Below are 135,966 nucleotides of genomic sequence, written 5' to 3'. Positions count from 1 at the left end.
TCTGCCATATTTATATGTATACTGTAATTCTGTTAATATTGCCATATTTATATTTATAATCCACTGATAATTCTGTTTATATTTATATCGTGTCCACAAAACACTTTTGGAGTTTCAGGGGTAAACAGTGTTGAAAGCAAATCCAATACAGTTGAAGTAACTGGTGACCACTTCTTCAGAGGTAATAAAACAATGATCAGTGTTTGGTTATTTTCCTCAAGAGACATTAGTCAGATGTTTTTGACCAACTTTTGGAAAAGTGCTTCTAGTCAGGGCCAGTCCATGTGTTTTGGCGGCGTAGCTTTAATGAGAGGGCCGAAGGAAGGGATTGGAATGTATAGGTTGCTTTTTTTCAACTCACCATGGCCTAAGTTTAGCAAGTTCGGTCTGCTCTTTTCCAGCATAACCTTAGGTTTAACTTTTGCACACTGCAAATCTAACACAGCCAAATAACTTACTTTGTCAGATGTAGCTGTCTTGCTCTGGCAGAGGAGGTGGGAATTTATTAGCCAGTCTGTTAAAATAATATTGGTGTGATGACCATTGACATAACATATAAAGTGAAACCATAAAAAATGTCAAGCGTTGTATTATAAGACATTTCAGGTGCTCGTAAGAGCCCTCTAGTGGCCATGGGGCTTCTGGGCAGGTGTTACCTAGGCCAGCTCTGGAAGTTCATCCATGTTAAAGTAGAGCCACTGCTCAACAACAGTGGAGATTTAACAAGCGTTCACCCTCGGTCTCATGTGACAGAAACAAAGATTGTTTACATTTGATCTCAGGTGACTTTAGTTTAGTCTTAGTCTTTACAACAACCCAGAGCGCCTAAGCACCAAGTGGCATCAATGGCCCTGATAACAACCCCACTGAGCTTAAATGTGTAAATGTGACTTAGTAGTATTTCACCACTGTTACGAGAAAATTGGCTTCTCAGCTAACATGCGTTACTCTTTCACAATAAACAATATCACCAGTTCCTTTTGTGTCTGAAGAACTCAAATCTTAAATGATTAGATGTTTTTCACAGTGTTTCTGAAAGGGAATATGTTTCAGCCATATAAAATGTGCATTTTGACCAAGTAGACTGAATATTTTAACTAACTTCTTCATTTAATTTGTATAAACTGTCCCCCCCTCTCCTCAAGCACTAGTAAGCATCAGAAATATGTTGCATCTGACCTGACGTAATCATTTAGTTCAAAAACACGCATTCGTTTTTAAAAAGGTCATTTTATTTTACTGGACCTGCTCTTGGAATAATTACCAATAATTGACTGTATTTATAATAATGTGAAATACAAACTGGGTTTAATTGCAGCACTCTGACTAATGAGAGTTCAGTGTTGATATGAGTGTTTGTCTTTTGCTCCACCATATTTGTTCTAACAGAAATATCTCAACAATTACTGGATGCATTGTCATGATATTTAAATTATTTTTATTCATTTGAGTTCTCTCTTTCTTTTAAATCCCATCCCTACTTCCAGCCTTTATAACCTTTTATATAACCTATTTTAACTGTGTTTGACACTCCTTCATTAATAATGTCAGTATTAAATTGCTTTAATGTGTTGTGGTTCATTATCTATTTGTTTTGTTTCGAAATACATCTGACTTTTCCTTTCTCTGTAAAACCTCTTCAAAATTTCAAGGGCTCAGTTTATCAATTTCTTAGAAGATGAAAACTACCGTTCTCCATCCGTCATTATACAACACTGGATAAATACCTGAAAAGTAAAAGCATTGTGGTAAAAAGAAGCCGTGTTTGTTGGTTTAACTTCAGTGCATTTGACTTTAATAAGGAATATTTCAACAAAAACATTTACGTGTCTTTTAGATGCAGTGGCAAACTGAAACTTGTTCTGATCAGCACTGCAGTTTTTAAAGATATTTCCGTGACAGGTTGGTTTTACATGTATGTGATGTGTTATGTTCGCTAGCTCCTCTCATTGGGAGGCTTTAACCTGAGACAGCAGGGGGCGCTGCTGCTGCACTCACTGCTCTCTCTCTCTCTCTGTGTGTGTGTAGATTATGGTTTTTCAATTTTTCTTTGATTGTTTCAAATCATTTGAAGTTGTTTGACTTCAGCACAAACAGCTTGACCCTTTAACACCTAAAATCACAAATTCACAATTTACCTGGAGCTCAAAGTCTTCTCTCAGTCTTCACATGCGTCCTGTTTAATTAAATCCAACAATTTTTTGTGCCCTGGAGGCAGGAAGCGGCTCAATGATGCCTGTGTATCCAGGTTCAGTATGAGGGCAGCTGAATATTTTTTATTTCAAACCTGTTATTGATGATTAGTGTCGTGTTGGAGGCAGATAATTGAAACTGGATTTTTTTCTGAATAAAATTAATTTATACTCTGACTTTCAGGAGGCTCTCTCTGTGCTGCTGCATTGTTGGAAAAGCAATTTCCTGCCTCAACGAGAAAAAAACCCTCTTTACATTCGGCCTGTTTGACTGTGGTCTGTGCGGCCTTGTGCTCATTAAACTGGATCCCCATTTTAAATCTCTGATGAATGCTGAGCAGATTTTGAAAGAGTCTAGGTTAAGGTGGGTTTGATACAGAAGGGTTATAATGTGGCTCAGAGCTCATTTAATGACCAGGTCGACTGACAGACTGGCGGTCCTGACAGGTAACTGTCTCACCTGAACCTCAGACGGACTTCAAAAAGTCAGTAAATATCTGAAGAGACGCAGCAGATGTCAAGCTGAAGACTAGAGTCCAGCAAACTCAGGAGGTCTTATTCATTCACACTTATTTCACATTTCTAATCAGATAATGGTTGGATCAGCAATCCAGTCAGCGTATGCCACAATTTCAATTAGCCAATCATGTTGTTACTGTCAAACTTTAAATCTGATCTCTCTTTCACCGTCAGCTATAATTTCAGTAATTCACAGCAACCTTCCTCCTCTCTAATCACCTCCAGTCTCCATATCCTGATCGAGCCCAGCTGAGTTCACTCATCTCACCAGATCCTCCTGAAAACCTTCTAGATCTCATCCTCCACCACCAGTGTATAGACCCATGGGTTTCCTTTAGCATGTGGCCACACCCCCTTTCAAACATGATGACATCAAAAGGGGTGTCAACACCAAATACTCATTTATATCATGTTCATCTCTTACTGTGCATGGCAATACATTTACTACAGTGAACTGAAGTCTCTCCTGATTGTAGTGGTTTGATTTACAGAAACACACGATCAGCCCATTATTCACCTAATGAGCCAGAGCCTCTCATCACTAAACTGATCTGACTCATACGATCATAAAGACTTTTCTAAACTTCACTTTGTCTCTGTAGTTTAAGTTGACAGTCATCACATCGACCACTGCGGACATGAATTATTGCTGATGAATAGATTATTCTGCCAAAGGGGGCACTGCAGCTGAAATAAGGTTTCAAAAGTAGGAGAAGAGGACTCTGGTGTTTCCTATTAATTGATGTAATGGACAAAACAAATACCATCACTGTGTTTTGAATTAGGACAGTTATTGTGATGACCTTGAAGCTCAATGTGACCTCTCAGTCTGAGGTCATCCTCCGCTCCCTGGGGAGACAGAAAGCAGAGATGGATCGAAGCTGACGGGAAGCTCCTCTCCGGCCCGTGATGGATGCTGCAGCCTGCAACTCTTAGGCCGTTGTGAAGGAGATGAGGCGGCTTGACAGAGGGGAGGGGGGGTGTAGGTTAGGGTTATAAAGAACGGTCCTGTCTATGATACATAGTGACACAGCCTCTCCAGCTGTGTCCACTCAGGTGTTATCATCTAAAATGGACGAGGGTAGAGGTGCAGAGCAGCTGTCCCTGCAATAAGGGGGCATATGAAGAGTCCATTTTGCTTAGGAAGGTTTCTGAGTGAGTGAAAGACCAGGAAGATGCCATTTTTGTTAAGGACAAGAGCATCAATGCTTCCCAGCGCTTCCTTTAGCATAGGAAACACTGGACCAACCTTTAGGCTATTAAAAAGAGAGAAAATGTCATCCCACAAGTCATTGCAGCAGTAACGTAACAATCTTCGTTGCATTTGGGCAGATGTCAATTCAAAAAGCACAGCTGCTTTATTTATTTAACTATTGCTGACTGAGTTAATCCACATGTTCCTCATTAGTTCAACGGGAGTCAAAAATGTATAACAAAAATGAATAACTGAAGATTTAATGCTCCCTCTGTATAAACTGGAAACAATTTTAGTACAGTGAAGTACACATCTTTTGTTAAGAAATGGTTTAAAAAAATAAAATAAAAGCCAGGTTTAAAAGTCATGTTTTCTTAACAATGGTTCCATTTGACCAACTCTTTCAGCTTCTCTTCCACAGCTTTTTTGACCTCACAACATTTTACCCCAGGTTCAAGAAATAATGGTTTACGAGTTTACTTTTCAACCGCAAACGCCAGTGGTTAAATTTATCTGTCACAGGCAGAAAGTCTCCCAAGGCAGTTATTTGATGCAATGACCCATAGCTGTGCCATTTGTATAAATACCAGCACACTCGGCTGCAGCATCATTTACATCTTGGACTCTCATTGTACCTTCAAGTTTGATTATATTCCCTTGTAACCATAAACCAAATCAGGTCTCCATCAGAGGTAAAAAGCTTTAATCAGTAATTTCATTCAAGTTACTTTTCATTTTATTTCTCAGCGTAGAGGTTTGTCCTTCACTACGATTGGTCCAAAAGCTGTTTCCTGTTCCCACAGAGGACCTGCAACACAAACAACTCTTTAAAGTTAACAAACTGAAAAAATTACAAGAGCAACAACTGGCTTCTAATATGTTAAGGTTTGAATTTGCATAGTACAAAAGCCATCTCTTTAATTTAGAAGCTAACTAAGTGCAGTTATGGCATCTTAAAAAAAAAAGCAACTTTAAAATCATCTGCCAATATGTAACGGATTGAGCAATAAACCATCTATGCAATTAGAATTATATAAAGGGATAAGGTGTAACTTAAAAAAAGTTATAAACTGCATACACAATATCCTGCTCAAAAGAGTGCAGCTGACTCGTGAGGTGGTTGCTGTGATACTTAAAACAGCAGCACACTGTAAAAAAGCTTTAGTTTTGAGATGATGATTCAGCTCAGCACAAGTGACGTGTCTTGTGGAAAATCTGCTGTTCAATGGTCAACTCATCAGTGAAGAAAGTGCTCAGGAGCCCTTTGACATCTCATGCTGAACTATTTATTGAAGCTTGGCCAAGTAGAAAATCCATCAATACAACAACTGTGCCTGATGTCCTCTCATATTCTGAAGTCTCATCTACGGATCATTTAGTCTATGGGTCTGCTAGTTCCTAAACAAGCAAACGTATTTTCTAATTCTGGAGACAGTGTTTGCGTAGTCTCACATATGTGGTGTCTAGGAAGTGAAGCATTTGACCTCGGCCATGCCCCTAAACTTCACCAAACACGACACCCACATGCACTATGCCTTAGAGAGAGGAGACAGTGTCTCTGAAAATTCCAAAACAACATGATTACAAAAAAAAGAGGGAAAACAGGTAAGAGTTTCTCATGCACTCGTCGACTTACTTGCTCCGGTCAGCTGACTCTGGCCTCTTGTCCCACAGTCTGCATCACAGCATGAACAGGCTTGATGGCTTCCACTGGCCTCCGACCACCTGTCAATCAAAAACGAGGAAATTTAGGATAATGTCATCATTTAGGTGATCAACAAGAAACTAATGTATGAGTGTTTAATATGTCTGATCCTGAATTCCAGGGAAATAAGCGAATAGTGTCAGCAGTTTGAAAGGAACTACAACTGACAATCTACAGGATGCAATTTACAATGATCAATATGCAGACCAATATTCCAGCAGTTAAAGAAACAAATATTTGAGAGCCACTAAGGATGATGAGGTTAATGGGGAGTTGTGTCCCACCTGTTGGAGAATGAACAGGCTTTGTTGGTTGCATCAACAGCTGCAGTAGCAGCCGTGGCTTTCAGACTGCAGGTGATGTAGATCTGCAGAGACAAAGAGGGTTTCAATCACCGATTTGTAAAAAAAATGTTTAAAGTGCAAAATGTAGAGTTTGAGTCTCACCACGCCACTGTGGTCCTGCTGGAACTTGAACGCCTCAACCTCAAACTGCAGTCTGTCGCTCTGAGTCCGAGGTAGAAACCGAGAGCTGGAGCCGGTCAGCTGACTGTCAAACAGACACCTGAACGCAACACATGACATCAAGATAGACACCTGAACGCAACACAAAAGCGGGATAGGAGATGTAACACACTTTAAAGATCACCAGCAAAGTGAACTGACCCTTTGTTTCCCATGAAGAGGTATCGAGGGACAGTGTCAATGTTTGGGACCACGGTGGCCACACAGCTGTCCACAAACACTCGGAGAGGGAGGTGGTGAAACTGTTGTACTGAAACTTCAAAATTCATCATGTCTCCCAGCAGGAACTGAGTGGATGGACGAGGGTACAGCCAATCATCTGAGAGAGGAAATATCAGGCGGAGCTATGGGATGTTTTAATCCTTGCAAACTAAAACACCAGGATACTGCAAGAACATTTTGGAGATCATCATTTATGGAGTATGAACGTACCAGTCATGAGTTTAAGGGAGAAGTAGAGACTTTCCTCAGCAGATTTAGTGTCACTAAATGGAGTCCAGGTCGGCCTCATCAGCCCGCTGCTCACACCATGCTTCCTGAACACATTAACAGCAAATATCTAAATGCAGATTGTTTAATATCAAGAAACATTTCAATGGAACAGACACGGAGGGTGTTGAAACAACAGTATAGAGCCTCCATGGTTGGATCCAGTCTGACCTCTGGTAGTGACACTGGATGCTGACTGAGACGTCTCTGGTTCGGATGATTGGACTGTTGCCCAGAGGACTGGGGGTGTAGATCAGTGTGAAGACGTAGATGAACGAGTCCTCTGACATCTGAAACGCAGGAGGACGACACATGTCTATATACACATGCACATTAACAACATTTGACACTGAATCACATTGTCAAGTGTCTTGTTAACAACCAACAGTAAATTTTTTCAAACTGTAGCTCTACGTTATTTGATACCGATAGAGCAATTTAATGAACACTATAAAATACAAAATGATAATATGCTGGAGTCTGTTCCTAGCAGGTAAGAAACAAAACATGACACAGATATTGTGCAAATAACAAAACACCAGAACACAAATACACAGAGAAAATGACTAAACTGAGCATTTAGCCTCATTTAGCTCCTAGTTTTTGGATGTTGAATCATTGCCGAAAAGCTTTACAGACAGATTTTTAGCACAAGATCACATATGTTGCCCTGAAGAGCATACAGTTTCATTGTAACAATCTGTGAGTCTTTGACTGTTTTACAGAGCTGATTATGGACCTTAAGTAACTAATTACAGCAGTAATCTGATATTAAAGGTGTCATGTGGAGTTTCTGTGCACAGTCAAAGTGTTTGATCATTGTGGGCTTATCCATAATATTGCAAGTTGTCTACTTTCCTATATAAAGTGCCATGAGATGATGCATGCTGTGAGTGTTGCACCACACAAATAAATTTTTAAATAAAACTGACCTGCTGCTTCAAAAAAATCCAAGTAATTTCAATGTTTGATTAGAAGAGCATCAATTCAAATTGCTCAACCATAGTTGCACTCTTACAACCAGCACAAGGATCATTTCTGCTTTATCACAAGACATTTATAAAATAAAAAAAATCATTTGAGCCTGAATACAATTCCATGTCTAGTTTGTGTGAACAATTTGTGTGATGTGGGACAATCAGTCTCACCAGTAGCTGGCTGCCACATCCATGCAGCTCTGATTCAAACACCAGGACCTGAGTGTTTGCATCCTCCCCTGTGGCAGGACACCCTCCCAGTGAGACGTCTGCAGGCAGGACAGGTTTACCGATTCCCAGCAGGTCTTTCTTGACCTCTACCCGCACATACTCCTCCCCGCAGGTGGCGCTGACAGTTTCGACTGCAGTTGGAGTCTTCAGCTGAAAATCTGGAGGGTACTGAGGCTCTTCTTCAGCTGGTGGTTCTGGAAACTTCCAAGTCAACGGTTCATGGAAAGACTGCTTCTCCTGTTGAACAGCTAAGATGGTGTATATTATCCATTAGCAAACCAACATGTTTGTCCTCATGATTAAAACAAATATCTCTTGACACATGTTTTTCAAAAGTCATGAACTCATTGTTGCCAAAACATCAACCATCAGTACAATTCTCACCAACTGCATTTAAAGGATCAGAGAAGTGTATTCTTTGGCAAATACATATTAATTCAGATTCAATTTATCATCAAGCCAGTGGCACTGGCCATGACAGTGTAGTGCACAGTTAAATTATGGAGATTGAGTCTGGTTGTGTCCGAAACCCACTGCTTGGCCTTGTGATAGTTCTAATCTTTAGTTTAAGAGTTGGCCTTTAAAAGGTTCAGTTTGTAGAATTAAGTGACATCTGGTGGCGCAGTTGCAGCTGAACACCCCTCACCTCATCCTCCCCTTAAAATGTGAAAGAGAACCAGTGGTAGCCTTCAGTTGTCATAATTCCAAAAATATTTGTCCAGTCTGGACTACTGCAAAAAAACATGGTGGCCTCCATAGAGAGGAGCCGCTGCAGGTGTAAATATAAAGTATTTAACTATAAAGGGCCTTTTCTAGGGGAAAAAAAACAACAATTTGTACAAGTTACATGAAACACATTAGTGAAAACATCACTATTTATATATATATATATATATATATATATATATATAAATATATATATATATATATATATATAAATTTACTGCCAATAAAGCTTACACACTGGACCTTTAATAGGAACACTGGACCTTTAATAGGAACACTCACCCAGTTTTTGGTGTGTTTCATTTCTATATTAATAGCTGTTCACTTTGTGGAGAGTAGTATACACTAGCCCTACAACATGCAAGCTGTTTCACTGAGACATCTCAACAATAATCTGAAGAGAAAGAAAAACCTGAAATACCAAAGAAAGACCAAATACAGACATTTTTCCAAAGGTAAAGGTCTGCTTGTTAAATTCACAGTGCACGTTAGTGAAAAAGGAGCTTCACCAAAGTCAGTGCCAGCAGTTGAGGTTTTCATTTAGACAAAACCATTCCAAGTAAAACTCATTCATTCTCACTAAAAGTATTATGTACAAAGTTCTTCCTTTGTCAGTTTTTATATTTCAGCTGAGATTTTCCTTCCCCCATTTCAGCTTCTTATTGTAAAATAATATTTTTAACTATTGGACAGAAAGTCAATTATTTAAAGGCTCAGTGTGTAGAATTTAATGAGATCTAAGTTGAAGTTTCTTGGTGAAGTTGCATGTTGGAGCTGAACACCCCTCACCACACCCTCCCAAACATGAGAGAACCTGTGGTAGCCTTCAGTTATAGTCATAAAATCTCAAAAGGTTTTTAGTTTGTCTAGTTTGGACACTGTAAAAAACATGGTGGCTTTCCATAGCTAATATAAAGCATTTAAATATCAACTGCTCATTCTTGGGTAAAGAAAACAATTAGGTGATCACACACTAGTGAAAACATCACTAGGATTATATTATATTCAATTTCTGCCCATAGATCCCTTTCACCTAAATCTTACACACTGAACATTTAAGTGTGCAAGATCAACAAAAGGTATTATTCAACTTGTCCCCTAAATAACCTGATCTGCTGTTGCTGAAGAAAAACTTTCAGTCTAAAGCCAAATCTTAACACTTAGCATCCAGTTTCTTTCAGAGGGGACAAGACACTTCCAGAACTGTTCATCAGACAACAATATGCTGATCGTAGTATTGAGTCCTGTGATGTGGATCAGACCTACCTGCTGGTTGTTGGACTACTGGTTGATGTGGTCTCTGGTCTGCAGATTGCATGTTCCTGTTTATGTCCCGAGCTGCTGCTCCGCAGAACAGCCAGAGGAGCACTCTGATGGTCGACATCATGTTGTGGTCTCTAACATTCACTGTTTTTTTGAAACACTTGCAGCAGGTGGTTTTAAAGCACTAAAGTGTGGCTCCGCCCACCTTTTGATTGACCTGATTGTCCTCCAGTTGTGCCTTGTTCACCTGCTCCTCCCTGCTGAGCTTCATTCATAAACACAGAACCTTTACTCTATAGATTTGTCATCAATTTGACATGTATGATTTTTTGATATAATAATATTTGTATAATGCAGCCATTAAACACTGGTATGATGACATACATTCCACCCCTTTTATTTATTTATAAGAATAATAATAATATAATCATTTATTTAAAATGTATAATATTAATAATAAAATGTTATTTGTATAGCGCCTTTCAAAGCAAGAGTTAGAGGGTGCTTCCCAAAATAAAAAAGTGCAATGTTAACAAAACATAGAAAATCCACTCATACTCAGCAATAAAACACAAAAGATAAAACAACAATAATATATATATATATATATATATATATACATATATATATATATATATATATATATATATATAGAGAGAGAGAGAGAGAGAGAGAGAGAGAGAGAGTAAGAGAGAGATGAGCTTGAGTTATATTTAGAGTTGAACATAAGTTATAGATCGAGTTGAACATGAGTAATAAAGTCAAATATGAGTTATATATTTAGCATTCTTATTGCAGACAGTGAGGAAGGAAGTGCCCAGATATTGTATTTGACAACAAGTAACAACAAATATCCTGCTAAATAAATGAATAAGTAAAATCGGGTATAAAATAAACATTCAACTATCTAAATCAGACTTCTTCAGCAGGTTTGACACAACTCAGCTAGAAGTCACTTTATTTTTAGTTTGTGCCCGAACAATTTGTTTCACATTGACTGTGAGACAAAACATTGAAGGTTCACAGCTGTGCTTTGTAGGGAGCAGGTGTCAAAGAGCCCATACATCAAGGTCAACAACTTATTTTTTTATTGTGACTATGGCTCTAAGCAGTCTGCAGCATTTCTTATCGTTGTCTTAGAAAAGAATTCAGGTCTCACAAACGCTGTTTTCAAAGTAATTGTTCTAACTTCCTGGTAGTGATCTCAGCTGTTTAAATACTCTGTACCTCTCTATCCTGCTGTCATTACATACATGTCTGTACTAACTACCTAAACATGGTTGTCTGGCCTCCATGCATCCCACCTGATTGTTGTTTCTCTTATATTTACTTTTCTTGCTTTGCTGTCAAAGCACTTAAACTCTAAACGCACTATAAACTCTACTTTTAAAAAGTGCTGTGTAATGTTTATTCATTATTATTATTATATTCCCATCAGCCTCCAATGAACTTTGTGCCAATGCTCGCACGCTAACACACTAAATTAAGATAGTAAATTATAACATTTTACAGCTATTATTTATTGTACGTGCTTAATCTTAAAATGTTTAGGACACTATCTTGAATCAGCATGGCTTTAGCAGGTTTTTTCAAGTAAAAATAATGGTAATGAAGCTACTATATTTGTGTGAAAGATATATTGAGTATAACACATTATATCATATTTTATATTTAGAACACATTAGAACCCTATTGTCCCACCATGGCAGGAAACTTCACATTTAAAAAACAGCAAAAAAGTCCAAACATATAAAGGACACTGACTACAATGAAAACTCTACATGAGTAGTGTCTTTGTGCCTGGCTGTGACAATAATTCGATGAAATATGCCGGTTTAAATTGCTCCTTGTCCTCACTGCTCAGTCATGGTGAAACGCTCTCAGAAAGGAAGGAGGCAGATCAAAGCTGAGGTACAGAAAATACATCCAGACTTATCCTGGATCAGTCCGGCTCAGTGTGGATCAGCTCCTCCACATACACAGAGTGTTATATCTGAGACTGGTGCTCTGGTTCAGAACAGACAAGAAACAATGTTAATGAATTGTATTTTCAGTTGTTGGTTTGAGACTAATATTTATCAAAATAACAATAACTAAAGGCACATTCTGTAGTTCATATTTTCTTTTTCACTAACATTCTCTAATATGACCCAAGAATGCACTTACACATAAAGTATGACAACTGGTGCTACATGATGATGTCCACTATAATATAACAGAGTTCTCTCTCTCTGTGTGTTTGTGTGTGTGTGTGTGTGTGTGTGTGTGTGTGTGTGTGTGTTTGTGTGTGTGTCACATCGACTAATTAGGGTCCTGATGGAGTTGATCCTGTTAAAATTGTTTATGAATCATTAGAGGCAGAAAAATGTGCTCTCCCCCGTGTCCTCCATATAAATAATTAGTCCAGCCAAGGTCACACACACACACACACACACACACACACACACACACACACACACACACACACACACACACACACATTTTGGTTTCCTGTTGATGGATGTCCTGAAACGGAAGCGAAGAAGAAAGAAGGGAAAACAAGGAGGTGAAGAATGAGCAGTCAAAGAATAATCTAAATATGTATACTCATATATGTAAACATATCCAGTCTGTAGAAGAGTGTCTTCCCCCCCCTCACTCTGTGTGTGTGCGTGTTAGCAATAGCTCCGGTCATTTCTCTCCATTCATTTCCTTTATAAACACCCACAGCCTCCTGGGGCTGTTAGCTGCTCACCTTCACTGATATTAATGAGCTCTCTCTGCTCATTTCCTGTATTTATTAACTGCTAACCGCCAGAAGAAAAAGGGTGTGTGGGTGTGAGTGTGTGCGTGTGTAAAGGGCTCGGCCGCTTAGGTTTAATGTCGTGTTATATTTACGCAGACGAGGCTGTTTTTTGTTTCTGGAAAACGAAGCAGTTTTGTTAATGATGATGATGGCAGCGAGTTTTTGGGATGACCTTGATGAAGGAGAGTTTTTAGTCGACAAGATGTTGCAGCTGCGACAGTTTGGTCACAGGCAAAGAGAAGATACAGTCAAAATAATAAAAGAAATGATGACAAGACAGTGACGATTATAAAAAGAATTTAATACCAAAGAACTTACACAGCACAATATAAAAAGATACGAAAAATAAACATATAAAGAAAGACGTTTGTGGTCATGTGTCTCTATGTGATTGTTTTGTTTCGTGCTTCCTTATGATGCATCTCTGTGGTTTGTGGACATTTTGTGTTTTTGTAAGATGTAGATGTTCATCTCATCATTGTGGTTTTGTATTTATTTTGTGTCTGTCTGTGACTGGTTTGTGTCTCTTTTTCAGATATTTTGCAGACCATGGGTCCTCAGACCTGAGGGGCCCTGAGCCTGCGCTCTGTTGACTCCTTCACTCATTCGTCCATTGTTGATTATGTGGTTAAATTATAATCAAGCTTTTTATATAAAAACAATCTTTGCATTTTAGTTTGAATTGAAATCTTTTTTCATTAAAATATAATCAGTGAACAAAATAATTGAAATAACTGATAATAAAAATAATCATTAGCTGAAGTAAAGAAATATTTTTGACTTTGCCCATCAAAATAAGATCTCCTTATTATTTCTGATAATTTAAGTTATAGCTCTGTTCTGTCCTTCTGCATATTATATGACTAACTCTACCTGCAGAAGTTTGTTCTTGATTATAGATTTACTTGAGCGTTAGCGACATGTTTGTGTCTCTGTGGTTTTGAATGGGTCCACCATCATAAACCAGTCCCAGCTGGTGCAGCAGTGATTCAGTTTGACTGCGAGGAGGGAGGAGGAGAAGGGGTGTGATTGTGGGATATTGGAGGTCAAAGGTCAGACAGGGAGTGCGACACTCAGCAGATTCCATCACAGCAATTTTTTGTCATGTGATGACCTCTGACCTTATTTGTCTGGCAGCTACCTCAGCCTCACCACAACTCTGTGATGTCTTGTGTCGTGCATAGTCTTACACACACACACACACACACACACACACAAAATTAAAGCCTTCAAGTCTGACATTTGGGTTTAGTGTTTGCTGACTTTCCTTGTGTCCAATTTTTCCATCAGGAGCATATTGTGGATCTAATGGTTGCACTGGAGGAAGATTCAGAGGATCCCTAGTCAGTTGGATTCATTCTCTGCAGACCACAAATATCTGCCAAAATCGGGAGAACAGTCACGAGCATGGAGGGAAATTATTCACAATAATAATGACAAAGGCATGTTACTTAAAACACACAAAGACACATTTTGATTTTGAAATATTTATTATGATCTGACCAAAGAAAGCAGACAATTTGAATAAATGCTCACAATCTCTTATCTACAAATATGCTGTTTAAATGCTTTTTGTGTTTAAATTAACTTTGGCAACTTCATATTCACTGATTCCTGCTTTCTAATTGGCTATTTGCAAATTACATTTCCTGATGCCTTTAAAAGCAGCACACACTTGTGGATGAACTTTAAACACACAAATGCAAATATTTAAAGTATACAATACATCGCAGGAAGGGTGACTTTTGGTAATCTGGTTCACAAAAAAGTCAAATTCACTTTGCTTTATGCATGTCAAGCTCAATATTACCATTTTCTATAAAGCATTATGAAAAAAAAACAAGAAATTAATAAGAAAATGTTTATATTATTCATAGAAATGTAATGAATTCAAATTAACATGCAAAATAAATATTTTTATTTCATAAAGAACCATATCTTAAATAAAGAAACTATAATATTTATTTAAAACATTCTATTAAAGGTGTATCACATTTTTTTAAAATCACCGTTGACTCCTATCGTCTCATCAGACCTGAACAGCCGGGAGATGCTTTTATAGCTTCCTGTTGAAAGATAGACGGTTGTGAGTGTGAAAGCTTTCTCACATCAGATCATCCGTTCCAGCTCAGGACGACTTGATGGAAGGAGACAGGAGGTCCAGGAGGAGGAACAGAAGAAGAGCGGGACGTTAGGCTCTGGTGACTCAGTGCCTCTCACATCTTTACCCTCCGTCATTGACTCTGAGAGCTGGAGGCTTTGAGAGCTGTAAAGGAGTCAAAACATGTTTCAACTCAGATTTATAATTCATTTGTGGAACGAACGGGACTGACACTGAGACAAAAACAGAAAAAACAAAACCCACACTACGTTCAGAGGACAGTGGAGCATTTAAAATGAAAGGTATGGTTTCCTTGCTGTTTTAATGATTGTGTCTGAAGGGTTGATTAGTAAAGAAATCAGCATAGGGTGTTGTCCATTTTCCTGTATGCCTCCACACATAGTAATGCAAGACTTTTTTAAACAAATAAGCAAAGAAAAAAAACTGCTAAAAGAGAGGGAATACTGGATTAACATCAGAGAATTAACAATCATGTAGCTGTACCTGATGAATGTGTTAATTAGCAACTGTTTGCTGCCACATTTCCAACATTAGCATAAAAAAGCGAAAACATCAGGAAAATGTATTTTTAAATGTAAGTACTGACGGTACTAATGTTACAAAAAACGTTTTCAACATTTTTAATCAACCAAAGAGCTTTTTTGTCCCAAGCTTTGTTTCTATAACAGTTGTAATAGCTGGACAAGCTGGTTGATTCAATAGGTAGACTAGACATTCTCATTTCTGCTTTTGCCGACTGTTGGAGGATGCAGCCAACATCTGCTGCATAGACAGGATGCGGCCACTGAAATGAGACACGACTATTATCTCACAAAAAACCTTGTTTCTGCTGCCCTCTAGAGGCCAAAAATAGAGACACACAGACAAACATACAAGCAGGGACAGATGTATTTTTTCTTGGACTCTCTTGTAACTTTTCTATAACATTGAATGAAATAAAAATGAGGAACCTTCTATAAATTATAAAAAATACTAATATCTCTGTTGCTTTATTTATTTTTTTCTTTTTATATAATTTACTTTTATCTTTTGTGTCTTTTATTGCAACTTCCTTTCAAACTGTTTATATCGTCTTAATAAATCTTAATTGACAGAAAAAACAACAACTGCTATGTCATATAAGACAAAAAGCACCTGTGATCCATCAATGACTATTAAGCTACACCTCAATGAACGTTTCCTCAGCTGTTGAATGAAGCATGAAGGGTCTGATGAGCACATGTTTTAGTTGGAACTGTGGAGATCATCAAACTGTATTTGTGTGAATAGTGCAAGAGGCGTCTCCACTGTTTTTGGGATTGGTTATTATTAGACAGCCACAGACTTTCCAGCTTTAGCTTTGTCCCTCTTAGACCTAAAAACACAGGACAAACATTTTTAGGAGTTTGTTCTGACTCAGCCATTTAGAGGAAACTTTTAACTTCGGGATCATTTGTGAACATGGCCTCTGATGTCTTTCTGCATTTTACCCGTTAGAACCCCTGCTTTTTGTGCATCGTCCCAAAATGAATGTATGGAAAATATATATTTTGCTTTTCCCCAGCCTCTTTGATTAGTTAGATTCCCGGTATCTTTGGACATTACATTTTACAACCAAATAATCTGCATTAGGATAAAAGATACTGAATCAAAGTTTACAGGACAACATGGCTGCATGGAAACACATGGAACACATAGGAACACATGGAACACATGGGAATACATGGAACACATGGAACACATAGAACACATGGAACACATAGGAACACATGGAACACATGGGAATACATGGGAACACATGGGAACACATGGGAAAACATGGAACACATGGAACACATGGGAACACATGGAACACATGGGAACACATGGGAACACATGGGAAAACATGGAACACATGGAACACATGGAACACATGGAACACATGGGAACACATGGGAAAACATGGAACACATGGAACACATGGGAACACATGGAACACATGGGAACACATGGAACACATGGGAACACATGGGAACACATGGAACACAGGGAACACATGGAACACATGGAACACATGGAACACATGGCCTGTAGTGGGGCCTTTTGTGTGGAAAACACTTTGCCATCATATAGACTATGTTACCTATGTGACACTTTCATATGAGGTTCTAAATCAGATACAGATCAGATTTTTTGAAATGCGTCCTCTGTCTGAACAGCCATGGGACCTGTATCAGAATTCAATTCAACTTTTTACATCACTTTAGATGGAGGACATGGGGCAGAGCACATTTTTCTGCCTCTAATGATTCATAATCATTCCTCATAATTATGCGCAGGCGAAGGGGCAGGCAAATCTTGTGGAGAGGTGCTGACAGATGGAGTTTAAAGTAGCCCTTGACATCCTGAGATTTTGGATCAAATCTATCTAATTGAAATCATTCACATCACTATCCCACCACTCCAGGCTCCGACTCTGCATCCATATACTCTGTACAGAACTTTCAGCTCTCCTTCTCTTCATTCTTCTCCTACTCTTCATCTGCTTCCACATTTGCCTGCTTCCTCTGCATAAGAACTTAAAAAGGAAACCGTAAATACTCACATCTGTGGCATCCATGTTTATTACCAACCTCTTCTCCTTGTTTACTTCCATAACAACGTACCGCATGTGATGTCTTGTTGTTCTAATGGCCATGCGGGTCACATCAGGAAAACGACCAGTTCACCACGATATTGGTCACATTTTAAAAGATATTGTGACCTGCTACATGTTGTGGAAAATCCACTGGTCGATGGTCAACTCATCAGTGAAGAAAGTGTTCAGGAGCCCTTTTATGTCTTATGCTGAACTATTTATTGAAGCTTGGCCAGGAAGAAAATCAGAATCCAACAATACAGCAACTGTGCCTGATGTCCTCTCATATTCTGAAGTCTCATCTCCTGTGGTCACACTTTAAACCCCTACAGATCATTTAGTCTATGGGTCTGCTAGTTCCTAAACAATCAAATGTATTTTCTAATTCTGGAAACAGTATGCTTACGCAGTCTCATATCTGTGGTGTTTACACGACAGCTAGCTGCACTATGCCGTAGAGAGAGGAGACAGTGTCTCTGAAAAATCTGAAATGAGCACTACGGCTTGCAGGGTGAATGCAGTCATGGCCACATGTCTGACACTTCTGTGTCACCAGCTGTTGCAGTGATATATGTATGATCCTAAATTGATACGCAAGTTAATCAACAGATTTTGAGCTTATTATGAAACAAAGTATGACTTGTCAGGAAGTTTAGTGAAGAAAAGAAACATCTCTAAGTGATACCAAGACCACAGGGTGGAACAATGTATTTTAGAAGGTAGAAAATAGCAGCTTCAAAATCCTAAAAACTATTTTCTGACACTGGTGCTAAACTGATACTTTTAAAATGGTTTTGGGGCCTAAATGGAGCCAGAACTGACTACAAGAATTTAAAGGTCCAGTGTGTAAGATTTAGGTGAAAGGGATTTTTTTTTACAAACTAAAACCTTTCGAGTTTTCATGACAACTGCAGTTCACCACAGGTTCTCTTTCATGTTGAGAAGGGGAGGGCGAAATGAGGAGTATTCAGCTGCAACATGACACTTCACCTCTAAGTGTCACTAAATTCTACACACTGAACCTTTAACTCTAACTACAACACTACAAGAATGAAACTCTGAATTACAGTTTTAGTGGTTAATACAGCAAAATACTCCAGCTCCAAACTTGTCATTAATTCTCCTCACCAAGAGGCCAGGGACGACCTCACTGCCAATAATGTGCTGGGCATCGCGTCACGCAAGCAGTCAAACATGTAGCATCCCCTTGTTTTCAAATGTATCCTGTGTGTCAACAGGTGCTTCGATAAGTTTGCCGTGTTCCTCTCTTTACACTGGATTGATTTCAAACATGTGTCAGTGTGGGCAAAGCTTTCATGTGAAATGCAGCCCCACTTTCAGCTCTATAATCGCTGATAATGATGGTGAGCACCAAGCCACTGTGGAGAGTCAAGACTCATCAGCTCATTCTTGTTGGATTTCAGTGTGATGTTCTCCTTGTCTGAACCGGCAAACTGTTTAAATCCAGATTTGGAGGTTCAGACGGGCCACATTGGGAATCAGACCAGGGTCTCTGTGAGTCTGATCTTCTTGTTGTCTCTGGTGTCAGCTGGAAGATGATCTGACGGAGTAGATCTCAGTCTCCAGCTGGTGGGGAAAGCTGCATCGGGATTTGAGCTGGTCAGTGAAGGATGCTGTAATCAGACTGGACTTTAGCCTGACTGTAGAAGTGTTTCTGTCAGAATAAATACTACCGTGATTCTTTCAGCTGTTTCCTATGGCTGAAAACTGGCTTATGACATTATTAAGTTACGCTTTCATCTGAGTGTTACTGATTGTAAAATTATGTTTATTGGTTTCTACATGACGATGTCAGCAACCTGGCAACCCACTGACCAAAGTTTTTGCCGACTTTGTTTTCATTCTTGCTCGTTTACTTGAGATGGTGTACATTTTCCTGATAGGTCCATGTCCCATCTGCTAACATGGAGGGGACAGGGTTTACTGTTGGCTTCACTCTAGGGAGCTGTCATCCATCTTTATGTACTGTCTATGGACTAAATGTAACTATTGAAAATGTGGTGGTTTGCTGGCTTCTGAGGAAAATATTGAACACATTAAATGTGTACAAAGTGTAGACACTGAATGGATGTTCGTGTTGGGGCTTCTGTTCTCTGAGCAGAGTGAGTGTTTCTCTTGTTGTGTGTGAAACTTGGATTTCTTCAGGCAATTGTTCAAACTTTGATCATTTTTCATCCTGCAGACCGAGCTCTCCTCTCTCTGAATGAAATGAAACGAGGATGAACATCCAATTACATAATGACACATGCTGTAATTGAGGGCATAGCTCATTATGTCACATTAGTCTGATATAAATAGTGAGCTATTAGCACTAATTTATTAGGAGTACTTGTTGTCCACTGCGGCTCCTCAGTCTCTACTGAGAAACAATTTAGTTTCAGAATGAGGCACCAGTTAACATTTCCAACTTTTTTTCTTATCTTTCTCAGCCAGTGCTGTTTTCTTTTTTGCCAAGGATTGTGTGGAAGGGGCCAAACTGGCACAGAGGTACATTTCTAGCAGATCACTGCTCCACCCAAAGAGAGAATAAACCAAAGAGTGAGAGCTGCTGTAGACTTGTAATGTTGTAAAAATGTTATAAAATATGACAATGTGAATAATGTGTATGTGGAAAACCAAGCCGGTTCACTGAAGCTCACATGAGAGCTGCTTGAGACCGACCGATAGTTGATACTTGTGGTGGTATTTAAAGAGATGCTACTCTGTGTTTCTGAGGTGAAAATTGATAATGCTGATGTTTAACATTGTGGTTCTGCAGTTTAAGTTCAAAACTTCTTTCCAGATCTCCCATGTTTAAAGTGTTTGACACCCCAGTTTTTCATTTCTCCAGGGCTGGACTTCTTTTCCCTTGTGGTCTTCTCTGATAGAAAGGGCTCATTTGTCATCAGAGAGACTCTCTTTCTCTCCCCGCCTAGGTTGGAACAATAATATCCTGGCCAGGTGTGATGGACATCGGTGAGGCGGTGACAGCTGGCGTGGGTGTCCAGGCAGAAAGTGAAGGTGTAGCAGTGGAGACCAGCGTTGACATCTGGAGTGTTCATGGTGACATCTGTGCTGCGTGGAGACGCCACATCCTCCACTGGCAATAAAACACCTCTGCTGTCCAAAAGTTTCTTCAAGGCCTCACCTGTGATTGCACTGTGGCCCCAAGAAAACACTTCATGTTCATCAACACTGTGATTTATTGGATCAGTTTCTTCTGAATTTATTGTCTCTGGCTCAGTGTGCAATAAACCATGTGTCTGTTTTCTACGCTCTTCGAGGACATGTGAGGTTTGGTTTTAAAGGACGACATCTGCAGTTGAAGAGATGAATCTGGACTGAACATCAGGCCCTGCATCAAAATGTTTAATTCAGCAATGCACATGCAGTCAGAACTGGAATTCCTGGTGGCCTTGGCAGCTGATTGGCTCAAGGTGTTAAAAATGCATAATGAAATGGTCAAACAAAGCAAAAACCACACAACTTCTTCAAACCATCAGCTTCCCATGCTTTTGACCTGATTTTAATTTGAATGATTTACAAATATATGAGAGATACACATTTATTATACATATAAAAGAGAACATGTAACAGAATCCTGCAAAGGCGAAACAAAGCAGAGTAAAACAAAACAGCAGCACTCTTGCAACGTGTGATGAGGAGATGCGTCTGCTTCCCAGTGAAGCGGCCAAGCGCCAACCCAGGCTCACAGTCCCTATAGGATCATGAACCAACCTTATGTTAAATACAATAGTGGAAACACTGAAAGATTGGTTCCACAGTGGGCTACGATTACTCAGAAGCATCCCTTAGATCAGAAGGAAGGCATGAGGAGGGGGGCCTGCAGTGAGCAGCCGTACCACAACCTACAACATCTGGTTATACAGTATAAACAGTCTGGTAAGTAATCACAAAGCAAAGGAAGGGTGAGTGTACCTACAGCGCTTTGAGGATCTCTTCTGGTGGGGGGGGGGGGGGGTCCACCTTAAACACTTAGAAAGTCATAGGCTATAAAGAGAGGAGAACAATGTGGTATAAAACATTTTTTTGCTCTCACCTGCGTCAATGCCAGAAGTTAAACGGACTGGAAACAGGGTGCGCCGTAAGCGTCACGGGAGAGCTCAGAAGAAAAGTACTAGTATATATAGTGTCCTTGTACTTGTGATTGGCTGATAAAGCTGAGTGATCAATAGAACCAAACACTATTCTGCCACATAATGATAACCCATAAGAAAAACATTGCTCAAATTGCTCAAGATCAATTCACACCTTTAATCTTAAATTGTGCAGGTGGCAAATCTAATTTTAAATATGAGATGCAAAACATTCCATAATAGGGTCCTCTCTAAATCAAACCAAACTGTTATTGAGATGTTTGACAGAATGGGTGTTTGCCCACACTGAGTTACAGTAATAAATTGATTAACCATATAATATTATAGAGTCAGAGCTGATCAGCTTTTTCAAAGATGTGACTCTTCAAGATGTCAGAGTGAACTTTTAAATACAGTGTTGTTCCTTTTTAAATTAAAAGACTTGTCATCATTATTGGACTGATGGTATGATCTCAGCCTGCCCTCATATGCAGCAGGTCTCAGTGAATGTATGAAATGCATGGGGCCGAGCAGAGTGGAGAAATAACAGACAGAAGAGACTGAGACAAAGAGGAGGAGGAGGAGGAGGAGCTGAGAGGGAACAAGTTAAGAAATGAAAAGGAGAAAAGCTCTGGAGGAAAATGTTGCTGAACACTGCAAAGGTACATTCACCAGCAAGGACCAAGGGCTGAAACTCATTTTAAGTAATTAGTCAGAAGAAAAATATTCACATCACCAAAAGTACATCAGAGAGAGAATCCTGATGAAGATCGGGAAGCTAAAGATACCAGGTAAGTAAGAAGGTTGAAGGAGAGATGTAATCTGATGGTTTGATCATAATGGCCTCAATGTGTGTGTGTGTGATTCATTCACTAATAATGGATTCAGTCAAGAGAAACGCTAAAGTGCTTTTACTTTGAAGCAGGTACAGGAACTGTTTGTTACATATTTGACAGATCGACAGAGACACTGAGGTGAAACATAATTTCCCCTGTCTATTTGCTGTGAACCGCATGCTGCATGCAGAGAAAATAGGCGAGACCCCTACTCTCTAGAAGAGCAGCGTGGCTCACATGCAGGAAACACGCCTGAGACACCCGTCTCTCTCTGCTCCAAAGAACGAACTGTATGCACACATGCTGCTCATGCATATAGAGGGACCTGGGCATTAGTCTCAGTTTCTGCAGCATCTTTTGAATCTTCAGATCTTGGCACAGATACAAGTTTGTATTCAGACACATTCCAGAAGTCATGAAAACAGAGCGATGACATGATAAGATAATTGGCTCCTGTGAATCGATACACAGACCCATCACAGAGCATCTTCTAACTAAGACACATCGATCAGCGCTGCAGTCGGACCCTGTGTACATCTGCAGCTGTAAATGTGCTCAGGGGAATCTCTGGTTCGAATCCTCAGAGGACCTGCACCAATCCCATCCAAGCTACCTCTGTCAGTCCCTGAGTAACACAGATATTTACCTCAGAGTCAGAGTAAACACTCTGCTGCTGTGCCAGATTACCAACCTGACAAATAGGCCGATTGCAGAGGGGCCAGAAAAGCCCCACATCCATATTATGAGAGAATGTACAAAACTGGATTAATCACACGTTTGATCGAAAATCTCATCCGTGAAGTGTAATATTTTATTCTCCATCTTGTAGCCCAGTCCAGAGACCTGCTGTCAAAATCTACTTTTAAATACCAAACTGTTATTGAGCTCATTTCTTGTAAAATTGGGTTTTATGAAATTGCTTCACTTCTTCTCTCAAGCAACATAAACAAAACTTCAGCCAAGGTCCCCTAACTCCATCACAGGAGAACTGTGAGTCAGCAGCCAAATACACTATTATTTCAATTATTAACACCAGACTTTTAGCCAGCACAGATGTTTAACGTGATTTTAAATTATATATATGCCTGTCACACCTGATACTTTTTCTTTGCTCTTCGTTATAATGCAAATATTAGAAAGAGGTGTCAATGTGTTATTTCAACAGGTCAAGTTATTATACATTCTCGGAGCTACTTCTTCGGTGCAGACTGGATGCTACAATGACTCATTATCAGAGAGAGAATGGGCTGTCTGGCTGTAGGTCGAGGATTTCTGGTTAGACTGCCAACTTCAACCGAAGAAAATGAGTGGTATAGAAACAGAAGCAAGAGTTAATGTTCACGTTATTTTACCTCTGCAGGAAACAGCTTTTAATCAACAAACTCATTTCTGATGGATTGGTGAGTAAAACACTGCAAAATCTTATAGCTCCTCTGAAAAGTCTGAGCTGTGGCTCAGCAGAGAGAGCGGGTGTGCTTCACATAGAAGCACTGTATGAATGTATGTGCGAATGTGTGGGTGGAAAACTGAACTGTACAGGCCTGGTCATGAAAAAACGTTATATAACACATTCCTTTAACAGACCATTCCATCTCACCTAAAATGTTAGTTGACTATTTCAGAAGCTAGCTTGATTCAGGATAAAGAAGTATTTTTTAACTTGTATGTGAAGAAAAAAACGTGGGCTTGAATAACTCCACTCGGTCATCCGTGAGATGGACAACAGAAACAAAGTGTCCCAAACATGTCCAGGCTTTTACAACCTGCTGTTAAACATCTCATGCAGGTTATTACTCCGTGGTGCGTTTTACTGCCTGCTGGCACAAACAGCCGCTGCAGGATGGACCCATAAATCCCTGCATAACAGTCGTATTAATGCCCCCCCTCCTCATAAAAGTGATATGTTTCCTGCTGCTGACTGGATGAGGAGGATCATCTGCAGCCACTGTCAGGCTTATATCGCTCCATCTAACAAACTGTCGGTGGAGAATGAGGAGGAAACAATACACACCCACAAAAGCCGGTGTGGATATCAGATTTCTCACTGTGCCAACATGTTATTACCCCTTTGTTGCTTTGTTTAATTTATCTAGCATTTATATTCTGCAGTGAAATGTGTCAGAGTTAAGGAGATGTCATTTTACACATTTTCATTGTGTTGTTTGTGTTTATGTGTTTGGTTATCCTGCTCTACCCTATAACACCCAGTAGTTTTAATGGTGTGTCTTATTCCTGACACACACTGGAACAAGTCATTGTTGTTAATTACTACTTTAAAACCTTGGTTTTAGTAGGTTTAGTCGTAGTTTTACTCTGAGTTTTAACCACAGCTATATAGTCCTAAGTTGAGGGTGTAAATTAGGACTCATTTTGCTGTAGTCACTGACTTGTCTCAGCTGAGCAATCACACGTCAGATCCAATGCATTTCAGTGTTTAATTCAGCAGCCAAACCAATCAGCACTATCATACTGCTGAGATGTTCAGCACAGATCCTGACAGTTTTCTGTTCAGTTTATTCCTCAGTTTGTTGCTCTTCCCATTCAAGCATTAGGTAGTAGCAGTTCTGCAGACACTTATCTATGACTGTTATCACAGTATTGCTTCTGTGGTCTTTATCGATAAGCTTTTTGTGAGAAATTTATGAGCTGACACGTGTGATTTACAAAAAAGCTGTTCTGCAAATGATTTGTTCAATAAATAAACCATTTTTGGGTCATACATGCGTGCGTTTTCATGATAATTCTGATTTGATTTCCCAATCAGCCAGCTGTTTACAAAATGTATTTGTATGACAATAAATCTGACACCATAGTTCATAGGGTTCCCGAAAAAAGTCAAGGTTCAGGTTAAAATCGATCGTTAGGATTAGACAAGCTGTGTCGTCAGGGTTACAGTTGTGTGCAGTAGGTGGTTTGTTAATTTTTTACCAGTGGGTATGGCAGAATGGGCGGGTTATCAAGGGGGACGAATTTTAGGTCATTTTGATTAAAAGTGAATGGCATTCCTCCTCATCCCCCGACAAATTGTCTACTGGTCGTGTTACCATGGCTGCTGATTTGACACAGGACTCTTGAACGTACACAGACTGTGTCGTCTTGGGGCTTTTACTGAAATGAATGATGTTGTTATTCTTCTCTCAAAGCCGACACACACGCCACTGTGTGTGTGTGTCTGCATCTACTTGTCTCAAACTGTGTCGAGGCGGCAGGTGGCACTCCGTGCTTGGCTGACAGCATGACGACAGCTGATGACCTGTCAGCAGGACGTCTGTGATTGGCCGAGACGTGGGGAAAGGGGTTCATGCAGATCTTAACCTTTCAACGGGAACCTCTCTGAGTCAGTGGCAGATGGCGACTCATGGCTTCTGACGACGTTTACGCTGTTCACGTCTTCAGAAGCTGTGAGACGGAATAGCACCACTTTCTACAACATTTCTGCAGCAAAGACACAGGGTGTGAGTTCAGATGAATGTTTCTAAATACCACCTGTCAATCAAACCACCTCAGATTGCTGACAGGTGCAGAGGACATCAACACATCACTATCCTGTCACTTTTAGTTGATCTGGGTACCGACAGAACCCAATTACCCTCCCATCGTCCTTTGTGTCTCACCAATGCTTGATGTGACATTAACAGGCGTAAACAGCAGCGCTGACATGATGAACTAGTCTTACACACAAGACACATCATCTCTCTGACACTGCACCCTCAAGGGCGTCAGGTTTCCCCGGCGAGAGAACGAAAGTGAGCCATTAAACACTTGACTTCCTCCAGCTCTGCAGAGCATGAATCAAACAGCAGATTATGAAATATTGACTCAGGAACAGTCTCATATTTTAGGGGAGCCAGCGTTTGTGTCTATGTAAATCTTAAAATAATTTTTTTATATTCTCCAAGAGTGTGATGTATTGTGAAAAGGATTGCAAGGTTAGCTGGTTACTTTTATAAAATTTCTGCATTTAAAAAAAGGCTGAGTGTGATGATGTAGGCTGCTGTAGTTTCGCTTTATTCCAGTGAATTGGTCCCACCTTTCATTCTGATTGACTGAGGTTGACAAGACAGTTTAGTCATCGTGTTATTTCAGGTCACTACAGTTATGATTCTGTTATAGCTCTGCAATAAACCCCTGATGGACATATTTTATCTAATCAGGATTGCAGTGACTCTTTCTTTGTCTTTCGTCATTACGGCTGCAGATCTTCACCAAACATCCAAAATATAAAAATCTACCTGCTGTAACCTTCAAAGGAGAAAAGTTGGAATGCAAGAGTTTGAGCGCTTCTGCCGCTGAGTAACTATAGCAAAGATATTGATCTGATATTAGAGAGAGCCACTGCTGACAAGAGGAAACACCAGGTTCTGATCAATAATACAGAATTGTTGTTGGAGCTTGTGTAGGCTGTTTGCAGAGTTGACTCAGGCAAAACAGCAGATCAAACAGGAGCCTCTGTATCTTCAGTGTGATAAATGATGAATGACAGCACAGTTAATTACGCACATAAAACCTGATGAGTGAAGAGCTGATCCTGGGAGCCGGAGTGAGGAGAATATTAACCATAATCATTGATGCAAATACACAAATGTAATTGACTTCTGAAGGTTTATTGTTCCTCAGAATGTCAATGAAAAAACAAGGCAACTGCAAATAGAAGCAAAACAGTGACACAAAGAAATGAAACAACATACAGTGCTTCAAAATGACAAATGACAAAAACAACAAAGAAATACTACAGAAGCACAGATAGACAAAACAGCTACAGAAACAACTAAAGTCATGTGGTTGTGTGCTTCTACCACCCAGGGCATCCAGATGCACATGAGGTCACTGTGACGCTTACCTTTGACCACTGGAATCTAAACAGTTAATCTTTGAGTACAAGTGACATCTGGTCAATATTTGAAGAAATTGTTCACAACCCAAAAACATGTTTTGAGACAACCGTGACCTTTACCTACTCAGATCTAATCAGTTCATCTGTGACTCTAAGTGAACATTTGTGCCCAATTTAAAACAATCCTTTTGATTTGTGAGGGTTAGGGTTATGTAAATTCTCCTTGGTTGTATCTTACATCATGTTTACGAGAACTGAGGTTCACTGTGACCTTGACCTTTGACCACCAAAATGTAATAAGTTCATCATTGTGTCAAACTGAAAGCTTGTACAAGATAATATAAAGAAACACCCTCAACGTGTTCCTGTTACGTTCACAATACAAAAAACATGTTATGTGAGATCACCGTGATCTTGACTTTTAATCACCGATCACTTCGTCCTGTCCAATTGAACTTTTGTACCAAATTGGCAGAAAGGACACATTCTTGAGATATCATGTTGGTTATCAAGGGCGCAGAGGCATTACTACGCCATACAGATGTGTAAAACAACTACAAAGATGAAATGATTTAAAAGACGATGTTTTTTAACTATAAAAGTTGCAACACCAAATGAGACACTAAGTGAAAAATAAAGAGGGAAAGATGCGACAAAGAGACATAAAACCAAGAGATTTGGAGAACCGAGAGATTGCTGAAGAGATTGTTTGAGATTAGTGAAATTCATAAAGTCAATAAAAGCTGAAGGTTCGTCCTGTAAAATGCAGAAATTAGATCTGGATTTTTGAGCACTCTTTGTCGAAGTATCTTGTCTTTTCTGCTCGTCCAAACTGCTGTAATCATCAGCAGTTTGATGTTGAAAGCATCCCCTCCTCTCAGAGTCATATAACTCAAACATACATCATGTGCAGGCAGAGGTATCATTCATTCTCACTGTAGAAGTAAAGTTATCAAGCACTTTAGAGAGCCTCAACCTGCCTGAATCTGACTGATCAATAATGAATCAATCGATGCAGTCCACCAGAAAACACAGCAGACAGAGACAAACCTCAAAGACAAAGAGACCTTCAGAGAAATGAAATAAAGAAAAGCCTGGAGGAAACCAGAGGCAGTAACCGCACGCACTCAGCCACACAGGAGAGAGAGTTTGCAGTGAGTAAAAAAGTTTCTGAAAAAATAAATAGACTTTAAATGAACTGGATCCTGTCCATTTCCAGTCACTAAAGGCTGATTTATGCCAAACGTGAGATGTCTATGAGGAAACAGATGGAGCCTTATATTTGGCTGTTCATTCACATCCATATTTGTGCACATCCTCTGAAAGCTTAGAAACATGGACAAAGAGACAAAACTGAGATGTAAATGTCCCCACTTTTCCAAAATGTCCTCCCTCTTTAGGTTATAGGCTCAAACTGAGAGCACGCACACACACAAACATATCGTCAAGGGTCAGAAAAAGAATCTTGACAAATTGATTTCTCGAGCACTATAGGAAGAGTTGAAAGTACTAAAATGCAGTAATCCTGAATGCTCTCGTTTCCATTTTAGCAACATTGAGTCAACTTTAACATTTTTGCAGTGGTATTTGTTGACTTTGATAAAAATCAATGCAGGTGCTGAGGGGTGTAAAGATTTTAAGGTAGGTGTAATGTGTGCTCTCTTTTTGCTCTTAGTCAGCACTCATGCAGCAGAATTCTCGATTCATTTCAACTGATTTATTGTTTTTGTTTGTATGACCAGACAGTATTACAGTGGTCTGGTCTGCCACTTGTGTGCATTAGTCTCACAGAGAAAGAGAAAGAAATGGCCTTCCCTAAAAAATGCTCTACAAATGATAAACTGCTGTTTTTGTGAAACCAAAAGAATTTTGTCAACAATCACACCTGGTCCTTGGTTTAATGTAAGTTCCAGTTGATTTCGTTTGGAGTTCAGTTTCTTCTTTCTAAACATAATTTAACTTTTACTTTCAATGCTGATAATCGAAAGTTTCCCAGGTCTTTTTCCAATCGTGTGAAACTAAGTGACAAATAGTTCTCCAACTTAGATGAAATGTCATTGCCCTTCTTTTAAACATGTGGTTAGAGTTTCAAGAAACCAGAATTAACTATTGTTAGAAGACTACAATCAAACAATAATTACGTCGACCTGGTGTCAGTTATTGTTTCTCTATCAGAGGTTTTGAGGCTCTTTAACGTTGTCACACTAAATCTACAGACAAGCCCTTCAGCCCCTGTCAACACTAATGTGGATATTTTTTACTAAACAAACTATTTTCTTTGAGTTTGAAACTGAAAAACGAAATAAAAATAAAAACTAATGAAAATTTCAAAACTATAATAACCTTGGCTCCGACTCAAAGTGCTGCTGCTTACCAGGACATGGACCTGAACACATCGACACCCCCTCTCACCACCACACTCTCCCCCTTTCTCTCTAAGGCTGTAATCTCCTGAAAATAGTTGTTTTCTCTCTCGGTGGATTTTTTATCTCCCGATGCTGCTCTGATAAGCCTCGACATTATTCTTAGCATTGTACTGCCGTGAAGCGTTGCCAGGGCAATGGCGACCCTGTCTACAGGACTGCTGTATGACACCACTAATGAGGATGAGTCTGGGGGAAAGGAAAAACATGTTTTTTTTTAAGTACGGACAGTAGCACAATAAAAAACATTACCTGCTGTGGGCCTGATCACTTTAAAATGTGAGTCATGAAGAGTTTTAAATTTCTGGTTATTATTAATAAATGTGGGTACTAAAGGTCCACTATGCAGCATACATTAGGATGAACCCTTTAGTACTCTGGGAATGGGTCCTCTTCCACAGAGTCTGCCATGCAGCACCGCCCTGTGTCTACAGTAGAACTAGAACAGATAGACCAAAATCAGACTCTAAAGAGGGCCTTATACATTTTTATGTCCCTGAAGGCCACCATAGATTTCAGACACCAGTGGGGAGAGGTAAGGGCTGTTCAGTTTGTTGCAATCTGCTACTTTACCAGTAGATGCCACTAAATCCTAAACATTTGATGAGAATAAACAGCATGTGAATAAACTGAATCAAGACAATTATTTCTAAATGGAAATGTATTTATATGTTTTTTCTATTAATGAATACAATTCTGATTACAAAGACGTGTGTACAGAGGTATTTCTAATATGTTATGGGATTTTATTCCAAATTACGAATATTATTTAAATCAGCCACTGAGTTCAGTTCATTTGCTCTGGTTTTTATCCCAAGTCTACCAGAATTATTTCTTTTCGTAGAATAGTCCAAAGCGAAAAAGGGAAATTAATGTAATTGATGGAGCAGAGTAATACCACTAAATGGTGTAAAGTTGTTAAAATGTAATGCTTAGGATCGTAAAAGACACGATGATGAGTCCAGTGTGACACTTTAGATGAGCTCCATTATAAAGTTTGGCTGTAGGTTCAATACTTTATGTGGTAGTTAGAGACTGGAATTGAAGACTGAGACATTTTTGAAGTTATGATATTAGAAACAGAAAGTGTGAGATATGACCTCCCGAGGTTCTAAAGATATAATGACTTATTCAAATCCTTAATCTTTTATAAGTATGCTCTTCATGTGTAAGGTGATAATAGACAAACGTAAGAGATTAAAAATTCTTAACAGTCATGGTTTTGTTGGCCAAAACTGTGGGGTGGGAGAATATAAGTACATGCCATCAGTTTTATTGTGGTCAGATGTTGTGTCTGGAACTGTTGAAGAAATTAAAATCAGAAAACTTGAATGCTGGTCTCAGTCTGAGAGAGATTGAGATGCAGAAGTAGTAGCTAAGTGCAATATTTAATTTGTAATCACAAAATGATATGTCAGACTGACTGGTCATTTGCAGGATGTATAGAATAAAAATCAGAAATGTCAGATGGAGAAAAGATGAGAAAAGATGCTTTGCTGCAATCTGCTGTCACCAACAGCCTTACACTTTGGCAGTCCTCATTAAACTGAGCAACTGAGCATTAAATCTGAAAGTTGTGATGGCCAGAGATGCTGTGTGAAGACATGGCATGTGTACTTGTGTCAGCTTGTGTTCTCTGACAGGTTTCTCATGCAGTGTGTGGAGAGTGAAGACAAAACAGAACAGGATGAAATAAAGTTAGTAACACAGTCAGACATAGTCAGACGTCTTCTGCTCACCACATTCATCACTCTGGAACAAGCCACGGTGTTTAATGAGGGAATGCAAACATAGTTCCTGTGGGGAATTTACAGATGGGGATAAATTAAAGCAAAATAAAACCAAAATGTGTTAGTTATGTTCCACCACAACTTCTTCTCCACCTCATTAGTTCTTCAAAAGCACTAAACTCTACCCGAGGGATGGCCAGCATTCTTCCTAATGAAATGTTTTGGTGTTTTACTGATGCTGGTAAAGAACACTGTCTAACGAATCCCCTCAAAATCTCCTATGCACCTTTACCACCCCTAAACTCACCAGAAACCTCTTGAAGGACTAATAGGATATCACAAAGGACAACTAAAGCCTCCAAAAGATCACCCAGACTCCTTCCTACAGAACATCCTCAATGACCACAACAACATCCTCTTGTACCTTCAAAAGAACCTGTAGAACCTTGACATTGACCACTACAATTACCACTGCAACCTCATAAAGGATCTCCATAAGGACCTATCAAAACCTTCTAAAGCCATCCATCGAACCTCTGACCACTTCAGTGACCAAACCTAAGCAACACCCATAACAACCCAAAGGACTTCGCAGCCTTCCAATCCACTTTTAACACATACAAAATATAAAGCAAAAACCTTGTAAAGGAAATTTGGTGGACAATAGAAAAAAGGGTATTTTAATGCATGGGCAAACAGAGTATAGGAATTCTGGAAAACATGTATGATGAGTTATGTATTTATATTACAAAATATGAGTTACTCTAATAATTTACAATTCATTTACATAGGTTTTGACCACATTCTTGTAATTGATTCCAATAATTGTTTAATAATTGCCTACATATCCAAGCATTTAAAACAATATTTTTGATATAGGGACTAGCTTTCCCATGCTGTACAGTATTGTGAATTTAGGTAAACAATCAATGACGTTTTCTGCAATTTTTAATTGAGGATTTAGAGGATGAGTTGCAAGTCAACAAACCCTCTATTTTAAAGCATGGGAAAATAAAAAGTCAGAAAAAAAACTATTATTTTTCAACATCACGATCAGAGCAACACTTGAGTTCAGTCTACTTTAGTCAGCGTAACATGCATCATAATGTAAGACAATACTGCAGTAATTATGCTAATTCACTAAACAGAATACTTCAAAAAAATTACCTTTAAGTTTCTAGAGAAAGATCTGAAAAGAAGCACACAGATCCAAAGGGGCAAGAAGACCACGGGTAGTTTTCTGTTTTCTCAGATCAGCAGCTGAACACATTTTATTTTTTCATCCTCAGAATGTCTTTTCTGAGAATATACAGGTGTAAAATCCTCTTTTTCTCCAAATGCTCCAGCTGCTGCTCTGAGCTATGTGGGAACCTGCTCTATTTTGTCTTTGCAGGAAAGACGAGACGACTGTGAGGGAAACTGACAGAAAGACGAGCCCGAAGTTTAATCCAACACGACGACAAAACAGACAAACACTTTTTCCCCTGACAAACGTGACTAATGGAAGTTGACTGGTCGACCTTGGACTGACCTCTGCTAACTGCCTCAGCGTGGCAGCTGAGTGAATCCCTGTGAAATGAAGTCAGCAGTTAAAGCAGAAAGGAGATGGTTTGAATCCTCAACCAGTCAGGGAGGATGTATAAATAGACACCACCGACATGTGTTCAGCAGGGCCAGTGGAGTCAGACCTCCTCTGTGCTGTTCACTGTTACAGAAACGCGATGTGAAGCAGAAAATTCACTCTGCCCGATTACACTCACTCTGTGCGTTAGAGTGTGTGTCGACAAGGTGTCGCAGCTCAGGAACAACGAGGCGAGACGGTGAGACAGCTTTGAACACACATTACAGCACATCCTGCATTTATCCTGCACTCGTGCTGCTGGGTGTGGATGGATGTAAATGGAAATTCCACCAATTTTCCACCTGATTAATTTATTTCAGCCTGCAGATTTATCATAATGTTACATTTGGCAGACCTATCCACACTATGCGAATGCAACAGAATGTAAGACGGTCATTTGTTAGGACAAATTTTGTTTGGACCATTGTCGTGTTAATCTATGTGGTGTATTTGCACCAACTACTGTTTGTGCTATTACAGAGTCACAATACACAACTACTACTGTAACTTCTGTTCCCTCATTCAAAACCACACTATTTGTAATAATGGAAAATCTCAACAACAAAAAAAGTCCTGGAGCAGAGACTTATTTGCAAATATATGATTTTTTTTTTTTTTTTTCAAAGATGTAACATGCACATGGCCACTGTTGCTTTGTGTGGTGAGCATGCACTCAACACAACAACAGTGACAGCTTTGGACCGGTTTCCCTATGTTACTTTAGCACTGCTAGGTCTAATAACAAGTTGCAGCTAAATGTAGCATCACTGAATCACATTACAGGCCTATGTCTGCCTTGCACAATATTACTTCAACCACAGCGTTCCTCTCTGGTATTTTAGGGATTGTTGATGTAGACTTTTTTGCCAGCTAATGGCCCAGCAACAAACCAATGATGACGAGCATCAAGACTTGTCATTCGTTTGAGCTGTAGTTTATTTATAGAAATTGTTGTAATAGTGCAGCCTGTTTGTTTCAAAGTATACATCAGGAACACGCTGTCATTTTTAGTCAGAGACAGAGATGGTAAATTAGTGATTGCATTAAATTGCAGAAACTAGTCCAGACTTTGACTCTCTATGAAAGACCCAACCCAGTTCTGTCTGTATCATAGAAATCTAGCATGCTGCATCTTTTGGAGAATGGGTCATATCGAGACTTGAAGACATGATGTCTCAGTCTCTGCCACACACACTGACCATTCTTTTAAAGAAATCTGTGAAGTCCAACATCTTTGAGAGGACTGAGTCAGCGGAGAGACCTTATGAACAGGCATCAGTGTAATATAAACGGAGCAGAGGAGGAGAAACAGCTCAGCTGCTCTGGGTCATTTTTTTTGTCTGACACTGTGCTTTAATTCATTTTAAATTCCACCCTCAGTAAGAAGTGCAGCACACACAGACTGCATCACATGAAATCACTTCATTTGATGTCTGCAACACACGCTGTGTTCTTACAATCTGCAGTGATCAATATCCCTGCAGTTGATCTGACAAACTGATACCACTGATCAGCTCCTGAGCCCATTAACCTTTGATCCCTGAGAGTCTGGAGGTATTGATGATCGCTGGCTTCACAGACCAATACAGCCTATCAGGCATGGCAGAATGAACTGAAGAGGTCTGGATCCATCCGCACGTCAAAGATCAAGTGCTGCAAATTAAGAAGGGTCAGCGAGAGGGGCATGTGAGTGAGTGCGGGGGGAGAAATATACTGATAAATCAATAAACAGAGGAGGGAGGCTCAGATTGTGTTTGTGTGAGTTTGGAAAAGAATGTTGGACAAATTGATGGACTGGGGCTAAAAAGAAAAGAATACAAACATTTAGCACACAACAACAAAGAATATCAGACTAAACCATCAGAGAATGGTGGACAAATCAGCAGAGACTACAGGAGAAATCTGTGGCTGAAGCACTGGAGAATACTGCACACATTTCAAAACCAAATCATTAGTTTTAGGTATTGCAAATGCGGAGTGTGGTGCACAGAAACCGCTGAAGGTTTATAAGGATTACACAAGACTGTGCAAATCCATTCCAGAATTGTTGAGAGACCAGCTGAGGCTGAGAGGTTTTCAGGATTCCAACAACGTTTCAGAAGGAAAAGAGGTCGGACAGGGTTGTGATTAGTTTATGGCAGAACCGACGGGCAGGTCGAGCAAGTCATCCCACTAGGTTGTTGGCCTGATCCACCTCTCCTCCAGTCTACCTATAAATGTGTGTGTGAATGGGTGAATTGCATTAGTAGTGGTGTGGTGATCAAGATTAGAAAAGAATAGAAAAGTCCGGTATAAATTCAGTCTATCAATACAAGACAGGAGACGGACACTTAAATCATATGTTGGGAGGAAAACGTATAAAATTGCTAATTTTACCTGATTACAGACATGTGCAAGCAACGCGACCGACCGGAAACAGAATATTATTTTGAAGTTTAGAACGGTGATCTGCAGTACGCTGTCTGTTTCATTGGGAATCAGTTACTGTAGTCAGGACAACTGCACAGATACAGTGGGAGCAATGGGCAACTATTGTGAGAGAATGCACAACATATTGCGTTGGAACAGAACATTTATTTTATTTAAAAATCCTTCATCATGGTGTTAAAACAAAAGACTGATGTCTGATTCGCTCCCTGGAGAGTCCTTGGCATCCTGCTGAGCGTCTCCTCTCTTCCTCTCTGACAGGAAACAGCTCTTTAAGACATCAGTCAGTCTTCTTCTCCTCTTCATTTCTTGCTGATGTGTGGAGCAAACTTCAGTGAACACAAAGTAAGGGGAGTTTGTTTCCACCCATCACACTGAGCTGTTTGAGTTTGAAGGTGTGATGGTGGTGGAGGAGAAACTCTGGTGAGAGTTCAGTCAGACAACTCATGTTCAAATGTTTATTGCAGCAGTAGAACAGGTTAGTGTTTGGCCTCTAGGCATCTCGGCATTTAAAGTTAAACTTCAAACGTTCCTTTTTGATAAAGCCTATAGTTAGTTCTGGATCAGGTGAGTCCTGAACCATCCCTTAGTTATGCTGCTATAGGTCTAGACTGCTGGGGGAACTCCCATCATGCACTGAGGACCTCTCCACTTCTCTCTGTCTCTCTGCCCCCCCACATTCATTCATTTATTTGTTTTAATACAAGTCAATGACTATTTCACTTTGTACTCCCATAGTCTCTCTCTCTCTTTTTCTCTCTCATTTCAGATATCTCTGACCCAAGAACCTCAGGACAACAACTTTCATTATTACTAATTACAATATTGCAGTAATTAATTATGATATGAATTGTGCCTGTTATCAATAATAATTAATAGTCTTTACACTGTTATTGTTTACATTTTAACTAGTCAGATCTGATACCTGATGGCGCTCAAGTGTTCCCGGTCTTTCTTGACCCCCCTCTCAGCTACTTCCCCCTCCCCACTATCCCTCTCTCTTCTCTCCCCCACTTTTCCACCCATCTCTCCTCTCCTTCCCCCGTTTTCTTTGCTCACCCCAACCGGTCGAGGCAGATGACAGTCCACATTGAGTCTGGTTCTAGAGGGTTTCTCCCTGTTAATAAGGGGAGTGCTGCTCATTGTGAGAACTGTTGGGCGTCCTGACCTTCTATGTAAAGTGCCTTGAGATAATGTATATTATGATTTGGCGCTATACAAATAAAATTGAATTGAATTGAATTGTGACCCCCGTCGGAGCCTACAGGTGGCTTCTGGGGTGGTAGAGGGGCTGAAGCAACTGGTAGCGATACTGCAGCAGCAGTGTGTGCAAAGGGGTTGATGGGAAAAGCCTCTCTATCTTATAAATCTTGATTAAACTTTGCATTTTCTTCTTTGGATAAAATCTCAAGTTAAACATTACATTGTGTTATTTCATAAAACATTCATTTTATGACACTTTGATGCGTTTTCCGCTGTAACAATTTAAAAAGACAAGTTTTCTGTTCTCAGGAATATAAAGTATTTAAAAGGTGAAAGTGGACCCACCCACACATTTGGAGCTGTTGCTATGTCATATCTACATCTATCCAATGTAATATCTAGCCACAAATGTGGATATAATGTCTCACATTAGCTGTTTATCGACATGAACTCTGGAAAATGTCTGCACAATGAACAATGTCAGCAACTGACAGACATTTGCATTTTCATATACAGGCCCTCTGGATACATTCAGAAGTTTATCAAGAGTTCAGTGCATGTCTGAAAGCCACTATAAAGAGCCAACGAGATCCCTGAAGTTTGACACTGTGCTGGTAATAAAAACTGAAGTTTGGAAAATAGCTGCAAGTAACTCAAGTCTATCCCTTATAAGAAAAGCACCTCCAGACATCGGACATCATTTTAGTCTGACAGATCACGATGTACCTGCAGGTTTATAGATCCTCAGAAGATCAGATTTGCTCTAACTGACCAAAAAAGATATTTGAAAACTACCATGTGCCCACTGATTTTTTTTTCTGTCTGAACAACAAGACTTGAAAGCAGCATGAATAGGACGCCACATGGTGAGGCCGGTTTAACGGTTAAGACAAACAAGCAAACCCACAGTTCAAAACACGAAGAAAGTACAAACCAGCAAAACGTAGGCTCAAGGAGATTAATGGAAAAAACAGAACTGAAGCACAAAGAGAATCCATAGATGTTGACAAACGATCTGACAGAGGAGAGTGGGGAGCACTGACTATATCTGTGTCTGCGCCGGTAATCACATAATTGTTGAAGGTTTATGACATACAACAAAGTTGTCCGGTGGAAAATCCCCTTGTACATTTTTCAGCTGCAACGCTAATTACCCCTGAGACTCCAGAAGTGTTTTGTGGACTCAAACCCTTCACCCGTCCCTCCATCAGCATAGTGGTTAATGATCAGTCAATAAAATAATTGTGTTCTCCTTTAAAATAATATCATTAAGTTCATCTTATACAATTACTGTTCTTCCAGTGGGTGAAACTGAAGCATTAAAGCTTTGCTGCAAATATAATAATAATGATAATTACACTGTGAGCCAACTCCTGCCTCCAAAAACAGTTTGAAGAGAGCAGAAATTGATTTTTTCCTTTGTTATCGTGCTGTGTTTTGTCCTGTTACTGAAGAAATCAACTTTTTCTGGGCTAGAAAGTGATGGAGTCATGAATAAAACATGTGCTTGGTTTCCTGAGGACGCCACATCATCTGATTCAAAGCTGACAAACACTTATCATCATGCACAAAAAAACAACTGCAGTTGCACATTTGAAAGAAATCTGTGGAGCAGTCTCACAAATTGACTCAAGTGTAATGAAACAATTTCATAATGATGAATAGTTTTGCCAGTGGGATGTCAGAGGAAGTGATAAACTGAAATCAACAAACTGAGGTTTTCTGGGTTTGTTTATGCTCACTGAGCCACCATCTCATTATTGTTTCACACACACAGAAATGTTGGCCCCAGTTTGTGCCTCACATGTATCATCACTTCATTTGACTTACAGACCAAGAGGTACTTCAACTCAAACCCACTCAAGCTGAGATCTGAGTAGACTGAACAGTGGCAGAGACAACTAGAAGCTCTGAGAGTGCGTAGCTCCAGCGATGCTAATATCCACATTTACTGTGTAGACTGTGGCAATGTTCTAATTTGTCCAGCCAGTTTCACAATGATCATTTATTCAGATGCCCACCAGAATTGAATAGGTTCTTTCCTGACCCATACTTACAAGTTTTGTGGTAATGTGTTGAGTAGTTTTTGCTCAATTCTAATAACTATCAGACAAACAAACAAAACACAACATAAACCTAATCTTGGTGGAGGTAATAAGAAAACTGTCCAACAGAAGGTAGTAGTCTAATTAGTCTAATTCCTAGAAGACCACCATGCCTGGCCATTGAAATGTAAGGAAGATTTTGTTTTGAATTGATTGCTTCCGTCCTTTTAATATCATCATCTCCCAATTGGATAGAGAATCATTGTTTGTGCAGAAGGAGGAAACTTTCAATAATTTATATGAATTTGTGTTTGAAGCACACATTATAGATGATTGATTCATCTTATTATTATAATGACTAGTGCAGCAGTCCTTAACCTGCCTGTTTGGAATGGGCTGTTTGCTTTGCCTGCTGGTTGCAGCTTTCTTTCTGAAACAGTAAAAGTGACCAATCAAAGACCTGCTGCTGAACCCATAAGTTACCATAGCTGCACAAAGAGCTGTTCACCTGTTTATTCAAAGTTCAGTGAAGCTCGACCCAGTCCTTATTCAAGGTTTATCGATTACAATAATCACATCATTGTCCTCATGTAAATGTTTTTTTCACTGTCAGCTGAAATGACTGAACATAGTGATACAGATGTTCAAATACTATGTGACCGCAGCACATCTGTATTACTCTGTGACTTCTTTTTCCTTTTGAAGCAGACGTGGTGGACTATTTTCACTTTGTGTTTCAAGTATCAGATGACCTGAGTCTTTAAACTTGTAGTCCTGTGTGTGTGTGTGTGTGTGTGTGTGTGTGTGTGTGCGTGTGCAGATGCAACTGTCCTGTAAGTGAGCTGGAGTGTGTTCAGAGCCGAGCAAGAAGTCATTACCGTGAATAATGACTTGCTGAAGGCGCTTGTAGCCTTCGTCTTATTAGAGCACTGATGATGACACCTCCAGCGGAGAGAACAGAGAGGAGGGCGGGGGGGCAGGATCCAATTACCAACAGCGCTGAGAGCTCTCTGTGGGTGAGCGGAGACCTCGGAGGTAGTGAGCTCTGAGATCGTTTTTTCAGGTCAGAGAGGGAAGAAAAAAATCTGTATGTTGGTCTCTATCGGAGGTCAGAAGGGACATCCTGGTACTGGATGCATACATGTAATCCTTTTAAAAGCACTCCAGCTGCTGGGACCTTTGACCTTGTCTGTCTGAGTGAGATCGACTACTAGAAGAAGAAGAAGAAGAAGAAGGGAGGGAGGCTTCACGCAGAGGTGTCCTTTGTTGTCATCATTAAAGCATTTCTGTCTCAGTTTGAGGTTAAACTCTGAACTGAACAAGTCCTGACCCTCAGTTATAGTCTGAAGATATCTGCATGGTCACAGGTTGAAAAACGTATGGTTCTTTCTAGATAACTTATTACCTGATGTTGACCTGCCTAAAGTTTGGGTCACATGACCAATGGAGGCAGTTGAAGATGTCAGCTTGTAAATCTTTCCACAGAGTTGACTATACATAAATGTTGGCCCTGACAGGTCCAAGGTGTTTCCAAAAACTAGAGGTGACATTATGAGTTATGCTTAACCCATAAATATAGACTTTAAAACATTTTTTTAGTTATAAATGTGAAATGAAAACCAGCATCAATGGATTTTCATTAAAGAACAGTCATATTATTTAGTTTACATTTCAAAAAACACATGTAGGTCTGAAGTGTCTCTTTAAAATTCAGCTCTCAACCAACAGCAGCACTTAAAAGAGTGTGGTTGGATCATGAGTGAGGCCTCTGTCAGAGTAGTTATCAGAAGTTATCTACTGTTTTCAAAGTGCTTTCTCATGATGCTGTCAAGATGTGATTTCAGCATTGTCAGAGTCTTTCTTCAAATAACTATGTGTAACTGTAAGACTGTGCTGCTGAAGCGTATGTGCTGGTTTAGCAAGGAAATCTGCCCATAAACAAATGTGAATCGTGTACAGCGTATACAACAATACAAAATCTGTATTGTTGTATTGTGAATGTTGTCTTCAGTTGTCCATCACAGGGGATGTGGGTGGGGTCATCAAGTTTCACGCTTATTCATGTCCCTCCAGCCATAATTGTAAATCATACAGTGGAACAAATGCCTGAATTAAATGATAATAATATATAATATCATATCAAATATATAATAACAGGCTATCAAATACTATGGTCCTAAAGTTAGACCAGGTGGAAAAAGAGCATGCCAGAAAGTGAGGACTGTAGTGTAGTTTCACGTTCGTATTAAAAAAGATCTTGTGAGAACAAGATTTAATATCTGTGCAGTGAAGACATGACTGGCCAATTCTTCGAAGACAACACTAAGTTGCCTTTATAGATTTTATGAGTTAATTTCTCAAGTATTACAATTGAAACCTAGTCCTTCCGTCAGCTTAGCCTGTTTTCCTTCAGTATGCAAAGCAAATCATTCCTGGGCAAGAGCAACAAGAATTTCATTGTGTGATAATCCCATGTGAAAAAAAAATTGATTAGCTGAGTTTTCTCCATCCCATGGTACAAAACTGGTGGCTGTGTGCACACTTCTTTTTTCATTTTGCCCATGCCCATTAATGCTTTGTGTAATACACACATGCCTGAAACAACAAGGGTGGACACATACCAGTTTTTTTTACATGCTTTTACAAAATGACAACTGAACTTGGCAATGCTGCACCACTTCCCTGTCACACCAACGTCTCCTGCAGCTATTGCTACTGACAGAGCTTATTTCTTCTTAACTTCTTTATTTGACCAATCATTGTTCCTGAACTCTGAACTGAGTATGTGGAGAGAGATTATGTAAAAAGTAGCAAACTTTATGTGGATTGATTTTTTTAAATAGAGGGGAAACACACACACACACACACACACACAGACTGAACTCTTCCATTTTTCACGAGGAGTAAATGTTTAACACTGTGCATGCTCAGGAAACACAGCCATCCAGCAGCTGCAGGTCTCCACATCCCAGAACAAAATCTGGGATGGTTTCAAGGATTCACGGAGAATAAAAAACCTCTACTGGCTTCAGAGCGAGATGTTGCCGGGCTCCTGTGTGGGGACAGCTCACGTCATTGCCAAGGCAAAATGGAAATTGGGTTCTTCACCAGGACGGCATGTGTGTCCATCCAGATAGTCTCACTCTGTTTATCAGCCAAACTAACAGTCTTTCAGTCTTCATCCTCATCTCAGGCTCCTTGCTTTGTTATAAACAGATTAAAACAAAGGCAGGATGATGGAAAGAGGTGTGAGACATGCTGTTTGTTGAGTTTGCATCAGTGACTATTTCAATTGTTAAAGTTAAAACCAAAATACTTAGCTAACTCTCATCTATCCAGTGACATAGTTTCTTTACTTGAATCTATCCAGCAGAGTTCAAGGAGCAGGACTACACCTCAACCACGCCTCTTCTAGCATTCTATAAATGCCCTCCTTCCATTCTCACATCTTCAAATAATCTCCTGCTGTGTTGTTCCTGTGTGAAAAGCAGATTTCATCTAAGAACGGCAAAAAGTTCTTCCTTCCGCTTCTCTGTTGGGTCCTGAGGGGTCTGTTGTGCACGGGCTCTACGGCAGATTCCCACTGCAAAGAGAGTTAAGATTCCTTCAGCCTCTCAGAGAATTTGCATTGTCGCAGCATTGAAGGTGTGGTCTTTGCTAGTGAAACAGGGAAGAAAGGAGAAAGACAAAGAGGAAGAGGGATGTGTTTGTATTGATTGATGGACCAGTGATGAATTCAACCCAGGCTGATGCTGTAAACTGGAGGTAGGTACACACACACACACACACACACACACACACACACACACACTGTTAATCTATTGATTTTCCATGTTCTCTCCTTGACTTCACATGTCATAAAGGAAATCATCAAAGCTGCAAACAGTCAGAGGCTGAACACAAACACACACACACACGCACTCACACACACACACACAGACACACACACACACACTCACAAACACACACACTATGTGAATTTATATATCTCTCAAATTCTGCAGTACAAGACAAAATGGTACTCATTGTACACTTTACCCATCACATATTTGTTTTTCCTCCAACTGTTGTTTGATGTGCACGTACTGTGTGTTCATGACTTTCAAACCAGTTCTCTTCATACTGTAATAAAACAAACATATATTCAAAAATATGAACAGCTCTTGATTTTTAAAGAGGGAGAAAGTCAACAGAGGAATATTTAATATTGAACTAATCTAAAAGAAATATTCTGTGCGTGTTCTGTGTTAAATGAAGGATGAAATGACTGTAGCTGAACAGCAGGACAGTCAAGTCTCAGAGATTTAATACAGAAATCCAAAAAGCTAACCAAGATGGCCTGCTTTTTCCTCCAACAGCATTCAGTGTTCCCACACTATGGTAGATTGTCCTCGTGTCCACCGAGCAAACTGTGCTGCTGGAGCCGACAGTCCCTTGGGAAGATCGTTTGAGAGAGGCCTTTGAAGCTCTCCAGGTACACAGAACTGGTCAGCGACTGCTAGCAGACTGAATGGAGAGCAAAGTGCCTCTCTGTAGAGGTTGGGTGCAGGGGCCCAAAGCCCAATCTCCTACAAGATCCTTCAGTGTTTTGGGCATCAAGGGAGATGAGAGCCACCCGCAGCACCATGACATGGCAGAGGGGGCTTTGAGATGTCTGTGATGGCTCAAAAGACGGGAGCCAAGTAGTCACAAGTAGCCCCCTATGCACACGTTGGGGTCTGATCAAATGATTTTGAAAAACATCCTATGATTCCAGGAACATCACTGAAGATGTGTCACGAGGCGTCAGAAGATGTATGTACACAACAAAGCTGAGCAGCATTTGCTTGGCACCATTATGTTGAATAGTTTTTTCATTAGTTTTGTACAGAGGATCTGAATTGTCAGCTCAGACTAAACAACAGTGAAGTCAGAGGAACTGTTCATGCAGGTTGGGACTAAACATTTAAATCACACAGAAGTTTAAACTTAGTATGAGCCTTTGAGATAAAAGAATCTGATCAGGAAATCGGGCATTGTACTGCAAGTAAAAAGTAATTCTTTTTAAAAAAGAAAATCACAATTGCAGGCACTCAAATAGACTGTTAAGACTAAGAGCCCTTTGATAAATGACTGGTCAGATGGTTTAGAGAGCGTGAAATCCCTCAGCTAACAGAGGTGATCACTGATCAATAACGCCCCTGGTTGACCGGGCAGCAGGTTGTTAATTTAAGCTCAGGATAAACCAGAGCATTAGCTGAAACCCACAAAGACAAATCATGTAATCACTGTTTGCAGAGATTCTGCAGTGCATCTCTTCCTGAGCCTGAGGGACATGGCTCTAATCACAGCCTGCACATCGTCTAGTGTGTCTCAGCCACTTTCTGACTTTCAAGACTGAAAAAGGGACAGAACAGGAAGCATGTAGTAATATTAATTGAGGTTGGAGTCTAGACAGTCTAGACAGAGGTGGTGGTGGTGGAGCAGAGCCAGCAGGTGGTAGATGGAAACTATAAGGTCCTGTTGAGAGCTGCACCATCCATCATGTGAGATCTGATCACAAGAGGTGAGTTCCAGGTTCGTCTGATCACCTCTGACATTAAATTGGTCCTAAATATGCCTCTGCTATGTGCAAATAATCACATGCCTCATTTCTGTTTACAAATTATGCTATTTTAGCCAGTGTGACAGTGTGGCTATACAGATGTGTCCGTGGAGTGTGTGTGTGTGTGTGTGTGTGTGTGAGAAGGAGTGACAGAGGGAGGGAGAGAGTGGAGCCAGGAGAAGCTGAGTGACTCATTGCAAGTAGATTTAAAAGATTTCACTAATTTGGAAAAATCAATGTGTCATTGTTGGTTATCTTCACCTCGTGTTACCCTCATTTTTAAACCTCTCTGGAGAATTCCTCAACTTTGTCTTCTTTTCTCCAGTTTTCAGACCAACGACAGTTTTTCCTTCTTCTAATGGAATCTATGGAAGCAAATTATGATAGATACATTTATGCAATATATAAGAACTGATATTACTGATATACATCCTATTCAATACTTTTTGACTGCCCTATGCACTTAAATTATTATATATTTTTTATCTTGTTTTTAAGTCTCTGAAACACTTATTTCCTTGAAATATATATATATTAATCTAAATTAAGAGAGCACTGCGACAGATAATCAGAGTAATTTCACGTCTATAAAGTGATTGTGTGTTTGTGTGATTGATTCTGCTGGACAGCCCTCTACATCAATTTAAACTCCCTCGCCTTTTGAAACAGAGAAGTTTGTCTTTCTTTAATTAAAAGTCAGACTGATCGTTTTTGGTGAGGGAGCTCCACTCCCTCTCTCCTGTCAACATTACATTTTTCAGCAAACTCTTGGCCAGGAGACTGAAAGGAGGGGGGAGGTGGAATGTTTTGGTGGTAAGCATTGGGAATCCATTTTCCTTGGCCCGCTGCTGCGGTGGTGGTGCTGGTGGTGGCGGTGCGAGTGACAGACAGCGGTTGGGGGAGATTAGCAGCTGATACCCTGCCTCCTCACCCGTCGCTGATAACACACAGCAGGATAATGGCTCTGCTTTTTCTGCTGCTGCTGAGACGATGACCGCTGTTATCTAATTGCTGGAAGCTGCTGTTTAGAGCTCCAGGAGGCGACAAGGCAGAGCCATCAGTCAGTATCAGTGATGGATTTATGGAGTTCCTGCTGGTAAACATTAGTGTTGGTGCTGCTGCAGTCTGACACATCGTACACAGGAGCATCTATCAGTTTTAGAGCAAATTTGTTTATTTGGAACTAGATGAAATTTCTGATACTGTCGTCTTTAATGCTAACACGTTCAATTTCAGTGATTTTATTGTGTTGAAATTTTAAAACAGGCTCAGGTTGGATACAAATGGATCCTATCTGGAACATCAATATTTACTTCTGAATTCTAGAAGTGATCTGTGACTCTACTTGTGTCCGAGGCTGCTCAGCATTAAATATGAATTAACTTTCTTTGAGATATTACAAGGCAGCAGAACAACTTTAAATACAACATGTGACATCAACAAACAGTTGCTTACTCATTCATCCAACAGATTCATGTCTATGATCAAGTGATAACTTAGCACAATATTTACTCTGCTTTCAGCTGAGATCATTATTTTGTTTCCCCCACATCAACACCTTGTTTGCTCTTCCCACCAAAAACTTGTTTTACCATGATGACACTGTGGCAATTCAGGATACCACTGTGGTCTCACTACAACAGCCAGAGACAAACAGGCCGCTTTTCAGCATCTTTATTTCTTGCATGGCAAACATGAACTCAACAAAACTTAACTCAAAGCGTCCGGCAGTTTATGGTGTCATCTCGACTTATCAGCTCAACTTGGCTCTCATGTGTCTTCTGTCCGTTCTCTGTCATTTGTGTCTCACTCTGTGTGTCGCTGTCTTCCACGTGTCTCTCTATGGCAGCTCTGCTGCTGCCTTTTGAACCAGAGGATCAATCTGCCAACAGTCCTTCATTAATCCTCTGGTTCAGTTGGAGGGGCTTTCCGAGCCTCATCCATGCCCCCATACCCCCATCGCCAAATACAGGCCAGCCAGCCATCTGGGAGCATTGTACGAGTAAAATGAAGCATTGCGTTAGTTCAAGCAGGACATGGAGTCATGTGCTCAGCTGTCAGCTACCGATAGGTTACGGGTGCTCGTCAGCCACCCACCAATCACAGCTCATTCTCTCACCAAAGCGGTCCCTTTAAATACGACCTTATCCTCACTGATCACTGCTCAGCTACGCTGCCACCCACACCTGCTGCCAGCAACTTGCCTCCACCACCCCAGTCTCCACCTTTTAGCACTGAGTCCAAACAAGGTCGTGGTACCTGTATCCCCATTCGCAACAAATGGGTAAATCATGACAAAGTGTTCCTGACTGAACTTTTATTATCTAATTAAGTTATGTTTTTATAGGCTTTTGTTGTGATTATTCTACCTTAAGCCTGGCACCATTAAATGGTGTGCTTTTGGGCATTCAATAAATGTGGCTATCAGAAAAATATAAAATATTAATATTAAACATAAATAATAACTTTAATTGATAAAATCTAAATTGGGGCACCACCCTTCAAAGGAAGGGAGAAGATTTATTGAGTAAGTCTCATGAAATCACTGACTAATTTGGAACTCTGATTAAAATAATAACCATAACCAAAATTACCACATCAGTAGCTAGCAAAGTTGAAGGATATGAAGTTCTTGACGGTGTGTAGAGGTTGGCAAAATCATTTATTGCGAAAATAATAAAAGTATAAACACACAAACTAACAAAAGGTGTACTTACTATATACAGATGTGTATGTGAGTATGCATGTGTGTGTGTGTGTGTGAGTGAGTGAGTGAGTGAATGAGTGAGTGAATGAATGAGATTCAAAATGGTGGCTGGCGAAGAACTCTGGGGGTTCTTGTTTTGGCCTTGTGACCTCATGGGTCATGGGGCGCACAGTGACCAATAGCGGTTGAGAGTTGTCTCCAGGAGCAGTTTTAACACCTAGGTGTGAAGATGAAGCATCCTGGGAGACTGAGTTCTGGAAGCTCTCCTCTGTCTTCAGAGCAAAGGAGACATGCGGTCAGGCTTTTAGCTACACATGTAGGCCCAACTATGGTTCACCGATACCAGGTCCCAACACCTTTTTGTCTCAGGATGGTGGAGGGGGCGACGCCCCAGTGTCCCATATTGACAAGCCACCACTGTTTATATTAAAAGTTAGCATAAAGAACTCTCTCTCTCTTTTACTTGTGGCCCTGGCCTCCTTATCCAGACTATGAGCCTGGGAGGAGAAACTCCGGACAATGTCCACAGACATTGACTCAAACATTTGTGTTCTCACATACAGCCTCTCTGGATAATATCAAGAGATTTGTGCATGTCTGGAAGCTTTGCAATAATACAATACTAATTGTATTGCTCTTCTTTGCACTCATGGAGCAGAAATGCTCTCTTCAGGATGGTTTTCATACACGTGAGTTTTGTGACTATTCAGACAACATATATACCATGTTGAACTTTCTAAGCAATGATGGTTTGTCTATAAAATGTAGATAGAATTACAGATGGTATCAATCACCACATCCACACCTGGTTTTCACCCTGATGTCCAGTCTTTCCCCCTCCTCATCTCATCTCTGAGGTCTTTCTGGTCCCTCACTGCTCTGCTAACATGTTGTACCTGTTGTGTTCCCAGAAGCACCATTGACCCTCTGGCTCCCCAGCTGTGCAGGGATTGGTTCCTCTAGTTCGTAGCAGACCGTTGGTGTTTAGTGGTGGCGGAGTTATTAAAGACCGGAGCTATTTAAGTCTTGTGCAGCAGATGTGCACTCTTCTTAATATCTGCTCATTAAAGTCACTTCATTCTATTTCTGAGAGAAAACATTTTTCATTCTTTTAATATTTCGTCTGTAATCTGAATTAGTCTGATAATAATGGATTAAAAATAAGCCTGTTCAAATCTTCATTTTACCGATCCTCCCTCTTCCTCTTTTTGTTCTTTGTCTCCTCCCCTGTTTTTCCTTCCTCCCTCTCCTCCCTTTAATAAAAAACATAATTGTAAGGTAGTTTTTTTACTTAAATCATTTAAATCAAAACAAACAAAAAGCAAAACTGTTAGCTTCAGTAACACCAAACCATCGCATATGGTCTTGATATTGAAAGCTTTAGATCTCCAAATTGATCATGTCAATTTTTTTAGTTGAAATCTTATTATTTTTAATTCTATTGTGATAATAAAAAAAAACACCTTGTGGCTGATGACAGTGTAGGTCATAGACTTTAACTCCTTCGTGTTAGCAGATGGGACATCGACCAAAGGTTTGTGGCTCCCTCAACGTCCCACCACAGTGCAGAGTCTGGCTCCAAATTATCAAGATATCAGTGTTTATATCAGGGATATTATTGCTTTGTTGGACATGAGTTGTCCATCTCTGTATACAGTCTGTGAAATACACTTTAAAAGCTGGTTTTCTAAGTCAGAATTGATCTCAAAGTTCTTTGTTGTTGGTCTATGTCCTTTCTTACTGGACCATCTTCAGTGCAGATGAACAGAAACAGCCAGAGGAAAAAGATCAGAGTGAAAAAGGAATCTGCAGAAAGTTCATCTTAATCCACCTGCAGAGAAAAACTTTAGACCAAACAGAGAATCTGAATGAAACTTGTTCACACTGGCAAAGTGAAGTCTAGGTCAAAGTCACACTACAGACTGAAATAATGAAGGGAACATAGAGTGATAATGTAGACAGCCAGACTGGAGGTGTGGTAGGGGCTGCAGATGAAAATTTGCCTGAAAGGGTGAAAACAATGTGAGCAGATGATAATCTCACCTCGGCTACAGATCTCATTATTCTTCCATTTATTTTTGACCAAGAAAAAAATGTAATTTCTTGAGTTGATAGGTTTTAAGTTTCAGTCTATCTGAGTGACATTGGTTCACCATCTTTCACTGTTTCAGGTTAGCATCAAATACAATGATTTGATGTGTTAGTCCTAACAGACGAATGGATGTCCTGATAGCTCACCTGACAGTGTTTCAGCACAGATGTTGGTTAGACTCCAGATTTAATTAATACAATTCTAATAATCTTTTCTCTTTAGAATCCAGCCAAGACCCATTTATCCATATTACTTTGGTTGACACGAGAGTATACAATAAGCTTCATAGCATTAGAGAGAAATCCATCTGATCACTATGAGACACTCCTGCTGGCTCCATTGTATTGGAATTATAATCAGTCAATCAATTTTTTTTCCAGCTCACATGATTACTTCAATTGAACAAATTCATTTTACTTCTCAAATTAAGTTAGCAAGTTATGCCACTAAATGACTAGTACTTAGATTGCAATCATAGCTTATAAATATTCACATAATCACAAATTGCAATGAACCTGAAAGACCCTGGCACCCACGTCTAATACACTAAGCAACAGCAGTTTAATCTTCTCTTACTGTTACATCAATATTTCCACTGCTCACAAAACCTAGTAGAGACGGCAATAACTAAAAACTACTTCCAACACAGGAAGCAACAGACCAGTGCCACCCTTACAACCAATAACCAAAACACAATATACAGATTATAAATCTGCAAACACCCCAGAGCAACGATTGGGATTAATCACCACAGTAAACACCATGTTGCATTGAGTGCAATCTCTCATCGTGGGATATGACCACTGCAGGCAGCAGAACCCACCACTGAGTGACTGTGTTACACACCTGAACAGAGCGGAGCAGGGCCTGAAAACTTTCTGAACAGAGAAGAGGTAATCCACGTTGACGTTTATCCTGATACTGTTATGCAGTAGCGAACAGTTTGAGCTCCAGGTTGAAGTTTGGAGGGAACTTTTTCACATTCAGTTAATCCACCTCTCAGCAGTCTTCTGAATCAGATACAGGTGTAAATCTGCAGTTTTATCATATGGTATGAAATCAATCAAAAACGATAGGATTTTTTTTCCAATGTCAAAAAATCTGCCACGATAGGATTAGATGAGATTAGGGGGCCTGCTAACTGTATTTTTGCTCTTCTCTTGCTGCTTGCTTTGATTCATGTTCACGCTAATTCATGATTCATGCATAGTCACTTGGTGTTAGAACTGTATTTGGTTCATGTGAAGATTGTTGTCATGCACATTTAGCAGAGATTCTTCCTGTTACATGTGTACCTATTTTGCTTCATATTTATTCTCATACTTTCTGTTCCCTGTACTTGTTCCCTTGTGCTCATTTTTCAGATAAGTCTCTCCTTCAGTCTGAAGCTACAGTGACTGTGGCCCACACACAGCTCATATTGATTCTGTGGTCTGACCACAGAGGAGCAGAGAACAGCAGCAGGAAACACAAAGGTTGTTTTTAGGAAATGACTTTCAGTTTGGCCACAGTGTCATTCAGCTCATGAAATTACTGATGTCAGGAAGAGGAGGACTTCATTATAATGTCCGCTTCTAAAAATGATGACTCGATTTTCAATGGCATGACAACAAATTGGGCCTTGTGCAATAACATTTCCGGATCCTAAACAACTCTTTCTTTCAGAGTCAAATTTCTTGCTTTTTTTTCAAAGTTAAATTCACCAAACCCTCCAAATGTCACCTTTTCATGAGAGGTGCATGTCTGCACAGCATTAGCATAATCACACCAAATAGTATTCTGTCAAAAATGAGCAGACAAGAGCATAACAAGTTGAGCCATGTCAGACATAAGTTCTTTTTTGCAATCATGATTACAGTTTCCCAGTGGTGTGACGACAGAGATGAACCACCACTAATTGTGCTGAGGAGTATAAGTGAATGAAAGGAGTGTGTTAATAGAAATATTCCTCTGATGATCTAAATTAAAATAAATCCAACTCCAGTCTTTACTTAACAGTGACAGTACCAAGAATATACATGTGGCATCTCTCCAAACTTTAGTATCTCTCTCATTCTTCTGTGTACAGCTCATTCAACACAAGAAGCTTCTATCAAAAATCAGTGTCCTGAATCATAAACACATACACAGTTTGTGATCATGTTTTATATAAAGTACAATTACTCAAGATGCAACATTGTTGTAAACAGCTGCTCTGAACATTTAGTTCGATGGGCTGTTTTCAGATACTTTCTCAGGAGCAGGTATATGTGTGAACGCAAATGTCTGAGAGAGAGCCTCCACAGTTTCTGCAGACTTTTTTTCTGCCCTCCACCTCCACAGGAGCCAGTGTAAGAACAGAGCAGGAGATCCTCCACAGGATTCAGTGCAAACAAATGGGTGTCTTGATGATCTTTCTAACATGCTACATATGCGGGTTATAAAGAGTGAAAGATGAACACTCATAACACTAATTATCTCTATATATAACTAAGATAATATAGAGAAAAGACATTAAACCAACATCATGGTGACAGATTATTAAGTTTTAGCTGTCAGTCACCTTTCTTTCTTTAACTTTAGTACATTCAGTCTGTAAAATACTTCTGTGTCTTCACGTGACCACTCTCTTTTAAAAGCGTAATTATTTTTTAATTCAGTGTCTCCATCAGCTTTTTAATTTGCGGGAGTACTGCAGGATGCATTAAAACGTTGGGGTCTCCACTTTGAAATAATAAATAAAGCTCATTTGTAACCTTCCCATGAATTAATTTGTGTAATGAGCCACTGCTCTGGTTCCCGTGCTGAAGAAATATGAAACTGCAGCTGATTAAATTAAAGTGGTGAGTCTCTGATTAACCCTGAAACACTGAGCAGGTTCATACTCTGTTAACACATGATGCTGTGTGTGCAGAGTCACTGCTCAGGTCACGTATGGGATGAATCAAATACTGACCTGATCGACCAGAACTTATATCTTAAATCTTTAATTCTCTTTTTATTCAGCATTTTTTAATAAGGTTCATCAAGCTCTTTTTTCTCTCTTTATACTTGATCTTTTTCATTGACATCTTGAATTTTTTTTTAAGGAGTAGAAAAAGTTTAAAAAAAACATACTGAAATTCTTGTAAAGGTCAGTACGGCATCAGCAGTAATGAAGGTATTGAACCAAACAATGTGGTGAAGAAGAAGCTGAGCTGCAAGGCAAAGCTTTTGATTTACCGGTCGATTTATGTTCCAACTGTCACTTAGCTGATGTGCTCTGCACGGTGACCGAAAGAACGAGGTCGTGAATACATGTGGCCAAAATGAGTTCTCAGCCTTAGAGACAGGGTGAGGAGTTCAGACATCCGGAGGGAGCTTGAAGGGAAAGTGAACATTTGAGGTGGTTCAGGCATCTACAGGAGACTTCCTGGGTGCCTTCCTTTGGAAGTTTCCCGGGCACATCCCACAAGGAGGAGACCCAGGGGTAGAGCCAGAATTCACTGGAGGGCCAATAGATGGATGGCCTTAAATTTGCAAAGTAATATGCAAAAATCTGTTAATGTTAATGTGAATATTGGTGCATCGAGATAAGAGCAGGTGCTCATTCTCCATTGACAGCCTTAAACCACTGCAGAAGAACAGGATGCAACAAAATGATGCAATTAATAGAGCACAAATCAAACTTTAAACTGTTGACTAAGTTTCAAAACTTAACTCACACTCGTTTTTTTTAAAATCCCTTATACAGTGATGTAATTTCAGTGTGCGTGATCTGACCAACATGTGACAGCCTGACAGTTAAAACATCATCATTGTTATAGCGCTTTATTCAAGAATGTGGTCTTTCAGTTCAAGCGCATGACTTGATGAATATAAATACAGATTGTGTATTACTTTTCATCAGAACCCTGCCCTTGCACTCAAATCCTCCTGTTTGCACTTAAATGTGTTCTGCTTCTGCTCAAACTGTGCGCTCCAACCTTCAGCTGCTTTCTTTGCGCTCGAGAATCGTCTACTCTCAGATTTCTCCTCTGCTCTTGGATATTTTTGTGTAACAATCTTATTCCCATACAACTAGAATGCCAGGTGTCGTGTTGACCACTGGTCAACCAATGAAATGATCCCTGCCTCGAGCGAGCGCGATCACTTTACTTCAGAGCTTCCTGTGCGGGCGGATACTCTGTCAAATTGACTCCTGCCCTCCACAGCTTTATTATATGGACTTCCCCTGTCATTTTATTCCAAAATGTCATAGAGAAAGCAAGCGGAAGACAGTCTAATAAAGCCGTGAACAGCAGGAGTGGATGAACCCGGTTAAAGAGTAACCGCCCGCACGTCCGGGACGCTCTGAAGTGCGGAGAAGGGCAACAATATATCTGAGCGCAAGCACACAGTTTGAGCAGAAGCAGAACAAAGTTAAGTGCAAACAGGAGCTACTTGAGTGCAAGGGCAGGGTTTCGATGAAAAGTGATACACAGTCTGAACATAAATTCAACAAGTCATGCTCTCAAAGTGAAAGACCACCCTCTTGAATAAAGATAGGAGAAAAGCTCCATACATCTGTAACACAGAGGCAGACCGTGGTTCCTCAGATTAATGGCATTAAGATGGACTTGGTTTGTGAGTGGGGTCCTGCAGGTGATTCTGAAAAGCAGGTGATAAGAGAACAGGATGATTCAAAGTCTCATGAGAACAGACGTCTTTTTGCCCCTTTGTTTACTGCTCGTCCCCAGATGAACGAGCTGCCGGCGAGCGTCAACATACATCCTATTGATGAGGTTCCTCCAGCGGGTTTAACCACGGCTACAGGCAAGAAAACAAAGCTGCACAGTGAAGTTATATGTAAACATTTGCACCTGAGAATGACCTCCTGCTGAGAAAAGCAGTTTAGCTGCACCTCTAATTATACAATGGGGAGGGACTTCTCTAATAAACAGAGTAACAAATGGGCTGGATGTAAATGTGTTTATACTCTTCATGTAGAAAAAATAAAAAGCTGCAGTTACTAACAGGCCTCGAACACAAAGGTTTGCTCTCACAGATCAAATAATTGCATCTGAAGTTCAAATGAAACCATCATGAACAATGATGTCATGATAGGAAGGAGAAATGGTTTTCCACTGTGGAGGGAATGATCTGATATCAATGAGAGTGTTCCATGGTGCTCAACTATAAATCATATCGTCCTATCGACCAAACTAATCTTGATGTAAATGTTTCAAGACTCGGACGGTCACTGTGAGCAAAGCTGAAACAATTTTGGTGAATGAAATATCTCTGAAACACCTTGAGGTAACTCTTTCACATTTGGCACAAACATTCACTTGAGCTTGGATTTCATCTTGGTAGCCCAAGATTGGAAGTCAAGCTAACAGTGGCCTCACAATGTATGTTTGTGTTTTTCTTTCACTTGAACTCAAAGATGAGCTGATCAGATTTTGTCTGGAGGTCAAAAGGTCACAATGAGCTCATGTTACTGTGTTTCAGTTGTCAAAGGTAAAGGTTACAGTGGCCTTTTTATGAAAAATCTAAAACACACAAACTGCACTGGTTGGTGGAGGCATACAACCGCAGTCCGGTCATTCTAGTTCATATAATGAAAAAGACATTTCTGATGATATTTCTTAACTTACTTTGAACCCTCAACATTTGTGTTTGCAGGTGAGCTATCAGGAATTTAAATTCCACATCACCATTTTAAGTTAAAGCTGGGATTAATAATCATAGAAAAGCTTAGAAGAGCAAATAGACTTTGAAAGTATGGCAGCGATACATCTCATCCCCTTCCATCAGCTCTCTGTTTAAAGCTATGCTTCCAAAACACACAAATGTGCACTGACTGACAACTGCTAGAAGCCGACTCGCTAACTTTTTTCATCTCTGCTCTCTGTCTGAAGACTCTGGTGATAGCATGCAGGCAGACAGGTCAGTTAGTAGACAGGGCACTTACAAATCATTTCATTCAGACTGAATAGCTTGTAGGTTACCAAGCTTTCCGCACAAACTGTTTTATAAGAGAACAACAGAAAACTAGAACAACTCTCCAAACAAATTTTCATGTGTGCCTAGTGCTTGATGCTGCTTCCGGAGAGACATTTAAAGCTGAGAGAGAGAGAACATTGTTTTCATGACAATATGAAAAAACATAGAAAAAATACAACAAACAGTAACTCTTTACCTAAAAGAAATGTTGAAGCTTAAGTCGACTTCAGCTGCACAACATATTACATCCTTATAGCACAATTTTTCAATAAAATCATCCATGTTGTTCATCCTTAAAGATCTACAATCAAATCAAACTCTGGCTTTGATTGAGACAAAAACAGACAGTGCTTCCTCCCGTCCCTCCACTCTGCTCTTTCTGCTGCTTATGTCGACAATATGTTACATTTCTGCAAATAAATGTTTTCGGCAATTTCCAGAAGGATCAATTCGGGTGATCTGGGACATTGGGTAATGTGGGACATCTAAGCTTTGGTCTGTACATTTCCCATTCTAAAAAGATCTAGTCAACAGAACCTGTACTGTAGGTTAGCATGGATATCATGTGACTGAAATCACCTGACTTCTTGAAGGTGATGAAACAGTTTCTGATGATTTCAGAGAATCCAGATTGAGAAATGCAAAATCATCCTGGAAATCATACTTAGTATGTATACAAATTTGCCAAGTGCAAAGACTAGGACAAGGAAAGACAAAAGAGAACATGAAATAAGACACCACGTTCAGGAAGCTCCCTTTCTTAACCTTTATTATTCATTTAAACATTTGGGTACCTTCAATATAGTTTAATGAAGTTATAAACAAAGTAAAAGTATTACATCTACGAAGTGAAACAAATAACAGTATAATTTATTTTACCCCTATAAAATCCATAGAAGATATTGATAGATAATGTTTACTTATTTATTAGTCTAGTTCAACATAAATCAACCAAATCAACTCATATTTGAACCCAGTACAAATGCAGCAAACTTTTTCATCCACTGTTGACTTTTGGAAAACTCTTCATGAAAACAAGAATGAATATTTTGCATGACAGGAAATTCAGAGCAAATTCAAACGGTCTGAAGCATCTTTGTCCCCATCTCAACTGGTCCCACGAGCTCATTTGAACTAATTATAAACAGGCGGCAAGTGAAGACAGATTAAACCAGTGTCTGATGGATCAATGGAACTGGATTTAGTTTTTGTAGTTTTCATCAAAACTAAAGATCATTGATAACATGGAATTCTTTGTCTTTTGAGATGTGTTCGCAGGCGAGGCAGATAGGTTGAATGAATTCTTTGGATGAGGCGTGACCAAGTGATACTTTCTCCACTCAAAGTAACTCATTTATGCTTCATGATCCTTGTCCAGGTGTTGCAGACACTCTGCCAGTCCTTTCACATCAGGGAAATCATTTACGTGAATGAAGGAACCATTGGGAAGGAACTGCTCATAGTTTTCTCTTGGTGGACACAGAACTACAGGGACCGCCCCTGCTATGAGGGGCCCGAAGTAGTCTTTGTGGAGCGAGTTCTCTAATGCGAGATAAAACTTGCAAGGATTGGGTAATACCTTTCAAATCCTAACGAGTACCCTGTAAAAGCAGTACGAAAGACATCAATATGTATGTGTTGGGAAAGCTCTCTGTAATATTTCTCTCTCAAAGCTGTTCCAGTAGTTGGCAATCATATCAAAGAGAAATAAACATTTGGGTACCTCCATTATAGTTTAATGAAGTAATACACATAGTAAAAGTATTATTTGTATGCTTCACACTCTAAGCTTTGCACTGCAATGCATTGCCTAGTGGTGTGTACCACTCGGCACACATAATTAGTTTTTAGTCATTTTTAAACTAGCTTAAAGTGTTACTTCACCTCTAAATTTCGTCTGAGGTGCCACTATAACTGGATTTACTAACTGGAAAGCAAACAATCATTGTAAACACACACAACGTACAAATCAAATTGCTAAAGATAAGTTGTCTTGGTTGTCTAGGACTCTAGTAACAGCTGTGACGGTAGCCATGCCTAAGTTAACCTAATATTTCGTGTGATGCAGCAGGTAACTCGTGGGTGGAGACTCCTTGTTCCAAGCACCGGGCCCCACCTGAGTTATTTCTATAAAAGACCGTCCTCCTGTCTGTGACGCTGGCTCTCTCTCTCACCTGACTTTGACACCGTTTCGCTGGTCCTCATACATCTAACACCATCCCGCACCACACACACCCTTCACCCATGCATCCACGCACATACACAATTGATCAGACGGATGAACGCACCACACTATCTCCTAAGGTTTTGTTATGATCTCTTTGATTTTCACCCAGTGTCTCTTTCTCTTTTGTCACAGCTTCTGAGCCGGGTCATGACACAGCACACACAATTTTGTGAGAATTGTCGTATTTGTGTGTGTGTGTCAAGGGCCAGAAGAGGATGGGAAATGTCTCTGAATGGTAGATGATGAGATGGTTTAGGACTTTAGTTTCAGCATAGATTTGAAAATGAGCACAGCTTTCCAGATTCCCACTCATGGCCTCCCACCCATGTTCAAATATAACTGTCATGACGTAGAGACTTCACTAAAAGTTGACTCAATGCAAACATTGTCCATGAAAGGTCAAAGACAGTTTGAAAAACATAAGGTAGCGTTATGAGACATGTTCAAACCATTAATGTAGATTTTTTTGTTAATGAATGTACTAATAAAACCAGCATTCAAACATTAAAACAGTCATTGATCAAAAACAGTCTAACAGTTTGTTAATGTTTCATGTAGAGGTAGAGAGGAGGTAGTTGCTTCATCAGGGGCCATCAGGTTTACCCTCTCTCCTTTGGTTTTTTTCGATGATGACTGGTCCAGGACACCTCCAGAACGTTCAGCTGTGACACCTGGCACCCCCAGTGCTCCCCCCTCTCTCAACTCCCCTGTAGCATGGCTACCACGGTCCAGATGTTGTACTTTCCTCTTATCCACAGCCAGTTGCTGCTTCGCTCAACAGCCTCTTAGCTCCACAAAGAGGTACTGATCACAAGATCAACCTCTCAAAACAAGTTGTTTGTTTAGTCGTTTTGAAAATTTGTATTATTTAAAGGTTCAGTGAGTTTAGTGATTAACGATCTAATCTAGAGGGGAAGTTGTGTGTTGCAGCTGTATACTCCCCTTTCCAACATGAAAGAGAACTAGTGGTAAACTTTAGTTGTCATAGAAACTCAAAAGGTTTTAGTTTGTCCAGTTTGGCGGCCTCAACAGAGAGGACCCCCTCCATGCAAATATAAAGTTTTTAGATACAAACAATCCATTCTAGAGTAAAGAAAACAAATAAATGTATAAATACATACATACATAAATAAATAAATAATGTCATGTCCCCCCCAAAGTGCTTTGAGATAATGTATGTTGTTATATAGTGCTTAACAAATGCATTGAATTGATTGACTCCTGTGCTTTTTTGCAGTGAGTCAGGACTGTAACACAGGATTCTTGTGCAGCGCGGTGCAATGTAACACAGCACATGCATTCATATACAGTATGCCAGAGAGAAGAGGGAGTCAGAGGAACCAGTTGGTTTCATGTTTGTGTGTTTCATCTTAATCGAAAATTCACTGATAATAGATTGTAAGTTTTCTTTAAAGTTTTGACTTTTATAAAGTTAAAAAGAATTGAAATGAAAGTTAAAGTTGTATCAACAGTATAGTAGAGTATTACGACTAATTTTAATTTCTGTAAACTTAAACATTGGTGTGAATCAACAGAGGTACAATGCTACTGGTATATACAAGAAAATAGATACAAAGCAGATATTGTTCAATTTCATTTATTTCTAATTTGACAGTTTCCATCCTCCCAGGATTGTGCTGGACTGGTCTCATCGAGAGATGAAAACTCCAAAGCTATCACCTGCTCCGTCAAACAGTTGTAGCAACGGTTGACAAAGCTGCAGCACTGTTCACAACCGCTCTTTCTGTTACATATAAGAGAGGTTGTACTTCACCAAACAGAGTTTTAGCACGACTGGCCTCATGCAGTGCTGCTGCAGCTTTGTATATAGCGAGTAAAGCATTGTACCAAGTTGTAGCAAAGGTGCACAAAGCTGTAGCACTGGTCCAATCCAATGCTAATGTGACTTTGTGCAAAGCATCTGCAGCACTGTACAAATCCACAGCCACATTGAGCACAGCTGAAGCACTGGAGTCATCCTCTAGAGCTGTAGCGTTGAGGGCAGCCACTGCAGTGTCAAGCAGAGCATCAGCACCGGCCTGGTGCAGTTCTACTGAGGAGTCATACAGAGCATCTGCAGCTTCTGAAAGGTTGCACACAGCTGCAGCACTGGTCTCATCCATTGGTGCTGTATCACCTGAAAAAATAGAGGCGGGGCAGGTCCTTATGAGTTCTGCTACAGCCTTATTCATAGCGCGTGCAGCGTTATTGAAAGCTGTAGCAACTTGGGACACAGCTGCAGGCTCTGACTCTGCAGTGGCCAATGGACTGGCCTCTGCCTCTTCAACATCAGTTTCCCATTCAGGCAGTTCAGTGGTTAGCATTGGTCCTGCTACATTTTTCTCTCCAGGTGGGAGGAAATGGTCAAACAGACTCTTCACAGTTTTAGTCACTGCGGTGCCTACAAGGACACCAAGGGTCAGGAAGGGCATGTTGCTGGGTTTTGTTCCTTAATGAAAATGTGTGGATCAGAATGAAGAAAAAAATCAGCTTCTCTTGTTGTGTGCCTCTGCTAATGAGCCTAATGACCATACAATGTCAAAGGTAAAGTATCATGTATCAAAGGCATGAATGGTCAACGGCATGAAAGGATCAATGGCATGGAGGATCACTGGCATGGTGATGTCATGCCCCCCCTTGTGCCCCCCCCCAAAGTGCTTTGAGATAATGTATGTTGTTATATATTGCTAAACAAATGCATTGAATTGATTGACTCCTGTGCTTTTCTGCAGTGAGTCAGGACTGTAACACAGGATTCTTGTGCAGCGCGGTGCAATGTAACACAGCACATGCATTCATATACAGTATGCCAGAGAGAAGAGGGAGGCAGAGGAACCAGTTGGTTTCATGTTTGTGTGATTCATCTTAATTGAAAATTAACTGATAATAGATTGTAAGTTTTCTTAAAAGTTTTGACTTTTATAAATTTAAAAAGAATTGAAATGAAAGTTAAAGTTGTATTAACAGTATAGTAGAGTATTACGACTAATTTTAATTTCTGTAAACTTAAACATTGGTGTGAATCAACAGAGGTACAATGCTACTGGTATATACGAGAAAACAGATACAAAGCAGATATTGTTCAATTTCACTTATTTCTAATTTGACAGTTTCCATCCTCCCGGGATTGTGCTGGACTGGTCTCATCGAGAGATGAAAACTCCAAAGCTATCACCTGCTCCGTCAAACAGTTGTAGCAACGGTTGACAAAGCTGCAGCACTGTTCACAACCGCTCTTTCTGTTACATATAAGAGAGGTTGTACTTCACCAAACAGAGTTTTAGCACGACTGGCCTCATGCAGTGCTGCTGCAGCTTTGTATATAGCGAGTAAAGCATTGTACCAAGTTGTAGCAAAGGTGCACAAAGCTGTAGCACTGGTCCAATCCAATGCTAGTGTGACTTTGTGCAAAGCATCTGCAGCACTGTACAAATCAACAGCCACATTGAGCACAGCTGAAGCACTGGAGTCATCCTCTAGAGCTGTAGCGTTGAGGGCAGCCACTGCAGTATCAAGCACAGCATCAGCACCGGCATGGTGCAGTTCTACTGCGGAGTCATACAGAGCATCTGCAGCTTCTGAAAGGTTGCACACAGCTGCAGCACTGGTCTCATCCATTGGTGCTGTATCACCTGAAAAAATAGAGGCGGGGCAGGTCCTTATGAGTTCTGCTACAGCCTTATTCATAGCGCGTGCAGCGTTATTGACAGCTGTAGCAACTTGGGACACAGCTGCAGGCTCTGACTCTGCAGTGGCCAATGGACTGGCCTCTGCCTCTTCAACATCAGTTTCCCATTCAGGCAGTTCAGTGGTTAGCATTGGTCCTGCTACATTTCTCTCTCCAGGTGGGAGGAAATGGTCAAACAGACTCTTCACAGTTTTAGTCACTGCGGTGCCTACAAGGACACCAAGGGTCAGGAAGGGCATGTTGCTGGGTTTTGTTCCTTAATGAAAATGTGTGGATCAGAATGAAGAAAAAAATCAGCTTCTCTTGTTGTGTGCCTCTGCTAATGAGCCTAATGACCATACAATGTCAAAGGTAAAGTATCATGTATCAAAGGCATGAATGGTCAACGGCATGAAAGGATCAATGGCATGGAGGATCACTGGCATGGTGATGTCATGCCCCCCCTTGGGCCCCCCCCCCAAAGTGCTTTGAGATAATGTATGTTGTTATATGTTGCTAAACAAATGCATTGAATTGATTGACTCCTGTGCTTTTCTGCAGTGAGTCAGGACTGAAACACAGGATTCTTGTGCAGCGCGGTGCAATGTAACACAGCACATGCATTCATATACAGTATGCCAGAGAGAAGAGGGAGGCAGAGGGAACCAGTTGGTTTCATGTTTGTGTGTTTCATCTTAATTGAAAATTCACTGATAATAGAATGTAAGATTTCTTTAAAGTTTTGACTTTTATAAAGTTAAAAAGAATTGAAATGAAAGTTAAAGTGGTATCAACAGTATAGTAGAGTATTATGACTAATTTTAATTTCTGTAAACTTAAACATTGGTGTGAATCAACAGAGGTACAATGCTACTGGTATATACGAGAAAACAGATACAAAGCAGATATTGTTCAATTTCATTTATTTCTAATTTGACAGTTTCCATCCTCCCGGGATTGTGCTGGACTGGTCTCATCGAGAGATGAAAACTCCAAAGCTATCACCTGCTCCGTCAAACAGTTGTAGCAACAGTTGACAAAGCTGCAGCACTGTTCACAACCGCTCTTTCTGTTACATATAAGAGAGGTTGTACTTCACCAAACAGAGTTTTAGCACGACTGGCCTCATGCAGTGCTGCTGCAGCTTTGTATATAGCGAGTAAAGCATTGTACCAAGTTGTAGCAAAGGTGCACAAAGCTGTAGCACTGGTACAATCCAATGCTAGTGTGACTTTGTGCAAAGCATCTGCAGCACTGTACAAATCAACAGCCACATTGAGCACAGCTGAAGCACTGGAGTCATCCTCTAGAGCTGTAGCGTTGAGGGCAGCCACTGCAGTATCAAGCACAGCATCAGCACCGGCATGGTGCAGTTCTACTGCGGAGTCATACAGAGCATCTGCAGCTTCTGAAAGGTTGCACACAGCTGCAGCACTGGTCTCATCCATTGGTGCTGTATCACCTGAAAAAATAGAGGCGGGGCAGGTCCTTATGAGTTCTGCTACAGCCTTATTCATAGCGCGTGCAGCGTTATTGACAGCTGTAGCAACTTGGGACACAGCTGCAGGCTCTGACTCTGCAGTGGCCAATGGACTGGCCTCTGCCTCTTCAACATCAGTTTCCCATTCAGGCAGTTCAGTGGTTAGCATTGGTCCTGCTACATTTCTCTCTCCAGGTGGGAGGAAATGGTCAAACAGACTCTTCACAGTTTTAGTCACTGCGGTGCCTACAAGGACACCAAGGGTCAGGAAGGGCATGTTGCTGGGTTTTGTTCCTTAATGAAAATGTGTGGATCAGAATGAAGAAAAAAATCAGCTTCTCTTGTTGTGTGCCTCTGCTAATGAGCCTAATGACCATACAATGTCAAAGGTAAAGTATCATGTATCAAAGGCATGAATGGTCAACGGCATGAAAGGATCAATGGCATGGAGGATCACTGGCATGGTGATGTCATGCCCCCCCTTGGGCCCCCCCCCCAAAGTGCTTTGAGATAATGTATGTTGTTATATGTTGCTAAACAAATGCATTGAATTGATTGACTCCTGTGCTTTTCTGCAGTGAGTCAGGACTGAAACACAGGATTCTTGTGCAGCGCGGTGCAATGTAACACAGCACATGCATTCATATACAGTATGCCAGAGAGAAGAGGGAGGCAGAGGGAACCAGTTGGTTTCATGTTTGTGTGTTTCATCCTAATTGAAAATTCACTGATAATAGAATGTAAGATTTCTTTAAAGTTTTGACTTTTATAAAGTTAAAAAGAATTGAAATGAAAGTTAAAGTTGTATCAACAGTATAGTAGAGTATTACGACTAATTTTAATTTCTGTAAACTTAAACATTGGTGTGAATCAACAGAGGTACAATGCTACTGGTATATACGAGAAAACAGATACAAAGCAGATATTGTTCAATTTCATTTATTTCAAATTTGACAGTTTCCATCCTCCCGGGATTGTGCTGGACTGGTCTCATCGAGAGATGAAAACTCCAAAGCTATCACCTGCTCCGTCAAACAGTTGTAGCAACGGTTGACAAAGCTGCAGCACTGTTCACAACCGCTCTTTCTGTTACATATAAGAGAGGTTGTTCTACACCAAACAGAGTTTTAGCACGACTGGCCTCATGCAGTGCTGCTGCAGCTTTGTATATAGCGAGTAAAGCATTGTACCAAGTTGTAGCAAAGGTGCACAAAGCTGTAGCACTGGTACAATCCAATGCTAATGTGACTTTGTGCAAAGCATCTGCAGCACTGTACAAATCCACAGCCACATTGAGCACAGCTGAAGCACTGGAGTCATCCTCTAGAGCTGTAGCGTTGAGGGCAGCCACTGCAGTGTCAAGCAGAGCATCAGCACCGGCCTGGTGCAGTTCTACTGAGGAGTCATACAGAGCATCTGCAGCTTCTGAAAGGTTGCACACAGCTGCAGCACTGGTCTCATCCATTGGTGCTGTATCACCTGAAAAAATAGAGGCGGGGCAGGTCCTTATGAGTTCTGCTACAGCCTTATTCATAGCGCGTGCAGCGTTATTGAAAGCTGTAGCAACTTGGGACACAGCTGCAGGCTCTGACTCTGCAGTGGCCAATGGACTGGCCTCTGCCTCTTCAACATCAGTTTCCCATTCAGGCAGTTCAGTGGTTAGCATTGGTCCTGCTACATTTCTCTCTCCAGGTGGGAGGAAATGGTCAAACAGACTCTTCACAGTTTTAGTCACTGCGGTGCCTACAAGGACACCAAGGGTCAGGAAGGGCATGTTGCTGGGTTTTGTTCCTTAATGAAAATGTGTGGATCAGAATGAAGAAAAAAATCAGCTTCTCTTGTTGTGTGCCTCTGCTAATGAGCCTAATGACCATACAATGTCAAAGGTAAAGTATCATGTATCAAAGGCATGAATGGTCAAAGGCATGAATGGTCAAAGGCATGAAAGGATCAATGGCATGGTGATGTCATGCCCCCCCTTGGGCCCCCCCCCCCCTCAATGTGCTTTGAGGTAATGTATGTTGTTATATGTTGCTAAACAAATGCATTGAATTGATTGACTCCTGTGCTTTTTTGCAGTGAGTCAGGACTGTAACACAGGATTCTTGTGCAGCGCGGTGCAATGTAACACAGCACATGCACTCATATACAGTATGCCAGAGAGAAGAGGGAGTCAGAGGGAACCACTTGGTTTCATGTTTGTGTGTTTCATCTTAATTGAAAATTCACTGATAATAGATTGTAAGATTTCTTTAAAGTTTTGACTTTTATAAAGTTAAAAAGAATTTAAATGAAAGTTAAAGTTGTATCAACAGTATAGTAGAGAATTACGACTAATTTTAATTTCTGTAAACTTAAACATTGGTGTGAATCAACAGAGGTGCAATGCTACTGGTATATACAAGAAAATAGATACAAAGCAGATATTGTTCAATTTCATTTATTTCTAATTTGACAGTTTCCATCCTCCCGGGATTGTGCTGGACTGGTCTCATCGAGAGATGAAAACTCCAAAGCTATCACCTGCTCCGTCAAACAGTTGTAGCAACGGTTGACAAAGCTGCAGCACTGTTCACAACCGCTCTTTCTGTTACATATAAGAGAGGTTGTACTTCACCAAACAGAGTTTTAGCACGACTGGCCTCATGCAGTGCTGCTGCAGCTTTGTATATAGCGAGTAAAGCATTGTACCAAGTTGTAGCAAAGTTGCACAAAGCTGTAGCACTGGTCCAATCCAATGCTAGTGTGACTTTGTGCAAAGCATCTGCAGCACTGTACAAATCAACAGCCACATTGAGCACAGCTGAAGCACTGGAGTCATCCTCTAGAGCTGTAGCGTTGAGGGCAGCCACTGCAGTGTCAAGCACAGCATCAGCACCGGCCTGGTGCAGTTCTACTGAGGAGTCATACAGAGCATCTGCAGCTTCAGAAAGGTTGCACACAGCTGCAGCACTGGTCTCATACATTGGCGCTGTATCACCTGAAAAAATAGAGGCGGGGCAGGTCCTTATGAGTTCTGCTACAGCCTTATTCATAGCGCGTGCAGCGTTATTGAAAGCTGTAGCAACTTGGGACACAGCTGCAGGCTCTGACTCTGCATTGGCCAATGGACTGGCCTCTGCCTCTTCAACATCAGTTTCCCATTCAGGCAGTTCGGTGGTTAGCATGGGTGCTGCTACATTTCTCTCTCCAGGTGGGAGGAAATGGTCAAACAGACTCTTCACAGTTTTAGTCACTGCGGTGCCTACAAGGACACCAAGGGTCAGGAAGGGCATGTTGCTGGGTTTTGTTCCTTTCTGAAAATGTGGGGATCAGAATGAAGAAAAAATCTGCTTCTCTTGTTGTGTGCCTCTGCTAATGAGCCTAATGACCATACAATGTCAAAGGTAAAGTATCATATATCAAAGGTATGAAAGGATCAATGGCATGGAGGATCAGTGGCAGGGTGATGTCATGCCCCCCCTTGGCCCCCCCCCCAATGTGCTTTGAGATAATGTATGTTGTTATATGGTGCTAAACAAATGCATTGAATTGATTGACTCCTGTGCTTTTTTGCAGTGAGTCAGGACTGTAACACAGGATTCTTGTGCAGCGCGGTGCAATGTAACACAGCACATGCATTCATATACAGTATGCCAGAGAGAAGAGGGAGGCAGAGGAACCAGTTGGTTTCATGTTTGTGTGTTTCATCTTAATCAAAAATTCACTGATAATAGATTGTAAGTTTTCTTTAAAGTTTTGACTTTTATAAAGTTAAAAAGAATTGAAATGAAAGTTAAAGTTGTATCAACAGTATAGTAGAGTATTACGACTAATTTTAATTTCTGTAAACTTAAACATTGGTGTGAATCAACAGAGGTACAATGCTACTGGTATATACAAGAAAATAGATACAAAGCAGATATTGTTCAATTTCATTTATTTCAAATTTGACAGTTTCCATCCTCCCGGGATTGTGCTGGACTGGTCTCATCGAGAGATGAAAAACTCCAAAGCTATCACCTGCTCCGTCAAACAGTTGTAGCAACGGTTGACAAAGCTGCAGCACTGTTCACAACCGCTCTTTCTGTTACATATAAGAGAGGTTGTACTTCACCAAACAGAGTTTTAGCACGACTGGCCTCATGCAGTGCTGCTGCAGCTTTGTATATAGCGAGTAAAGCATTGTACCAAGTTGTAGCAAAGGTGCACAAAGCTGTAGCACTGGTCCAATCCAATGCTAGTGTGACTTTGTGCAAAGCATCTGCAGCACTGTACAAATCAACAGCCACATTGAGCACAGCTGAAGCACTGGAGTCATCCTCTAGAGCTGTAGCGTTGAGGGCAGCCACTGCAGTATCAAGCACAGCATCAGCACCGGCATGGTGCAGTTCTACTGAGGAGTCATACAGAGCATCTGCAGCTTCTGAAAGGTTGCACACAGCTGCAGCACTGGTCTCTTCCATTGGTGCTGTATCACCTGAAAAAATAGAGGCGGGGCAGGTCCTTATGAGTGTTGCTACAGCCTTATTCATAGCGCGTGCAGCGTTATTGAAAGCTGAAGCAACTTGGGACACAGCTGCAGGCTCTGACTCTGCAGTGGCCAATGGACTGGCCTCTGCCTCTTCAACATCAGTTTCCCATTCAGGCAGTTCAGTGGTTAGCATGGGTCCTGCTACATTTCTCTCTCCAGGTGGGAGGAAATGGTCAAACAGACTCTTCACAGTTTTAGTCACTGCGGTGCCTACAAGGACACCAAGGGTCAGGAAGGGCATGTTGCTGGGTTTTGTTCCTTTCTGAAAATGTGGGGATCAGAATGAAGACAAAAATCAGCTTCTCTTGTTGTGTGCCTCTGCTAATGAGCCTAATGACCATACAATGTCAAAGGTAAAGTATCATGTATCAAAGGCATGAATGGTCAACGGCATGAAAGGATCAATGGCATGGAGGATCACTGGCATGGTGATGTCATGCCCCCCCTTGTGCCCCCCCCCCCCCAAAGTGCTTTGAGATAATGTATGTTGTTATATGTTGCTAAACAAATGCATTGAATTGATTGACTCCTGTGCTTTTCTGCAGTGAGTCAGGACTGTAACACAGGATTCTTGTGCAGCGCGGTGCAATGTAACACAGCACATGCATTCATATACAGTATGCCAGAGAGAAGAGGGAGGCAGAGGGAACCAGTTGGTTTCATGTTTGTGTGTTTCATCTTAATTGAAAATTCACTGATAATAGAATGTAAGATTTCTTTAAAGTTTTGACTTTTATAAAGTTAAAAAGAATTGAAATGAAAGTTAAAGTTGTATCAACAGTATAGTAGAGTATTACGACTAATTTTAATTTCTGTAAACTTAAGCATTGGTGTGAATCAACAGAGGTACAATGCTACTGGTATATACAAGAAAATAGATACAAAGCAGATATTGTTCAATTTCATTTATTTCAAATTTGACAGTTTCCATCCTCCCGGGATTGTGCTGGACTGGTCTCATCGAGAGATGAAAACTCCAAAGCTATCACCTGCTCCGTCAAACAGTTGTAGCAACGGTTGACAAAGCTGCAGCACTGTTCACAACCGCTCTTTCTGTTACATATAAGAGAGGTTGTACTTCACCAAACAGAGTTTTAGCACGACTGGCCTCATGCAGTGCTGCTGCAGCTTTGTATATAGCGAGTAAAGCATTGTACCAAGTTGTAGCAAAGGTGCACAAAGCTGTAGCACTGGTCCAATCCAATGCTAGTGTGACTTTGTGCAAAGCATCTGCAGCACTGTACAAATCAACAGCCACATTGAGCACAGCTGAAGCACTGGAGTCATCCTCTAGAGCTGTAGCGTTGAGGGCAGCCACTGCAGTATCAAGCACAGCATCAGCACCGGCATGGTGCAGTTCTACTGAGGAGTCATACAGAGCATCTGCAGCTTCTGAAAGGTTGCACACAGCTGCAGCACTGGTCTCATCCATTGGCGCTGTATCACCTGAAAAAATAGAGGCGGGGCAGGTCCTTATGAGTTCTGCTACAGCCTTATTCATAGCGCGTGCAGCGTTATTGACAGCTGTAGCAACTTGGGACACAGCTGCAGGCTCTGACTCTGCAGTGGCCAATGGACTGGCCTCTGCCTCTTCAACATCAGTTTCCCATTCAGGCAGTTCAGTGGTTAGCATTGGTCCTGCTACATTTCTCTCTCCAGGTGGGAGGAAATGGTCAAACAGACTCTTCACAGTTTTAGTCACTGCGGTGCCTACAAGGACACCAAGGGTCAGGAAGGGCATGTTGCTGGGTTTTGTTCCTTTCTGAAAATGTGTGGATCAGAATGAAGACAAAAATCAGCTTCTCTTGTTGTGTGCCTCTGCTAATGAGCCTAATGACCATACAATGTCAAAGGTAAAGTATCATGTATCAAAGGCATGAATGGTCAAAGGCATGAAAGGATCAATGGCATGGTGATGTCATGTCCCCCCCTCCCCCCAAAGTGCTTTAACATAATGTATGTTGTTATATGTTGCTAAACAAATGCATTGAATTGATTGACTCCTGTGCTTTTCTGCAGTGAGTCAGGACTGTCACAGAGGATTCTTGTGCAGCGCGGTGCAATGTAACACAGCACATGCACTCATATACAGTATGCAAGAGAGAAGAGGGAGGCAGAGGGAACCAGTTGGTGATCACAGCAGGCCAGGAAGAGTAGTGATGTTAATCTAACTGGTGTGAATAATAACAATAATAATAATACATGTAATGCATATGGTCCTTTTCACAGCATGAAATGCAGCTCAAGGTTTTTAAGATAAAACAGAACAGAAGCTTTAAACAGAACAAATTGAACCTTGAAACCAAATCATTCCAGAAAAGAAAACGAGAATGACGCTAGAGCTTTTTCTTATACCACATAAATTATAAATATAAATAAATAATATAAAGTCTCTTAAAGACAAGAAAGAGGTTTTTGCGACAGGCAGCTTCCCCTTCTATTTTATAAGCAGATTCTTACCACATCACTTATCTTACTTGTGTTCTGTGAGGGGAAGTAAATAAATGAGAAATTATATTGTTGATGTAACTGTGTAGCAATTCAAATAAACATTGACTCACAACAACATTTATGTTAGACACAGTCTGTTCTTATCAACATTGTAAATATTGTTATTTTGTTGATGTGCTCTGCTACACACAACATCTATTACACTTCTATCCATCCTGGCAGAGGGAGCCCTCAAATGTGGCTCTCTCTGAGGTTTCTACTTTAATATGTTTTTTGGTAGTTTTTCTTCACTCTTGTTGAGGGTCAAGGACAGAGGATGAGACAATTTGTGATCTTTAGATATGGGCTCTACAAATACAATTTGATTAATTGTTTTGTTTTTTTTCGCTCTCTCCTTCCACTCCTGACCTACACATAGCTTACTCAATATTTTTAAGCATTGCTTCTCGTGGTCAGGACATTTTTTTGAGCTGAAGTAATCACCAATTGCTACTATGCAGTTTTTCTCTGTATTTTCCTTCACCTTTGTCGTTTTTATCAGAACTAAACATGCCAGGGTGAGAAGTTTTTATGTACATTACTACCTACTACTGACGTGCATCAACCATGGGGGTTTCATACTGCTTTTAATGTGTGATGTATGTTATGTGTTCTATGTTGATTTTTATGTTTGTTAAGTGTCTTTGAGTAATTCAAAAAGCGCTCTATAAATGAATTGTATTATTATTTCTAAAAAATCTCTTCTGCTGAGACATTTTGAATGGGTGCCTTGTAAGCGATCGCTGCTGCCACTCCACGCAGAGAGGCACATTTTCAGCATTTAGAAAAGCTGCGTTTTGATAACATGATCCAGGTTGGTGACAGAGAGAGAGAGAAAAGCTGTAGCAGTTTAAGAGGAAGGAGATAGACCCTGAGAGAGAGAGAGAGAGAGAGAGAGAGAGAGAGAGAGACGGTGAGAGCGAAAGACATTTCCAAAAGCTGCTTGATTTTATAATCATGCATGATCCTGGTACTATGGGGGGGGGGGGGGGGGGGGGAACTCACATCACATGATGCAGGTGCTTTAACCACTGGACTAAAGCAGAGCGTGATGAAAAATTTGAAATCAGTAAATACAAAGAGGAGTTTCTTTCTCTGTGTGTGTATGGGGTTGCTATGGATACTCACTGATTTGATTAGAACACCTATGTTCCTCTCTTTTTAGAGAGACCAAGAAGCTCCAGAGAACCCCTCAAACAAATGCTTCTGACTCAAAATCTATAAGTCCTATCTGAGAAATAAACACATCGTGAAAATCCCCAGACGTACACATATGTTTTTTTTTATTGGTGAGAGTTAAGATATGAGACTGTGGGAGCAGGTTAGAATTTTTGTGTTTTTCTCCTTTCTGACTCTTTTTTCAAAAATCAACATGGCAGTCAATGGAAAATGAAAATGGAAAACTTTTCTTGATAAACTGTTCCAGCCTAAACTACAGCTCCGAGAGATGTCAGAGGGACATGTGTGCATAGGAAACAAACTCTTTTTAAACCTGATGTAATAATCATGTCTGTCGGACTCCGTTTGTGGCTTGGAGAAGTGTTTAAACACAAAAAGTGGCTGAAAAATAGCCGTTTTTGGCCTCTCATTCTCTTTAGGGCGTGAGACCTTGAGTCCCATTCTTCGGTTTCGGCGTTTTTGAGCGAACTATTGGACGAAATTCTTAAAAAAGTCATAGCACAGGATTCAACATAATTCTGCATGTTTTTTATATGTCTCGAGTATGTGCGACAAAAGACAAAAATGTCAGATTTATTTCCACATTTATTTACTTATGTATTTCTGTGTCTGTATGCTAAAGAGAAAGGCAGTCCTAACCGCAGTCTCATGCAGGATTGGTCACAGGAGTGTGATGATCCAGTTTTACTACCTACCGACTATTGTGCAGTAGTTGCTGTTTGCAGTGTTCACACTTAAAAATAACGAGTTCAAAGTTCACTTCAGATGAAAATGAACAAAAAAATTAAACCTTTAAAGCTCAAACAATTTTCCAAACATGTAGTGCAACAACAAGACCTTTAATGACACATTTCATGAGGTTCTATATTCAGCTCAACCCAGAAACCTTCAACAAGTCATTGAGTTTTAAAAGGCTGATGAAACTGACGGTTAACAAAGTGGCATTTTGTTGTACAGACCAGCAGTGTATTGGAACAAAAAATGTTACACTGCAGTACAGAGTATTTGTTGTACTACCTGTTTTATTGAGTACAGTAGCCCCACGTTTAGTATCCAGTATAACCCACAGTCTGGTCTGTGTGTGTCTTCTGTGGGAAATGAAATGACAGTTCCGCTGATGTATCACCTCTGTGTTTCCTTTAATTAATGCTCCTCCTGTGCAGTAAAGTGAGTGTAATAATTCCACACAGGCCGCTGTGATCTGCATAATTTGCTGGCCTACCTCTGACTTAAAGCCAGACCATAAATCCAGCTGCAGCCCAACCTTTAGCAACGCCGGCTGAATAATGTGGCGATTAGAGAGGGTGGGGTCAGGAGGAGAGGCAAGGGGAGAAACACACCTTAAATACAGTCATCGCTGTCCAAAATCTGTCTCTTACGTTAATGCAGATTTCTAAAAGAAGTGAATAGAGGTTCATAAATATTGTATCCTATTGTATGCCCTGCCTCACTGGTGACATTTGTTGGGACTGTACGTAGCCTTAAAATAAAACCTGCAGACACTAAGCAGGGCTTAGAAGAAGGTTATTCATTCATTCTGAGAAAAAATTATTCATGTTACAGCACCTGAAGGCATGCTTTTTCCACAGATTTGATGGGTTCATTTCTGACCCACACAACATCTTTCCAACAAGTTTTCTGGTAATCCATGCGTAATCTTGCTTACTAACAAACAAACACCAAAACGCAAATGGAAACATAACCTCCTTGGCGAAGGTAACTATCAGGAAGTATTTTTCTTTCAATAAACTCAACAAAAATTACTTGAAAGTGACTGGAATTTGAGTGAGCACATAAGCAGTTTCTGCAAAACTTGTGGAGGATGAGGCAAAACTTTAGTGAACTGGCTTCCAGCTTGTCAGAGACTTGAGTGAAAAACTCACATGTTGGTTTCTGGTGTAGCAAATGGTTTGGGGCCAAAATACATTTCTGATCTGCTGAAGCATTCAGACCAGATGTCCTGGGACAGGTCTGCTCACAGAGTCTATGCTAAACCTGAAGAAGCAGATCTGGGCTTTCACTCTCCACTTATCTTGAACAAGCTCCCGAAAGAGGTCTGACCCAAACATGGCTCATGTGTTTTCAACTGCATTTTAATGAATTCAGTTTATCAATATCATGTGCTACACGTTAGCTGTACTGTAATTTTGTATTTTGTGTTGCCACTTGTTTGTCTTTTTTTGTAATGTCTCTTTACCATGCCATGTGTTTGTTTATGTCTTTTCTTAATGCATTTTATGACAAAATTATTTAAAGCTCTAAGTCTGATCTATTATGATCCCACATAAAGAGTGCTAAATTGTGTGTGCATTGTAACAGATTGCACATTTGGTTGGTGGGCATTTTTCGGGTCATCTACTAAAAATAATTGCGTAATGATAACAGGTGCAGACATGGTAGAGGCAGTAGTATTTAAATGAGTGTTTTTTGTGCGTTACTGGTTTTTGCCATGGAGCATTACAGAGCAGAGTGACCGCAAGTGCAAACTCAAATTTAATGATGTGGAATTGGAGGTGTTAGTAGAAGAGGCTAATATTAATATAACGCAAAGAAACGATGTGGGAGAGTATTTGCGAGAAAGTAAAAAGAAAAACCGATGACATTAAGGAAAGGTGACAGGACATAAGAAGAACAAAAGAAAAGATTTCATAATAAATCCTCAGCAAATAAAACAGGTGGGGGGGCAGTGGAAGAGATGCCTCTGACCAATATTGAGCAGCAGGTGCAGTTCACTTTCTGCGATGAGCAGAACAAACCTGTTCTCTCTGTCTTCTTCCATGCCGTCTCCTCCTTGCCACAATAACTGCAGCCATCTGTGCGCAACGCTGTGCCGATTAGCACCTACCTTTCAAACGTACTAAATATATATGTAGTCACAATCACTGCAATTATTTTCAGGCTTTGTAAATCACAATGCGTGTGCTAAATTAAAGTATTTGCATCTACTCCTCCCAATATTTTGCGCAGCAGGGAGAATCGCTCGATATTGCATATTCATCAAGGAAAACGTACTAAATGAACAGCGTGTGCTATTCTGCACACAATCCTCAGTCTGCACCGTTAGTAGATCAGCTTGCATGTTTTTTTGCAGGTGAAATCCAGTTTGCACACGTTTTACACACGCAAACCTTCAGTAGATCAGGCCCTATGTACAGAGGCGGACTTAACCATTAGGCAAAGGTCGGCAATTGCTTTGGGCCCCGAACTACCAGGGGCCCCATAAAACACCTTATAAACTTATGGTGGAGATTTTTTTTTTTTTGCTCTTCATTAATTAATCATAAAGTCATTCTAAAAATCCGTACGCTAAAAAGTCATCAGAATGCCTATAAGTAACTAGTGTCTCAGCATTTCTCTTCCCCCTCAGTCCCCACTACAATGAGCGCATCCAGGGAAGTGATTCGGGGTGTAAACAGAGAGTGACGAGTGAGAGAGGTGGTGTGAAACGGCTGAACGATGAAGTGAAGCTACCCAAGCGGTTGTGAAAAATGTAAGAAGTGGGAGGGCGGTAAAGAGTTCTTGGCAACACTGCCAAAAGTGGCAACCTTTTGCAGAGTGCAGGCAGGTAACCAGGTCCTGGCTTGTGTACAGTGATAAAAAGGAGTGTGTAATGTGCTGTTGGAGACAGAGAAATACACACTCAGCTAAGTGGGGATGGGTTCAATACATGGAAAAATCTTGCAGCCCACTTGAAACAGCATGAGAGGTCTGCTGAACACATTACTAAAATGGCTACTTGGCACACTTTACTACAGAAACTTCAAACACACACAGCTATAGATCAGTTGAACCCAGATATAACTGCTGTTGAAGTAAACCCCTGGAATGAGATTTTGAGATTACATGCCATAGAGAACCATCTGGCAATCTTGCATTTCGTGGACACTCAGAGATTGTTTGAGTTTGGCAATGGACATTTCTTTGGGCAAGTAGAATTGATGGCTCAGTTTGACCCTGTCATGCGAGAGCAATTGAGGCAAAAGAGCTCAGTGACACTTATTTAAGCAAGCTTATTCAAAATGAACTTATCTCCTTCGTGGCAAAGTGTATAATTGATGCAATTGTAGAGAGAGGAATGAAAGACAAGTATTATGCAGTAATCAAGGGCTGCACTCCAGACTTCAGTCACAATGAGCAGCTGTCAGTGGTGCTACGGATGGTAAATTGTGAATTGTGCTCATAAATTGTGACTCATGAGCACTTTGTTGGTGTTCTTCACATGACAGAACCAGAAAAGGTTTATCTGAGTCATTTTTAGGGCAACTAGAAACACTAGGTTTGGATCTTTCCAATTGTGGAGGTCAGTCATATGATAATGGCAGTATCATAAGGTAATTGATGACATTTTTCATTGATTTGATTTTCATCAACAATATTACAATAAGGTACATTCTTATTGTACAGATCATATTGTTTATGAAAATAAGATTTTACTGTGAGTGCATTTCTTAAACTGTTAATATGTTTTGTTGGGTTGGGAAAAAGTTACGACTTTCTTAACTATTTCTTAGATGCGGAGGGCCCCATGCCTACATTTGCCTCGGGCCCCCAAATGTCTAAATCTGCTATTGCCTATGTATTACCAACTTTTTTGAAAGGTGCAGTGCAAATACACTTGTCTTGAGGAAAATAATAATGTTCAATCTAATCAAACAGTAAGATTCAGACTGAATTTACCCTAATTTCCTATTTCATTATTTCTAATTTCTGTATGAATTTTTGTCAGACAACAAACAGAGTGAGAGAGAAAAAAGAACGAGCAGACGGAGCTTAAGTTCAGTTCACTCCAATATTTTATACTTTGCCTTTGAGAAACTCTGTGCTCTGCATAATAATGACAGGACACAGAATGTAAATTTCAGATTGAATTTGGAGAAAATGTGCTCAGTGCTGACCTGAGGCCAGTCTCATTCACTGCACCCCCCTCTTTTTATGGCAACATTAAACTCAGCTCTTTCTCTCTCGCTCTCTCTCTGTCTGTCCACCGGCTGAAGACATGAACCAGTCGATGATCTCGTGCTCACACAGACACTGTTTAAGTCCTGGTGTTGTTTTACAGCTGTAATATGTGCTCGTTGAATTCTCTCTGCTTGTTTTTAAGACGCTTTGTTCGAAAAATCTATCACTCATCTTTACTTCAGGCAGAAGTGGAAATGAACCGTTTTACGCACCATTAAATTCTCAGCAAACATGAGGCTGTGCAGAAAAGGTCAGAAGAATAAAAAGTTTCTTTTTAAAGGCTGTTTTTAACTTTGTTGGTTATTAAGCCGTTGATACGCACAAAGAATGATTGATCGACTGTCTATTAGGTATGAGTGAACAAACACAAGTACAGAGAGAATATCCTTTCTACACAGCTTATTTAGAGTAGCAGTATATTACAGTAGCAGTAGAGAAGCAACACCCATTAATCAAGCTAAATCAAATAATATACCTCATTAAAGGTTGTTTTCCTGAAGAAGCAGTACACAACATTATAAATTCTATATAACCTAAGCATATATAACAGCGTTTGTTGTGATTCTTTCTTTTTTCAATTAATTAAGACTTTATTTATTTTCAAAACATTACTTAAAATCCACCTTTGCAGCCATTTACATGTAATAAGAAAAGAACAGTGCATTTAAGAACTAATTGTTTAGGGTAAGTTTATTTTAAGTATTTTATTTTAAGTTGTGATCTAAAAAGGAACACATGTTTTTGTATGAAAACCTTCGTTTATTCAATGTAACTAATGGAATAAATATAATCATTTCATATTTGTAATATGGTCTGTCATTTTTGAAAACCCGGTCACGCCAGCCGCATTTTGAAAATGGATGCTGGTCTATTCGTGGTCTGTACATGTGCTTTGGGTGGGAAAAAAGGAAAATAAACATTGAACGTTAAAGGTCACTTATCACGTTTTGAGGAGACCTTTGAGAAAATGAAGGGCTTTCAACAAAAATGAAAATAAAATAATGTTCAATAGGAGGTTATTAATGGCATTATGAAAACCATTCATTTTCTCAGAACTTCTTTTGTGGAAGTTTTCTGGAAGCTGGTGAAAGGAGAACCCAGACGGCAGCTGATGTCTTATGCAGAAGATTTTAATGTAGACTTGCTGCATCAAGGAGACCAGAAGGTGCAACAATATACAAACACTAACAGAGTAACATGAGCAATTGTCACCCCCAAGTCCGAAGATGTCTCCCACAGCATCCCCATATATCTTCCTCTACTTGCATCACCCATTCTAACAGCACATCAATGAATGGCTAGATTTGCTGTCACTCTCTATGTTACATGAAGCTGTTCACATCCTGTTGGATTGTTAAGTCTAAATATGCATTCCTAAACCACATTGTGTCCTTATGTCTTGACACCGGTGGAATACACAAAAGAGTTGAAGTTGGTGCCTCTCTGTCTGGGATGTTCCCTGGATTAGCCATCAGTAGCTGAAGGCTGAGGCTGAGCACAAGACTCTGTGTTCTGAATGAGCTAACGCAATGCTTCATATTATTGTTGAGACAAATAGATTCAGTCGAAAGAAACTGCTTTTATTTTGAAATTAAGAAGTGTTGCACCTATTTATGTTGTATGTTATATTTAACAGATACAAACACTGAATCTGTACTAAAAGATCATTTTATCATTTAATTCTATTTTGTCGCGTGACTCACTGAGGCACAAGTGTTCACACTGTTTTATAACAATGTGAGCACGTGTCCCAGACCATCTTTGAATCTGGTCTTAGTGATCTCGGTGCTTCTCTGGTACATTCTGTTACAGCCGTCCACTTGTAACCAGATCACTAAGGATAGATGCTATGATCACTTCTAAACATGGAGTAAGCCAGAGTTTTCAGAGCAGGAGAGTATTTTTAAAAAAAAGATGTTGCCTCACAATGAATGTAGGACAAACCAATAGAAATAAACATGTGGCTGAGCCGCAGTTTACATGGTTGATTTTTATGTGTCTTTGTGAGGGAAATCAGCAGAGGTGTAAATAGTTGATCATTGCAGATCATTTCCACTGAGCGTATTCTCCGGTTTCACTTTTCACTCTGCTGTGATTCACTAACTCAGACGTAATAAAATGTCATGCTCTGCCATCATGTTTAATCACTGATACTTAAGCTTTATTGCTGCTGTGTGTAATCAGACTGTTGCTGTCAGAGACTCATATTTCACTCCCATACACACGTACACTCACACTATTGCGGAAAAAAATGCTCCTTAAATACAGGACATAAACTGAAAACCTCTAAAAAGTTTGTATTGTGTCTCCATGGCTCCGTGTTAATGGGGTCTAAGTACAGGCAGCTTGGTTGTACTGAAATATAATAACACAAAGTGAATCTGTGAGTGTGAATGTTAGGCTCAGGCCTCGCATCAGCGCCACATCCAGCTTGTTGAGCGAGCAATGCCATGTTAAATAGCCCAGGTAGTGATGTCACGGGACATGTAGTGCCTGCATGCACTGGTTACTTGTTGCGCATGCGCTGAATAAACGGTCTCGTGTTCTCAGACCAAAAGAGACGAAGGTGTGCTGATTTTTCCTCCCGTGAATAAGTTAACCAATCTGGTGACTGTCAAACGGATAGACTGCTGCAGGGATGTCTAACGCAACACAGCTCATTTGCAAATGTAAGCTGAACAACATGAGCAACTTTTATTCTGGAGGTTCAAGTATTGAACAGATTTTATTTAAAGTATTTCTTTTTTCAGCCATGATGCAAGTAGCAAGGCTCTACATGTGTTAAAATGTTGGTCTGTTGTTTGGTCCAGTCAACACCAGTTAATATTCCATTAAATAACCTGCAGAAACTTGTGTTTCCAGACTGATTTTGTCTGAGGCTGATGAAAAACATGATGTCTGTTTGCTTTAAAAGTTTTAAATGAGGCATCTAAGCAACAGACCACAGAAGAAGCTTGGGAGTGTGAGTCTTTGTGTTTTCCTGTGGACTGGTAAAACGAGGCCTCTCATTAGTCTTGGGTGCGATCCCGCATTCCTTCTCTGCTCATCACCAAATAAACAGCATTTGTCAGAGTAAATCTGCCGCCGCTGCTGATTTAATTTGGCTCCAGGAAAAAGAAAATAAAATCCAGACACCAGAGAAACAAACAGATTTAAAGAAGATTCTCCTGCACAGGAATCAGGAGATGCTCCTCGATTTAAAACCAGCTGTGTCGTTGTTGTTGATTGTGTGCAGTGAATTTGCATTTGTCTCATGCTGAGTAAAGTGTTTCCTCTGCTTCTTTCATGCCTGCTGAAAGTCATTGTTAACTCTCAGTCTTCAGGAGATTTGATGGACACATCGAGCTGATTTCCATGAATTAAACACAAAAAACCCCAGTGGGTTTCTAATGTGGCTTCCACTTGATTATTCATCAGAAACAGTCAACTCACTTGCCTGAGTTGAGGCTTGTTTGAAAAGACAGTGAAGAACTCATCATCAGTTTGTCCTCAGAAACAACAAGAATCACTTAATGGTGTTGAACTTATCAGGGTTCAACTTAATTCACCATTCACAAGTCAAATTTACATCTTGTCTGTCACATTAGTTTAGCTGCTGTGGTTTTGCTGTCACTTTTCATTGGGTATAACAATAGAAATATATAATGTGACAGAAATCATCCTTGGTTTTTCATTCTCTGCTGTAGCATTGCACTGATGAACCGTGAAGGAAATCCAACAATAAGAAAACTCAAAATCTCAAATGTTTTGCAGAGCTTATGTTACACCTCACTGCTGTTCCAAAACCAGTGTGAGCTCAGTTAGTGGATGTGAGGCCACATTTTGACCAAAATGAACATAAACAAACTAACTCAAAATATTGCTCAACGAAATTCTGTCGCTGATGTGAAAGCTTGCATTAAGTAGATATTTTGGAATTGTGGAAGATCAGAATGCGTGTTGTTTGTGATAGCTGCAGCCACAGTTCTTCGAACTGCCAGACAGACATCCTGAAATACTTCCTGAAGCACCAGTGGCACCAGGCAGTGACAGTTCTCCTCTCTTCATCAATATTGTACCCGAGTTAAATATGCACCAGATCCTCATGACTTGATGTTGACGCCATCTTTCTTTTCCCATTTTTTCATTTATCCTCGTAATTTCTTAACTAAGCTGTATCACACTTAAGGTTATAAACCTACCAGATTAAACCCAATTTGTTTATTTTTGTGTATTAAGGGTATCATCCATGTTCATCAAAAAATAAATAATGAGTAAGATACCAGTTAAAAGTAGTGTGATGCGATCTGAAGTTTTAAAGTACCTGCTCTGTGCTGTAGCGGAGTCACATCATAGATTAACACCTGATGAGAGGAGAGTTGAGACACTTCCTGTAATTTGACTCAGTCAGGAACCTTGAGCACATAGATTGACAGTTTTACAGATATGTTCAGCATCAAAGCATTGCTGACAAATACAAAAACATCATTAGAGATACAGGGTTGCATGGGAGTTGCAGAAATACGAGAATTAAATAACATAATTAAGACACAAAGCAATCAATGTTGTCTGTGACTGTAAAACAAACAGCAGAAGTGAGTTGTTCAAACTCAGGAGGCAGCAGGAACAGAATCCACTAAGATGTCTGGTTCCATTAACTGGTGCAGCTCTGAACCCTTAGATTATATATTTGGTGTTCTTTAACAAACAGATGGCAAGTGGACCTGTGGGAGCAGTCACATCAAATATACACTGGTGTAGTGCTGAAAGATCTCAGCAACAAACGCAGGAACTCCTCAACTCAAAGCTGAATCTGTCACATAAAGATCAGTGGATTTTTCAAAGAGCTTAAGAATAAAATGTATTCTTGATAACAAGCAGTTAGTTCGTAAAGTATAAACATGGATCAGGCAGGAGAAAATATCAGCTATTGGCTCGACCCTGGAAGTGATACATACATCTGGTCCACACCAAACCTTAGACTGGATATAAAGATGGACGACATGGCAGCCCCCAAAGTGAAGTCATATTATCTTGGTCACCCTTTGTGTCTGGCTGCAGTACAGGTCATAAACTTCTTCATTAGGAGATGGGACCAAAAAGTGAAAGTAAACATGAAATAAATAATTTTCAATAATCATTTCAGGTAGTTCTCATCATACTGATGTCCAAATATTCATGTTCCTCATTACTTTTGATTGAATATTGATGTCATAAAAGACGTGGTGAAACTCTTGATTGACAGCTGAGACTGACTAGTGATTGGTCGAGGGTGAAAAAACTCGAAAAAGATTTGTTTGTTTGTTTTTTCCACGACTATTACTAATAACTAGAGTCTCAGGAGGTTAAGAGAATGAACCTCAACAATAGCAGAAAAGAAACTCGACAATTTGCTTTAAGCTTCATTAAGACATATGAAGTGATATCTAGGTTCAACTTTCTCCAATGGGTTGTGAGTTTGACAGAGTCCGGGTCACAGTTATTTGTCAGGTGATGATTTGAGGCCTAGATAGTCTTCATCTCCTCCTGACTCTCCATCCTGTCAGATGGACAGTTTTCATTTCCTGTGCTGCTCCAGACACCAGATGAGTCCTGACAGTGTTTGTGTTGATCTCTTTCTCCAGACTCATCTATGCGACACCCCCGGCCGCTGAGTGAAGGCTCTGTGGAAAGCTAATCGATTGTAGGAAAACATCAGCAATAATCACCACCAGCGCAGGCACAGGGAGCGCGACCTGACGGAGACGGGTCCAGATCTGAGCAGGAGGGCAGCTGTGATGGAGTCTGTGTGACGCAGAACTGCTGAGAACTTTGATAAGAGCTTGAACGTAACCTGGAGCCTCTGAGGCTGAACGATCAATCAACAGGATTGTTTTATTCAGACAGAAGAGCAGGGGACTGCAGAGCTGCTGTCATCATCATCATCACATCTCCATCAACAGCCAAACAGCCATCACTCAACATGGAGGGCACATGTTCCTGCTGGAACATGTGCAGAAAAGATGTGAGATCAGCAAGTGTCTCAGACAGATCATCACTTTCATGCACAGAACATCTCATGCTGAGTGTATGAAATATGTTTCATTATATAATACAAGATTAAATAAATAAATGCTTGGTTCATAATAAAATGAGTTTATTATTTACCGTAGTCTATATAAAAATACAATGAGAAACTGAATATGTAATTCACAATCTAATAAAGAATGAGGAAATATTATGTATTAAATGGGTTTTTTATTTTTATTATTCATTATCATTCTTATTACATCCACTATTATAATTGTTTTTTCTATTACAACCAAAGATTTCTAGCACATATGAATATCTATTTGAATATGTAAAATTTGCTTTATAAAATAACAGAAACGCTTCTCTTCGAGATGCTGTACACCTCATTTATTATTAGTAGATGTAGTATTACTAGTATTTTCATTATCAATTACATTAATCATAAATGTATCAAGGAATGCAAATGAATTACATCATTTGTGATAACTTTATATATATAAACATATATTATATAAAATAAAGGAGTATCCATATGTTATTTAACCAAATGGAAAGTGTGTTTTTATTTGTATCATTGACAGCGAACACTGCAGTTTCAGTTTCTATAGAAACTCTGAATAATGTATTTCTTTATGGTAAACAACACATGCAGTAATTAGAGCAGAAAGTAAAGAACACAACATATTGGATCACAATAACATGTGAGTTCAGAGGAAACATAAAAATAGTCATTGGCCAGTGGATGACAGCAATAATTCATGCTGTCAGTGCTACTCTCCAACAACTGGAAGATCTACATTTTCACAGCAGCACACAATGTTTGCAGCAACATTCCTATAAAGAGCATTATACCTGACAAAACATGAACAGGTTTATATTCAGACATGTTCAGATTACATCTGAGGCTGGCTGGATTAGCACAAGTTACTAACTGTGACATAAAGCTGCTGGTTTCTTGGATTTCTTCAAAGCTCCGAACTTCACATGAGGATTTTTTTCCAACTCCATAAGATAAGCCTGGAAAATATTTTGTATGATGTAACATGTGTATGATGGTTTCTGGAACAGTTGGCAGGATTTGAACCGTCAACACATGTTTCCCCACTAAGAGGTTGAATGAATGCAAACCAACAGGCAATATCAGAGTGTTGGCACTCAAAAAATAATAACTCACATGCGATCTGCAGCAGCATATCACGATCTATGACTACGTTTGATTGTCGGTCACTCTCCAGTGGAGGATGTTGGAATGGGTTGACAAAGTCAGTTTAATCCCTGTTTTACATTAAAATAAAACGTGATATTTTGTCAAACCTATAACCAAGTGTCCTATTTCAGAGTGGCACTGTATACCTGAATTGAAAACTGCAGGCACAAAGACAAGGGTGCCCCTCACAGTGCCCCTCACAGTGCCCCTCACAGTGCCCCTCACAGTGCCCCTCACATTTCGGTGCTCCGCCCCTGTTGCACCGGACCGGTCCCGGTGTATCGCGCTTGATTTGCCCCAAGATACACGTTATTGAAACCGGTGACGTCAGAGAGAGAGAGAGAGAGAGAGAGAGAGAGAGAGAGATGCTGTGGAAGCAGCAGGTCGCAGAGGATCCTCAGACCCATAGTGGCAGCAGCTGCATCTCCTCCTCCTCCTCCTCCTCCTCCACTCCATCACCACCGGGCAGCCGGTCCGCGAGACGACCTGAACGACAGACACGTGCAACATGCCAGCTGAACACTTCCTGTCGGCCCCGGCGTCGCTTCTTCCAACTCTGGTGGGATTTACGCGGACGAGCGGACGGAGACTGTTGATGGATCCGCGGCGCAGGGAGCTGTAAGTTGGGCAGTAAAGTGGGAAACTTCCTATCTGGACCAGGTTTTACAATTTGATGGACGTGCTGCGGTGGAGGGGATCACCTCGGGAATCATCACCCGCTGCTGCTGCTGCCGGTCGCCGCTGCGCACCGTGACGCGCCGGGTTGCGCGGAGAGGACCCCCGGCTGCTTCACCCGGAGAGTCCGGGGAGAGAAACAAAACCCCTCAGTGCTTCTTAAATCTCCTCAACTCTGGATCTATCAATTCAGGCTCGTGTGTGGTTTCATATCCCGGAGATGCCACCTGTGTCTCGCCTCCGTCCTCCTGTGGATGGGATCGAGATGGATGTGGCGCCGTGAGGAGGCACCTGCTCCCGGATAATCACAGTTTGGACAGTTTGTGGCTGCCGGTGCGGCTCTCGGCTCTTCCTCATGCAGCTCCTCCGGCTGGCCTGGGCTCTGACTGCCGCTGCGGTCTGCATCCTGCTCCTGCTGCTGCTCCACAACCACATCCTCAGAGAAGGTAGCTCACACACTTTGGGATGGTGTGTGTGTGTGTGTGTGTGTGTGTGTGTGTGGAAGGTCAAACTGAGGGCCTCAACAGGTCTCTGATTTTTTTTGCAAATGTTAAAGACTACGTCTACATAAAAATGAACATGTGCGCAGTCGTGCACGTGTTGCTCATCGCGTGCATGTGCAGCAGAGGACGACATGGTGATAAAGGTGAAGGGCGGGAGATGGTGAACAGACCAAGCAACAGAGGCAGTGGAGTAGTTCCTGGGTTCTGGGCCGGGCTGAGGCGCTCAGGAGGCGGCCTGAGCTCCAGCGAAGCTCGGCTGGTTTCTATTGGAAGAATCCAGAAAGATTAGAGACAATGATCAGAGGAATCACTGTGACTCTGCCCCTCCTCTCTCTCACTCTCTCTCACACACACACACACAGACAAACAAAGACACAATCCATGCAGTTAGATTTTTATGTGTCACAAATTTACACATTAAACGCCTGATCGACTGGATATGAGTTCTGAAAAAGTTAAACTTGCCTGATTACAAAATAATAAAATGACCGAGGTAAAACTTTGCATATTTGAACCCTTATAGGGATTTCAAATCATGCTTCTGGTAATAACTCTTCACTTTTCCAAACATCAACGATGGATAATTATTGAACAATAATTAAACAAACTAAATGATAGGGCTGGCAGGCCCGGCAGTTCATAGGGAAAGCAGTCGTGCCCAGTTGAGGGGAAGCAAGAGGTCCGTCCACTCATTCCTTTTTGTTCATATTGACAGTACACAGTGTTGAACTAACACATCTTCAGTAATGCTAGAAATCACCTCAGATACTTTCATTTGTCAGTTTGAAGAGTTCGATGAAGAAAAAAAAGAAATGTCTCCAGCTACTGCACAAATTCCTTTGTAATCTTCAGAGTGTCCAGCTCCAAAGGAAACAAGAGACAGGCCTTGAATTAATTCCACTTCTGGTTTTACAAGTAGCAGGATCAACAGTCCCCTGGATTTTGCTACAGATGAAACCTTATGACCTTTCGCCTGGTGGACGCTGCACCGACAGGCACAACTCAGGCCTTGAAAAACACTGCAAACTCTTTTTTTTTTTTTTTTGGCAAGAACATAATAGTATTAAGAACTAGAGCTTATAACCCTGCCAAGGCCCAACAGTCCCCTTAAAACAACACATTTAAATTAACTACATCCACATTTTTATTTGGATCTGTGCCCAATGACACACATACATAAATATCAGTCCCAAACAAGCTGGATTTCAAAACACCCTATCTTACAATATTAAAGAAAGCCATACAAAATGACTTGCACCCACCCCCTGATCTGGATCCTCACCAAAATGTAATGGGGTCTTCCATGGGTCATCCCCCACCCCACATCAAAATGTAATGTTTGAGCATTTTTTGCATAATCCTGCTAACAAACAAATTAACAAACACACACACAAATACAGATTAAAACATAATACAACTAGCAGTAGCTCAGTCTATAGAGACTTGGCGGTTCAAGTCCAGCATGGACCGAAGTATGAAAGGTGGACTGGTAGTTGGAGAGGTGCTACCTAGGCGCCTTCATGGCTGCCCACTGTTCTGTGTGGTCACTGTGTGTATTGTGTTCCGTGTGTGCTGTGTTCACACGGATGGGTTAAAGGCAGAGGTCAAATTTCCCCATGTTGCATGTGCATGATTGTGGGACAATAAAAAGGAATCTTAAAGATGTGTAATGCCAATTAATAAGATCATTCTTTATTAGAAATGTGCAATATTACAGCAGCAAGAGTCAAAATAGGCATCAGTAAGAAACATTCAATAAAGTGTACGTGATTAAAAAAAAAAGATAAGCCATTGCTGGACAGTGGTTGGTAAAGTAGAGGACAAAACAATATTCATCAACATGAAAAACATCTAGTGTCACATTTAGTAATAATACAAGTGATGTTCTCTTCTTCTTTAATTCTTGCTATTCATTTGAAAAGTCTAATAGCCAATTCCATTCTGATGTTATTTGACAAAATGAAATCAATATCCAGACTTTCTGCATCGCCTCACTTTCCAAACCAAGCCTCCACCCTTGGTCATTGCTGAGTATTTTATGATCAGTTTCATTTTGGATGCTTGTATCAACAATCAGTGGAAATATCTTCAGTCTATCTCCAGTGCATAGATACGTTTGTGCGTTTGTTTGTGTGATCCTCTGCAACACAGACTGTGTAACATAAAGCCTTGGTTTTGCAGCCTTCAGAGCTTTTTCTCCCTCTGTTGAACCGAGCACAGCTTCCTTTGAGGTTTGACCTGCGCTAACAGAATGAATGTAAAAACAGTTTTCAGCAATAAAAGAGACCAGAAATGAAATAAAAATCAAAGAATCTCTGCTTAGCTCCTCAGCAGCAGTAATGATCCTGTGTGATGGCTCATTATCAGAGCTTTTTCTAAAGTGGAACTTACCTCCCAGTGAGACACTCTGCAGCAAAACCAGCAGCCATCATAACCTTGAAAATTGTACATGTGAAGTGAAGAGGACAGTTTGTAGCACAGATAGTGAATTTAACACACAAGCTGAGTTGCTCTGAGTTATGATTTCAATTAATAGTCCGCTATAGCTGCAACGATTGGTCTTTAATCAATTAGTTGATCGATAGAAAATGAATTCAACATTAAACCTTTTTTTGCTCCCAGCTTTTATCCTTTTCTCGTATAATTTTAAGCGGAACATCTTTGGACTTTTTCTTGGACAAAATAAAACATTTGAGGACGTCCAGCTACTTTCTGATGTTCTATGGACAAAACAATGATATGAGAGAACAGTCAGCAGATTAATTAACAATGAATTCAATGTGCATTGCAACCTAGTATGAATATGGGAAATTCTCAGGCAACAAGGTGTTTATAGGTGATTTAAGGTGATTAAAGGCAAACTGTCTGTTTGTTGTAGGGTCAGTGTCAATAGAGAGATTGACCTACTTTTGGAATCAGAATATTTTAACTTCTGCTGCAACTTTTCTTCTTTAAAAAAAAAAAAATTTGGAAATGACACTGAATCAGTAGATTGCAGTGGCAGCTCCAGGATTCTCCTAAATCAGGGGCTGTAAAGGGGCAACATTTACAAATGATATGTTCAACATCCATGCACAATTCCTGAATCCAGTGCACAAACTGCACATTTAAGGCACTCCTTGTTTCATTGAATATATTGAATACATTTTGAACATTGTTCCTTGTTCAAGCACATGTGTACTTTAGTAAATAACAATTCTTAACACAGTCATGTTTATTGTTAGTATTATTAGTAAGTGACCTCTTATTTAAAAGTCAAGTAGTCTTATTCAGGGATAGGTCAGTGTGAAAATACTGTTTTGGATAGTGTGGACTTTCAGACCAATTACAGAAAGTCAAGACAGCAATAATCAATAGAGGAAGAAAAATAAGAGGAAGTGGTTCACAGGATTGTTTGTGGTTTTTGAAAGAATAAGTATAAGTGGTTAATGGTGATGACAGAACATATGATTGTGATAAAGACTTTAGTCCCCTCCCTACTTTACAATGTGAAAGCTAAACTACCTGGATCACATGTAAATAATTTAACAATATAATAAAGACAGGACCCTTGGTGTGGACCATGGTCCAGACTTTCAGGTGTGAAAATACCCCTAACCTATATTAGATGCAGAACACATGTGCCAAACATGAGGCATCAAACCTAGCATATGTATATAACCTAGCGGACGGACAGTGTGCGAACCTGTGGATGTATTTGAATACAATGGGTTCACGCATATTGATCTTCTGGGTGATACCTATAAGTCTAGAGTTAGACAGTTCTAGGAACATTCAGAGTTCATGTGTGAAGGCAACGTTTGTCATGCAGTGCACTGCACTGACTCTCTCTGAATAGAGACACATAGAGCCTCTCTCTTGCAGAGCAGTCTCAGCTAAGTTTTTACTATGGATAGATACATTTTTTCCAAAAGGTGTGTGGCTACAATGTTGTTTTAATTATATATGTTTAAAAAACCTCAAATACCGCATTGCAATTGTATGCCTCCACCAACCAGCACAGATTCTGTCCAGATAAGTTTTTCCCCAGACTCACATGTGGACACCATGACCTTTGACCCCTTAAAATCTAATCAGTTAATCTTTGAGGGTTTTTCTGCTAAATTTGCAATGACAATAACAATGACCATCACCTCTAGATTGTTTTAAGTAATCTATGAGACCAAGTGAATGTTTGTGCCAGATGTAATGAAATTCCCTATGGGCGTTCGGATCATGTCCACAAAAACATGAGGTCACGGTCTCCTTTGACCTTCAACCACCAAAATCTAACCAGCTTATCCTTGTGTGCAACTGAAGTGACATTGCCTGTGATTGTGCTTCTTCTGCTACTTTGTAATCACACATATAAGTATGTAGGGGTCCGGGGGTCAATGATGATGGTCTTCAAAAGTGACTGACCCACGCAAGCCTATATCCTTGTGGGATGGTTTAAAAACAAGCCAACCGAAATGCCGGAACAAGTGGGGAACAGGAGTTTCCACCCCTGTGTCTGCTGTCCCCCCCCCCCCCCCCCCCCCCCCCCCCCACCCATCTGGTTCAGAAACTCGTGTTTAATTAGCTGTAGAAGGAAGTAGTCAGAGCACAACTGAGCCTTAGAAAATAAAATGCCTTATTTTTTATAATAAGGCTATTGATTAATCATAGATATATGTACTTTATTGATGCCAATTTAGGAAAACCGGTGTACTGCCAATCCCCACTTGTGACTCTCCCTCTCCCTGACATACAGATATTTCAAATAATCTTTGCAGCAGAGAGAAGAGAATCTTACAATCCACCATTCAGAGCTCAAAAAGACTCAGCTGGACACGTCCACATTTCTCCTGACGCTGCAGTAGCTCTTCATATTATTTTGGATTACATAGATGAAAGATCGGTATGTCAACTTCTTCTCGCTTTATCAAACAACGTAAGTGGTTCAACATATTTAATGGGATAAAGTTAAAATCCCAGATGAGAAATTTGAATGAAAACTTTTAAAGAAAAGTAGAGTGAGTAAATTTCAGGAGGTGTTTTCTCAGCGTGAAACACTTTAATGAACACAAACTGCAGACTGAAACTTCATCTCCATCTGTTTACTGAGTGACTCCTTTCTTCTTTCTGCTCGCTCATGAAGCTCATTTAGATACTGGAAACAGGCCTATTATGCAGACATACTGTTGTGCCTGCAGTGCAGAACGCTTACCTTAGGAGCCTTCAAAATCCAAATTAATTCTCAATGCTTCATTAAGTAGAGCATATATTCATGGGAGTTATGAACAAACTGCATCTGAATGAAAGAGAAAATAAGAAACTGAAAGAAAAAAAAGAACAAACAGAAATTAACGGGGCTAAAGGCTGCAGAGGGTGTAATTGGATTTGAATAAATTCATCAGGAGGAGGAACATCAGCGAGCGGGGAGCAGCCCTGCGTGCTGCTGATGATGCTTATTGTTTAAACTTCTCTCTCTTAAAAAAAGTATGAAAAGTCTGAAATTGCACCTCAAATGCACGACAGCAACAAAGACAAGTTCCCCTGCTGGGTGATGGGAAAATCTGCCCTGACACTCACAAACTTGGAGACACAAAAAATGGCCCAAAAATTGTTTTGTCAATTGTTAAAAGTTACAGTTGATGATGAGTCGTAGCCATCTGGAGCAGAGTTGTTATTGAGCCATACAATCCGCAGAGGAACACAATATCTGACATTGTTCCACAGGAGGGTCGATTCTTTTCCTTTTTCCTGCACACAGTCGCTGATTTCTTTTAACCAAAGAAAACTACTAAAGTTTTCATTTTCAAGCCAAATCATTTCTTTCTGTCCCTAAACCTGACCAAACTTAAAATATAATATGTAATATTCATCAAAATGTCTAAAAGCAACAAGACAAAAGTAGAAATATATAAATAGCTGTTTATCACATGAGTGTGAGGTGTGTTTATCCAGGATATTATCAACATTAGCAACAGGTTCTAAACAATGTCTGTTGGCATATCTGGAAAAGTAGTTGCCATTTTTTCTTAGAAATTATAAAAGTAAGAAAGTGCTTTCCATCACCTACTGTCATGTTAATATTAGCAAAGGTTAAAATAAATAGTCAGTGCTACTAATTCTACAGTCAGGTGAAATTAAGCCAGTGCAGATGGAGCAATGAGCTCTGGTCAAACCTCAAAAATTCAAAAACACTGTAAAACATCGATTTGATGTTTAGGTTTGCATCATGTATTTAGGGAGTTTTACAGTCTCTGCATCTCTGCAGTTCTCTAAGTTACGTGCCTCATTTCATGCTTGATTTTTCATCGTAATCTGTTTCCATTGCACTTTTTCTAAACATTTCGTTAGTATCAATACACAAAATAGATAGTAAAACACAGCAGCATACAAACCACCCTACCCAACATCTTTCCATTTCTGTTCTTCTTCTTATTTCCTGCCTTACAGATGCTCTTCAAATGTCATCATGTTAGACATTCCCACTGAAACGGCCTTGACTGGTATTAAAATATCTCCAAAAGGCTTCAGAGACTTTGTGTCCGACCTCGTGTTGGATTTATAATTTATATCCTGCTGCACAATAACAGACTCATTAACTGTCATTGGATGATCAGCAGACAGCCTCTGAGTCCTGTCAAAACCCATTTCAGCCTCATCATTATTCCCCCGTCTTCACTCTGAGGACAAACACGAGGACTCCAGTTTTTCATTGAGCAGGGGATTGGAAAAAGATTGTCGATAATAAATGCTCTCATCAACCAAGACGTCAGTGTATCTTTTCACCACCCTCTCTCTCATGAATAGATGGCAGCTGTAACTGCACAGAAAGAAAAAAAAAAATGGCAACACGAGCAGAGAAAGCAAAATGTGCTGTAATTTCATTGTTCTGCTTTGATGGGAGGGGGATGTTTGGAGCCTTAATGCTAATGCCACCGCATTCAGGACAAAAAGTTTCTAAGTGGTTCATTCAGACGAGTCAGAAAGTAAAATAAACACACAAGAGTTCTGCTGTAGAGATCAGCGGGAGGAAATTGATCCCTGCAGGCAAGATGTCATTACACCAAGATTACTGTTGAAGAAAAATTTCAACAAATATATTAGAAAATATGCACTTTCCTCTGAGGCTGTTCCTTATGAAGATAATAGATACTTTCCTGCAGGTGAACCCTCCCATTGCATTACAGTTCTCTTGAAACTTCTCAATAGAAGTTCTCAGATGAATTAAGCTGAAGAGTAAATCTTTTCAAACTAAATCTGACTGTTGGTAACACAGTGAAACACCAAAGCTCAGAACAGACATGTCTGAGTCAGAGGCTGCGGACATTCATTTATTTTTCTCAAATATGGCCCTAATACTCCCTAACATATATTGTCGATGTAACATTATCTAAAAGACTTTGGAGGAAACCTTTTTAATATACTGATTCCCCTCTCCTGAATGAAAGTTAAAAACTGGGAACTTCCACTCAAATGTGGCACCACCGCACATGAGATGTTTGATTTGTGCTTCAGAGTAGGTCTACCTCGAGCAGGAGCTGAACTTTACTTTGTTTCCACCCAGTAACGCAGATCATAAAACTCAGAGAGACGACAGCCCTGACTGCTTTGTGAACAGCTCCATGCTCACACTGAGTTCTAAATGTAAAACATTTTTGTGTCGTCTGCGTGATAAATGTATTTTTAATATGTAGCACAGCTCACAGACAGTTAAATGCACCACATTACCGTATATTTCATTGTCATCCTCAGCCCCTTAGACTTTAAGAAGTTGTGAATATTGAGCATGTCCACTTTCATTTTTCACACTCATCCAACTGCATAACAACCTGGTCATAAGCACGTATGACCACACTTAGGCCTGTCTACTGACTCTTTATTTGTCTTTAGGTCTATACTATGTTTTGTATTATTTACATCATTTGCTGCCTGTCTATGCTGTCTATGGTTGTGTTAAGTGTACTTGCCTTTTTATGTTTGCACATTGAGCTGGGAGAAACACTTAAACAATAAAGTTCACTTTGACTTTAACTGGGTACACAAAACAAGGGCCTATCATCACATCAAAATCAGAAAACTGAATTTAATCAATCTGCTTTCTCATGTAAAGTAGTGGGGATGTAGACTTCTTTACCTGCGGACATTGGAGACTTGGGAAGCTTTGCAGAATTTAAAACCAGCCTCAAGCTATATTATTATTATTATTATTATTATTATTATTATATTGTTTCACCTGCCCAGTCATGACAGTTGCAAATGAGCTGCTAGCTAACTGTGGCACCATTGGATTTGATCGTACATTGTCCCTGTAAAAGAATAAATTAAATGAATAAATATAAATACTCTATATGATTCAGTCAGTCAACCTGCCACCTGTATTTTCTATGGTATAAATATGCAGTGCAGTTAAATGTTAAAAACATTGTTTAGCTGCTTCAGGATCAGCAGTTATCTCTCAGTTAATAAAAGACACGCTCCATCTCTGACTCTGTAAATGAAAGAAAATCATATTCCACTTCTCTGCTCTCAGCGATTCAAGTTTATCACATGCAGCTACAGAACAGACCTGATGCACAGTTGATTCTTTACTTCAGTCACGTTTACAGCTCACATACTGTTCGGCCGTCTTCTCCCAGCATGCTCTGCTCAGACTAACACCGATGAGAAACAGAGGCATTTTCATCCCACTGTGCTGCCACAGATGGAGAATTACACCCGGCATGTGATGGGCTGCAGCTAACAAGCAAACAGAAACCTGCCGCCACTCTCTCTGGTTACCATGGGATACCTGGTAGCGAAACGAAGTCTCATGAAAGAGTTACAGCCTGGGTAGCGAGTGGCGTCTCTTGTATCATCTACATGCAGGCTCGAGTCCTGATTACTGAAGAGAGCTCCGGGGCTATTCCTGCAGCAACAGCTCTGATCTCAGCAGCTCAGAGACCTCAGGATCACTGACGTAGAAAAAATGGGCCTGTGATGTTTAAAAAGAGAAAAAGACAGCAGCTGTTTTACCGCTGCTCTGACACATTACGTTGATTTGGATCTTTAATCTATCTTAACACCGACATCAGTGTGAAGGCCACCAGAGAGGAAATACCCATTCAAGGAATAAACAGAGTAGTGTAAACAAGGACTAAAGCTAGTTTAGCAATGTTTTAATAACCTAGCCTATTGAAAAATGTCAGATAAAAAAGATCTAGATAGATAATATACGTATAAACCATGACAGACTAAGCATGTGAATTCCCAACTCCTGATGTTCAAAGAGCAGGAGTGAATATATTAATTTGGATTGAAAGCTCACTATCTGTACATTCAGCCACTGACTTAATTTTTCATGTAATATAATTTATCCCCATGGAGTCAGTATCACTTCTCTGTGTCTCTGTGTGTGTGTGTGTGTGTGTGTGTTTGCACAGCTTCCATCCTCTGACCTTTGTGTCAGATAGTACAACACTCCAAGGGACGAGGGTTCAAACGTCCTCCCCTCTGTCGCTGGCTGTCCCGGCTCAGACACCTTCCACTGCGACCTTTGACCCTTTAGATATGAAAGTGACCTGCTGCTTCGACTGAGCTCGCAGACACAAAGAGGAGGAGCAGGGATTACCCTCATCACAGCAGTGCAATGACAGAGATGAGATAGATTATGATTCAGTTGTAGCTGTAAGGCTAATAGGGTGGGTTACCACGGGATCTGACAGAACGCAGCAGTCATGTTCATGCAGCCTGTCACATGCAATTATGAGCTTCTTCAAAACTGCAACACAAAGATCTGAGCAGTGTTTTCAGAAAATAACTTAAAACTGTTGTCTAGATTTAAAAAAAGAACTACTTAGTTTTTCTTTTTGATTCAATCATTTTTCTTAAAGCTTTTAAAGTCATTTGAAGTTTAACTAAGTAACTATCTGTTTATATAGTCAAGTACAAGTACATTCTATTCACTTAGTCCAATATCAGAGGTCACACATTTGCCTCAGGGGTTTACCGTCTATAGAGCACCCGACACCTCTGTCCCGAGACGCTCAATTCAGATAACAAACAAACCTTTAAAAGGTAAAAAACTGAAAAAAGCCTCAGAAAGCGCAACAGAGACCCTGTTCAGTTTTGGTATTAACATTTGTCCTGAGTGATCCTAACACGTGGTCAGCACTAAGTTCAGGTATCAACACATGCATGTATGACTATGACCTGCTACAGGTATTTTTACACTTCTCAGTGTCTCTACATTGATTTGATTTTTAATCACAGCGACAATATTAACACTGATCACATTCCTCTTTGATTCAATTGTTAAAAACTCTCGTCATAGCTGCGCACATTCATCCTTTCAGTCGCTCCTGACTCTGCTTTCTCCATCTCCCTCTCACTCACTCGCACAGACAGATACAAAGTCAGACTGAGTGAAAACAACAGCATTTGGTCTTCACAAACACCAACAGTCGCAAATAAATTGTGATTGGATCTCCTAGGAAGGATGTTAATACCAGTCAAGGTTTTTCTAACTGCCTGAGTTTCACCTCTCATGCAAAAGGCTTTTTCAGTTCTCGCTGACAGGGATTTAACCTCCTGTGGGGTTGTTGGCACCTTCGTGTAGCACTTGGAAATTAGTAAGCAGCTAAACTTGTGTTTATGTGGAGAGCAAATGGCATCTGAAATAAAAGAAATAGGAAATAAACAGATGCCGCTCATATCTTTGCACTTCACTCCATCTGTCTGCATATGCTACTCTACTTCTCAAGCTGCAGACTTTTGATGTAGCTCTATGAAGGCCGTGAAATGTGAACTAAAGCTCTAAAAGAGCTCAGCTTGACACATAGGTCTGTAGTTCTGACTTGTTTTCCTGTTGAGGCAGAGGAGAGAGAAAAATACTCCTCATCCCACAGACACGAATCCTCCTGAGCGATAACTCACCTGACAGACAGCGGCGATGACTCGGAGCCGATAGAGACAACAACACTGCGTCTTCATTCGATGTTTCACAAAGAGCCTGCTAACAGCGAACGCCGCTCGCCACATCAAAACCCTCTCAGCTGCCGAGTGCTGCTGCCGAGTGCTGCTGCCGCTGCGTCACGTTTCAGTCTGATAGCTGAGGCTTTTCACCCCGACAGTCAGGACTTCAAATAGCTACAGCTGCAGAAATGACAGAATGGATTTTAAAGAAAACAGCTGAAGGACAGAGTGGCCCTTCAGACGAGCTGAGAAACTGTAAAGTAACAAATTACACTCAACAGGAAAACTTTGTTAAAAAAGTCCTCTTACGGAGCCAAGTTGAAAAAGTTTCTCTCTTAAGTTTGAGATTTAAAAAAATCCTCTTTTATCAGCAAGATTTTAAATAACTGTTTCTCAAAAGGCTTTTAGGAACACCCAGTCAGAGGTGCATTACAGCAGCTGGGTGTTCCTAAAAGGATTCAGAGCCCCCTCCATAGCAGCCAAGCTCATAGCCAAGCCAATAGCAGCGTTTAAACTAATATTCACGACTAAATATCAAACAATTAAAAATAGTTTTGTTTTGGACTGATGTTCACAGGTTTCAAACACACAATAAATATCGGTAAAAAGGTTGTAGTTGAAACAGAGTGAAACAAGTCAAATTGAATGGTCAATTTTGGAAGAAAGCTGAATTAATGAATAATTAGTAATATACTAATGGTTGTACAGACAGTCACTGGAAACACTTGGATCATCCTATAAAATTGTACCTTCACTAGATTTATGAGAAATTATGTACAATCACCAACAAAAGGAAAATGGAAAACTTATTTTTTTAGTTAGATTATTGGATTTGGCTCTTGGGCAGTTTTTTTCCTACCCCTGCTGCTCTTTAGGGCCCTGGGGGCAGTTGCCTGCAGACTTGTGCTGCCAGCTTTAGTTTAAACTTGGCACACACGTTACATTACCAGCAGAATTTACCTTCACAGCTAATTTAGGATTTTGAAGTATTTCAAAGTAGTTTCTAAGAGATAACAGAAGCAAAATTGACCGAAAAAAAGGAAAATATGTAGAAGACACAGACGAAGATGTCAAGAGCGTTTTTGGTTATGAGAGAAGACGCAGAGGTCAATGTGCTGTAAACAAAAATAGAGAATCAATACATCCTGCCCCTGCCTGCTGCACCACCCCTCACCTGTATCCTCTGGAGGATTTGTTGTAAACACACCTGAGTGAAAAATCTCCCACTGCAATTTTCATGTGGGAAAGGAAACCTCTGGAGAAAGTCCTGACCCAATTCTCCACAGGAGGTCATTTCTGAAAACAGCGAAAGTTAGGTGGAGGGAGAGCAGAGACATTTCCTACACGTGTTGAGGTGGTTGACCATCACAACAGAAAGGGCCAACTGGCCAAGTGGGCTTCACCAGGGCATGGCTCTTAAAGAAATGGGGGATAAACCCAAACCCTTTTCAGATAGACGCAGTAAAGAGAAGCTGCGGCAATGGAAAGTAAAAACTCCATGGAATGTATGAGTGAGCAAAGAATACACATATTTTAAAATGAAAAAGAGGAGCCATACACATAGAAGATGCTGACAAAGATTTCAACTTGGAAAGACACCAAGATTCGATAGTTTTGGCGATAAGGGCTGTTGTGCTGTGTAGAAAAACATGTGCTATCTGAAGCAGAGTTTATACGTTATATCCTGTCTCCTGCTGCTCCACACAGACGCCACCACTCACCTGAATAATCCAGACATTTCTTTTTTTATGTTGAACGGATCTGAGCCTGCTTGGCTTATGCCCCCTTGAAAGACAAGTTGTATGGTGGAGGAGTTGCACTAGATATACAAGTATGGCCTTTTGTGAGAGTCTGTTTGGATGCCTGTGTTGTAGCTGGAGCTGGTGAGTACAGGAGAGTCAGTGTGTAGCTGAGGCCCCTGCTGTCAGTGTGTCAGCGCTACATGCTAAGCTGTGACTACAGCAGAGTTATTGATGGGGCCCTGTGGTGTGTTTACCACCACTGCATTGGAATAAATACTGCTCATGTACTTTGTTGCTCAGCTTTTATCTGACTTGTCAGTGTCAGTGCAGTGAGAGTAGCAACTGGTTTCACAGACAGGGATTTTCAATGTGCAAAATAACCTCAGTGTTTCTTTTTATGTAAAGGTTATGGAGAGGCAGGAGGGGTCAGCTGTGTCAGACTTTAACGTGCAAATAGAAACTATTGCAATGTTTGAACAGAAAATACCTTTTTTTTCACGCAATGTAAATTTTGTTGGGAAAAGAATGGCCTGTATCTCTTTCATATGCCGTCACACCTCTATGTGATTGTGTGTAAACTCTAAAGTGAAAGTAGCTCACCACTCTTACATTGCCGATCATATCACACCTTGATGTGCTCAGTTTCCTTTTGTTAAGAAAAACATCCCATCCAGGTAATCGCCTGCTGGAAAAGTGTTCCCTTTATGACAAAATCAACACACTACCCAATCACAGGCGAAGTTCAACTTGGATAAGCGCGTGCTTCTTAGAAAAGGCTTGTCTTTAATCACCCGCTGTTGTTGTTGTGGATGAGGATGTCTCTGACCCTGCTGACCCCCGTCTCACAGAACTGATCCCTGTCTTTTCTCTGCTCTGAGGTCCTGGTTGTTGTGGATCCAGTCATCTGTGGAGAGGGAACAGTCCATGGCTCTATTGATGACAGTTCATTAGTATGCAGGGGGGGCTTTTGCTGTCACTACAGCAACTAAATAACCCCCCACCCCCCAAACACACACATACTAACTCCAGAGGCTTTATATTGTCCCCTCTGATTCACCCACAGTTCATCCCTTCACCAGTCACTGTCTTTGCTGAATTCAGTGAAGATTTTAAAGATTTATTTTGTTGTTGTTTAGTTACTATAAATGTCACAAATACAGCCACAAATAGAATGTCCACTACTTATACTGTTTCATCTGCATTGTTAAGCATGAAGCTTGTCTTTAATGCATATTCTTCAGAAATAATTGAATTGAATTCAGTTAAATCAACAGATTAAGTCTACTGTAGGATCTTAAGCCAGCATTTGAAGGTTGAAGTGATCTTTTTGGATAATAGGGTGCTATGAGCTCTTTAATGTGATGAAGATATGTTTGTAATTTATTGTGACTTTTACAGGGAGCCAGTGCAGAGAAGCTAAGGCAGCAGTAAAAAGATCTATTTTTGTAGTTCCTGTCAGTACTTACGCTGCAGTATTTTGAATCAACTGGAGGCTTTTCACAGACTTAGTGGGACATCCTGATAATTAAGAATTACAGAAGTCTAGTCTAGAGGTAGCTAATGCATCGACTAGTAATTCAATCCTTTTGGGTGTTTCTAACTTTCAAAGTATTGCACGAGTGGAATGAGGCTAAACACTCATTTTATATGCGACTCAAAAAACCTGGTCAAACATATATCCAAGGTTTCTCACAATAGAGCTGGAGGTCAAGGTAATGCCACCAAAAGTATCTGTTGGTCTGAGGTTTTCAGGGCCGGGCACAATGACTCCTGTTTAATCTGAAAATAAAAGTAAAATGTTTTGGGTCATCCAGACCTTCATTTATTTAAGACATCCCTGAAGTTTAACTCAGTGATTACATTCATCTGGTTTCATAGTACAGCTGGAAGTGTGCTGCTTTCTGATAATGGAATATATGTTTGAAATAATCCTGATATTGACTTGAAGTCATATTGCCCAGCCCTGCTACATCAGCAGGAAAATACCCTTGTCCAGTGAAGATAAAGAGAAACATGGACTTGTTAAAGCATTTAAAGGTCCAGTGTGTAAGATTTAGGTGAAAGGGAACTATTGGCAGAAATTTAATGTAGAATAATCCTCATGATGTTTTCATGAGTTCATTTCATCTAAATTATGTGAATTGTAGTTTTCTTTACCCCAGAAAAGGCTCTTTATATTTAAATACTTTATATTTACATCGAGGGGGTCCTCTCTACGGAGGCCACCATGTTTTTGACATTAGTCCAGACTGGACAAACTAAACACAAGTTGAGTTTTTATGAAAACTTAAGGCTACAACAGTTTTTTTTTGTTATGTTTGGAAGGAGAGGGTGAGGTGAGGGGTGTTCAGCTGCATCATGCCATTTCAACACTAGATATCACAGAATTCTACACACTGTACCTTTAAAAAAGTTCCCCTGTGAGATACACCCCCATTATTTAGTTTAACTTTAACTAGTTTCACACAGTCACACAAAGCATCTCAATTTGCATCATCTTATGAACAAGCCCCTTCATTTAAACAATAAATAAGTGCACAATTAGAAATACTGTTGCTATTTGTTAACTCTCAAACCGAAGGTATTAAAAGTGAAGTAAACAGTAACAGAAACGTAAAATGAAATATTGTGTTTGTGAATGCATATCAAACCCAATCATGATTATAGCTACAATGCATTACATATGATTAACCTGATTTACCTTCTTGCATCCCTCAGGTCAGCTGGCGGCGGGGACCTGTGAGATTGTTACTCTGGACAGGGACAGCAGCCAGCCGAGGAGGACCATCGCACGACAGACAGCCCGCTGCGCCTGTAGGAAGGGACAGATCGCCGGGACGACACGAGCCAGACCGGCCTGTGTTGAGGGTAAGATGCTCAACGCCCTCAAATAGCTATAACTGATTGTTGGAGACTCCCAGAAACAAGTTTCACATTTTGAGATCTTAAGATTGGCTTGAGGAAATGTCATTACATTTTTACAAATCTTCACTTGGACTCATGGATGACCTGTGGTGGCCAAAGGTCAATGGTCAAGGTCACCATGACCTCACAAAGCACATTTCTTGCCTTGTGAATGCAATCCTTGAAGCAACTTGAGGGAATTCTTTCACATTTGGCACAAACATTCACTCAAGCTTGGATTTCATCTTGGTAGCGCAAGATTAAAGGTCACAGTTGCCTCACAAAGTATGTTAATGTTTTTCTTGAACATCATATCTTTAGATCAGCTGAAGGGGATTTTGGTTCCTAGAGGTCAACTGTCAAGGTCACAGTGATCTCATGTTACTGTGAATGTGAAATATTAGGACTGCCCAAAGGGAACGTCATTACATCTGGTACAATTCACTTGGACTCAAAGATAAAGTGATTATTTTTCAGTTGTCAAAGTTAAGGTTACAGTGACCTTTATATGCTTTATATAGCATAACAGTTATATAACAGTTAGCAAGCGCTTGTTCCATTTTCTGATTCTTGACAATGTTCACAAAGACCAACTGGATTGTTTCTCCATCAAAGGTTTTCAAACTATGAGGTGCAAAAGGAGATGTTGAGGGGGCAGTTGTGGGGAGATGTGAGGTGAAAGTGCAGAAATAAATTAGTTAGTTAATTTGTCCCACATATTAACACATGCTGCACTAGATGCTGTGACAAAAGGTTGGTACCCAATTGCCCCACTTTACTCCTGAGAGTCAGAAACATAACAAACACACTCCTGAACTTGAGAATCCCCACATTTTAAAAGTTTGTTGGAGTAATGAAGTGATATATGTGTGTAAAATTCAAACAACTACTAACAGTTGATTCTGTATGGGTTGTTTTCTGTTTCAAGCCTGACTACTAAATGAAAACAGAGCAAAGAAAAGGAAATGCTTTATAAGATGCATTAATATAAACAGTTTTCTGTGGCACTGTAAATATAGTTTTTGAAGGTGTTGAGAGTGTTTTTCAGTGTTTGTTTTTTTTCTTTCAAATAAGTAAGAACAAGAATTCATGCCAATCTTTTCCGAGGCTAAAGATAATCTCACATCTTAAGACAAACTTTATGTTTATGAAGGAAATAAACATCTCCTCCATGTCTCTTCATCTGGATTTTGAGGTTCAGAAAGTCACAGCCCAGATGGGAGAAGCCCAATGTTTCATTGCATTTCATCACCAGCTGTCTCCCACGTTCCCCTTCTTATTCTGTCTCTGTTTCTGCCATCTGGAGAAGATGACAACAGCTGGAGGGACTGGGTCTACTCTGCAGGGATTTACAGACACTCCTGGTGATTCAGAGACTTTCGAACAGTTGTTTCGCTGAGTTCGAGATCCACTGGAGCCCAGCCTGCTGCTTTCTCTTCAATAAAGCTTCACTTGAGAGATTTGGGCTGAGTGAGATTTGACCAAGATATTTTCAAATAATCAGCATCAAAACTTCATCTTGTTTATTGGAGAGCTTTGAGCTCCAGCAGAACACTGATGGATTGGTGTATGGATTGTTTGATAACAACATATGGCACATCAGTACAAATTTGGTGCATTGATTTATTTTTTGGGGCTTTCGTCTTGGTATTGCTAAACTTGGAACTTGGAACAAATCGAAAAAAAAGTTCTTCAATACACACCTAGGAATACGTCTGTTGATAAGTTTTGCTTTCAATGTAAGATTGCACAAAACTTGTTTAATTAAATGACTCTTTGCTTACGAATGGTTTTGGTCTAAAAACATAATGCACCAGTCAAAAAAAAAACAATTTAAATATGATATGTGCAGAAAAAGAACATGATTTTGCTAGCCTATGTCAGCATAAAGAAATAGTCTGTATTTATATACAGTATTTCTAGTCTTGATGGCCACTCTAAGCACTTTGCAGTTTTGCTGTACACCCATTGACACAAACATTCATACAATGCATCTATATGCAGGGCTTTATCTATTACACATCAATCCCACACTGCAGTTATGGGCAATATGGGGTCAGTTTCTTGCTCAATGACCCCTCAGCATGAGGAATGGGAAGCCTGGGATCCAAACACAGATTTTCTGTAGATGACCCGCTCTATCTGCTGAGCAACAGCCACATACAGGTTAAAGTTTATGTGGATGGTTCTGAACAGGTTAAAGTTTTTGAGTTGTTGAATCAGAACGTGTTATAGTTTGTGTGGTTGGATCAGAACAGGTTAAAGTTGTTGTGTTGTTGAATCAGAACAGGTTAAAGTTTGTGTGGTTGGATCAGAACAGGTTAAAGTTTGTGTTTTCAGCGTTCAGAGCTGTTTGAACACTCTGCTGCTTTAGGATGCTATTTTCTACAGCATACTTGGCTGGTAAACATGGCTAATTGCTATGACCTGCTTTCTGAGCTCAGAGACTCAACAGCAGCTTCCTGTTTTTTATTTCCTTACTGTCTGAAACCTTTTTAAACTCTCAGTGACTTAGAGTTTAGGTTTTAGAAAGCTATTTGGTTTTTATTCTTGGTTGAAAGAAATTACATTTACCTTGGATCTGTCTTCCAGCTCCACGAGTCCAACATTTTCAATCTAAATTCCATCAGCAGCTTCTGGTCAACCACTGCAGTTCACTAATGAAACGTTAAGGTACGCCGTGCAACTAAAAACACGTGGACACCTGAATATTCCAGCCATGCAGGATAATTGGCACTTGTGTTTTGAAATATAGTGTGACTTACATCAGAGAGCCTGCATGTGGGCTTTAGGTGACAAATCATTGTGGATGGAAAATGTCCTTTCTAAGGTGTTTGGAAGAAACTTTGGCTTTCATCTCTGTCTCTGTGAGACCTTTAAAGAGCTGCATGTTGGTATTAATGTCAGTTTGGGTTTTCTGTTACAATCTGCTGTTACACAAACTCTAAGGTCTCTTGAACGTATCAGGGTTAAACACAAAAATGGAAAGATAAAGTGTCACCGGGACAAAGTTAACAAAAAAACATCATGCACCCACATCACATGACCTGTACACAGAGGTGGAAAATCTAATTATTTATTTTATTTCACAGAAATTAACTGGATTATTTAACTTTTGTTGTTTTTCTAAATTAAGTGTAAATACCACAGCAATAAACTTCTTGAAATAAAAACATCAACAGTAAAATAAAGGTTGGAATTTTTATAACGCGAACCTATTTTTTTTATGGCGAAAACCCACAGCCTTACATTGCTGAATATATGTTTTTGTGTTTGCATTATTCGAGAAAAATCTAACTGAAAGTTTTTCTCTTTAAATTGATTGGTTAGTCAGTGTCTGGCAACTGCTGCTGCCAGACATTTCTTCCAGAATTTGACAGGGTTTTTTTTCACTGTGTACTGTAATACTGTTATACAAATCAAAGCTGTGCAGTTATTAGTAAGAAAATATGGTAAAAATCAAAAGATAAAGCATCCATTATGCTGAATGGCCACTGTTACACAATTATAAACGGATGCATCCTGCATGTTTTTCAAACTCAGTTAATCTTTAAATACTAAAAAATATGCATGGCAGCATTGTTTTGTTTGGTCCGATCAACAGTCCAAAACCCAATATGCAGTTATCAATGATTTAAAACAGAGAAAACTATAAAATCCTCATATATTTTAAAAGGAATCAGGTAATGCTCTGAATTCTTTGCTGGAAAAATGACTACAACATACTATCGGTTTTCAATGTAACTGAATATTTCTTTTGTCAATTGACTAATTGATCAGTGCAGCTCTACAATTCTTAAAGCAGTATGCAGTTGTTGGTGGAGGTGATTCTAAATTTATCAACTTTATATATATATACTTTAAATATATAGAAATAAAATGAGACTTTGTGTTTTATGTTGTGATATGTTTGGATTTTTTTGAAGCATTTTCTTGTGCTTGATTCTGCTTCTGGGTTTGTTCCCTCATGGTTGATGCACTTATTGTAAGTCACTTTGGATAAAAGCGTCCTCTAAATGAAATGTAATGTAATGATATATGTAATTGATACCACTCATTAATGCATTTCACCTTTTTGCACCTACATATACGTCTGTGCATCCTTTTTTTCTTTTTTTGTGTGTTTAAAGTTTTATTTAACTTAAGAACAATTCAAATTAAATGAAAATTCAAATATATTTTCTATAAGTGTGCGGTCAGTGCCAAGTCACAGTTTAGAAATGTTAAAGTAAAACTCAGATTTCAGCAGCAGATACAGTGAGTCTGTATCTTCATGACCTTTACTGAGTTTCTGAGAGCTGCATGTTGGTATTTATGTCAGTTTGTATCTGAGGCGCTTGCTGGCTTTGTTTTATGTGGCTCTGCTTCCTGAAACCCACCAGCAGAGCCCCGACTGCCAAACTCAGTAATGCTCTCACGTTCAGGCTGGATTACCTCACAACAGTCTGAGTGTTGGCTCCTGTGCACAGGTTCCGCTCCGGATAGGATAATCCCAGCATGCATCACAGGGAGGCTGCATCGTCCAGAGGATGCCATTTAGAGCTAGCATGTTAGCAGATGTTTCTTATACACATCTTCTGCTCCAAACACTGCTGCGGACGGGGGAAAAAAGATGCTGCTGCTGTTTTACTCTGGACATTAATATAATCAGACTAAGAGCGTTGAATCAAAAAGGCCACAAGGCTTTGAGGCAGTGTGGGGAAACAAACAGATGAGACCTTTTTATTTCTCATTAGGTGGAGATGAACTGAAAAGGGCAGAGAGGCGGTGCGGTGCGTTCAGGGACTGTTGTCAAATATTGAGAATGATTCTTGACGTCAGAATAGAGGAAAAGAAAAATAGTTCAAGGAAAAAAAGTTTGTATGATGAAGTAGAAGAGTGAACTTTTGAGAAGGTTTTGTTCACTAACAAAGGCTTTATGTAATTATTAATAATATATCATATTGTATATTAATTCCTAAGAATTTTTGATTATGACTTCAATAAACATTATATGAAAACAGTTCCATTCATGATTTCTGATCTCATATTTACAGAAGTTATATGTTTAGATCATGTAATTTGTACTTTGCACAATTATCACATAATCTGATATTTTGATAGATCTCATAATTCAATTAAGACCTCATTTTTAGGTTTATATTTTCTTTTGTCTTTACTAATTATTCGACAACTTGTGATTATGTCATACCTAAATAAAGAAAAAACTATTATAACTTTGGCTATATTTACAGCTAACTGTTAAACAGACCTGTGTCTAAGATTCTATGAATGCTATTTGTTAGTTATGAAATCTGGATCATTATTATGATATTCTAAATTATAGTCTGTCTTTAAATCCCTGTAAGAAAATGTAGTAAAAAAGTAAAATAAAGGTGAATGGACTAAAACTGATGAAAAAAGAAGGAAAAAATGAATGAGGGAAAGATTTTAAAGTTGATAAAATGGGATGATTTTCTTTTCCCCTCTGAGGCTTACAACACATGTTGAGTATTAATGGTTTCTCTGACCACTTCTTGTTTAGACTGGAGCACTATTTTTATTTTTTCATTTTTTCCATCTGTTTATTCTTTGCCTCATTTCTTTTCATTCCTCTCCTTCCTCTCTGTTCTCCGTCCTCGGGGGACAAAACAGCGTCCCTCCTTCTGGACGCTGTCTTTGATGAATGAAGCGATTACAAAATGGCCTCCTCTCTATTTGGATAAATGGACTGTGCTGAGCGGCGGCGGACAGATCTACGTTTCAGCCGTTCATTAATCAGCGTGGTGATGCAGCACTCGCAGGTGTTCAGGTGTTCACTGGTACCTGAGATTAATCCACTGCATCTCCATAACACGCTGTTTGTTAATGTGAAAGTCTCTTTTCTGTTTCTGACTGTTTTGTATATTTAACACCTGAAAACTCCTTCATCCGTCCTGGGATGGTCAGAAATAAAGATCTGCAGGATAGGGGCAGTTATTTAAAAAAAAAAAAAAAGAATAACTATATGCTATATTTATTCAATCAAATTACAAACTAAATGCTAGAATTACAAAACAAGATCTTTAAAAAGACTGTGTTGGCCTCTGTTTTTTTATAGATGTATGAATGATGACTGCTCTTAATAATCTTAATAATGTGTGTGTATATATATATATATATATATATATATATATATATATATATAAACTGTATATATATTTTATGTGTGTGCTAGTGTGTGTGTGCTCATCTGTTCATCAGGCGTATACCTGCATTATGCAAGATTGTGTCCATTAATCAGATTAGATCATACTGCTGGACCAGACAAACTCTTATGTGTGCATACATCTTGACTTTCAAACTGATGTGATTGTGACCTTGAAGTTTGGGCTGCTCAGTTTAATCAGTGTGGTTTGTTTCAGGCCCTGGTTGGATACTTTTATCAGATCCACTCTGTTTTGTTTTTCTCTCTGAATTACTGTGTTCAGGCTGACTGTTTCCAGATGATTTAGGGAAACAGCTGCATTTTCAGCCTCGCTGTGAGGCATCTGATAAAACACTGAGATACTGCTGAGGTAATGGAGTTGTTATGGAGGGAAGCGCCAGGCTTGGTCACTCAGTCCAGTGATGCACTGGGATGATGACAGAAAAAGAGAAATCAACAAATGGTGCGGCTGCTGCAGGCTTCCATCCTCGCCTCAGGTGATTACATGTTGTCCCCTCATGCAGGGCAGTGCTGTTTCTCACCACCCAGTTCTTTGAAAACCCCATCAGGTCTCAGGGGGAACTTGAGGAGGCTCAGTGCTGCACTGCTGAGTCACAGGAAGAAAGGTGGTGAAATGTGTGCTTAGAAACCAAACCTGAGAGATAACATGAAATCACACATTATATCAACTAGTCCAGTGCCACTTCTAAACCTGCCTGTTTGTAATGGGCTTTTTGCTTGGTCTGTGGTAATGTTCCAGGGCAACTTCAGAATATTTCCTTGTCATTAGTGACTCCTCTTCAAACAGTTCTACAATATACTGTCATTTTTATTTTGTTTGTGTGCTGGACTTTGTGTGCAGAGCTTTTTATAAACAGTCTATGGTGCAGAGTGAAGTTAGAAAACTTTGTGTTCATCCTTCCTGGTTCGTCTGTAAAGTGGATTTTATTATTGTTCATGTATGTAGCATATATATATTTACATGTATATACATGCATATGTTGATGATTTAGTAAACTAATCAACACAATTTTCACACCCAAGTTCAGAGATTGTCATGATAAAGCCTCTGTAATTCAGCTTAATTGATATAAAGCACTGCAGCAACAAAACATGTTGTGCTTTTACTTTGAAGACAAATTAGTAAAGAGGAAGTGATGCTCTGAATGTTGCTGCCATGATGGAGATCAGATACCCATGAATGTATGTGTCAGCCTTTGGTGAAATAGAAGAACTGTCATTGGTTTGACATAGTTGCAGACCACTGCTGTCTTTTTAGCCAGGACATAGAAGAAGACATGTTCAACTCGGTCAGCATTCTGAAGCCACACTGCCTCGCCCCATACTGACTGCTACAGAGCACTGGTCGCATGTTTGTCGGTTTAGAGGACTCTCTCCAGGCTGACTCACCATTGGGGATATAACCAGAAAAGACGTTGTATCAGTGGGTAGTTGAACCATAAACAAGTTTGTACCAGCCCGCTTAGTGTTCCAGGACTGGGCTCGAGGTGGAGCTGTGCATTCCACTCTGTTACACCTATGCTTCTATCAGTTTCTGTCTTCACCTATTTTGCCTCATCCAATGCGAGATTTTGCTTTTGCTGGGTTGAGTTTCCACATTTACCTCAGTTGTTCCATCTTCCACCATTTCCCTCACATAGCAAGCAATTAAGAGTTTTGAGTAATCAACACGGCCAGATGACATCAGCAAGTTTACCAGGATGGATGGTGGTTGTTGATATATTTTGTGTCTTTTTGATGGATCTTTGTGAAGTGTTTGTCCAAAGCTAGCATGAATATTTCCTGGACATATTTCTTTATTTCACACATAGACACGATGCTGATATCCTTCTCATTACTTCTCCTTTGGTGCACACTTTATGCCATTTGTAATTCCAACTCCCTCTTTAACCTGAACTAAATTCTAAAAATAACTTTTAATGAATTAAGGAGCATCTGAAGTGTTTTCTGGTTCCAGAGCATTTCTTTTTCTCCATCTCGGTAAAGGCGTGAGGCAGTGGGAGAATTTAATTAAGTGTCATGGCTGAGAGGAGCTGCTGTTGTTCAATAGGAAATTGGTTTGATAATTGGGGGCTAAAAGGCTATCACAATCATACTAGTAGTCAGCTGCTCCAAAGGGAGAACTGATTACCTGGTTATGTATCTGAGGCCCAAGCAGACTTTAATTTTCTTCATCCTTCCCCAGGCTGAGCTCGTAGAGTGTAATTCAGTGCAGGGAATGAGGGCAACGCTGGAATGATGGCAGTGACTGGGTCAGGAAAGTATCGCACAAACAGCAGGGAATCCTCTGGGTGTGTGTGTGAGTGGCTTTTACACAGGATACCTGCTGTTGGTTCTTGTAAAAACATAAACCACCATTATATCTATACTGTATCAGGTTGTCATGTCATTTCCATTTATATTGCAATACATTATATTTATATAATACTATGGTATTTGATATAATGTCATCAGTGTTGCATTGTTTCACGACATGTTACATTATGTCACATTACTATGTGATACATAATGTCCTACTACATGGGGTTGGGGTTACTAATGGTACTGTACCTTAAGGTAAGATAAGATAATGCCTTGTTTTTAAATATGTTGCATGAAATGACCTTCACCTTGTGTTACATTACTTTGTGTTTCTCTACCTTGCATTATTACTTTACCTTGTATTACATTTCCTTAAGTAATATAACTTAGAATTATTTATTTTATTTTATTTATTTCGAACTCCCCAGCACAGCAAACCTAAAAGGATAAGCGGTATAGACAAGGGATGGACGGATGAGTTGATTATGTTATTTTGCCTTGGGTTACATTGTAGACTTGGTTTAACGTTGCCTTGGCGTCACACTGCCCTGCAAAAAGTTTAATTGCTTATGTTAATGTATTTGTTGAACATTATGTTGTATTATTATGTGTTGTATTTAATAGCAGTATTTGTGTTATGTTCCACTGCATTGTTTAATGGCATGTTATGTAATGTTATCTAATCATGCTACCCTTCATTGTGATATATTGTGTTATGTTATGATTCCTTGTGTTAAGCCCAATTCATGCTTCTGTGTGGAAGCTATGCCGTAGCAATGGCGAGAGGATCGTGCTGGATTTGGAACTGATAGATGTTGGACGGCAATATTTTTTTTTAAAGAACTGCAGTCTGCGTCACCTCATCACATAGTTACATTTCAGGGGAGGTGCACCTCAGGGAATGGCATGGGGCTCTGCTTCTGGTACATATCTACTCATAAGCTACAGTGTAGCTTTGACGCAGAAGCATGAAGTGGGCTTTACATTACTATGCACTACATCACATTACATGACTTTATGTTCCACTGGTTCATTAATCCTCTTTTGTCATGGTATGCTTTTTCATGCATTATTATGTTAGTTTACCTTGCCTTTACATTTGATCTACTGCATTGCATCATGTGGCTATCGTACCTCAAACTATGCTGATATTTTGCTTATAATAAAACCAGATTGTTTAAAAAGCCACAGTGAGGGCAATGAGTTTTCACTTACGAATAGTGTATACAGAAGAATCCTAACAGCCGGCACACTGATGACATACATTCTGTATATATTGTACTCAGGAAATGTTTCTTTAATTTTTTTGCTGAGTTTGATGCTCCTCTTATCTCTCCTCTCGCTAATCAGGTTCATCTCCATCTGATCTCCCTCATATGTTTTCCCCTCTGGGTACAGAGGCCGTATCTGATTAGATGCGCACACTGTTAACTGCTGGCAGATGTTTGTTTGATATTCTTCCGCTGTGGCATTGACAGTATTTTTACTTTGTAGTGTCGTGCATTAATGATCCAGAGTGACATTGTCATGTACTTGATCACTGTGGCCTTTGACCCTTCTTCAGTTCTGTCTGTATTTGATGTTAATTATCTGATGTTTATATCGTCTAAGAATTATTAAAAAAGGGAAGATCCACAAATAATACATATTTACATATTTAAGGGCACGATGAGAAATGGAGAGCATGAGTTACACACTGGAGGTGTGAACGAAGGGAGGTGATTTTCAGTAAAGAAAGGTCTGCACCGTCAGGGGTGTATGTCATGGAGCTGCATTGTGGGATATGTGTTCACTGTTTTGGGAGTTTGACCAATACCAGGGATGAAAAATTGGGATATCCGTGAACATCCTTAGATTCTTTTCATTTCTTTTCATCGTCTTAAACACACTCATCCTCCTCTTCATGATCCTCCTCTTCATCATCCCCTCCGCTCCCTCTGTGGGCCAATTGGGGAGCCACAATATGCAAATGTAGTTGTGAGAATGTCCTATTTATTTATAAATAGCTGAGCTTTTGATGAGGAGGAGGTGTGTACAGTAAACAGGATCATTCCTATGATGTTGGACTGAGTTTGGGTTTCAGAATGTTTTGAAGATAATTTCAAGTAGAAAAATAAAACTAACAGAGAGGGAAAAAAACAATGCATTTAAATAAAAATATTGAGAATTAGCTGTGACATAAAAGGGAAACAGTTTTCCTCCAAGTTTAAATGAAAATATAATTAAAATGGTTAGAATACAATTTTAATTTAAAGACTAACAAATTGTCATGGTAAGAGTAGAGTTATTAATATATTAAATTGGTAAGTTTACAACAAATAAATGTACAAATGTTACAAGACAGAAGTTAAGAAAAGCATGAATCAGGGTCAATTTATTTTTCTTTCTAATGTTAATTACTGTGATAGTCTGTATGTAGGTGTATACATTTACCAACATGCACAAACCATTTTGGATGTTAAGGTGGGATAACAATGTGTACACAGGAATGAAGCTGAAAAATATGAGATATTCAAGGTATTACAGCAAGAGAGAACTGGCTAATTACTTGTTCAAACTCTCCAAACTGTCATTTATCTGCTTTTGTCTGTTTAAAATGTAAAAAAAACATTGAGGACAAAACCATCAGATATTATGTAAAAAGTCTGAGGACAGTCAGGAGGAACTGAGCCACATCGACAGGTTTATACAAATGACATGAAACCTCACCTGTCTTTTCTCCCACTCTTCTTCAGTTCGTATCGTCAGGAGTCGACAGTGGTGTGAGATGAGTCCTTGTTTGGACGATGAAGGTTGTGATCTCCTGGTCAATCAGTCGGGCTGGACCTGCACGCAACCAGGAGGCCGAGTCAAGACCACCACGGTGAGAAGTGAACTGTACCCTTGTGTTTGTCGTGTGACAGATATTCCACAGGTTTACACCTTAGATTGGGTCCTGCCATGTCCCAAAACTGGTGTGGGGTCATTGTGAAGAAGGCAGGTATATACACATACTGCTGGAAGGCATTCGGAGACAGCTCCCATCCTCTTCTGCCCCTTGACTGTCTATCTTATACACGCACCATTTGATTCATTGGCTGAGACAGTCGCCTGGGCCAGTGGTTTGTGCGGTGCTGCACCACCGCACTCTTCAGACACGGTTTAGCCCCGGCTGTCTGAGCACCAGCTGCCTGTACCAGTGGTTCAAACAGATCAGGACGACCATCAGGAAACTTAGGAGACGGGAAGCCTCTTCTTCATATGACATTTCTGTTCAAAAGTGTGTGAGCTGCAACTGAAGTCGTAGCCAGTGGCGGATTTAACAATTTGGGGGCCCAAGGCGAACACAGGCATGGGGCCCTCCGCATACGTAGTTCTCCATCTTCTTTCATTATAAAATGAGTCCTACTTGTCACTTCTTCCCAACCCAACAAAACATATTAACAGACAAATTCACTCACAGTAAAATCTTATTTTCATAAACAATATGATCTCTGTACAATAAGAATGAACCATATTGTCTATTCACATGGAATATCTGTCATCTATAACCCTGGTTTTCAGCAGGATCTCAGATTAGGTTGATGATAGGCCTCTGTTTTATATCTTGTTTTAATTAAGTGAGAAGATAACACACAAGGAAATAGGAGGTCAATTATGGAGTTACTGAAATAATAACAAAATATACTCAATTTCCCTTTGTCCCTATCTTTCTCTTCCTCTCCCTTGAATGTTTTTATTTTCATGTCTTTCTCTTGAAAACGCTCACGTTGGAGAGCGACACACACAGGATTCAGTGTTTAAGTGACACAGGTTCATGATCCAACACCGTCCATTAATAACTAAACACATGATCAGCATCTGAATAATCCCAATAAAAACGGAACAAATGAACGTGAACTCGTTCATTCTCATCTGTATGAACTGAACTAGTTCTTTTTAAGTGTGAACTGGCATCGCTACTCGTCAGTTTCCACCCTGAATCGGTCCGCCTCTGCCCATAACCTCCTCGCATTGTTCACAGAATAGTAAAACATATACATATAAAACAGAATAGCTGCTTAGTGCTGGATTTAATCTTTAGAATCTTGATTTTAAGAATATTGGAAGATCAATGGCATGCCCATTTAAGGAGATCACAATTCATATAAAATTGAATTGAATGACAAGAAACAACTAGACGAGCAAAAAAAAAAGAGTTGGATGAGGAGAGGAAACAAATGGAGGAGGAGGAGAAGGAACTCAATGAGAACAAGAAACAACTCAACGAGCAAACGAAAGAGCTGGAAGAGGAGAGTAAACAAATGGAGGAGGAAAAAAAGAAGAAGAGAAGTCTTTCGATTAATTAGAAAGATATTCAGTCCTCAGGCCAAGTATCAGTAGCTCCCTACACCTTAATACCTTCCTCCTGTAGCTCACCCTCTCACATTCCCTTTATCACCCCCCTTATCCCCTGCTATACCCCTACCCCCTCATAACCCTCTTTCCCTCTCAAAAGAAAATGTATATATGTGTATAAATAAATATTAGGTAACATTAAAAGGAGTGTATGTTCATTTTAAGTGAATTTGTATGTATCATACATTGTCACTTACAATGCAAAATTTCCTTTAAAAGATGGTCCCCTTCACATTTATACATGCATGTCTACACCATGACTAAGGTTTTCTGTCACTGGATTTTTTGGAATGATCCGTTCTTTCTGACATCTTTTGTGTTTGCGCATCAGAAACTTGAAAATGGAGCATTGATGACCATTTATAGGCTTTATTCACAATCCCTGACATTTACTCAGCAAACCACGCCGGCCCCACGTAGACTGACAGCCCCTGGCGGATTAAAGAGCCATTAAGCCAAAGCCATTCAAGAACCCCTGGCTGGCAAATCCCAGCCAAGCATCACTAGAAGACTGCAGGCTCCTTGCATGGTTTGCCATAGCGATGGAAAAAGTGCGGTCACTAAGTACAAAGTGGCGGTTAAGTATTAGATTTATTAAGAAAACAGAACAAGTTCATAACTCCGTCAGTACCCAACGTCCCCTTTAAATTCAACCAAGCTGCACCAAAGCTTCACACGTTCGTAGATGAACAAACATTTGCTTCTTCTGCTATCTGTGATGACGGGTAAAAGACTTTATTGCCATAAGTTCTTCATTTGACTGATATTGTTGGACTAAGTAGTTAGACTACTGCCACAATTACTATGGAGTGCTCATACTGTGTAATTTTTGAGTAACCCTCTGTCAAAAGAACAAAGCCTACCTCTTTCAAGATAAATTCAGATTCCTGACGGTGGTGAAGCCGGGGTAACTCAATTCTGAAATTTGAGAAATTCCATAATTGTCCCACAATTGTACATTGAATTGGTTTCGTCTGCTTTCAAAAACCCATTGCACAAAAAGGTCTGACAATAACTGATATATCTGTTTTCAGGGAAACTTTGACTACACACTACACCGAAATCAAGCATTATTACTATATGTGCTGTATTTGGAGATATACCACATATGCTTCGAAACACTGGGTACTGGGTAAACTTGCCGGGTGATCTATGTTTTACCAGTTTTTATTTGAAAGTCACTAGTTGTTTCCATAAATCAATATCCGAGGTTGAATACAAGCAAAAATAGAAAATTATCTGATAAGCATTACATGGTCCCATAAAGCGCATAATTTGGCAACATAGATAATTTAGCCCTTAAGCTATATTGCAAATGTGTGTGTGTGTGTGTGTGTGTGTGTGTGTGTGTGTGTGTGTGTGCGTGTGTATTTCTTAAGGCATTTTCTGAATTTCTAGGGAGAGACACTTCACACCAAACTTAGGGATGAAGTTACAATTTAACTTTATTTATTATACGATTCATCTCTTTTGGCCAATAAATTACACCTTAAATATTACAAAATACTACGGCACTATGTTTGAACCATGTAGTTGCTCCATGTTGCATCACTTCAAATAGCTACAGTTTATGATCATCTGCAGTTTCTGTTTCTTTACCTGCAGTAGAGTCTTGTCACCGACACTTTTATAAAAAAATAAAATAAAATATAGACCATACATCAGCTTTGGCCTGCAAATTGTTGCTGTTCACTTCTGGAGCTTTGAGCTGTATCAGATCATCTTCAGGGCTGTTTCAAGAGACTTTGAGGGCCCCAGGCTAAAGAGATACGGGCAACATCCTAGTGTATGTTAAAGTTTTGAACACTTACCAATTATATAGAATTGCTAACATGCATAATCAATAATCAATTACCTGTTCAGTAAACAGTTGTGATTGAAAGTATTAGTCATAATAAACACACAAACATACGCATATACTCTCTCAGTCGGTGACCAGTGGCGGCACTTGGTTAAAGTTATGATAAAAGTGCATCGTTATTGATAACAATAGCCCAAACACTTTTCATATGTGAAGTCTGTGTCCTGTCCCTGCTCAAAGCTGATTAGAAACTCGTTTAAACAAAGACACATATATACAGTTGCAATAAGTCCATGGATACAAGACTTAAAAATAAATTGTGTGTATTCATGGCTAAAAAGAAACTGAAATGAAGTTCCCCTGATCCCCTATTGATTAAAGGCTGTGATTAGTGTTCTGCTGTCAGAGCTGAGAGTTTCCTCTGACAGAGTTCCTGCGGCTCCTTAAAAAGTCTTAAATTAAAATCAAGGAAATTAGGATCTTATATTGTTTTAAATTGGCTGCAAAGTATTACATTTGCCGGCAGTGCATTTAAATCTGATGGGAAAATTGTCATGCACAGGGTCTTTAAAACTTTAATAGAGACTCTGTTGTATGTTTCTATTCCCAACACACAAAATGTTGATTTCTTCTACGCTGAATGTTGAGTATTCATATTTTGAGACCATAACACAGGGCCACACAATTCCCAGTCTTGCAAATCAGTGGTCAGGTGTGTGCAATGAGCCTGTGATGCCACAGTAATGTCTATCAGTGTCAGATGTGTATGAACCATTTAACAGCAGACTTTCTTAACACACGACTGCAAATTCAGGAAAGAAGCATAATGAAGCCGTCAGAACATGGATCATTTATATTCCTTTAGGCTATACTGTAATTTTGGGAAAACACCACCGTTGCACATCTAAAAAGATCAGCCTGTTGCAGGGAGCACACAGACGCTAAAGTTAACGAGTGCTAGCGTTACCTTGGCACTCCTGCTAGGTAGCATGTGTGTATCCCACCTGCCCTCTGTGGTAAATCAGAACTTTGTTGAGTGGTCGTGAGGTTTATGTAAAGAATAAGTGAGCACTTATCGACATAATAGTTTTGTGATAGAAAACAAGTTTTATATTCAAGTCAATGAAGCTTTATTGGAAGAAATGACCATAACATTGAACAACCAACAAACTTATAAACAAACATTATAATAATAGAAGTAGTAACAACAATGGTAATAATGATAACTGTATTAAACAGGATATTGTCACAGTTATGGTATTTTGTCCTCTTGTATGAGTGTTTTCAGTTCATGTTTCAACAGTGTTTTTATGTTTGTTCAGTGTTCCTCTGTTTTATTTTGTAGTCCCTGCTCACCTGTTTGTCTTGTGCCACCTGTCCCCACTTACTGATGAGTTCAAGCGTTTATTTAAGTCTCAGTGTTCCCCCCATGTGGTTGTTGGTTCGTTCTGTCAGGTAGGTGTGGGGGGGAATGCGGTAGAAAAAGGGGAACAGGTGGACCAAGACGCAGAAACTAAATACTGTTTAACAAAAAGTGTCCTTTATTTAAAAAGGTAAACGTAACAAAAGGAATCTTAAATTAACAAAAGTCACACTCAATCATAACATGGGAGCGGAAGAGGGAAAGACATGAAAGAACTTACGAGGAACGTGGCGAGAGGTGACGGGACACATGAACATGACGAAGGTACATGACGGGACACTTGAACATGTAGAGGGACGACGACGAACCAACAACCACATGGGGGGAACACCAAGACTTAAATACACACTTGAAGTGATCAGTAAGTGGGGACAGGTGGCACAAGACAAACAGGTGATCATGATGAGGGCAGGAAGTCAAATGGGGAAAACACACCGGGAGCAGGGACTACAAAATAAAACAGGAAACAGAGGAACACTGAACAAACTTAAAACATGAATTCAAAATGTAACAAAAACACTGTTGAGACATGAACTGAAAAGACTCATAAAAGAGGACAAAATACCATAACTGTGATAGATATTAACCAACACAAAAGAACATATACATGTGTGTGTGTGTGTACACATATATATATATCTTTTTGTTCTTTTTGTAATATATGTATGTATATATATTGTAAAGTACACATATTTTTAAAACAATTCCTGTAATGTTATTATTCTGTTATCTTATTAAGCCTATTAATAGGTTAAAGTAATCATCTTCTCTATGAAATATGTTGGTTCTTAAATTACTGTGATTGAGGTCTTAAAATGGTCATAAAAGCATTAAATTTGACTTTAATGTGCAAGAATCCTCTCTGAGCGTCTGAGAGCTGACAGGGTCCTGCATCACAACCCCAAACCTCTTTCTTTTCATTCCTGCGTTCTGGCTGGTGGGTTTGAGACAAGTCAGTCTGCTTCCTGAAAAACATCTGTCTGGTCTGAGAGTTTTCTCCTCTGTTGGGAACTTGTTGTGAAGCTGGACAGCAGAATGAGCAGCTGCTCTGACCGCTGGAGCGTCGCTTCACGGCCTCTCGATGACACAGAGGGAACAAAGAAACACAACTGTAACTACAGCACATCTCAAAGGAGGGACATGTTTGAGGACTAAGTCTTTCCTTCATGTGTGACTTTTTCAGCCTGCCCCGACTGAAACATAAAATCATTTGTTCTGCCTGTATCTATTTGTTAAGTCATTATCTTGGACCGTGTTTCTGTTTACTTGTTTAACAGCACCTAAACGAAGATGATTTAAAGGTGTTTGAAGGCTGAAATATCCACGTTAAATATCATCAAAGGGACAGATCAAATATGAGATTTTGGACTTTGTAATGTGTATTTACACGTTCTGATCATTATGTTATTTAAACCGAAGTGACACAAAAATCCCTTCATTTACATGTAACCCTGCATGTGTCTATGAATGAATCCTCTAAAAGCTCTAACTTTTTTTAAATGAATAATTTATGTTCATTTTAATGAGGACATTAAGAACATTTTAGGTATAAATAACCCTAAACCAGGCCTGACAGCATGATACTGTGAGTGGTTTGAGATTTTATCTTGTTCGTAAACCTGTACCATGATTCCGACTCCCACTCCAGAATGATGAACGTCTCCCCGGGCTCCGACACACAACAACGCTCTCCTCGCTCGTCTTCTTTTGGTTGAAAGTAGCGGCTCACTGTTGCGTCTTCTGCCTCCGGCTCACAGACAAAAGAATCTCCCTTATTTTAAAGGAGCTTCACACAAACAAGCTCCACTGCTAATGAAGGACAGCAGATCTGATTGCCTCGCTGTAAGGCAAATTAAATTACAGAGACGCAGCGCTGAGTGGGCGGACCGACACAATGCTCTACTGTGTTTACATGAGGAGAGGAGTCAGCGTTCATTAAAACTCAGAAAGCGAGATCAGAGGAACAAATGACGTTCAATTAGCCCAGAGGAGGTAGTAGAGGGAGAGTAGAGGATGTATATGGTGATAATACGTGTGGATGAAAGTTTTCTCCTTCACACAGTCTTTACAGACTCATCACTGGAGAAGAAGCTGTTGTGTGTTGATCCACTTTAAGACATTTCTTCAAGGCTCTTTTTAATGTGTGATGCTGGTCCTCCCCCCCAGGAAAACACTTGCCACACCAAACACATTTTATGGGAAATATACATAGAAGTATTAAAAATACACGTGTTGAATACAGTAGATGTGGCTGTAGAGGAATTTGAGTTTTTTAAAGGCACATTTATCAAGGCTGACAGATAGTAAAGGAAAGTAAAGTAATGAGTAATGTAACATGTAACTTTGATTGTTGAGGAATAAGTGATGTACTAACTCATTGTATACCCAGTGAGTGATTACAGAAGAAGGTGACAAATCTACAAACAACCACATCTGTGTCAGTTTGGTTCTGGATGTAATGTGGTTGTGGATGAGATGACTAAAAGAGAAGCTGAGGTCTCCACACCTCAAACCTCTCCTGCTCTGCCCACTGCAACTCCTCAGGAGCATATTAAACATCCTGAGTAAATCAAAAATAGGTTCATGGCTCCCTTTAATGTTTTTAAAAAGCCAAAGCTTTGCAATATTCATGAGGCGATTTCTGCCTTGTTTTTGCTTTGGATGTGAAATAAATAGAAACGGAGCGCATTGTTTCTCATCACCAGCCACTATTCATCATAAAGCAATTATTCTGGAAACAAGGACGCCTGCTTCCCACTTTACTCCCAGCTGCAGTGTTTTTATCATAGGAACAGCAAATAACACACAGCTCTGATAACTGGGTCTGTGTTTGCTGTTGTACACCAGTAATGTGATTTAAACTGATGTGTAACTAACAACGTGGTGAAGCTCATGTCTGTCGTCTGCCACAGATTTAATTTCTTTTTAATATTTTCTCTCCTCGAAGAGATCCTCACTCTGTAAGCATGGTTTCCTCTCCTCCGAGACTGGTGTTATCTGACTCTGGTTTCATCCGCCTTCTGTTAATCTGTTTTAAAAACTAAAAATGTGGGAATCAACTGTTGATGTTCTTTTATTAACGCTGCCTGCTCATAGTTTTTTTTTCCATTTATTTTAAGTAGGGCTGAATCCTGTATTTGTGGTTTTCTATCCTGAGAATTACCTGCAGATTTGAAGTTTTTCTAGTCTGTCACCTACGATAACAGGACAATTACACCTGGGCCAACCTGGATGCATGCGTGTGTTGCTTTTCATTCCACAGCCCATGTTATCAGGTTAGAGCGGCTGCACTGCCTGCATGAGACGTGTGCCGCATGCAGTTCACAGCACAAAGACAGTGAACTTTTTTTTTTTACCAGTGTATAAATAAATATGTCACAAACTTATTTATTTTTAACCCATCCAGTTAGTAAAATCACATCAGCATTTATGTTGGACTGAATCCATTCATTTTTCGTAATGTCGTTCTTGTGATTATTGCAGGAACTCAGGATGTACGACTTCATACTCTAGTAGATTGACTTTTTCAACATCTTGCCAGAGTGTTAAAATATTAACCAAATTAACTGAATTAATTTGATGCCTGGCTACTTAATTATTTTTGGGCAGTTGTCATCTATACTAATTCCAGTATTGTTTGTCTGTGGCTCAAATATATCCAGAACCGTTCATCTTATGAGCTTCACACAGAGGGCCTGAGGCCTGATCTATTAAAGCAGAGATGTCAAACTCAAGGCCTGCGGGCCACTTCCGGCCCGTGGTACAATTATATCTGGCCCGCAATAAAATATCATATGTTTATCTTAACTGGCCAACAATGCCCGGCTAGAAGCATACGGAGTGAGTGCTCCTCTCCACTCACTCGCTGAGTATTTGATGATATTAAATTATTTTTCCAGTGGTCCAGAGATCCCAGTGCCTGTTTGCTGCTGTCTGTGCCTCGTCAAGTCCCCCCACACACTTTTCTCTCTGATTAGGATGAACAAAAACCCACACAGGAGTCGTCTCACTGATGCACACCTTCATTCCAATTTTCCACTGCAAAGAACGTAACCCCAAACATAAATGAACTGGCAGCCAAGAATAGATGCCAATCATCTGGGTCTGGCACACAATAAAAGAAGAATGTAACCTATCTAAATATGTTTTATTTTTGCACTTTATCCTCTATCCTCCTGTTTAATAAATGTTGACCCTCGACATAGTCCCTTTTTTAATTTTGGCCCTCTTTGTGATTGAGTTTGACACCACTGTCCTAAAGGTTTGCTCGTGTAAAAACGTGTGCAAACTTGATTTCACCCTAAAAAAAACTCTCTGAGGATTGCGTACAGAATAACAAGCGCTGTGCGTTTAGTACGTTTGCCTTAATGAATATGTAATATCGGGCGTTTCTACCCGAGTGTGTGAGTAGATGCAAATACTTTAATTTAGCACATGCATTGTGATTTACAAAGCCTGACAAAAATTGCAGTGGTTGTGGTTGCGTCTATATTTAGTAGATTTGAAAGGTAGGTGCTAATCGGCACAGCTTCATGCACAGATGGCTGCAGTTTTTGCAGTGAGGAGGAGGAGGCACGAAAGAAGATGGAGAGAATGTTTTTTTCAGAAAGTGAACTGCACCTGCTGCTCAATACTGGTCAGAGACATCTCTTCCACCACCACCCCCACCTGTTTTATTTGCCGAGGTTTTATTATGAGCTATTTTTTCTTTTGTCTGGCCATCTTCTCTTAATTCCATCGGCTGTTCTTTTTGTTTTACCCACAGAATTAACTTTCTCTTTAATTTTTCTTTGCAGCTCAACAACATGTTTGTTTCCTCTTCCACTAACACCTCCTATTCCACGTCGTTAAATTCGGCTTTGCACTTGCTGTCACCCTGCTCTCCGTAATGCTCCATGGTGGAAACCAGTAACACATACTAGACACTAAAATACTACTGCCTCTACCATGTTTTCACCTGTTATCATTTGCGCAATTATTTTTAGTCGATCACCTGCAAAACGCCCACCGACCAAACATGCAATCTGTTATAATGCACACACACTCTTTCTAGAAGCACTCTTTATTAGGGATCTTAGTAGATCAGGCCCATAGTGTGTATTGGTAAGGGCTCAGTGCAGTGTCAAATCATCATGACAACAGCTTGTTCATGAAATGGCAATGACTGATTTTCCAATTCAGGGCTCTACGTGCTTTGTTAAGCTTCACTAATGCAGGTCACCTTTATAGTTTCAGAAAAAAAGCTGCAACCAGCATCACCACAAGTTAAACAAACAGCCCATTCTAGGTTTCACGTGTGCAGAAACCTGACATTTAGCTAAAATAGTAAAGTGGTGACAATGCAAGTAAAGAAGAAGCTAAAAGAGTTACATTTTAACAAATCTTTTTTTTTATTTGCATAGCCCATTTTCACAAATCACCTTTAGGGCTAAACAGGTGGAAAAAACACCTCAGAAAGAGTTATGAGTCCAAAATATGTCAGAGGTAGCTGAACCACAGTTGGTCATTTTCTAAAATACAGCAGGCAAACCAGCAAGTTGAAGAAAACCCCATTGAATTGATTCCCATGCTGAGAGTCTGAAGAACAAAAATTGTGTAACTGTCTAAATATTTACATATATCTAAGTTCTAAGTTATCTAAATATATTTTCACCTACACAAATGTTTTTTGTGTGTAAAAAAGGTTCTCTTTCCATCTCTGTCATTTTGAACCATCATAAAACTAAGCTACTCAGCCGAGCATGTAATTCCACCAATGCCCAACAGTCCCCTAAAATTCAATCAAGCTGCAACACATTACACACACTCTAAACATCTTTTTTTGTCTGGAGAATTTCTTCATCAATAAAATATGTTCTTTTGTCCCGTGTTGCATCCACAAAGGACTACTGACAAACCAGAAAACAAACAAACTCTCAAAAACACAACCTCCACGGTAGCTGTGATGAAGCTGTACGCTGTAGCATAGAGATGTCTCTTCCTTAGAACAAGTGGGCTTAGACCAATCCATTTCGAAAAACAATACTCGTGGATGAGCAGTGAACCTCTGGTTGTTTCCTCTGATCAACCTCAGCTCTGTTGTCTGTTTGTCTAAATACGTCGCTTTGTCAATAGACGATGTCTCCAAACAACAGCCAAAGATGAAACCAGTAGCTTTTCAGCATATTTTTATATATATAACACAGCAAACATAAACTCTGCTTAGCAGTTCAGCTCTACCCAGGCTCTCCCATGTCTCTCTTCAGGTCCCTTTGTGTTTCTCTCCTTGTGTTGCCGCCTCTTAAACCTGAGGAGGAATCAGCTAACAGCCCTCAGCCGCCCTGATTGCTCCCCTGGTCGAGGAGGAGGTGCTCTCTGAGCCACCTCCATGCCCACAGTGGCCCTCTCATTGGGGCAAAGGAGAAAACAATGCATGACAGGTGCTGCGGTCCCATCCTCTACCTGTTATTGATCCCATTGGGCCACCAGGCTTTAACAAGAGCCAATCAGAGAGCAGGTATAACTGTGTGGCCGCAGCTGTTCGTGCGAAGTCGACAAGAGGAGACAGGGAATGTCTGAAGATGGCCACGCTCACCTCAGAGGCACCGAGTGAAGCCCACATCTGTCAGCTCAGTCCTGCCGACGATAAAATCACCTGGTGACATCCAGTGGTTCTGAACATCTGGGGCTCTATTTTAACAATGTGAGCACGTGGAACAGGTGCATTCAGGGAGCTGTCAGTTTAATGGAGGGTCACTGCTGCATGGTTTTAAAGGTCTGTTGTACTTAGTCTCTTTTAGATTTGGCAGAAAACGTGGTTTCACTTTGTCCATGAGCAGATCGTTTGTATTTGTGTAAGAAGCAGAGTGCATGTGTTGTGCACCTGCTGCTGTAGGTACACACTGTATAATGTGCCTTAAAATAACTGAAATACTGACTTCAGACCAGGTTTTGGTTGGTCATTTGCTTTCCGCTGCCTCAAGAACACAATGCACAAACACTGCACCTGACCACCCCTCATTTTAACAGCAGGTCAGTGTACGTTTATTAGCTTCTTAGACACCACTAGTGCAAACCTTCCTGTTTGCTTGGCCTGTGTAATCCTGCAGAGCTACTCCTTGTCATTAGGTCTTCTTCAAACAGTTCCAAAATATACTGTCACTTTTTGTTGTTTGTGTGCTGGACATTGTGTGGACAGTCACAACTTTGCATATATCCTCCTCGGTTTATCTTATATGAAGCTGGGAAGGATTTATGATGATTCCACTGAGGATTCAAACCTGAGTTATATTCAAACTGGGGCTAAAGATCCAGTGTGTAAAGCTTGTAGAGACTCACCCAAGAAGACTGGCTGCTGTGATTCCTGCCTCAGGGGTTTTATGTACTGAATAAAACGTCTGAATGTTTTTTGTAAATGGGAGATTTAATTTTCTGATCTTCTTTGTTGAGTCACTGAGTGTAGCTTGATGGTCAAAAGTGGCAATTGTATCCATTTAAAATTAATTTAACAAAACAAGAGAGCATGAAAAAACCTTTTTGAGGCTTTTTGAGTCCACTCCATATATTTCACATCCTCCAGCCCATTTGCACTTCTGCACATATGCCAGCATAAATGGACCAGAACAGTAAGTGGGGAGGGTTATGCAGTCTGTGTACCCATCATTTTCATGATCATAAAGAGTACTTTTTTATATTTAATAATGTACCCCCCACATTTTGCCACACTGTGTAAAAATCTCTGCGAGTTTGGACAACATGAGTCTGTTATGATGTCTGTTTTCAGGTGGAGGAGAAGTGGTTAAAACTGCAGAATACTGTTCATCTCTTTAAGAAAAGAAAAAATAATTTCAGAGAAGTTGAAAGTTGTTTTCATTTCATTTCCAGCGCTCCTACGTGATCATTATAGTCTGTGGAGCCAGGGTGTAATTTTCCATCGCAAAGGTGTAATCAGGCGTAGTAAGCAGAAAGCAGAACTCATTTGTGGCTCGCCGTATCGGCTCCCCCTGGAGTTTTTCTTTTCTTTTTTCTCGCGCATAACTGTCCTTGAAAAAAGACTTTCTCTGTCTGTCTGTTTCGTACGTTTGTGTGCTGTAACCTGCACACGAAACCTGCAGAGGTCCATTTATTTTTCGGGGCACACCAGGAGAAAAGGCAGGAGCAAATCACAGGCTGCTCATTCAGACAGGAATGCAACTCTCCCTGGAGAAGGAGGACAATGATTTACTTTCAATGTGAACACAGCATGATGCAGATTCTGAGACGGAGGTATTCTTCTTTTTTTTTGCCGTCTTAACAACCACAGATATTCCGGCCACTGCTTGTTTCTACCTTGTTTTCTGCTCAGGCAGAAACTCTTGGGGGTTAGTGCGACTGACACCTGCCTTAAACAGTCTGAAATAGTTTGAAGGGAAGAGGTGATGGAGCAGTCAGCGGTATGAGGGTCCTAACATAACATATGCAGCATAAGAATCCAAATGCATAAAGTCGAAGAAAAGAATTCAGGTAATTTTTATGTTTGAGTTGACAAACATAAGCCACTGCAGTTGAAATCAACTGTAGATAACTCATGTTAAGTCTGCAATGTTGTCTCCGCAGCCTCTGTCTGTGCTCAACCAAAGATTTGTTACGAGGCAAAGGAAACACCATCATCTTTTTTATTGTGCAACAAGAAAACCCAAGTGGAACACACCATGTTAAAGAACAATCTCACAGTTTGACTGTCGTTCATATTCTCCATGATCCATCTGTGATCCATCTCACACTGTGAACTAGAACTTCAAGAAAGAAGTTGGTGAAAAGTGAGTCAGCTGCAGCCATTCACATCAGTTACATCGTTGTGTTAGACATTCAAACTCTGTTCTGACGATCAAAGTCTTTGGTATCTATAGTTTAGCTATTTGTTGATGTTGAACACTAAACCTTGATAACATCCAATAAGGTTCAAATTCATTTGCATGGACTGTGGGAACTGTAATTTGAACTGGGAAACCTTGAAGTGCTAACCCCTGCAACACTGTGCCGCCCACAGTGAAGCAGTGTGTCTAATAACGTATTGATCACATAAAAGAAAAAAAGAAAAAATCAAGTTTTGATGGGCTTGTTTTGTTTGTATTTCTCTCATGGATGAATGTATTTCACATTTGAAAAGTGAAGGTGGCCCACAGTTTTTATTTTGAGTGGTTTTTGCATTGTTCACTCTGCAGCAAGACAGACAGCAGCACTGAGTGTTACCTCCTGTTCCTTCAAAGACATTTCATGTGTGCGCTGACTGCAGGAGTTTAAGCGGCACATCTGAAATGTTACTAACACACCTTCACCTCCGTGTTTAATCGTCTGCGAGCGGAGCGTTTAGGGATGGTCTGAATGTTGATGCTGTTTCAGAGTGATGTATGGTTCTCAGTGTAATCCAAGTCGTCCTTGTATGACTCCTCCAGCTCTTTTAGGATTCCAGCTGCAGTCAAACAGGATGGACATGAATAATTCAGAGGTGAGCGGCTCAGAGGTGCCGCCACGGCTGCTGTTTCTTCTTCTTCTTCTCCATGTGAGTCTTCACCTGGAAGCAATTACAGAGAGCTCTGCCTCCGCCGAGGGGACAGAAATGAAGTGTCCTTTCTCGTCCCCAGAGTTTGGTGTTTTTAATCAGAGTCTCAGAGCCAGTAGCGGGACATGTCAACACGCTGTGAGAGGCAGACTCTACATGCTGAGTGCAGCCACCGTCTCATGAATGTGCAGCATAGTTGAGCATCAAAAACACTGAACGTGTGATGCATTCCGGAAAGCAAAAGTAAGCATCTTTAAGATTTAAATGTTAAATCAATTACAGCTCTATTAATTGAAGAATCATAAATAAACTATCATGAGGACTTGTCTCCTGTCTCCATAACATAAATGATAAAAAAAAAAAATGTATGTATTTTTTGGGACTTTTTCTCATCTTTAATAGATAGATAGACAGCGTCAGTTTGTGAAAGGGGGATAGAGAGAGAGTGGGGAAGGACATGTATTCATGGCCGTGGGTCAGAATCGAATCCGGGCATCTGCGGGTTGAGGCCTTGCCTCGTTGGGGCAGCAGCTCTCCCCATAAATGATGAAATTTAAGGTGAAGACTTAATTTAAGGTTTAAGCTAAGGTTAGGTTATGGGTTAGTGTGAGGCAAGTTATATATTAACTATGGTCAAGGTTAGAATAACTTTCAGGAAATCAACATGTGTCAATTTGATTGTGTGTGTGTTTAATTCTTCTGACCTATAGAGCCTCACGTTGCCCAGAAACTATTAAAACACACTAATGAGCCACACTGATGCACACGGTGACATTTTCCTTCATCACAATGAACACACACACTCTGTAGTTCATTTTGACTTGATCACACACACATTGTCCTGCTGCCAGGATAACTCAAATGTGGATTATTCCACTGCTGACAATAGTCCCAACATACACTTATTTCCTTTTTAACAAGTTACATTTGCTGATCACCACAGTGGCCGGCTGCTGCAGGAAATGAAAGTCTGTTTGTAAACAGAGAAAACATATATTTGTGACATTTTGTTGTGAGGAAGTCTAATGGACAAAGACATTATTGCTTGTGTCTTTTCATCAGGAAAGGTTGCTTGAGATGTGACTCTGTGTTTTAGCTTCGTAATGAGCTTTACTTTCACTCAGTTCCTGTGAATCTTCCAGTTTCTTTTGAGTCGATATATCAGCTCCTCATTTACTCTGCTTGTTCCCGGCTCCTGCTGTGTCTCAAACATGCAGAGACGTGTAGTTGTATAAAGTCCCATCCTGTCAGATGTGGCTCTGGGCTCAGTTTGAGTTCCAGCTCAGCAGCTTTAATTGGACAAAGGACCGCGTGGGTTTTTAATTCTGCCGCCTGCTTGCCGCTCTTTTCCCCTAATGAAGCCCAGCCGAGTCGCTTGAGTCTGGAGACACTCGCAGACACCACCAGCTGGAAGGAAAACATTTTGTAATGGGACAGAATGAACGTCCTAAATGCTTTTTGTATTAATTATTTTTACCTATTCATTTACAGTAGCTACATTGACCGTACATAATGACACATATACATATTTACATACCCACATATATATATATATATATATATATATATATATATATATATATATATATATATATATATATATATATATATATATATATATATATATATATATATATTCATATATACACATGCTAGGCTGCTGAGTGTATAATTCACTATTGATCAAATTGTACTTATATTTATATTCACTGTTGATATAGAGAGGTGTTGATTTATCTAAGCATTTGTGGTTATGTGTGAGAGTGATGTGTGACAGAAAAGCACTATGTATAAAAGTGCTGTATAAGTGTGAATGGGTGAATGTGACTTGTACTGTACTGAGTGTTTTTCTCCTCTATAGGAGCAACATAAATAAACACCATTTACATAAGAACAGACAGAGATAACCAATTTGTAATGGTAAGAATGCAGGACTCAGTCAAGACACAGAACCCCACAGTGAACTAAATCATTAATTCTAAACTTTTTCAGAGTGGTGATTCCAGGGACTAGAGATATCACATGTTCAAATATGACTATGTTTGCTCGAACTAAATACAAGAAACAAACTGGATGAAGTCATGGCAGAGAAGATGGTAACAGAGTATTATTTCATATCAAGTCAAATGTTTTATTGTTAGTACGTAACATCTGGTTGATGAAGCTTCGGCTGGCTGTCACTGGCTATTTGCAGGATTCTGCTCAATATTTCATTGCTGTTCATTTTACCCTTCAGGATTGTTTAATATTCATGATTCCAAACATTCAGAGCATGTCTTGAGATTCTTCACACTACTAACCATTTATCCTCTAGAGTGGGGTCAGCATTCTTCCATAAAGCAACATGACGACCAGCAGACACTCTGACTGGCTATGATTTGTCTAATGCTGCTTATTTCTGTCCTCCAGGTCTCCTGACAGCAGCGGCAATGACAGACGCTCCCCATATAAGATTGGGTCCCATCGTCCATCACCCATTGTCCCTGAGTGGAGCATCGGCTGCTGCTGACGTCCAATCATCAGCCACTAGGGCGTCTGCACACGTTGCCACATTCATGGGTGAACTGTGGAAACTTCTAGCGGAAGTTCTTTCTGAGGAGCGTGACTCAGTTTATTTTCCAAGAGATTTGACCAATGGATTGTGGAGAAGCTGCTGGATCGATTTCCTCTGTTTGGAACCAAACTCTGTTTCGTTTTACAGGCCAAAGATGAACAGAGCGACAACAATAAGACGTTTTATGGGGAAGGAGACTCTCAGAAATCTCTGGCAACACAATCTTCATGTAAAGAAATGATATATAAATGACTGAACTGAGAAAGTAATATTGTACACAAGTTGATAAAATATGTATCTGTGTGAGGAAAGGCTGTTGGTGTTTCTGTTGGCACTGTCCATCTGCTTATGTGCAGAACATCAGGCTGGTGGAGAAGGTAAAAAATCATATCAGGACTTTTTGTGATAAGAACATATAAATGTGTGCACTTTTAGCAGATGCCTGAGGACATATTTCACAATGTCATTAAATCTGAGTCATTAAATCAGATCTCTGAGGAATAACGTCCTAACTAGGTGAATGTACTGTATAGAATTTATGTAAATCGAGACAGATAGAAAGTGTTTGGGCCCAGTTTGATTTTATTATCACACAAAAATTGTTCCATTTTCCATAGTTTCCCTAAGGTTTTATTTATACAGCTATGCATGTCACAAGTCAGCTGACAACCAGTACAGCTTATGAACAAGCCACTGATGAATGTCATGGTTGATTTGATCACAATATACAGAGCATATAAGAGATCAATCAAGCTAGAGCAACAGTTCCTGAACTCAACAATTACAGAATTTATTGCCATTTAATGTGGTACAGGTATCCATGGTGACTAAAGAGGTGTAATTATATGCACATCATGTATTGGCATGAGGCTATTTGAAGCCACAACATCTTTAAATGCATTCAAATGTAGCGTTAAAGCAAAGATCAGGCTGCACCTGACTCCAGTTACAGGCAGGGTGCACGTAGGCAGGTCGGTTAGTGACAGACAAGTTAGCCAATCCTACACGCTGAAGCTTTATTACTGGTGAAGCTTTTGTTTGTTTAGTGAAGCAGCACCACATAGTTTATCACCAACAAATGAGACTGGCTGACCGACATACACTTTACAAATGGTTCAACTTCTCTGGCTGCTCACCACCACTGGAGATGTAACATTAAACAAAACAACACAACACCTGTCCTATTTTATCTTGGACAAGAAGAGGCCTGGATGAAACAACCTTTAAATATAGCTTAAATAAAACTATGCTCATTCTTTAACACGCTTCTCTTTTTTTTTCTGCTAGTCAGTAATCTGAATCGTTAATGATAACCCCAACCAAGACTCCTTCAGAATCGAAAAACAATTCTTAATCAAATCCAGACACCAAGAATCTGGATCAAATCAAACTGTGAGATTCCCACCCTACAATCAGCAAATGTTAGCATGCCAATATGCTGTATAGCAAACAGTTTACCTGCTTAGCATTAGCATGCAAGTACACCTATGCTTAAACACTGTAGGCTATCACAGAACACTAGTATGGCTGTATTCCAATTCTTAGTCTTGTGGGTAATTCAGTGATGTAATGTCACCTCTGATGAGTTCATACTCTGTAAACAAAAGCATGCTTTCACAGTGTAGCGCCTCCCAGTGGACAGATGATACACACTATTTCTGTCCTTGAAATATTCTTCAAGATGTTTGATATTGGTGTGCAAAGTTTCCACTTCTTATCATGAAAACTTCTTCTCCACCAGACCGCATTATGCTTTACATTGTATTTCATATTTTCATATTTTCCACATCATGCAGTCGGCATGGCAGGTTATAATGAAACAACAAGCAAACCATCTCACACTTGAAGCCAAGATGCTGTGTCTGTTTGGGGGGAAGAGGCATTAAATGTATTTTCAAAAGCCTAAAGTTCTATATTTAACTATTTTATATGTTGTATCTTTGTAGAAAACCTTATTTAACGTTGATGTTACTGATTATACTCTGGATTCACAGCAGTCTGCAGCAGATGGAGCATTGTTGCTGCTCAAAGTTCACTTTCTGACAGTTTCTCAGCAGTGATGGTAGAAAACGATATTATTCCCCTTTCTGATAAGTCAGTATTTTACAAAATAAACGGTCCCCTGATTAAACAAGGGTCATGTTGGAGGAGGATAAACATCAGTCAGATTTTTAAACTTACTAAATAATTAATCATTTTCAATAAAGCCATTAGTTACAAGTTACAAACCATTTTATGAGGAGGGGCCACTGAGTTTTCCTTCAGTTGTTGTAGGTTGTGTACACCAAATCCCAGAATGCAGTGTGTCTGTAGGTCATTGCCTTAGTTATGTTAGTCTCCATCAGCTGGAGATTAACAGCTTCTCTGTTTTGATGCTCTGCCATTATGCACTATGTTTTTATATTAAAGAGAAAACACAAGTTCAACCATTTTGATCTCAACGTTTTAGAGTTTTTATGAAGGACAAATGCAATGGAATGCATCATAGTGACAATGCATACCCATTATATATAGGCTACTATGTGAATGCCATATATACCACACACACACACACACACACACACACACACACACACACACACACACACACACACACACACACACTGATCAGCAGCACCGGATGAAATATTGCCCATATCAGCGGCCGATTAAAACATCCATAAAGTTTTTACATGTGTGTCCCAACCCATGCAATTGATCAGCTCCAAAGGTTTATCATCTGGAGATACCCTCTCAAGTGATATTGCCACCAAGTCTGGTAAAAATCTGTCCTTGCATTATTGAGTCATTTTGCCCACACAAACATATAATGGTGTGTGTGGAGAATAAATGACTGTGATTAGGATTCTGACAATCTAAATATTTTACACCAAACAAAAAAGTAAGTCATCTCGAGACAGTGTTCCCACAACAGTGGTAGAAAGTGAATACATTTCCAATTAAATATGGGTCCCAACTGTTTTGCCATACAATTGTACAACAATTAACAATTGCATTCTGAAACTCTTTTGCTTCGGTGACCCCTTGTGCAAGGGCAGTGTGTAGTCAGGGGCCACTGGTCACATTTCCACCAAGGAGAAATATGCTTTCTAAAGTTATTTGATAGTTTACTTCTCTTGTGGAAAATACAACAGTTTTTTTTGCTAGTATTGATCTGAATAATTAAGTATCACCTGACCTGAGAGTGCCAAGTCAAATGTTAGAGGTCACTTGAATTTTAAGTTAAAACTGAACCACTGAAAGGATATCTTAATAGGAGAACAAGTTATAAGAGGGTGGATGTATAAGTGTAACTGGTGACTAAAGTGGAAGTGACAGATTTAGCCCCACCACTGAAAGGGGATGAAGTCTAAATTCAATCTCTAAGTGCCCAGTTAAATTTAATATCAGTTTAAGAATATCTGATTAAAAGTGTTGGAGTTGTCAGTTTCAATGTAAGAACTAAATGCTGAATAAAAAAAAACAAGGTCATGAGAAGATGCTGAAGTGTCACACAAAAAAAATGGATATTTAAATTTAAGTGTAACTGGTGTCTGAAATTGAAGTATCGCTTAAAAGAGCTGAAAGCAGTTGACGTTACAGTGAAGTTCATGAAAGGAGATGTTGATGAATAAATGATGAATAAACTAAATAAATGATGCAAAGGTCTGGAGCTTTAAGTCCTGAACGTGTGAGTGTTGGTATGAGTTTAACTGTAAAAGATTAATGATGTTGTCGAAAGTGTTGGCTTGGGTTTAACAGTGAGAGCTGTCGCTTCTTGTTTAAAATGTGAACTTAACTTTGTAACGACCAGGTGAAAATGACACAAGGTGGGGTCAAAACCTGTACGGCTGGCACCTGGTCAATGTGCAAAATTTAGGTCATAGTTGAAACGTTTTGTAGTTACAGTAGTTAGCATATACTTTTGAGTCAAATAGAGCAAGTAAGTGTGTTGATGACGTTTCTAACACAAACGACCAAAGAACCAAAAGATTACAAATATCTCAGAATGAAAAAACTGTGACATACAGGAAGATGTCCAGAGAGTTTTCAGTTAAGGGGCCATGCCAGTGTCGATGTGACATGATGACCACTGCTCACTTGAACACTCTGGAGATTTCTGTGTTGTTGAGACCGAGTGGAGTGTGTGAAAGTTAAACTCCGGAGAAAGTTCAAACTCAATTATCAGAACATCCTCGAGACGTCGTGTCTAAAAGCTGCTTATTTTAACAATCTAAGCAGATCCTCAGATGGTCCACTTTCGCAACCTCAACACAGAGGTGGCTCCTGCCAAATTTCTTAGGGGGGGCAATTGTTGCGATGATGGATAAGGTTACCTGTTTAATGGGTAAATACATGAATCCATGTCGCTCCGGTCACTTTAACATTGAGTCCTGCTGTTCGTGTCACATCTCGTGTTGTGCTGAGCACAAAATATTGAGGAGTTATTTTTCATGATGTTTAAATGGTCTCATGAACTCTGGAGCGAATCAAACAAACACAAAGTAAACTTCATGCACTGATCAGGTCCTGAGTGTTAATTAGTTAAAGTGAGAGCTGCTCAGAGTGGAGGAGGACACAGAAACTCCAGCTCAGTACAAACCAACGTGAAAGTTGTTCAGGTTCATCATATGTTGACTGATTTGTCCAGTTCATCGTTCATAAAAAATATGAACGCGTTCGATGATTGCCGTTCATGTACAACACTGCTCGTCTTGAGTGGCGAGATGATAGGCTTGGTGTGAATGGACCAAAGTGAATCAGCATAGGTATGATGATAGTTAACAAAATGTATCACTAACATCTTTTTTCCTCTGGGAGGGCGGCGTCCTATCACCCCCTATTGACCAGCCCCTGTTTGAACAGCTGAGAAAAGGTCAATGCACCAGGAAAATTGCTTAAAAGGGGTTGCACTTTCCAGATTATACGAAAGAATGCTTCCCTGCACAGGAAACAGATCTGCTTGAGAAAGTGAAATCAGAAGATCTGTGTGTGTCACAAGCAGGATGTAAAAATGTTGTGCACCAGCCTCAGCACAAATTTCTATCTTGATAATGCACCAGGTTGTTAGTGGCCAGCTGCAAAATTGATTCCCGCTGTCTCGAGGTAGCCAAGCAGCAACAATCCAACAGATTTAAGAGGAGCACACCCATAGCTGCTCATAGTGCAAACGCACTGGCCATTCAACAATGTGGGGGCTGTGAGAAATGTGTTGTCAAATGTGTGGAAACTGCTTCAGTCTTGCAAGGTGCTTGGCGCTGATTTCTCCAGGTGTAAGAAAGGGTCCTAAATGTTAACCAGCAGTGCCAAGTAATCTCCAAGCTGCTGCTCAGTTCTGCTTAAATCCTGATTTTTGACAAGATCACCAGACACATAAATGAAAATCACAGGCTGTTATTGGGGCTATTTATATGTGTATGTAAAATAATCGGTCACGCAGAGTTTACCTTCTGTCTGGGTAATACATTTCTGCTCCGCTCTAGATACCAGACACATGTATTTGCCTCGCAGTCCAGGAGAGGGCGTTCTGAAAATTTTCACTTTCAACTTTACTCAATCATTAACTTCACAAACATATTTTTTTAAATTGCATTTACAAAAACTTGTTTTCATTTTGTCATTATGGGTTATGAAGTGTAGGCTGATGAGCAAAAATTTAAATTTATATTACATAATATAGTGTAAAGAGTTAGAATAGTTTCTAAAGCTACTGTAAGAAAAAGCGTGAGTTTGAATTACCTGTTTAAGTGTAAGCAGTAAAAGGAGCTGGCCTTATGAAAGGAGATGAAGTGGCAGTTCAACGGACAGAAATTCACAATATTTTACGTTTCTGGCTTAATTTGCTAAATTTGTGAAATTTCTTACCATGAAGGTTAAAAAAAAGGTGAAGAAAAAAGATAATTAAGAATTCATCTTGAGGTGATGTTTGGAGATAATGACATAATGAAGTTGTGACCTCTTGATATCTCCAGATAATGAGACGATTAATCACAAGATGATGATTTTGTTATACAGTTTACTCAAGTGATGTCATCCAGAAAACACAGAGAAGCACAAATCATAATCTGTAACTCCTGGTTTTCAGCAGTGCAGTGGTGGTTTGTGAAAACACTCAAGTGGATTCACATTCAGAGCTGGTTCCTCAGGACCTCAGACTGAGGGGTGATACACACTCAGTCTCTTTCCCGCTGAGTTCACAGAGTGAACGTGTCAATTTTCAGGCTTCACATGAACTAAAAATACTAAGCAGAATGTGGGCTGATCTCTCTGTGGCTTCACTGTTTTTTACATTATCCTCTTATTTATTAACTTTCTATTCTGGCCTACTTCTTCTCCTCGGCTCTATTAGCCCACTTTTTACACACAGAAGAGGAAATCACCCCAGTTCTGCCCCCCCTCCAACTTTCTGGATTAATTCTCTGCACCTTCAGATGTGGACTTGATGATTTAAGTCCAGGGAAATTTAATTCACAATGCATCAAGTCAATATGTGTCCTCAAGACCATTCACATGTGGACATTCACATGTGTAGACTTCACCACACTTCATCTGGATAATAAGCCATAAGTAATAATGTGACATTATTAAAGAAAGAAATAGCCATGGGTGTGCTCATCTTAAATCTGTTAAATCTGATGTTCACCGAAAATGACTTTTGGAACGCACCCGGAGAGAACAGAGAAGGGACCGGAGAACAGATACACTCTATCCTAAAAGCAATTCATAAACCAGAATATTAAAAACACTGAACTTTTTCTGTATCAAACCAAACCATGATTATTCACCAGCCCTACTTTAATTTTAAAAAACTTTATTGATACTGTGGTCACCACAAGTGGATATTGTACTGCATTATTGAACATTAAACCAAATCACCAAACCAATCAAACAGAAAAACAGCATCATTGACAGTAAAAATAACCATTTTGTTAATTTTCTCCACCGAATTTACTTGTTTTAACCTTATTTATAACGGTTTGTATATAACTTTATTTTCAGCTCTTGATTACTGTCAGCTAACCAGTTCTTCCTGTTTAAAACAAAATACTAACTTACTTTCATCTTATTTGATTAGGAATTATATTATTTGATCCCATTCATTTCACACTGGGGTACATTATAATAGTAAAGCAGAATATGTTGTTTTATGTTTTGACATATTGACACTCATAAGAGCAATAATAATACTATCGGGTTGTAATTTCTACAAAACATATTTGCTGTTGCATTATTACAAGCAAATGCTGCATGATCTACATCATCAAGGTAACATCGGTTCAGAAAACATGTTTGAGGCAGAACATGGTGTCATGGTCACAGCTAAGCATTTGTCTGCGATTGGTTGCCAAGCGTCAAGAAATGTGGGTTTCAGCCAAAATGAGCGTGTCGGAGAGTAGTGGCAGAAAAAGGAGGACGGCGTCATGCCGACAGTGAGGAATTCTTTTCATTGAGACTGCGATGGGCAATGAATGATAAGCTTCATCCCTAAAGACTTTCAGTTGGGTTTATGTTCGTCAACCGAAATTACATAAAGCTCAGCGCACACAAGCTGAACCCAAGGCCACGCAGCACGTGTAACGAACGGATGGAGCGACTGCGTAAGACCTGCAGCCTTTGTTGTTGGAAACCAAAGGCGTTTAGCATCTGTTGTGGCCTGTGAGCAGCTTGTACAGCCATAAAGCTCAGTACTGATTAAATCCCTTGAGGTGCGCTCACACAAAATACGCCGACGTCCTGGACCATCAGCCTCTGACTGAACTCAGCAGAAACTCCACAACTTTGTCAATGTCAACTCTCTGTGTGTTCGTAAAGCTCGGGAAAGGTAAGAAGATTGTTGAAACATTCTCAACTTTTGCAGACGTCTTTCAATTGGCCATGTGTCGTGCAGCCCCTAAAATTCAAGTTGTTAAGAAGATAAAACTGAATGAAAAAACTCTTGTCTGATTCACATTTTATTCCCCTGAATAACCTGATGTGACGCTGCTCAGCAAATCACAAAGATCCACGTCCACCAGTCTGTGACATTTGGAATAAAACAGAAAGCAATTGATTTAAATCATTTATTTGATCACCAGTTGGCCGACCAACAGGACACATCTCTTCATTTCAGTCATTTATCAAGAGAAATTGAGTTGCATTAACAGGCGTGTGTGTGCAGATGAATGCAAAATGAAAGTGAGCGAGTTGACTGATTGCTCTTGTTTCTGTAGCAAACCAACTTCTTCTTCAACAGCAGCACCCATAAGATCATTTTTGTTTTTTACACTAAATGTGTGTGTGTGTTTGTGTTTGTGTGTTTGTGTGGTTGATATTCCACCGGTGTTGGCTCAGAGTGGGACATAAGGACTCTTACTCTGAAAATCTGATGTATAGCAACATTCAATAGCAGTGAGGAGAGCTTACAGACTAACATCTCCACAAGTTTATGCATGGCGGTCCACCACTTTGGTTACTTTGTTCTGTAAAATTCACATCTAGGATAAATTGTAATAACT

The 135,966-nt window shown here is 40.0% G+C and overlaps 2 protein-coding genes and 1 long non-coding RNA gene across 17 annotated transcripts; 2 read left to right on the top strand and 1 right to left on the bottom strand.

The window, feature by feature from the left end:
* Nucleotides 1-4,588: 4,588 nt before the first annotated feature.
* LOC109623950 (zona pellucida sperm-binding protein 3-like) lies at nucleotides 4,589-9,985 on the bottom strand. The gene is made up of 9 exons (XM_020078409.2): nucleotides 9,825-9,985; nucleotides 7,773-8,080; nucleotides 6,796-6,914; nucleotides 6,568-6,671; nucleotides 6,277-6,454; nucleotides 6,058-6,175; nucleotides 5,896-5,978; nucleotides 5,543-5,631; nucleotides 4,589-4,714 (listed from the first exon to the last, which is right to left on the bottom strand). Exons 1-9 carry the CDS (start codon nucleotides 9,943-9,945, stop codon nucleotides 4,650-4,652), a joined length of 1,185 nt encoding a protein of 394 aa, XP_019933968.2. The 5' UTR covers nucleotides 9,946-9,985; the 3' UTR covers nucleotides 4,589-4,649.
* Nucleotides 9,986-58,263: 48,278 nt separating this feature from the next.
* LOC138410867 (uncharacterized) lies at nucleotides 58,264-69,322 on the top strand. Of its 15 annotated transcripts, none has more exons than XR_011243501.1 (8): nucleotides 58,267-58,494; nucleotides 58,712-59,949; nucleotides 60,207-61,486; nucleotides 61,704-62,983; nucleotides 63,201-64,444; nucleotides 64,702-65,962; nucleotides 66,180-67,463; nucleotides 67,681-69,322. It is a non-coding gene; the product is annotated as an uncharacterized lncRNA (long non-coding RNA). The 15 variants fall into 15 exon arrangements; XR_011243505.1 differs by having other exon boundaries at nucleotides 60,207-62,983; nucleotides 63,201-64,129; nucleotides 64,323-64,484; XR_011243507.1 differs by having other exon boundaries at nucleotides 60,207-62,983; nucleotides 64,702-65,629; nucleotides 65,802-65,962.
* Nucleotides 69,323-82,962: 13,640 nt separating this feature from the next.
* Nucleotides 82,963-130,095, top strand: LOC109624258 (chemokine-like protein TAFA-5). The gene is made up of 4 exons (XM_020078809.2): nucleotides 82,963-83,703; nucleotides 99,144-99,293; nucleotides 110,553-110,680; nucleotides 127,348-130,095. Exons 1-4 carry the CDS (start codon nucleotides 83,613-83,615, stop codon nucleotides 127,354-127,356), a joined length of 378 nt encoding a protein of 125 aa, XP_019934368.2. The 5' UTR covers nucleotides 82,963-83,612; the 3' UTR covers nucleotides 127,357-130,095.
* The last annotated feature ends 5,871 nt before the right edge of the window (nucleotides 130,096-135,966 follow it).

This window comes from Paralichthys olivaceus, chromosome 7 (genome assembly GCF_024713975.1).
Source record: "Paralichthys olivaceus isolate ysfri-2021 chromosome 7, ASM2471397v2, whole genome shotgun sequence".
Taxonomy (NCBI): domain Eukaryota; kingdom Metazoa; phylum Chordata; class Actinopteri; order Pleuronectiformes; family Paralichthyidae; genus Paralichthys; species Paralichthys olivaceus.
Note: the sequence above shows the minus strand (reverse complement) of the source record. Positions and strands in the feature narration are given on the sequence as shown.

What these genes read in the sequence shown, in the direction of transcription:
- LOC109624258 (XM_020078809.2), top strand. Translation starts at nt 83,613, where the DNA reads ATGCAGCTCCTCCGGCTGGCCTGGGCTCTGACTGCCGCTGCGGTCTGC. An exon ending in CAACCACATCCTCAGAGAAG is followed by an intron (nt 83,704 to 99,143) that starts GTAGCTCACACA and finishes TGCATCCCTCAG; the next exon opens with GTCAGCTGGCGGCGGGGACC. An exon ending in CAGACCGGCCTGTGTTGAGG is followed by an intron (nt 99,294 to 110,552) that starts GTAAGATGCTCA and finishes ACTCTTCTTCAG; the next exon opens with TTCGTATCGTCAGGAGTCGA.
- LOC109623950 (XM_020078409.2), bottom strand. Translation starts at nt 9,945, where the DNA reads ATGATGTCGACCATCAGAGTGCTCCTCTGGCTGTTCTGCGGAGCAGCA. An exon ending in CTCCCTTAAACTCATGACTG is followed by an intron (nt 6,455 to 6,567) that starts GTACGTTCATAC and finishes TTCCTCTCTCAG; the next exon opens with ATGATTGGCTGTACCCTCGT. An exon ending in GAGTCAGCTGACCGGAGCAA is followed by an intron (nt 4,715 to 5,542) that starts GTAAGTCGACGA and finishes TTTGTGTTGCAG; the next exon opens with GTCCTCTGTGGGAACAGGAA.